At 34.9% G+C, this 118,417-nt stretch overlaps 8 protein-coding genes across 23 annotated transcripts in view; all 8 read right to left on the minus strand.

Moving 5' to 3' along the window:
• LOC117703743 (olfactory receptor 4C15-like) overlaps positions 1–10,538 on the minus strand; it is an 11,486-nt gene extending 948 nt beyond the window's left edge. The window contains exons 1-3 of one of the 6 annotated variants that reach the window (XR_013108686.1): positions 10,317–10,535; positions 5,990–6,097; positions 1–3,085 (exon numbers count right to left, since the gene is read on the minus strand). The exon at positions 1–3,085 is cut by the window's left edge and continues 948 nt beyond it. Coding sequence is in view for 4 of the 6 variants with exons in the window: in XM_076929076.1 (XP_076785191.1) it covers positions 3,904–4,839 (936 nt within the window). In the remaining 2 variants the exon portion in view is untranslated. Of the gene's footprint in view, positions 5,846–5,989; positions 6,098–7,863; positions 8,306–10,316 lie in introns of those variants that run through there. The other 5 variants (XM_076929076.1, XM_034495563.2, XM_076929078.1 and 2 more) reach the window with 5 other exon arrangements.
• A 5,688-nt stretch (positions 10,539–16,226) lies between these two features.
• LOC117703817 (olfactory receptor 4C15-like) lies at positions 16,227–22,733 on the minus strand. 2 transcript variants are annotated; one of them, XM_076929082.1, is made up of 3 exons: positions 22,591–22,733; positions 20,025–20,124; positions 16,227–19,713 (listed from the first exon to the last, which is right to left on the minus strand). In XM_076929082.1, exon 3 carries the CDS (start codon positions 19,659–19,661, stop codon positions 18,726–18,728), a length of 936 nt encoding a protein of 311 aa, XP_076785197.1. In that variant the 5' UTR covers positions 19,662–19,713; positions 20,025–20,124; positions 22,591–22,733; the 3' UTR covers positions 16,227–18,725. The 2 variants fall into 2 exon arrangements, with proteins under 2 accessions (XP_076785197.1, XP_076785198.1); XM_076929083.1 differs by lacking the exon at positions 20,025–20,124.
• Positions 22,734–27,599: 4,866 nt separating this feature from the next.
• LOC117703183 (olfactory receptor 4C15-like) lies at positions 27,600–35,101 on the minus strand. The gene is made up of 3 exons (XM_076929084.1): positions 34,933–35,101; positions 31,539–31,660; positions 27,600–30,228 (listed from the first exon to the last, which is right to left on the minus strand). Exon 3 carries the CDS (start codon positions 30,183–30,185, stop codon positions 29,241–29,243), a length of 945 nt encoding a protein of 314 aa, XP_076785199.1. The 5' UTR covers positions 30,186–30,228; positions 31,539–31,660; positions 34,933–35,101; the 3' UTR covers positions 27,600–29,240.
• Positions 35,102–39,298: 4,197 nt separating this feature from the next.
• On the minus strand, positions 39,299–45,977 carry LOC117704635 (olfactory receptor 4C15-like). Of its 8 annotated transcripts, XM_076929090.1 has the most exons (5): positions 45,771–45,977; positions 44,665–44,707; positions 42,650–42,675; positions 42,429–42,546; positions 39,299–42,043 (listed from the first exon to the last, which is right to left on the minus strand). In XM_076929090.1, exon 5 carries the CDS (start codon positions 41,614–41,616, stop codon positions 40,681–40,683), a length of 936 nt encoding a protein of 311 aa, XP_076785205.1. In that variant the 5' UTR covers positions 41,617–42,043; positions 42,429–42,546; positions 42,650–42,675; positions 44,665–44,707; positions 45,771–45,977; the 3' UTR covers positions 39,299–40,680. The 8 variants fall into 8 exon arrangements, with proteins under 8 accessions (XP_076785205.1, XP_076785204.1, XP_076785203.1 ...); XM_076929089.1 differs by having other exon boundaries at positions 39,299–42,546; XM_076929088.1 differs by lacking the exon at positions 42,429–42,546 and having other exon boundaries at positions 42,580–42,675.
• Positions 45,978–48,066: 2,089 nt separating this feature from the next.
• Positions 48,067–59,201, minus strand: LOC117704629 (olfactory receptor 4C15-like). Of its 2 annotated transcripts, XM_076929094.1 has the most exons (3): positions 59,011–59,201; positions 54,499–54,539; positions 48,067–51,330 (listed from the first exon to the last, which is right to left on the minus strand). In XM_076929094.1, exon 3 carries the CDS (start codon positions 50,249–50,251, stop codon positions 49,337–49,339), a length of 915 nt encoding a protein of 304 aa, XP_076785209.1. In that variant the 5' UTR covers positions 50,252–51,330; positions 54,499–54,539; positions 59,011–59,201; the 3' UTR covers positions 48,067–49,336. The 2 variants fall into 2 exon arrangements, with proteins under 2 accessions (XP_076785209.1, XP_076785208.1); XM_076929093.1 differs by lacking the exon at positions 54,499–54,539.
• Positions 59,202–78,622: 19,421 nt separating this feature from the next.
• On the minus strand, positions 78,623–88,677 carry LOC117704634 (olfactory receptor 4C15-like). Its single transcript, XM_076929095.1, has 3 exons — positions 88,473–88,677; positions 85,894–85,936; positions 78,623–83,525 (listed from the first exon to the last, which is right to left on the minus strand). Exon 3 carries the CDS (start codon positions 82,780–82,782, stop codon positions 81,847–81,849), a length of 936 nt encoding a protein of 311 aa, XP_076785210.1. The 5' UTR covers positions 82,783–83,525; positions 85,894–85,936; positions 88,473–88,677; the 3' UTR covers positions 78,623–81,846.
• A 3,021-nt stretch (positions 88,678–91,698) lies between these two features.
• Positions 91,699–102,102, minus strand: LOC117704631 (olfactory receptor 4C15-like). Its single transcript, XM_076929096.1, has 4 exons — positions 101,912–102,102; positions 97,482–97,600; positions 95,995–96,090; positions 91,699–93,873 (listed from the first exon to the last, which is right to left on the minus strand). Exon 4 carries the CDS (start codon positions 93,857–93,859, stop codon positions 92,924–92,926), a length of 936 nt encoding a protein of 311 aa, XP_076785211.1. The 5' UTR covers positions 93,860–93,873; positions 95,995–96,090; positions 97,482–97,600; positions 101,912–102,102; the 3' UTR covers positions 91,699–92,923.
• A 3,813-nt stretch (positions 102,103–105,915) lies between these two features.
• LOC117704627 (olfactory receptor 4C15-like) lies at positions 105,916–116,013 on the minus strand. Of its 2 annotated transcripts, none has more exons than XM_076929097.1 (2): positions 115,830–116,013; positions 105,916–109,242 (listed from the first exon to the last, which is right to left on the minus strand). In XM_076929097.1, exon 2 carries the CDS (start codon positions 109,195–109,197, stop codon positions 108,262–108,264), a length of 936 nt encoding a protein of 311 aa, XP_076785212.1. In that variant the 5' UTR covers positions 109,198–109,242; positions 115,830–116,013; the 3' UTR covers positions 105,916–108,261. The 2 variants fall into 2 exon arrangements, with proteins under 2 accessions (XP_076785212.1, XP_076785213.1); XM_076929098.1 differs by having other exon boundaries at positions 115,825–116,013.
• Positions 116,014–118,417: the final 2,404 nt, after the last annotated feature.

Raw genomic sequence — 118,417 nt, forward strand, 5'->3', positions numbered from 1 at the left:
CCTAAACAATGACAGTATAATACCAAAACCAGTTGATATGTCAGTGTAGATGGGGAAAATCTCTTAAGGCCACACCTCTAGATAAAGAGCGACAGACAAGCAGTGACTGCTGTGACAGTTAAACAGTATTCTCCAGGTATTGAACTAGCTGATTTGTTATCTAACCCCAAGGGGTCAACCTTAAACACACACACACACACACACACACACACACACACTCACAAACACACATCACTAATGGACTCTGCAGGTTTTATATATAATATATACACTGTGTGTTTAAAAACATCACAATTGCAAATTCCTTTCATAAATTTGAAAGGAAGTGGAGGAACATAGGAGAACTTGAAGAAGAGAGGAAAAAAATGAAATCAAAAGTAATCAGGGCTGTGAAACAGACAGATGGTAAGCAAGGAAATTATATAAGGGCTGTATCAAACTAGCATGTCTGAAATCTTTTGTTACATATCCAGTCTGATGTGATCTGTATACTCAGTTCAGATAAAGTTTTACTCCCATACTGTAATCTTTCTCAAACTTTCCAATTGAAGATATGTATATATCTTTTGGCTCTGGAATATGAAATAAAGAACTTTTAAACATGTAATTTTATTTATTATTATTAAATTACATACAGGTATAAAATGTTCATTTATCATATTCACCTCTAACTGGCCCTTTGAACTCTCTTATATCTTCCTCCAAACTTTATGCCTTCTTTTTATAGCAGTTTATTTGTTTTTCCAAATCATTGTAATTAGTGCTACCAATAAATGCATGACCATGTGGCCATCAACTGGGAATAGGAAAAAATATCAGTTACAACATTCTAAAGAAAAGAAACTCCATCCATGTGCCTACAAAGTTCATGAAGTCATGATTTTAAATAGCTGAGTAGTATTCCATTGTGTAAATGTACCACATTTTCTCTGTCTATTCTTCTGTTGAGGGGCATCTGGGTTATTACCAGCCTTTGGCTATTGTAAATAAGGCTGCTATGAACATAGTGGAGTATTTGTCCTTGTTATGTGTTGGAGCATCTTTTGGTATAGGAGTAGTATAACTCGGTGGAACCAGAAAATATGATCCTGAGTGAGGTAAACCAGACCTAAAAGGATATACATGGTATGTACTCACTGATAAGTGACTGTTAGCTCAAAAGCTCTGAATACTTAGGAGACAACTCAAAGACCATATGAAGATTAACAAGAAGGAAGGCCAAATTGTGGATGCCTCATACCTACTTAGAAGGGGGAGGAAAATAATCATGGGAGGCAGAAGAAAAGAGAGACCTGAGTGGGAGAGGAGAGGAGGAGGAAAAAAAAGAGGGCAGGACCAGGTATGGGAAGAGACAGGAGAGAAGTCCAGAGGGCCAGGAGAACAAATGAAAGTAAGTAGCAGTGTATGGAGGGGAACTTGGGGAACCACTAGAAAGTCTCAAACTCCAGGGATTCCAGGAATGTGAGAGGCTTCCAGGAGCCAATAGGGATGACACTAGCCAAAATGTCCAACAATAGGGCAATAGACCCTGAAGAGACCACCTCCAGTAGATAGTCATGGCCTCCAGTGGAGAGACACAGCCACCCACACATCCAAAAATTTTTAACCCAGAATTGTCCCTGTCCGAAGGAAATGCAGGGACAAAAATGGAGCAGACACTGAAGTAAAGGCCACCCAGAGACTGCGCCACCTGGGGATCAATTTTATCCACAGACACCAAACCCTGACACTTGCTGATGCCAGGCTGTGCTTGCAGAAAGGAGCCTGGTATAGCTGTCTCTGAGAGGTTTTACCAGCACCTGACTAAGACAGATGCAGATATTCACAGCTAACCATTGAATGGACTGAGCTCAGGAACCCTAATGGAAGGGCTAGGGGAAGGACTTAAGGAGCTGAAGGAGATTGGAACCCTATAGGATAACAACAGTATCAATTAACCAGATACCTCAGAGTTCTCAGGGACCAAACCAGTAACCAAAGAGTATACATAGGCAGGTCCACGGCTCCTGCAACATATGTAGCAAAGGACTGGCCCATGGCATCAATCAGAGAGGAAACCTTTGGTACTGTGGAGGGTTGATGCCCCAGAGAAAGGAGATGATAGAGAGGTGAGGTGGGAGTTGGTGGGTGGGTGAGGAAGTACCCTCTTAGAGGCAAAGTAGAGGGGTTGGGGTGGAGAGTTCATGGAAGGGAGACCAAGAAGGGAGATAACATTTGAAATATAAACAAATAAAATGATAAATAAATAAATAAATAAATAATAAGAAAAAAATGTATTTTCCTGCTTTAAGAAAAACACATCACAGATATTAAAATGTTGCAACTGGGAAAAAAGTAAAGAAAAGTAGCTCTCCTTGCCGGCATATTATCAAAAGCCATTAGCTCCTCAGATAAATATGAAGTTTCAGGAGCCTATCCTCCTAAAACCCTATAGAGTATCTCCTTGGTTTGATCTTGTGCAAGTCTTGTATAAATGACCACAGCTACCATGAATTCATATATGCAATAGGCATGTCATTCCCAGAAGATGCCATTTTACAGCATCTCTAGTTTCTGGTTTTATACTTTTCCTCTTCAATATTCTTTTATAATTATCTGGATATATTTTTCACTTAAACACAAAACTATGAAAATTAAAATTACCAAAAATATTAAAATGTTTTACTCTTTTGAAAAGTACTGTTAAGTATGGTTTCTCTGATTTCTATTTTCTGTGTAAGAGATGAGGAATATGTGCTCACTTTGTCATCATCTTAGGCACATTGCTTACAGAAAAGTAATATTCAATACTTTGCTTCAATAGTAGAAGGCATTAGGTATTTCTCTATGGAATAGGTTACAGAAGCCACTGGACTCAGATATTCACCATAATCATGATTGTCAAATCATATTTTATATGTCAAGAAATTGATAAAGTAACTCAAATTGCATATAAATGTTAATGGAAGAACTTAATTAGTAAATTCAAATGATACAGAACACCTAGATTCCAGAATCTTGTTTATTTCTCTTTGAACTTCTAGGTTCTGATGATCATAGCGACTTGTGGCCAGATATTTTCAGTATTTTCAGATTTTCTTCATTTCTATTTTTAAACACACATATTTTCAACAGATTATTTTGTTAAAACAGAAATTGAATGGCAAGCATACTCATAGCTAAATTTCTTTCTTTTTATTTGTTTGTTTTTAGATTTATGGATTATTACAGTTGATCCAGATTTATTTTTCATTGACAATACTGAGAAGTCAATTCATAATGAAAATATGATCAATCAACCCTCATCGTAAATACATTTTCTATCGAATTGTACTATCTCCTTCAAAAGAATGAATAGATTTTAAAGTACTTAGCATAGTAAATATTGAGTCCTTTTTTATATATATTAACTTACCCAAATGTAATTATGTAATTTCTCCTGTGTATGTTCATGTGTGTGTGCGTGTATGTGTGCATGTGTACCTGTGTGTTCATGTGTGTATGTGTGCGTGTGTGCCTGTTTCTGTGTGTGTGCATGTGTGTATATGTGTGTGTATGTGTGTGTGTATGTGTGCCTGTGTGTGTGCCTGTGTGTGTGTGTGCCTGTGTGTGTGTACAGTGGTAGATGAGATTGTTCATATCCCTGAGCATATGTGTAGATTCCAAAGGAGAGAAAGAAATATCTACAAATAATCTCTAATATATTATTTTCTTGAGATAAATTTCTATCTGAACTTTTAGATTTAAAAAAAAAAATAAAGTCCAGTGAGCCCCCTGGAAACTCACTGTTCATTTCACCAGTACTGGGTTTCACTTGTGATAACATGCCTGGCTTTTCATGATGCTAAGAATCTAAAATAAGTTTCTCTTGCTTAACAGGAAGTACCCTTACCCAGTGAAATATCTACCAAGTGTACTGATTTATTATTTTAAGATATAATCCAATATCAATCTCTTCCACATTTTCCTTATAGCATTCTTCATCTCCTTATTCCTAAAGGTGTAAATCATAGGATTTAGCAATGGTGTCAGGATGGTAGCAAATAAAAACATGTTTTTTTCAGAGAAGAAGGCAGATGTAGGTCGTGCATATATTATTATGCATGGCACAAAGAACAAAACTACAACAGTAATGTGGGACCCACATGTAGAGAGAGCTTTATGTCTCCCTTCAGAACTGTGGGTTCTCAGAGAGAACAAGATGACACCATAGGAAACAAGCAACAAGGAAAAAATGATGATGCAGAAAGACCCACTGTTAGCAAACACCAAAATGATAAAAATATGTGTGTCAGTGCAAGCAAGCTTCAGTAATGGGAACAAGTCACACAAGAAGTGATCAATGACATTGGGACCACAAAAGGGCAGACACAAAATGAAGATAATTTGTATGGTAGAATGCAAGAAGCCCCCTGTCCAGGCCATCCCCACCAGAATTCCACAGAGCCTCCTGTTCATGATGGAAGAATAGTACAAGGGCTTACAAATGGCCACATAGCGGTCATAGGCCATGGATATCAATACAATCACCTCTACCCCAGTAAAGAAGTGGACAGCAAAGACTTGTGCCATGCAACCTTCAAAAGAAATGGTCCTCCTCTTATAAAGCAAGTCCACAGTTATTTTTGGTGTGATAACAGAGGAAATGCATGCATCCAAAAAGGACAGGGATGCCAAGAAGAAATACATGGGCGAGTCTAGAAGTGAACGATTACATATTATGGTCACCACAATTATCATGTTGCCCCCAACTGTTGCAATGTAGACAAACAAAAATACAACAAATACTATTTTCTGAACCTTTGGATTCTGTGAAAGTCCCAGGAGTAAGAACTCAGTGACAAAGCTCTGGTTTTGCATGATTCTCAAAAATACAGTCAAAGGAAAATCTGTTCATCTATATCTGTAATTGTGAAAAATAATTATACTATAAACAAGATTATACTATTACCACTAACCAGCTTGTGATTCCTTATATAAAATTCTCTTCATTTATTTTTTTTACAATTAACACAGAATAGTAGAAATATTTTAAGGGTATTGTTGATTACATAAGATTGAGGTAGAAAAATTTTTTGTATACCTCAGAAAACCACATTTTTAATATTGGGGCAGTAATACACCAAATTGGATTATAGAATAAAAATAATTCATCATCAAATTGTCAAACTATAATGAATTCTTAAAATATTGAAAGACATTTTGGTCCATACACTAATTATAAACCAAACATCATAGTTTATTCTTCTTTCCCTCATTCTGTATGGAATGAGGATCAGATGCAAAGTTTAGAGTGACTGACTGATCATAGCACTGCCTTTTTACCAACAGAAGGAAAGATAAAATGTGTTTTAGGGCCTATTTGGAAATCCTGACTACATTGAAACTGTGTTTCAAAGTATGAAGTGGTTTAGAACTTCAGAAGAGTGAATCTATTCTTCATAAAATAGAAAAGACTGTAACACTCCACATGTCAGTTGAAGGAGTTGAAATTTCCCTTTTAGGACATCATTTTTAAATGTGACAAGAACTTCAGAAAAATTATGCTGTTGTTATGACAACTAATTGAAAGAACACATAAAAAGTCACTACTCAGAACTCAATCCCTTAGTGAATAGTAACAGAAGTTAATGTTGCTTTCTTATTGATACAAAAGTTAAACTACAGGTCATAGGTTTAAAGAAACAACTGAAGCATATGAGTAGGGGTAGCCTTGAAACAGGGTCCCTTTCTCTATTAAGGTACCACATTATATTACTTTGTCCATGTACAAATATCACATCTTCCTTAAAGCAACTGAGTAAATGATGGCAAATCAGAAGAGACTGAAGTCACCACCAACACACAATTGTAGAAAACCAAATAACTGAAGAAAAGAAATAATTCACTGATTATAATTTATAGCCTTGAGACTTATTTATTAGATATTTATATAATCCCACCTCATTTGAATACATATAAATTGATAAAATATATGGTTTGAAATTATACAAATCTACTAAAAACTTACCTGATAATATTTAATGATGACAAAGGTCAAATTTGAAAATGTCAAAAAGTTCCTCATGGTGGCATTTCATAACAATGGTAGATATAATTATGTCATTTGAAAGTCCAGCTGCATTAAAAACAGAAATTTTCATGAGTCATTTAGATAAATATTACAGTCTTGAATTGTCACAAGCATCTTCTGTATACTCAATCAAAATGTATCAGTAAAATATAATTTTGTATATGAATACATACATATATACATGTATAGGCATATAAGTGAATTTTTACATCTATTGTTAAAATCTGTGAGTAAAAGACTTAAGAATATGTACAAAGAACTAAGTACAGGGAAGGTTTATTGTTTTCAAAATAAAACAAACAGACAGAGTTCTACATATTAAATTTTATCACAAGAATGTGCACAAGTTTATTGTAAAACAGCATTATCTCCCCCCACGCCCACCCCACGATGAGCTGTTCTCCATGGGACCCAAAGCTGCTTGCTGTTCCTCTCACATGGCCCCTGACACATCAGAAACTCAGAAGTTCAGTGCGTTTTTGTTTTTTGGGTTTTTAATTTTTTTAAAACAGAATTTATCCTGATGCCACTTTTTTTACCAGCATGTGAACTCCTTAGAGATTCACAAATGAAAGCCATCTATAATGAATAGCATCCTAAACAAAGAGCAGTATAAAATAAACCACTAAACAATCATCACTTAGAATAACTAAGAAGATCAGTATATAAGTATATAGATCTATATAATATAATTCACCAGTTGTTATTCAAAGCTAAAGCAAGATACATCAAGAACGTCCATAAGTAAGTAGATAACATCATCCATGCGTAAACTGTCAAAATGAAACTAAGCATTTTTCACAATGACTTATAGTTGGATAGGATTTTATAAAATAGAGTCGTTGGTTGTAGGACTGAAAGGAGTGGAGAGAGGGGAAACTGTTATCAATATGTATTGTAAGAGAGAATAAATTTTTAAAAGATAAGGTGATTTCTATGTACAATAATTTTTAATATTTGTAATATATAAGAATAATAAATATCAAGTTTCCCATATTAAAATAATAATTAATAGTGTAGTATAAAGTCTCTCATATACATTCATAGGTACTTATAAATCAGATTTATAACAAAATTGTACAACAAAAACCAATCTGAACAGGATGTTCCAATGAAAACAGACCTTATCTTAATTTTAAAAAGTAAGTAACTCTTATCTTCATTGTCTTCTTCTTAGCATGGCCATTAATGCTAAACAAAATGTCAGTATTATTTTCCCAATAAAGCTATTTCCGAATTTGCAGTGAGACATCCATAGTGAAAAGGGTACAATGTAGTTACAGTTTATGATCTCATAGTTATGATTTTAGATTAGATGTTAATTGATATAATACAAACTGTAGTATAAACAGAATCACAATTGTGCAGCATGTGGATGAAATTTAAAAGGTCCACAACTAGTCACAATGCAAAAAAACAACTCACTGTCAAGTGCTCAACTCAGTCTGATAATATATACAACATATTAAGTTGCAATATGATAGAATATAACTCATAGACCCAAGACTCAGTGAGGACTGCAGACAGTAGGGCAGACAATGTGTAAGAGCCAGAGGTACAGGACATCTACTAGGAGGTATTATCTTCTGAACAGTTGAAAGCTCAGCTAAATTGAATAAAATTTGTTATGTAACTAAAATTCACATATATATAGTTAATTAATACTCCTTATTAATGCATGCATAGTAAAGCAGTAGGCAATATTAAGAAACTACATGTGTAAAACCATATAACGTCTACAATGTCTTAAGTGCATGAATTTAAAAGTAGATTGATAAGTTATGAAATAAAAATTTTAAAACATTACTCACTTTCTGCTTTTTAGTGAGTCTGGGTCTAGTGTGAGGGTTGAGAACAAGAGACAGATATATCCAGAATATATTGTATATATGCATGAAATTCTGAAAGAATAACTGATATATACTTAATAAAAGTTAGCAAAGTAGCTTTTTGTATAATAGACATAGGAGCAAAATGTCATACATGAAGCATGTTGGTTCATTTAAGACAAGATGTTCATTCACTATTTTGGTGAGGGATTGGCAATAGCTGATATAGCCCAAACTGGACTCAAACTCATCATGTAACCTAGAATGACTATGCACTCCCAATCCTCCTCTCTTCACCTCCAAGTGCTGGGATTCCAAACTTATGGTACCACAACCAGCCAAATGCATATTTTTGTAAACATATACAACTTCTAAATAAAAAGAACATAAGAATATTAATGTCAGTGTATTTTAAACATACAGTGCTTGCATACAGAAACTAAGATGAAAATTTGAATCATTAAAAAAATTTTCTTTTTAAATGAAAAATCTTAGTCATATATTAAAATATATCTTTAAAGGACATTTAAATAAACTTTATCAATTTAATAAAATAGTTGATTCAATACATTTAATACATGCATAAAAGTATTTTTCTTTAATTTTCAAATTCTTCAGTCAATATCTTAAAAATATTAAAAAATTATAGAAAAATAAACATGTAACTCCAGTCATAAATCTTGAATTAATTCAAATAAATTTTAGAATTTTAATTGTGAAATAAAATCATATTAAGAAAGTTTACCTTAGAATATGTCAAAAACATTGAAAACTAGCTTGAATATTTTTCTTAGGGGTTAAGAGCACTTTTTTTCTCTTATACACGTCTTGGGTTTGTCTCCTAGGATCTTTATAGTATCTCAGGATGATCTTTAACTCTAGTACCTGGAGTTCTCTCATGACCTCCTTGAGTACCAGACACACACCCTGTACCTACATGTTTCCTACTCACTCATACAAATAAAGTAAAAATAAACCCAAAATAAACCAAATAAGAAAATATATTTTTGTAACAAATATGTTGTAATTGAGGTCAAAATATTCAAAATTAGACATCAGATTAAAATTCATATCATATTTTCTTTCAAGTTCTTTAGAAGTTGGTGAACTTCCAGCAGTTATAGAGTTTTCAGATATTGTAGACTTAGTAACACAGCGTCTTACATCAACACTTAAGCTCTGACAATCTTTCTGTAAAAGTGTATACTATGGACCCTAACCAATTTTTTAACTCCGTGCAATCTTCAGCTTCAAATCTACATACTCCTCTAGTTATTATTCCATTCTCTTTGTATTTTTCCTAAAACAGTCCATGGCCTTTTCTCTACTAGTCATTCTATTGGATACTCTAAAGCTGTTTCGGTTCCTGCTCTTACTCTAGGGTCCCTCAAAGCAGGAACTGTCATCATTGAGCCACTCCCTGAGCCTTGGACATAAGCCATAGAGTTCTCTACAGGCCACTTTCAATTTTCCTCAACATTCTGAGGCAGAATCCTAATGCTTAGGTGAAATTAAATAGCCATGGATAAATCATATTTGACTCTGTGACTTGAGTCATGATTTTCTTTCTTCTCTTTCCAAGTAACATAGGTTACTCTGCATTTTTGAAAATAGAACACTTTATATTCTCTCTCAGTAACTCTGTAAGCACATCTGCACTTCATTTTATCATGTGCCTATATCAATGCTCTTCATACAAAAACGAGGGTTATCAACTTCCAGATCAAGCACCATAAAGGCATTCTGAAATAGATTGCACACATGTAGAAAACTGTTATTGGAGAAGAAGTACAAAAACAATCTCATGTTACATTTCTGAGTTACGTGGTTTCAACTTGATTAAACACTGAAAAGTATTAAATTTTATTAAGTTGAAGAAATATGATCAAAATGAATTAAGGGAAGGGACTGTCTTGGAAGGAAGAGAAGAAAAAGGGAAGGGAAGGGAAGGGAAGGGAAGGGAAGGGAAGGGAAGGGAAGGGAAGGGAAGGGAAGGGAAGGGATTTGTAATTTAAGAACTCCTGTTGAGCACTCTGGGCACTTGTACCATTATTATGTGTAAAGTGCTCATTCTAGGCTTCTCATGAATCATTTTATCTGTATTTGTTTCCATTGACTTTAATCATATAACTCTACTGAGGTAAGAAAGTCGAACAAAAGAATTTTCACAACTCTCTTGAGTTGGGAGTGGGTGGGTGGGTGGGTGGGTGGAGGAGTAACCTCATAGAGGCAAACAGGAGGAGAGATGGGATGGGGGGTTGTGGAAGGAAAACAGGGAAGGGGGACATCATTTGAAATGTAAATAAATAAGATAACCAATACAAAATTAAAAAAGAACACATTTATGAAGCAAAAGATTTAGTTTACTGATCACCACATCCAAATATTGTCACTTTATCACAATTTAAAATCATTTGTGAAAGTGAAAATTATACCTTATGTGCTTTTCCCTGGATCAGTTGTGTGAAAAATTTGATGAGATCCATCTTCTAATCTCTATTTCAGAATGCCTTTTCAGTTGTAACCAAACATACTCTGCTGGCAATCTACTTCTAAGAGAAAGGACAGGGCTAGCAATGAGAATGGGTAATATTATCTCTGCTTCACAAGAACTGTATTCATGATGATCTCCAAGTAATAGAAAAATGAATAAATCAAAGTTCCTCTTTCACTGCTACTGGAATTTAAAGATATTTCCCTGAGACATCATGAATCTATGTGATTGATTATGAATACCCCGAGGGTTTGGAAAGTTTCTGCCCCCATGAGATTACAAGATACAATTCTGTGCACCTTTTTACTTCCTCTACTGGTTAATAATATTTATAAGCATCTCTAAAGATAGGTTGTACTTTTAAATTTTTTTCTGTGAGTTCTATTTAATAATGTTCTCATCATGGTTCAGGAACAAACCCTGTTTAATAACTTGTGGAATATTGTATTTATGTGCTAATTTTAAGAAAATGTCACAAAGAATTTTTCAATAAAGCTACAAGTTAAACATGCATTATTTTGAGAAAACCTAGAAAGAACTCTACATTAAAAATCACTTTCTGTTTAAATATATACAGAGGTATATATTGATAGAAATATTATATATTTCCTATAAGAATGCTTTGTTTTTTATATACTTACCATAGAATTATTACACTACTGACCACTAATATCTCTCTCTTATACCCCTCCCATTAGTGCTGACCCTCTTTTTCAACTATAAAGAACCAGGCCTCTAAAAAAAAGACAATTTTTAATTAGAAATACTTGAATGAAGATGAATAGGGAGTTACTGAAGCAAGGGAAACTTACTAGTAAAAAATGACACCCTTTTACCAGCAACAACTGTCTATATCATCCCAGTGACAGGCAGGGCTTCACAAGTGCCTCCACTATCCAAGATGGAATTTTGAACGACCCAGACTTGTATAGGTATACAAAGATTATGTCTTCATTATGTCAATGGCTAACTCATATTCAGAAGAAAATACACCATAGCACTCCTGCCTACCCTTCAGGTTCTACAATTTTTTTTCCTGTCTAATATATTCATTGGTCTTGGAGGTGGTGATATAAAGCTCCACTTAAGACTAAACATCAAACAGTTTATCTTCTCAATCTTTTCAACAGTTTTATGCATTTGCAATAATACCCCCCTACTGCAGAAAGAAGCTTCTCTATTCATGATTGAGAGATGCAGTAGTTAATATGAATAAATAGAAATGTTCAGGTGGCAGTTTGATGTCTTGTCTATTTAGCAAAACAGTTGCAGCATATTCCTACCAAGGGCCTGAGACTTCACAAACCATAGGCTTTCAGCAGGTTTATATCACCAATATATAATCCCTCTTATGCAACATGCCTCAGTTCCAATCTAAAAGCAGATTGTTACCCCTTATTCAATCACCCATGCCATTAATACACCAGTGGGTAAATTGTATAATTTGTTTCAGTATTCTAGAATGCAAATCTGATATCTAACCAACAACGTTGAGGATATAAACACTAGTCTTCAGAGAAGAATTTTCTGAAGGAACTCATAATGAGCTCTCATAAAATAAAAAAAAAAAAAAGATGTTATATATTTTGCAAATACAAGGCACCAAATTACATTACCACTTCAAAATGGAGGAATGATGTGATAGGAATCACAGGAATAAGAAGAATGAAACAAGTCCCAAATTGAACAAGGCAAATAGTGATATTGTTTGCTTCTTTTAATATAATTGTAGCCATTTTGTACTAAGCCTCCATTGTGCTCATAAAGTGAAATGAAGTCCATCTACTTCCCGGAATTAACCATTGTAGATGTCACTAAAAACTTCTACTAGTAGGCCAAAATTCAAAGGTTGTATTACTCATGCTTTCAATCCTCTGGAAATTCACTGTCTACAATTCCATTTATCTTACTTAGGACCAATCAGCTTGAAAGTCAGCTGATAACACTTCGTATAGTTATCCAAAATGTAATATTGCTTCCATTCTTGCCTTTTCAATTTTGACTCTGGATTTTTCCATAAAAAAGCCTGCCCTAAGAACAGAGGAGGACTAGAGTTTGGCTCTAAAGTCTTCTCTGTGGTCATGATCAATCAGCCTGTATTAAGCTGATCAACTGATCAATAAACTTTCATCATATCTGAGATTGGTGGTCAGCGCGTGGCTATTCCTGAACCACAACAATAGCAAATCTTGCAGCTTCCTGTTTTCTGGCATGTGATGATTCATCAGAGATCTAAAACAGTAATAGTGTCCAGGACCATCCATCTCTGCTGCCAACAGAACAAGGAGACTCTTTTTCTCTTCACTGAGCTATACTCCTTGCCTGTTAGCTTCCTCAATGTGTGTATGATGTTGTCATTGTCAAGCACCCTGGGGTCTCCACTAAAACTTGGGCTTCACTTTCACAGATTCAAGCAAATGGCCCTACAGAATTCAGTGACTCTGGCATTTGTATATATTGTGTGGCCTCAGCTTCTCTTGAAAACTATGAAACAGAAGCTAGAGAAATGGCTCAGCTGATAAGAACACTGACTTCTCTTCCAGTGGTCTGGAGTTCACCTCCCAGCAACCACATGGTAGCTCACAACTCTCTGTAATGGGATCTGATGCCCTCTCTGGTGTGTCTGAAGAGAGTAACAGTGTACACATATACAGAAAAATAAATAAATAAACCTTAATAAAAAACATGAAACAACACTACACAACCCATGATGTCTTATAAATTTCATGCTTAGAAAACCATTATCGTTTACACATATGACCTAGGTTTCCTGAAGCTGGAGATGGGGCCTGTCATCCTAAGGACTACAACTATGTCAATTTCTGTGTGAGATCTTGCACTTGGGTCAGATATTATATTATTCCAGTTTAGACCTGGATATTTTTTTCTAACAGTTCAAGAGTCTTTTACTAACACACTACTTGATGCAAATTTTAAGTTTCCAGAGCTCTGTCCTCTAAAATCGTATTACCTTTTTATATCATTTTGGCCCAATTATCATTTTAATGTATACATAGATAAATTATATAAAACATAACCATTGTGCTGAAGAAATGGCTCAATGATGAACAGCATTCACTGTATTTGCAGAAGACAAGGGTCTTCTCAGCATCTAGTGTGTGGCTCATAAGTGTATTTATTATTCAGGGGACTCCAGACAAATTATATATATGGCTGAGAGTTTGTGCTCAAGCAAGTCCAACAATAGCTGTCAACTGAAAGTCCAAGAATCCAGTAGTTCATTCTTCAGTCCAAGAGTCTGAATGCCTCAGCTGGTCTTCAGTATAAGTTGGTGTCCCCTAAAAAAAGTAGATTCTAATGCCAATGAAGAAACTCACTTGTCAGAAGACCAAAGGTAAGCATGCAAAGAACAAGCATTTCCTTCTTTCATGTCTTTTATATAAGCTTCTACCAGAAAGTGTAGACTAAAGTCCGACCTTCCCACCTTAGAAGAACAGGATTAAGGTGGGCCTTCACATATAAAATGATTTAATTAAGGAAAAAGCATCCCTACAGGTGCACTCAGTTACTTGGGGTTTAGTTAACTCCATCCAGATGCAGTCAAGTTGACAACCAAGAATAACTGCCACATAACCATCTGGGACTCCAGTTTCAAAGTCCTTAATGGGACTGACCACAGTGTGCAGTAAACACATAGTATACATGCATACAAGCAGGAAAAACATTCATATACATAATATAACAAAATGCAATTTTTTTAATGCATCCATGTCACTGACTGATCTCCAATCCTGAAAGTTTCTCCATTCAGTGAATTATTCTACTATGTTTAAATACTAATTTATTATTGTCCTCAGAATGTAATTATGAAAGCTATTCTTAGTTGTCAACTTGACTATATCTGGAATTAAGTAAAGCTCAACAAGCTGGGTACACTTGTGAGTGATTTTCTTTAATTAAATCATTTGAGATGGAAAGACTCACCTCAACTCTGGATCACACCAAATGGCTAACGCAATGGTAAATATAAAACCCAATGCTGGAAAAATACAGCATTCAAATGATTCCTATTATATAGCTCTTGATAGAATCTTTCTAAACCTATGAAAGTTCATGATAACTGTAACATAATTAAAGAAATGCTTCATGTGGTTCATAGTTCAATGATAAAGTTCTTCATAGTTGGCAGTTAAGATAATAGGAGCTAGAGATAGCAGATAATATTGATTCCACAATCCAGAAGCAAATGACTAATATACATATTTATTTGATACTCAAGCTCAGTATTGCCCACTTTTCAAGTGATTCTTCCATGTCAAAAATTAAGATAAAACTGTAGGTGGTTTTTTTTTTTTTTTTTTTTTTTTTTGCTACTTGGTGGGCTGTACTTTTTTCCACTCCCAGTTTCACCCACAATCACTAGATAGGAGAAAAATAAGGATAGCAGAGAGAGAAAGAGGGGGGGAGGGGAGGGAGAGAGAGAAATTTGAATCTACTAATTTTAATCCTTTTTTTTTTTTTTTTTTTGACCAAGACTACTAACAAACTGCACACAACTCTTTTGAAAAGTCAATAACCACCAACACTAACTTTTGGGACCCTATCATTTATACACTATCTGCAAATTTTCCAGAATTTTAAGTGTTACATGATCACAGAACCATCTACAACTAATAAAACCACACCTCTGCTAGAGCACAAGGCAAATCATACTCAACTACTGAGGATAGTCTAGAAGCAAGCCCACATCCCCACATCTGTGTTTAAAACAAAAGCACATTCTTATAATGTGTGCGTGTGTTTTTTATTAACCATTTCATTCATTTACATTTCAAATGACATCCCCCTTCCCAGTTTCCCCTCCACAAACCCCTATCCCATTTACCCATTCCCCTTGCCTCTATGACAGTGCTCCTCTACCCACTCATCCACTCCAGCCTCACCACCATAGCATCCCACTCTCCTGGGGCATAAAGCCTCCACAGACCCAAGGACCTCCCCACCTATTGATGCCAAATGAGGCCATCCTCTGCTACATGTGCAGCTGGAGCCACAGATATTCTTTGGTTGGTGGTTTAGTCCTTGGGAGCTCTGGGTGGTCCAATTAGTTGATACAGTTTTTTCTATGATGTTCCTGTGTTCAGCTCCTTCAGTCTTTCCCCTAGCTCTTCCACTGGGATCCCTGGGCTCAGTCTAATGGTTGGTTGTATTTGCATCTGTATTAGTCAGGTGCTGGCAGAATCTCTCAGGGAACAGCTATACCAGTCTCCTGTCAGGAAGTCCTTTTTGGCATCAGACATAAATTCCCAAAACTTGTAACTACATAAATCTAATAGAGATAAATGCTCAAACATATGCTGAGAGGCTAGTCTAATAAAAATTTCCCTTATGTGTATATATGTATGTTTCTCAACTTGATGGTTCCATGTCCTGTCACTAAATATCCACACTAACCATTAAAGTATTTCCTTGAGTTACCTTACTATATTAAATAGGAGTAGATAGAATAGAAATACTTGTCTTATTCCTGAATTTAGTTGGAATACTGAGAACTTTTTCCCCTTTATAGATCTTATTCTCAAGAATACAGAGCTCTCTTGATTTTTGAGAAATTTCCCACTCTTTGAACCATGCCTGCCTGGTACTTGAATCAATTTCAACCATTTAACAGTCTAAGTACTGAAATAAAAGCACATGTCAGTGCACCAAGCTTGAGTCAAAATTTAAAATGAAAAATAAAGAATCTAAAGAGTGAAAGAAATTTTCTCTTTCCATGTACTGGGCAGATGATATTAAGGAATATTTAATCTGAGGGAACAGAACATTGAGTTGACAGCTTAAGGGAAATCTTGCACTTCCACAGCTTGGTACATTTATTAACACACGACACGAATCATTTAAATGATCTGTAAACACAACAACAGCAATATCAACAGAAAATCTCACGAATACTAGCTCTTTAGAATGAATGTGTTCAAGATACAGTGATTATTTTCTGTAAATCTAAATTTTATTCTTGTGTCCTAATACAACATAATCACATTACATGATTATATTTAGTATTATGTAATATTTACTAGGTCAGTAATCAGACACTAACATTTCTGTATCCATGACTGTCATTTTAAACAGTTTTGGCATTTTCATATCCTCCTTACTAAGTTATCTATTGTACGTTTCTAGTAGGAATAATTTTGAATAACAATTTTACAACAATGTTTGAAAATGCATTAGGAAAGAGTATAAGTTGTAGTTTTAAACAGTTTTAAAATTGATGAAGTGAATCTGGTTGGGTCTACATAGCCAGCCAGAGATATAGAGTGAGACCCTGTGTGAAAAAGTAATCCCATCTTCACATATTACATTAAAAAACTAATATAAAGCTTGTAATTACTTTTCCTTCTCTGAATTTCCACTGTACATAGTCTCAGGGTCACTAAGAAACCTATATTGCTGTGAAATATGGGAAATATTGGAAAATATGGTGACATATTTTCAGCATACTTTTTATCCCAATTTCAAGACACATTTATTTCATCAACTAATTTTAATAGAAATTCTAATAGCTAAATTTCTTTCAATATTTCCTTATATTTATGAGAGTATATAGTTCAGTTGACTTTACATTTTTATTTTCTTTAAAACCTTATTGTTTAAAAATATTTGTAAATAAATAAAAATATTCCACCCCCAAATTAATCAAACTCCTAAATCTATGCAACTTGTGATTTATAGAAAAACATATAATGCTGTACATTTTTACTCCTAATTTTGTTATGGAGTTTTTAATTTTATTGATGTATAAGTGCATAAAATGCATTTAATACTGAAACTATAAAATTTAATGTGATGCTTCGCAGCATCCTTTCCGAATGCCAATTTGAACTGTATATATGTTCATTGAAATGGACTTTAACTTTTATATCACAACCTGACTATTGAATTCATATTGTGAAAGTGTAATCTCACAGATAGATTTCTCACATACAGTGTTAATGCATTATCTACAGAATATGTTCATATACTTCTCTATCAGGAGTAATCATGGAGGCCTTTTACAAAGTAATTATGGTTTTACTTTGTTGTTAACATTAAGTTGTGTACATTAAGTATGCAATAGTATTATTTGATTTGTGTGTGTGTGTGTATGTGTGTGTATGTGTGTGTTAATGTATGTGAACATGAATTAAATGCTAGAACTCATGCACATGCCAACAGAGCATGAGGGAACATTGAATATCTTTGTCCATCCTTCTCTACCTTATTTTTTTTTGAGAGAAGTTCTGTGACTGACTTAGTCTTGAGTTATCTGTGTTATTCAGGGATTCGTTAGTTGTCCAATTCAAATCTTAGCCTGTCTGGTTCTGATTCACCCAGATCATTAAAAACTATCTGGACACACTTGTGGAATAGTCGCCTGATTATATCTGCCAAGACAAAGTAATCATCCCTTAATATTTCTGCATCACTAGGTCTGTCAGATGATCCTGGGCCTGAAGGCTGAAGATCGGATGCTCCAACATTTTGTAGTATAGGGACTGTCCAGGTGTTCAGCGGTCTCTGTAAATTGGCTAAGTTTTAGAAGCTATGCTTTGTGCTTCCCATAATTTCAGTTAACTCAGTCATTCTGGATTTCTGATGGGGTTGAAGACTTATAGTCTCATAGCTAATCCTGGCTATTTACTTTGAGAGAAAAGATTTGAGAGGATGGTTTTCAGCTGACATTCATTCTAAAGCCAAGAAAAAAGCCAGGTTCAGAACTAAGTCTTTTAATTAGGAGGGATAACAGATGTTCTGGTTAGTCAACAAAATGATGGACTTAGGTCTATCTTGTACATTACTGACACAAATTGGTATAGTTATGCTCTAATTGTATTTTAAGAGAAATGTTTTATTTTAACAGGAAGGGTGATACGTAGGAAAAGCTAAGGTGGGAGGAGTAAGGAGAGGAAGAGGAGGAATAAGGAGAGGAGTAGCAAGGTGACAAGATGGGGATGGGAACATGGAGGCAGATGTTCATGTGTCTCCGACAGTCAAAGATAGTTAATATATCTAGGTTGGGTATTGGGTTACACTTCTAATTGTATGGGCATCTTGTAATTGAGCATTACCAAACTTATAAAGCCTTTGATTAACATTAAAAAATATATAAAAGCAAAAAGAGAAGGAAAGATGGGATAGGGGTTTTCTAGGGAGGAGAAATGGGGAAAGGGGTTGGCATCTGAGATGTAAATAATATATTCAATAAAAAATGTACAAATTAAAAAAAAAAACCGATCTGCTATACTTGGCTTTGGACATGAATGGTCAGGATCCAGGTAGTCCTCATACTTAAACAACAAGTACTTGTGGCTACTAAGCCGTTTCAGTTTTGTAAGCATACAATGGTTTAATATTTATCAGGAACCATTATCAGTCTCTTCCACATTTTCCTGATAGCATTTATTATTTCCTTATTCCTGAATGTGTAAACTATAGGATTGAGCAGTGGTGTCATGACATCTGTAAACACAAAAACATTTTTCTCAAAAGAAAATGCAGAAGTAGGTCGTGCATATATTAATATACAAGGAACAAAGAAAAATACAACCACGGTAATATGGGATCCACATGTAGAAAGAGCCTTACGACGCCCTTCAGAGCTGTGGTTTCTCAGAGAGAACAATATAACACCATAGGAAATCAGCAAAAAGGAGAATATAATTATGCAGATAGACCCACTGTTGGCAAACACCAAAATGATAAAAATGTGTATGTCAGTGCAGGCAAGCTTCAGCAATGGAAACAAGTCACATATGAAATGATCGATGACATTGGGTCCACAAAAGGGCAATTGCAAAGTAAAGGCAATTTGTATGATAGAATGTAAGAAGCCTCCAGCCCAGGCTACCCCCACCAGAGTGCCACAGAGCCTCCGATTCATGATGAAAGAGTAGTGCAAGGGCTTGCAAATGGCCACATAGCGGTCATAGGCCATGGCTGCCAGAACAATGACCTCTACAGCAGTAAGAAAGTGCACAGCAAAGACCTGTGTCATACAACATTCAAAAGAGATGCTTTTCTTCTCATAAACCATATCCATGATCATCTTTGGTGTGACAACAGAGGAGACACAAGCATCCAGGAAGGACAGAAATGCCAAGAAGAAGTACATGGGGGAGCCCAGTAGTGCAGGACTGTAGACAATGGTCAGCACAATCATCATGTTGCCCACAAGAGTTGCAAGATAGATCAATAAAAATATAACAAATGATATTTTCTCAATTTGGGGGTTTTCTGAAAGCCCCAGGAGTATGAACTCATTGACAAAGCTCTGGTTATGCATGTTTCCTTCTCTATAGGACTTTGAAAGAAGTTCAAAGGGTATTTATAAAACTCTGCAATTATAAGAAAAACTTGTATCATACAAATCTATAATATTAGCATTAATGATATGGTGCATCTTTATGCAAAAATTACCATGATTGATTTTATTACATTTCAAAAAGGAGTATTCTTGGAAAATGTAATTAAATATCACAGAGTTGATGTAGAAATTATTAAATAATTTAAAATAGCCACGATTTTTAATATTTGGCATAAAACCATCTGTGTCAGGAAAATAATTACATTTGAAATTTCAGATTTCTTCATTTTCTTAATGTCTTCCATAGTAAATAAAATATTGAAATGCAGTTAGAAACCATACCTGAATAATAAGCCAAAGATTACACTTTATTAAACATGTCTACCATCTTCATGGAACTAGGCAGGACTGAATTGTCTAGAGTAATGGTCTGAAGTTTCATCTACCAAAATAAAAAAAGAGATAAAATAGACTTTGAAAGCCTTGACATTTAAAATTTTCTTTCAAAGAATGAAGTGCCCTAGAATTCAAATCAAGTAATTTGTTCTTCATAACATATAAAGTTTTTTTTACAATATCTATTATTAACATGATGTTAATGAAGAAAAATACTGAAAATTCACTTTAAGTCATCAATGTATAGTGTGATAAGAGTTCTATAAAATGATGCTGTTGTCAGGATAACTGAATGGAGTGGAAAAATGCAACTATATAGTATTCAGCTTCCTTGTCAACAATATATGACAAGGGGAAAACTGTTAATGAAAATTTTAAGTTCAAAGAAACAAGATGGTTAAACTTAGATGTCATGATCCTCTAGCTCCACCATCCATGACCTCTCCTCAGCATCAAAGACAGATTGACATTTTAAAAAATACCTGAGAATATCAGAGTAGAGATGGCCTTTCTGCAGGCTCTATCTTTCTATAAAAGAACTAGATCTTTTTCCATTGTTCATGTGTGAATCAGGTATTTTCATAAAAATAACAAGGTAAAGAAAGAATGAAAAATCAAGAGATGATGAACCAGTCACCCATATGAAAATTGATAAAATTTACATGGCTGAAGAAGGAAAACTAATCAATAAATACCGTTAAGAGTTCTGAAATTTAATTATTTGCCAGATATTTATACCATAAGATCTTGTTTATAAAAATACAATGTTACAAAACTATGGTTTTAAATATTTAATATAAAAGCAGGTTTTTAAACAGATTATTGGCTCATCTTTAACGACTCTGAGGAGGATTAAATTTAACAGTGTTAAAATACTACTTATGGTATTGCCCGTATACTCACTCGTAAACCCAGCAGCTTCATGATCACCTAGTCAAATATTACAACTCGTGAGTTAAATCATAGTTTAAAATGTATTTCTATATTCGGGGTATATCTGAAATGTTTTATTAAACATATTTTTGATGTGCATATCTGTATTAATGAATATATATGCATTTGTGTATATATATTTATATATGTTATTATATATCTGTGAGTAAAGGACTAATGTATTTATGCACAGAAGAAAAAAGTAAAGATTTTAATGACTCACTCTTACATAGAACATATACAATTCTAGTTGTTAAGGGCAGAGGGAGTGGAGAAAGAGAAAGAAGAGGAGGAAGAAGGAGGAGGAAGAGATGAATAATTTGAAACAACCACTTCTATGATGTTTCTAGGATAGTTTTTCAATAGTATCTATAATATAATCACTATTTCAAATGATATTCTACAGCAAAAAATAAACAAACAAACATATAAAACAATAACATCCTAGATGATGATCTAGGCCACTAGATCTGGCAGTAATCATTTAAGATAGATTAAGTGCTCAGCACATAATTTAAAAGTTGTCATTCTGTGCTAAGTCAGGATGGACAAAAAATTGCAATGAGTTAGGAGCTCATATGGCATGAAATATTTTAATGAAAATTAACATTTCTTACAATGACAAAATATGGAACAAAAGAGAAACTGCTTCAGAGTCTTGAAAAGTATTTCTCAGATCTAGACCTTTACCTTTTTTAATAGAATATGTGTGGAACAAGATGTTCTTAAAATTTAAAAAGCCAGGGGACATTCAAAGTTTGTTTCTTCAAATCTCATCAAAATAATAATGGAAGCAGAAATATTGGAGGAGATACTGAGTGTTAAGGAAAAGGGAATCTCAGACAATAATTCAAAGCAAAAAAGACTATTGTACATTAAATTCTTGCCTTTCTATAGTCAAAGCTGTGTTTTTCTATATATTTTTATATAGGTAAAATAATTTTTATGGGTTGTAGTGAAATGTGATAATTTCAGTGCATAGCATGCTCTAATGTTCTTAGTCAGTGGTGGAATGGTGAGCCTTTTGTTCTCACAGATATTCAGGTTTTAATTGCCATCTTCTACAACAAAACAAAACAAAAAACAAAGCAACCAAACTGAGTGGAAGATTCTAAGGGAAACAAAGACCAATGTTAAAACTTAACAAAATAAAACAAAATAAGATGAGAAAATTTTATGATAAAATACTATACTGGCTAAAGTATTGAAAAGTAAGAAATATGGAAAACTTTATATGAAAATGTGCCTCTAACAAATGGCATATGTGAAAATAAGAATCTAACAAATCACTACCTTATGCTAGTATAAATAAAACACTAAAATATGAAAGATGAAGCATTATAATTTGTTAAGTGATAAAATCAGAAGAAATTAAATGTCCATTCTTAATAGTTAAAATTATATAGTCCATAAAAAACAGTAAATATTATACACTTTATTGATAACAAATACCTTGTTATTATCAAATTACTTAAGCAACTAAAGCCCCCAAAAGTCATATTTTAATTTTAAATGGTAAATCAATACCACAATTTAGACTTATTTCTGAAAATATGAAGGTGTTCCCTAAGAGTCTCACCATATGTCAGTTCTATAAAGGCTATGAAGATATATGTGTCCTAGTCTTTATGATATAGTGACCATCAGTCGTGGCCAAGATTCTCCACTTGATTCCAGCACTTTCTTCCGCATCTAAGAGGCAGCAGGAGAGCAGCTCTGGCAGTGAGGATGAATGATGTAACCTCTGCTTTTTAAGTGCTGTATTTATGTGGTTATTATAGCAAATCATAAATGAAGAATCCAAAATTCCTCCTTCACTGTAACCAGACATCATGAATGTGAGAGTGACTCTCAAACCCCTTGGGTTTTTAACAAATGCTTGTCCTCATGAGAGTCTAAAATAAACTTTTCTGCATATTTATACATATAACAGTATTCATAATGCTTTTGGCAATCTAAATTTATGTTATGAGTTTAAAAAATTATATTGAGGTTATGTTTGCTAGTACTCTTGTGTTCTGTATCTTTCAGATAACAAACACAATTCTATGATGGACGGAGTTAAATATCTCTGTGCAGTATTTGATAAAAATTTCTTTCAGTGACAAGGAATTTTTAAAATCAATCTGTCAGGAACATATTCATCATTTTAGAAAATACTATCAAAGTTTTTTCTTAAGGAAAAATCATGTATATAAAATAATACTAATAAAAATATTTTTATTTCATGTAAGAATTTTTGCTTTTTTTTCAAACTTTGACTATTTCATATATGTACACAATTTATTGTGATCATATTGGCCACATAACTGTCTCTTCTTGTTATCCTGCAAATTTTTTTTCAAGTTCCTCTTCCTATATCTTTTTTATTGATCAATGAGTTTAATTATGTTTGCTCATATGAGAATGGCTAGAATGTTATGACTGAACCATTGAAAACCTTTCTGGTAGTTACACTCTTGTAGATATCTTTACGAACTTCCATTAAATTCATGATGGGTAGAAACTCAGAGTTCTGTACCTAATCATAACAGAATATTGAAGAATAAATCTTATGCCAGTGTTGTGTGGGTATCAATAACCTGAGGCTGCTTGTTCATGATTAAAACAGCCATATCACATCTAGTAGACACTGTATCGTAGCACACCTACCAAAACCCTAGGACTTATATTCTCTATTGTTCTCTATTTGAAGCTATTTCTCAGTTTATGAAAGACTGATATAGCTATCCCATTTAGGTATGAGCATTGAATATTTACTCATTCCCAGAACTTAATTTAAAAAATCTTTGCATTAACATCTAGACACTGGGAAAAAAAAACCTTATCTGCCAAATCCTGAAAAGAGTTGAGAAATATAAATATGGATATTTAAAAGGCAATATTCACTTAGAAGAATAGTAGTAGGTTTTTCATAAAGGCCTATGACCTCACAAGCTATAGGCATCTGACCAACTTTATATTACCAAGTACTTATTACCTCCTGTACATGATTCAAATACAATCTGGCCGTGAATGATTACCCTCCAAGAAGATTTGGCATTATTGAACTAATAGGTATAGCTTTCCTGAAATTTCACTTCATGCTCTAGAACACAAACTCCACAGCTAAGGATGACATTTGATGTCTCTTCTCTAAAAGCCTACATAGCACCTTCTGCCAGGATTTCTAGACAGCAGAAAGGACTTCTCTCAGGAGCTCTCAAATGTGAGTTACTATGAAATAAGATGGCACACATATTACATATGCAGAGTCAAAGGATAAAGAGTAAGTGAAAAATAATAATACCTTAAACAAATAGCCAGAAAGGAAGAAATACTCAGGAGATCTAAGAGAATAAAATGTAGACTCTAAGGATGAGTTAAGATCCCACCCATGGTAGAGATAAGAACTGGGAGATAGAAGAGTGTAAAGTAGAGACAAGAGTGGAGAGTTTTCATTATGTATGTGTGTGAAATTTTTGAAGAACAAATTCTGTGTATGAAAAAGAAAATGACAAAATGATTTTAAGCAAGTGAGTACTTTAATCTGATGTAGATGTACATTTTTTGAATCATTTCATTCCTTTTGTTGTTGTTTTGTTGAAGTATAAGCTTGATTTTATACTATTTAATAATTTTATACATGTATATTTGTTTGATAAAATCCGTCCCCTTAATTTATACTTTATCTCCCACCATCTGCATTTTCCTTCCACCTTCATGTGATCTTTTTTATCAACGCACTGAGTATATTTTGTGTTGTGGATGTGTAAGTGTGTACAACCATCTTCTGGAAGCATATGTAGCCTTTCAGAGGCCACATCCCTAAACAAAGACAACTCCCTCCCACACTATGCATTTATTGTCAGTAGTACCCAGTTAAAGATGGAAACTCATAATCATCTCTTTCAACATGCTGGGATAGCAACTGGCTTCATCTTGAGCTGATGTTATGCATGTAATCCTAGCATTGAGTTTATGTGTGTAACAGCTCTATTATGTCTTTTACATACTCTCACCACAAATATTCAGTATAGGGTAACTCCATTTAAATTCTTTTATATGTGTGTTTTAGGAATCTTCTACAGGGTTGGGTTTCTCTATTTTCTTAAAAAGTTTAAAATGTTAATTATCTCTTATAATATGCCTTCCTATTTTGCTTTATTTGATTTTACTTGTTTGTTTTTGATACTATGTATTTCTTGTAACATATTTAATATGGCTATCCTACTCTTCTTATTAAGGTATTTATTTCAAAATTCTGTACTTAGAGATCATAACTTTTTATCTATTTTACCATGAAAAGTCTTAATTTCTACTTCAATTTTAGTGGATAGTTTTTCTAAATAGGGTGCTCCAAATTGACAGCTGTGATCTTTTAGAACTTCAAATGAATCCTTCACATCCTGCTAATTTGTAGGTTTCTGTTGAATTGTCAAGTGTTATTCTGATAAGTCGGGGAGTTTGTTACCAATATGAATTTTATCTCTTACAACTTTTAATCCTCTTGTATAAGAGAGTGTCTTTAATTTTGTATATGGTGATTGCACCTGAGAGGGATCTCCAGGTAGGGCAGTCTCTGGATGGTTTCTCCTCCAGTTTCTCCTGTGAGTATTTGCTCCTGTGAGTATTTGCTCCTGTGAGTATTTTGTTACTCCTTCTAAGAAGGACTTAAGCACCCATACTTTGGTCTGTCTTTTTCTTGGGCTTCATGTGGTCTGTGAGTTATGTTTTGGGTATTGTGAAATTTTGGGCTAATATCCACTTATCAGTGAGTGCATACCATGTGTGTTCTTTTGTGATTGGGTTACCTCACTCAGAATGATATTTTCTTGTTCCAACCATTTGCCTAAGAATTTTATGAATTCCTTGTTGTTAATAGCTGAGTAATACTCCATTGTGTAAATGTACCACATTCTCTGTATCCATTCCTCCATTGAAGAACATCTGGGTTCTTTCCCACCTCTGGCTATTATAAATAAGGCTGCTATGAACATAGTGGAGCATGTGTCCTTGTTATGTGTTGGAGCATTTTTTGGGTATATGCCCGGGAGTAGTATTGCTGAATCCACAGTTAATACTATGTCCAATTTTTTGAGGAACCACAAGACTGATTTTCAGAGTGGTTGTACAAGCTTACAATCCCACCAACAATGGACAAATAAAAGTAGTCTTCTTTAAAAATTTCCTTCTGTCAGTGTGAACAGACACTATCTAAGAAAGAATATATGGCTTATAAAAATTCTGTGTTGCTGGTTTAGCTCCCCAAATCTGGTTTCTCTATCTTGAGTAAGCTGTATTTGATAGGTCATTGGGTTCCAGAGTTCTTGAGAAACAGTATAGGTTTAGGAATGCTTATGGATTCTGCAGTCAGGTTTCAATTCAGGGCAGTAGGAAGTGTGTTTCTAGAGAAGCAGGTGGCACATGCATTTAGAAAGAATACACAGTTAGTCTATGTGTTTTTTTTTATAGAGAAATTGAGTCCATTCATGTTGAGAGATATTAAGGAAAAGTTATTGTTACTTCCTGTTATTTTTTATTAGAGGTGGAATTATGTTTGTGTGGCTATCTTCTTTTGGGTTTATGGAGGGCAAGGAGTGGGGATTGGGTGGGTGGGGGCATACCTTCATAGAAGCACCAGGAGGGGGACAGGATAGGGAGTTTCTAGGGGAGGATGGTGATAACATCTGAAATGTAAATAAGTATAATATCCAATTTTTTAAAAAAGCAAGGATACACCTAGTTTGATGCCTAGAGAGAGGGAATTCTAGCAGTACTTGGATGTACCATAGCTGAAGAGGCCTATGAGTTATGTTGTTATGTTTACACAGATGATTAGAGAAGTGAAACTTCAAGGGAAATGTGTTACATATGGGAAAATAAGAACAGAGCCTATTGATATTCAGAAAATGTAGATCTTATAAAGCAGGGCCAATGGGATAAAATGAACATATTTAGCTTGTAGTACGTACAATGCAAGTCTTGAAAGAACATATATAGTGAGCCTTTTCATTCTTTAAATAGAAGTCAATATTGCCTCCTATAAGATACCTAGACACAGAGCAATTCCCATCTTTACATTTATGATGTTCCTTAAAGTTGATTTTTCAATTATTCTTTTAAGAATCTTATGCAGTGAGTTTTGCAAATATCTATCTTCATTTTCCCTACACTTCCCACTTCCAGGCTTCATTCCCTTCCCACCCAAATTCGTGTTTCACACCACTCCATCTGGAACAATTTATGCTGCACACATATTTTTGGATATGTGACTATCTACTAGAATATGGTCAGCTTATATTATGCTCAACTTTTAGATATAACCAACACTTTCTTTTCTAGCAGTTAAAGGTTGCTAATAGATCCTTGGATATGAACAGAACTCCATTTCAAACTTCTTTGTCCACAATGGTGTTTAGTCTGGCTTGCACAGGTCTTATACATATTGATATAGACATGCTCATTTAATAATACGGTTATCACACTATATCCAGCATCTCTGGTTTTTATAATCTTCCTGGTTCCCTCTTCCACAATGATTACTGAGCCTTTGGAGGGAGAGTTGTGGTACACATTTCTTTTAGAACTGATTATTTTTTCAGTTTTTTATTCTATATACTTTTCTAGTAGTGGATCTATATGTTGATCACCATCTACTGTGCATAAAAGCTACTCTGATTACAGTTGAGTGGTACCTTAGCCTATAGGGATAAAAGTAAGTCGTTGGAAGTCAGTTTCATATTGTGTCACTTTAACAGTATTTAGTATTAGGTTCTTTTGTAGGTCCTCTGACCTGTTTAACCATAGGCTCTTTACCTGATAAACTAAAAGGTGAATCATATTTTATCTATCAAAAATTTCAAAATGTGATGCAATTTGTACATTAAATAAATAGATCTCCTTTTAAGACAAAGACAAATGACACCAAAACAGCTACATTCCAGGTTGTATTTTTAACTCTCTTTGTATTTCTATGTTCTGAAACTTCTCAATAATACTTAGGAGCCCATTACTTGGTTTTGATTCAGTATCTTTTTTCCATGATTTTGAACATATAATTTTTCAACATTTTAATGAATAGTGTGAATAGAATACATTCTAACATCTTCTAATATTTCATTATAGTTATGAGTATAAAGTTTAAATGTTTTATTTTTCATATAGCAATAATGAACAGTCAATTCACAAGAAGTGTGAGCTCAAAGCAAAGTTTTTAATCCTAATATTAACTCAGTCTCTTAAAATAAAATAAACTCTTTATATATGAGTAAATTCTGAAGTGCATATCTAAGTAAATATTGTTTTTACTCATGTTTAAATTTTGTTTTGAAATTTTTTTCATATGGGTACTGCATTTATGTCATTTCTCTCAGTCAAATTCTCCCTCCTTCCTCTGCATCTCAAGTTCATTCTTCTTTTATTTCAATATATATATATATATATATATATATATATTATACACACATGCATATATATGTATGTATGTATGTATATAGGCACTTAATAAGTTCATTAAGTGTTATCCATAAATGCATGTATTAAAACTGAACACTTGGGTTTGGATAGCCTACAGGACAGTTTCGTCCTGGAAAAAAATGTTTTTGTACTCTCAGCAGACATTGATTGACTGTCTGACTGTCTCATTTTATCTAGAGGTGAAACCTTGTGAAGTTGCCCCTTCCACATTGATATAAATCAGCTGGTGTTATCATTATTTAAGGTCTTTTAGCCAACCCTATGGCTGATCTTACATGGTTGTACCTACCAGTCATATTTTAAAAGTCAAAAATATATTTTTGAATTGTTTCCTTATGTGCTTATGCATATATGTTCTCTGTCCCTCTCCTTCCTGTCTCTGTCAGTCTCTTTGTCTCATTTCTCTGTCTCTGTCTCTCTCTTTCTCTGTTTTTGTGTGTGCACATGCGTGCACACAATGAATGCACTACCAGTGTCCATTAATTTTCATGCAGACTAAAACGACGGAATTGAGAATCTTCATTTGTTTCACTTTGTCTTGTTTCTTAGAGACAAGGTCTGTGTATGGACCCGGAACTTGCTAGCTCTCTGATAGATTAACTTTCCAAAGTTCAGCTGCATCTCACCTGTCTCAGAAATACCAGCACTAGGTTAAAATCACACTGCCATACTTGACTATAGACATAGGCAAAGGGGATGCAGATAAAATTCTTATAGTTACACAGTACTGGCTTTGTTTCATCCACAGAACTATCTTCCTAGCCTAAGGCATTAATTATTTTGATATGTGTCAGGAACCACTAATAAAGTTCTCCACATTTTCTTAATGGCATTCTTCATTTCCTTGTTCCTGAAAGTGTAAACCATAGGATTGAGTAATGGTGTCAAGACATCCGCAAATATAAATACATTTTTCTCCAAAGAGAATGGAGATGTAGGTCGTGCATATATTAATATGCATGGTACAAAGAACAAAACTACGACAGTAATGTGGGACCCACAGGTAGAGAGAGCTTTACGTCTCCCTTCAGAACTATGGGTTCTCAGAGAGAACAATATTACACCATAGGAAACAAGCAAAAAGGAAAAGATAATGATGCAGATAGACCCACTGTTAGCAAACACCAAAATTACAAATATATGTGTGTCGATGCAAGCAAGCTTCAGCAATGGGAACAAGTCACATATAAAATGATCAATAAAATTAGGGCCACAGAAAGGCAAATGCAAAGTGAATATAATTTGTATGATTGAATGCAAAAATCCCCCTGCCCAGGCTACCCCCACCAGGATGCCACAGACCCTCCTATTCATAATGGAAGAGTAGTGCAATGGCTTACAAATGGCCACATAGCGGTCATAAGCCATAGCTGCCAAAATGATCACCTCCACAGCACTGAAGAAGTGGACAGAAAACACTTGTGTCATGCAACATTCAAAGGAGATGGTCTTCCTCTTATAGAATAAATCTATAATCATCTTGGGTGTGACAATAGAGGAGACACATGCATCCAGTAAGGACAAGAATGCCAGGAAGAAGTACATGGGAGAACCCAGCAATGCAGGGCTCCAAACAATGGTCACCACAATTGTCATGTTGCCCCCAATTGTTGCAAGATAGAGCAATAAAAATATAACAAATAAGATCTTCTCAACTTTTGGGTTTTGTGAAAGTCCCAGGAGTATGAATTCAGTGACAACGGTCTGGTTTTGCATGATTCATAAGAAAGGAGTAGAAGTAAAATGTGTTCATGTAAATCTGCAATGAAAAAACTGTGTTATTTCATATAATGTGTAATACCACATCAACAAAAAGGTCCTTCCTTTGGTAGAATTAGCTTCACAGACTTTTTATTACCACGGAAACAGAATTAATAATTCTTAGCTTCTTTTATGTCCTATTTAATATAATCACTAGTAACAAACAAAACAGTGCCATCATATTTCAAAAACATAAGTTTCTAAAATTAGTCTTAAAATGTCTATTACAGTATATACAGGGCCATATATTACTATCAAAGGGTTATAGGTTATTAATCATTTAGAAAATAATTTACCTATAACAAGCTTTATTCTGAATTGAATCCTTAACACTAAGAGAATATTGATTGGAAATTAGGCTACATTTAAACAAAACTTGTTATTTAGATTAGGCAAGTATATCTATGTTTTGTTCATAATTTTGAATATTGCACATAGTATAAAGCTCTGTAGTAGAATCTTGTGAATCCATGTGAGGGATATGATGAATTTTCTTGTTTGATCTTATTGTATTAATACAAATTTAGATAAAAGCCAGAACTGAGGATAAGTGAATAAGATCATTACTACACTGAGCAATTATATTTACCTTTACTGCAATGCCACTGCTCAGAGAACAATATGGAAGAGAATGAGGGAAATTTAATAGCTGAGAAATGGAAAGGAGTGCTCTAAAATACCCTCTGAACTTGATTTAGCTATTAACTTCAAGAACTCAAAGTAGCTGCAAATATCTGCAAAAGATCGAGGAAACCAAAAATCCTAGCATTGTTGGGGAAGATAATTTCTACCCCTTATAATTATGAGGAGGTATTCTCACTTAATATTTGCTAGGAACGGGTAACTATTCTTTACTGAGGATGTGGTCGGTGGTAGGTTCCCCATGTTCCAGTGTGTAAAACCGGGAATCTCACATCTAGGAAATACCAACTGGGTACAGTGAGTTACCAAAAAATAAGAGAATCATATAGTTATGAGAAGTGTGTTGCATTTGACTTAGGGGGATTCAAAGAGGGGAATGAGGGTAGATAGCATCATGCTTAATTGTAGACATGTGTCAACATTTTAAATATACAGAAAAACTGGAAGTATATTAAAACTAAGCCAAATATTATGGTAAGTAGAGAGAAAAATTTAATTATTCCATTTTCAAATAGGCAAAAAAAACAGTTTCAGTGTAATATGAACTAGTTATAGAAAAAAATGACAAACTGCAAGTTTTGGCTCAATGAAAGACAAATTGATAGTTCTTTACTTTGGTGGAAAATTGTGAAGGTCTAATGTAGACAAGGCTGGGCTCAAACTCACCATAAACTTAGGGCAATCTTAAATTTTTTATACTCTCTCCTCCATATTCAAATTCTAGAATTAAAACATTGTGTCATTACATGCAGACAAATCCATAATGTTGTATCCAGAGATCATGGAATCTGTAAATTACAAGAAACATGAGTATTGGTTTCAGCATTATTTTAAATATCAGCAATACATGGTCATATAAAAAATCCTCAGGTGTATTTTCAAAGTTTAGTCAAGTATAATAAAATTGGTTCATTTAAATAATGCCTTCAGAAAACATATCAGGAAATATCTCCAAACTACTATTTATATTCTTTGTGTCTGTAAACTCAGTCACAAATGAAGTGAAATGATGATACATCATCAGTTTGGAACACAGAAATTCATAAAACATTCATAACAGGTTGATTTGTAAATAATAAAATTACAAATCATCATTGCATCACACTATTAACAAAACACAAGTAACATGAAGACCACAACAGTGAAGAATTTCAGAGTAACTTATGGCGTGAATATGATGACCTCCCAGGAGAGGATTAACTACCATTTTGCCTAAAGAGGTGAATCAGCCCAGCATAGAAATGGAACAACCAAAACTCCCCTGCTGATCATAGTGAGTTAACTCGGAAATCCAAGGAAAATTACAAGGTTCTTAAGGGATATTGTTACTACATTTTGTAACCTAGATGTGAGTTATGAAATGTTATACACTTTGTAATATATCCTTTGTTACTAATATAAAGATGTTTAAAATTAATTATCAAAATTAAAACACACAAAATTAATTTCTTTGAAGTTCTGAAAAGGTTGTGAAGTTTGCTGGTCATTCACCATAGTACCTAGCTCATAGTCTGACAGAATAATATTGAACATTATTATTCTGATATTACCTTATATGTTAAATGTTACCTTAAATGGCCATGATGATGAGACAACCCTCCCCTACCTTCATATACTCTTGGATTTCACATCTAGTTTTTAGTTTTTTGTTTTTCAATTTTTATAGGTTATTTTATTTATTTGCATATTAAATGTTATCCCCCTTCCCGCGGTTTCTCCTCCACAAAATCCCTCTCCCACTCCCTCCCCCTGCTTCTATGAAGGTGCTCCCCTATCCTCTCACCCACTCCCAACTCACTGCCCTAGCATTCCCCCACACTAGTACATCAAGTCTTCAGAGGACCAAGGGCCTCCCCTAGCACTGATGCCAGATGAGGCTATCCTCTGCTACATATGCAGCTGGAGCCATGGTTCTCTCCATGTGTACTCCTTGGTTGGTGGTTTAGTACCTGGGAGCTCTGGGCAAGGGGGTTGGTTGGTTGATATTGCTGCTCTTCCTATGGGGTTTCAAACCCCTTCAGCTCCCTCAGTCCTTCCCCTAACTTCTCCATTGGGGTCTCTGTCTTCAATCAGATGGTTGGCTGCAAGCATCTGCATCTGTATCATTAAGGATCTGAAAGTACCTTTCAGATCTGAAGGTACCTTTTAGAAAGTAGCTATATCAGGCTCCTGTCAGCAAGCACTTCTTGGCATCAACAATAGTGACTGGGTTTGGTAGCTGCACATGGAATAAATTCCCAGCTGGGGCAGTCTCTGGAGGGTCTTTCCTTCAGTCTCTGCTCGCTCCACTCTTTGTCCTTGTATTCACATCTACTTTTTTAATGTAAGGACCAACTAACTCTGCCAACATTTCTCCTGAAACATCCTTAGCCCTTCTAACTCCTAAAAGTAATGTAGTTAAATATCCAAAGGCTGTTCCTCATTGTTCCCGTGACATTAGCAAAAGGAACAGTGGTCTCTGTGCCATCTCCATGAGGAGAAACACTGGGGAGTGTTCTTCCCTGTGTTCAGCCATGCACATTGTCCCACTCTTTCCTACTCATTTATGATAGCAACAAAACTAATTGTCATGCCAATCTGTGTATATAAGCACCATGTACTAAGTGATTGCACCACTGGATAACATCCAATTAATATATAAATAACAAGATTTCTTTGTTAATGTAAAATGTTAATAACATTCAAACCTATTTGAGGGATGGGCAGAAATTATACTCTAAGTAGTTGACTCAAATATATTTCAAAAAATATTTTTTATCAGCAATGATAATAAATTAATTTTATGATAAATTTCAAAGGCCAATCATATTTTTATTTTAGATGGTTAGGTACTAATGAAATATTGCTTGCTTTTATGTGTTCCTAGAGAAATTCCCTTCAGCTGTTCTCCAAGAATGATTTTTTTTTTTTTTAGGGAACTAATAGCTTTTCTTTTTTCTAGTTTGCTCTGTTGGTTTCTCTAAATGTCTCAACATTCTTTGTCTTGCTGTTTCTGAAATGTATGGGAAAGGATTTTTCCCTGCTTAACATCACTGTCTTCATAATAGATTACAAAGTTTCTCTTTTGATGTCTTGGTGATTTTGGACATGTTTAAGCACTGATGCCATGATAAGAAACACTAAAGGAGATCCTATCTTCATATAGGATTTTCCTGTGGCAGAAATGAAATTGTTAGAGGACATTAAGTGTACTTAATTCACAGCATTCAGTGGTGACCTTATTTTGATCATACTTTCCTTTTCTTAATTATGGGTTGCCATATAACAGTTTAAAATGAATATTTTATATTTGTTTGCAATATTGCATAGAGTTTTACAGCATGTCAATGTACCATTATCCTCTATAAATATCTTTTATACAGTCTCAGGAAATACCACATTTTTATCCAAACATAGGAAAGATGACTTTATTCACAATAGTTGAATATGTACTTAGAAAACAAGCAAAGTATTATTGCAAAGATAATATAAAGCTCAAATGCTGATGCTTTCTATGCTACTTGATTTCTGCATGAAGATGAAAGTGAAATATGTTTGATTACATAAAACATGAAGAAAATAACAGCAAAGAGAAGGAAGATGAAGAATTATTGAACAAGAAAGCAAGCAAGTAGCATTATTAGAAGAATGGAGGAAGAAAAGAGGAGGAATGAAAAAAGGAAGGAAGGGAGAGAAGGAAGAAAAGATGGAAGGAAGGAGGGAGGGAGGGAAGGACGGAGCAAAGAAAGGAGAGAAAGAAGGGAAATGAGAGATGGAGAGAAATAACAAAGGCCCTTACTTTTTAACTACTGCTTATTGGGCACTTAGGCAGTTACTTCTATTAAGTGCTATTTTCTGTTTTTCTGTATCATTTTAATAGCTTCTGAATGTCTTGATTTGGGTCATAAAATCTGAAATACACATAAGGTATATGTATAAAATGCCTCCAAGAACCCACTTATGAAATAAAAATCTTAATACTTTCATTAAATATAGGATGTCCTGGCCAAAAAATATTTAAAATATATTTGTATAATTTAAAACATCACTGAAAATGTAAATATAGGCTTATGAGTCTTACCATATAGTATTTTACTGAAATATCTAGAGATGGCCAGTTCTTATTCTCTGTGAAGAATAGTCTATTCAGTGGTGAGCAAAATGCAATTTTTGTACCAAATTATTCCTTCCAATCTAGCAGATACACCAGTGAAGGTAGAGAATGTTCCCAATGTTCCTCTCATACAGTCTTAATCACATTTTAAGAATAATACTAAAAAAAATAACGGGGCCAAAATCTCTCCTTAATTGCTAGTGGAATTTAATGTGGTTTTCCTGAGAGAGGATCTACCTCTGAGACTAATGCTAAACTCCCTCATGGTTTCAACAATTTCTTGCCCCTGAGTTGCTGAGATACAATATTTTTATACTTTTTCAATAGCTAGAGTGTTCACATGTGTATTACATTCAAAGTCTGCTTTAAAATGTACATTGGGGGGCTCTATTGATGATGATTTTATAAATCATGTCGGGAACTGACAGTTGCATGATGGATGGGATACTGTGTCACTATGCAGACTTAAGCAGGACTGCTGTACACTTTACCAATGTAACAGATGAGTTTTGTTATAAAGAGTCTACCAGTATATCTTTAAGAATAATAGGAAGTTTTCAGGGAAAACATTACCAGTGAAAGTATGCAGTAATAGAAGTGTCTTTATTTCCTCTAGAATGTTTGCCTTCATTTTCATATTTTGACAATTTCTCACATATGCATGCTGTATCATTATATCCTCCTTCTCACGCTGATGACTACGTATTTCCAAATAATCTTTCTATATTCTTGTCTTTTGTTTTGACCCAATGACTTTAGGATTGCTTGTAGAAACATGAGTAGAGGATTATCAAGGCATATGTACTTTCCATATGGCTAAATAATTGAAGAAAATGATCCTTCCTTTTTAGGAACCTTTGACCATCAGTAGCTTCTTAGTGAGGAGTGAGGAAGAGTACTCATGAGTTCATCCTCTATCAATGACATGTGGTTGAAAGGCAGAATCCTCTGTTAGTCTTCTGCAGGTATCCAAATGCACTATATGTTCACTAACACAGTGGCTATGTTTTGTCAGGAAGACAGAGTGGCACAAGACATATGATCCTATCCCAAAAGGGAGCACTGGGGGCATAGGGAAGAAAATCATAGAACAAAAGCAATAATAAAACTCAGTAGAAGTATTTATTAATCCTGCTGATCCATGTGTCTGTCATCTTGACTTGCACTGAAGAAGGATTGAGATCAGTAGGGATTCCATAGCTCAACTATTCCAAATCTACTGACCACCACAGAGGCATAGACCATTATGAACCCTCTCTACCACCAGCTTAGGAATTTGCTCTGCTGATGTCACATGACCAGAAATCTCTGCACTCTAGTATCTTCATTGCAATGAAGGCTTTACCATCACAGATTTTAGCAATGGCTTATCAGATGTTTCCTGAAAGGACTCCAAGTCTTCTCTCCTTTGCTAAGATTCATTTCCTGTCAGAAAATCAGGTGCAAGACTCCATAAATCTTAAATTTTTAAGCTAAATGAGCTTCTATGCTCATTTATTTATTTCGGAAGCAGTGAACTTTTCCAGTTATATTCTCACATGATACTTTCTTCTTTCAATTAAGTTCACATTTTCTTATTTTGGAGCCTTTGGTGGGTGGTGTCATGTTTTAGGCTTATTTACTTTATCACAGTTCAGAAAAGGATGTTACTCACTAGCAAATATAACCACTTTTAAAGGACACATCTTGCTATGTGATTTTACACAATGGAATACTACTCAGCTATTAAGAACAGTGACTTAATAAAATTCAAAGGCAAATGGATCTAGAAAATATCATCCTGAGTGAGATAACTTAATCACAAAAGAACACACACAGTATGTATTCACTGATAAGTGGATATTAGGCAAAAAGTGTGCAATACCCATGATACAACTCATGGACCACAGAAGCTCAAGAGGAAGGAAAACCAAAGAGTGGATACTTCAGTCTTACTTCGAAAGGAAAACAAAATAATTACAGGAAGTAGAAGGTAGGAGGGACTTTGGAGGAAGAGAAGAGGGGGAGGGGAGAAAGAGGGGGAAGAATCACGTATGGGAGGAGACAGAGGAGATGTACAGAGGGTCAGTAAATTGAACAGAGGTGTGTAGCAATGGGAGCTGGGGAGCTGGGGGTAGCAACCAGAAAGTCCCAGATGCCAGGAAATCAAGAGCTTCCCAGGACCCCACAGGGATGACATTAGCTGAAATACTCCACAAAGGGGAGGGAGAACATGCTGAGACCATATTCAGAGGTTAGGCATGGCCCCCCAGTTGAGGGATCAGCACATACCCATCTCTAAAATTGTAACCCAGAATTTCTCCTGTCTAAAGGAAACACAGGGACAAAGATTAGAGACTGAAGGAAAGGCCATCCAGTGATTGCCCCACTTGGGAATTCATCCCACATGCAGACACCAAACCCAGACACTATTGGAGATGCCAAGAAGTGATTGCTGACAGAAGCCTGATACAGCTGTCCCCTGAGAGGTTCTGCCAGAGCCTAACCAATATAGATGTAGATGCTCGCAGCCAACCATTGAACTGAGCACCGGGGACCCCAATGGAGGAGTTAGGGGAAGAACTGAAGGAGCTGAAGGGGCTTATCTGGCATCAATGGGAGAGGAGGCACTTGGTCCTGTGAAGGCTTGACACCTCAGTGTAGAGGAATGCTAGGACAGTGAGGTGGGAGTGTGTGGGTAGAACAGGAAGCACCCTCATAGAATCAGGGTAAGGGGGGATTTGATAGGGGTTTTTTAGAGGAGAAACCAGGAAAGGGCATAACATTTGAAATGTAAATAAATAAAATATCCCCCAAAAGAAAGAAAAAACAAACAAACAAAAATCCCTATTATCTTTCAACTCAACTTCACTCAAGAACATAGAACATGGGCAGGATAAAACAAGATTCTTGACAAATATGTTACACCAACAGTCAATTTTATGAGATTCTCTTTGTATTCTCCAGAGAACTCAGCAGCCCTCTACTGTCAGCATTTCTATCGGTAGCTGGTCTTCTAAGCTTCTAACACAGTGACTCAAAAGATCCTTACATTCAGAATGCTTTGCTAGTTCACTATATCTAACTCTTTACAACTGTAGTCATGTTTATCAAACAACAACTTCACCTTCACCACCAATTTACCATAGTGTTTACTTTTCTTCCTGAAATCAAAGTCATACCAATAGACACTTAAATTGTAATACTATATTGTGACTCACAATGGAGTGTCATAAGTACTATTGTACTTAGAAGTGAGTCTGGCAAGGATGGAACCAGTTACACAATTTAAGACTTCTGTAAAAATCAGTATGTGCTCTTAGATGCTGAGCTCTCTCCAGCCAAAAATTGTATACTTACAATAAGTGCTAAAAATTGTTAGAAACTTAAGATCAAACATATAATAAAAATGGCATATGGTATGACAAGCAGGTGTATATAGGCAATTGAGAGATGAAAACAACATTCATCTCTTGTAAAAAAGTATCCACTATTTTACAGCTTTCTGGTTATATAAATTTACTGCCATAATATGTTAAATTTGAAATTTTAATAATATCTTAGAGTATTTCTAAAATTTTCTTCTTAAATTGGTCAAAATAAACTTAGGAAAGTCATAGTTTATTTGGCTTCTACTTCTATGTCATTGTCTATCATTGAAGAAGGTTGAGGCAGGAATTCAAGCAGAAATTTGTAGTCAGAAAATGAAATAGGTACCATACAGGAACATTGTTTATAAACATGTCTACTTGGATTACTCAATTTGCTTTCTTATAAACCTCAAGACCACCTGCTCACAAATTGTATTAACTGGTGATGGATTCTTCTATACCCAATTATCAATCAAGAGGAAGTTACCACAGGCTTGCCTACTCCATTATGATGGAGACATTTTCTAAATTAATATTTCCTCTGAGCATAAGAGTCTCTTATCTCTTTCCAACACCATATTTTCTCTGCTTTTGAGTGTATACAGAACAATCCCCATTTTTTGTCTCAGGAACCAGACATGGATGAGACTGGCACAGATTTGGAACTGAAATATGCATAACACATCAGAAAGAACTAAGGACAGACAGGTCAGATACACACAACGGACAGAAGAAAGACCAGTTACCACAACCTACAGACAGGCAGAAAACCAGGGAGAGACATAAATAATTAAACTGTAGGCTCATTCTTTGTCAACCTCATGAAAGAAAGAGTTTATGTCTCTGTTCTTTATGTGACATCTACAGATTTTGGTATTTCCTCTGTGGTTTCTGTATTTTTCCCCCAATAGAAAGTCTCATGTGTCTTCTATAGCTCCATGTATAGTATCTCTGACAATTAATGTCAATAAAAACAAACACTATTAATATTCAGAAATTTTTTATCATAAAATTCAGTTGCTGGCTAGTGTAGTTGATTCTGAACAGAAGGTGTTTAACAGTAAGTTAATTTCCCATAATCTCCTCTTGATAATGAACATAAGCATAACCATGAAGTGACATAAATATTCTCCATTGATAAGTATAAAGATATAATTATTATTTGTGCATACAAGGTTAAGACTATTACAATCACATAATACATTGAAATTAACATTTTTGGAAACTAATTTTAAATCTGCTCATTCTGGCTTCTATTTGTTCCTGTAAAGAGCAGGTTACATGTGCTCAGTATGTCATTATTTTTTGCTCTATTATGACTAGAAAACTAATGTCTGCAAGCATTTCTTCTTGTGCTAAAAATAGGAGGATATTTTTGTATGTAATCAAGTTCCAGAGCTCACTGGAGTAGGATAGTCACATTGTCCAAGAGATAGTCCAGCTGGTCTCCTGTATTTTATCTGTAATAAAATTGAGGAAGCAACTCGTGTTTTCTAGCAGACATGAATGGGCTCACCTTAAAATGAAGCCAGATAACTCAGGAACACCAAAAACTAAGGTTCAGGGTTTCTCTCTGTGTGTATTTATAGGTTATAAGGTCTCAATGTGTCACTTAGAAACCTCTTTTCTCTAAAAATAACTTTAGTATTTTTTATACAATTACACACTTATTTTCTCAGCCAAATTTTAAACAAAGCATAAAGTTACTAGTAAGAATTCAAAGAATTAAAACATTTCAAATATGCAATAAAATAAAATAAGATACAATTTAACTGCCTTTAATTTTATATAATAATGATAAGTAGCCAAACCAGAGTGAAAATATGAACCCAGAAACGTAACCAACATCCCACTATTAAGTTGCTCTATATCAAATTATGTAATATTGTCATAAAATCATTGCTTTATTTTCCCAATGAAATACTAGGTTCTTTATTCTTTAGATTTAGAGGTATATTTTTCATGTTTAGATGTGTGTGTGTGTGTGTGTGTGTGTGTGTGTGTGTGTGTGTGTATGTGTGGATGCGTGCGCTTCTGTTTTACAGGTTAGTACACATGGTATTTGTTTCTCTGAAAATGCCTACAAAGCCAAAAGAAGGGACTGGTTATGAGCATTCGTAGCATTCTATCTTATTTTCTTAAGCAACACTTCTTTGAAATTTTAACTCACTGTTTTTCAAATATATCCATGATGAAGTGAAACACTGGAATCTGCAAATCTCTTATCCACTAATAGTACCAGAGCAATGTGAGCTTTCATGTTTATATTCTGACATGTTGTGAAAAATAAAACTCATATACACATTTTGACATAGCAACTATCTTTACCCATTGATTCATTTCCCAAACAGTATAAAAAGCAATACTAATATCTAACAAAAATCACTATTAGCCTCTTCCACATTTTTCTGATGGAATTTATCATTTCCTTATTCCTGAAAGTGTAAACCATAGGATTTAGCAGTGGTGTCAGGACATTGACAAATATAAGTGTGTCTTTCTCAAAGGAGAATGGAGATGTATCCCGGGCATATATTATTATGCATGGAACAAGGAACAAAACCACAACAGTAATGTGGGCTCCACAGGTGGAAAGAGCTTTTCTTCGACCTTCAGAACTGTGGGCTCTCAGAGAGAACAAAATGACACCATAGGAGACAAGCAACAGGGAGAAAATAATGATGCAGATAGCACCACTGTTTGCAAACACCAAAAGAACAAATATATGAATGTCAGTGCAGGCAAGTTTCAGCAATGGAAACAAGTCACACATATAATGATCAATGACATTGGGTCCACATAAGGGCAGCTGCAATGTGAATATAATTTGTATGATAGCATGCAAGAAGCCCCCTGCCCAGGATATTGCTACTAAAATGCTACAGAGCCTCCGGGTAAGGATGGAAGTGTAGTGCAAGGGCTTGCAAATAGCAACATAGCGGTCATAGGCCATGACTGCTAGGACAATCATTTCTGCTCCTGAGAAGAAATGGACTGAAAACAGTTGTGTCATGCAGCAGCCAAAGGAGATAGTCTTCTTCTCATGTAAGAAGTCTACAATCATCTTGGGTGTAACAGTAGAAGAGACACATGCATCCAGGAAGGACAGGAATGCCAAGAAGAAGTACATGGGGGAGCCCAGCAGTGCGGGGCTATACATGATGGTCACCACAATTATCATGTTGCCCCCTACAGTTGCCATATAGACCAATAAAAATACAACAAACAATATTTTTTCAACTTTTGGGTTCTGAGAAAGCCCCAAGATTATGAACTCAGTAACAGAACTCTGGTTTTGCATAATTCTCAAGAAGACAGTCAAAGTAAACTTTCCTTACATAAAACTTCAGTATAAAAATAGACTTCCTATATGTTTATAATATTTCCATCAAAAAGACATATACCCTTATACAAATAGATATATTTGCATTGAGGAGTCTATTGCAATTTAAAATAAAATATTAGAAAAAATGGAGAATATACTTGAGTAACAAGAATTGAGTAAATGTTAAATTACTGTATATTTCTAAGAAACCCTCTATTAAATTTTGATTATGAATACATCCATTTGTATGAGTGGAATACAATATTGTAACTTGTCATCATCAGCTCTTATATATCATTTTGGCCTTCTTAAAGTGAATATTAAAGACATTTTAAAACTATAACCTTGATGTTCATAAAAGGCCAGAATTGATTATCCTGTGTTGTCTTGCTGAAGCACTGCCCTAAATAGCAATAGAAGAAAAGATAAACTATATATTAGGAGCACATAAAAATCCCAGCTATATTTTAAATTTGTTTTAAAGTTAGAAACATATTGTAACCTCAAATAAATCGTTCTTAACAAAAGAATATTCTGTAGAAATTTTATAGTCTAACATTATACATGATACATATGTTGAAAAATTTAAAGTTTCACTTTTATTTCACTTTAAAATGTGACCATAACTTTATGAATTCATCCCGTAGACATCAAATCTAAGAGAAATATAAAAAATATCTCCTTTTGAATTTTCAAGCTCCTGATCAAAAGTATATGGCATTTTTACTATTTAATTTGTCTGATGTTCAAACCCAAGTATAAGACAAAAGAAAAAAGGAGTAATTAACCTTAGATTTTAAGAGATAGATGTTCCAAGAACCATGAGTCTTCCATGGAATCAACTGGATGAACAGTGAGATTGTTTATCTTGCTTATTGGAGCACTAGGAATAGTTCTTTCCAGTTCCTTTTATGAATTAAAACAAAAACATCTTCTTACTTTGATTCTATGTGAATGAGAGACCTCCACAAAGGAAGTGGTAAATAATGATGATGGACCAGAAACTCACATATGAAAATTGGTGATATCACATAACTGAAAAAGAGAAATTATTTATCAAATTAATTTTATAGACATGAGATGTAATTATGTTACTTACTCATGCTATGTTAATGAGTTAAGCAAATATTTAGTAAGACATATGGTTGGAATTTTTATTTTAAAAGTCTATGAGTAAAAATAATGCAGTTGTCTGAAAAAGAAAGTGGTGATCTTAATTACAATAATTCAACTAGAACACAGACTATTTTACTTCTAAAACCTATACAATTCATTTAAGATGGAGAAGTTGAGTCAGTGTTTACTTAAAGCTTTCACCCCTATGTTCCAGCATCTTTTGTAGAGTAACATACTTGCAAAATGTATAAAGAGCTACATGGTCATCAAGCCAGCCACACACCCTGTATCTACATTGGTGCACTGTTTTCACATCCCAGTGTTTGTTATAATTAAAATATCTGAAATGAGAGTACAGTGTAGTTGTAGTTTGTGATTATATTTTAGAGCAGTAGGAAGATATGCAAATTAAACACAAGATGCAGTTTTAGTCTAAATTGAATTATGCAATATAAAAGGGATAACACTGATGTTATTAACACTGATGTTATTAACACATGTAATGCTTTACATGACCTAAAAGCCTCCTCCCTGAGTATTAATTTTTATTACACCAGGAGTTGCTTGTCAACCTGCAAGGTGAGTGCCGAACAAATCATACTCCACTATGATGTTTATAAATCACAATAATCAATATGGCAAGATATATCTCAAGCAATAAGGAGGCACTCTTTTTTCAGCAGTAACCAGCAGCTTTAAAGTTGAACTAAAGAGCTAAATGCAACAGGAGGAAAACTATGCCCATTACTATCCAACTACTTAAGTTTAGTGTAGGCATGGGTCTTAGAGGAAAGTCTTTCACCACCTCTTTACTAGATCATCCCAACCCCTAACTGAATCCAAAATCTTATCCTTAAACCCATGGACAGGTTTAGATTTCATCCCTTGTCAAAGAAGTTATTCTTTGCAGCAAATGGAGACCATTTCAGAAAACTGAACAAAATACAGGGATAGACTAATTATGAGGAACCAAATCCCAACAGAAACAGGTAAGACACAGTTTCAGCAACTAAGTTACACCTATGTTATCTCAGAAATATGACTGCCTGAACAAGACCCAATTACTGAGAGGACAACAATGGACAGGCTAACGTGGGAATGGAATTCTCATGGGCCCCACCTCTAGACAAAGAACCAGAGACCAATAATGACTGTTGAGGGATGAGAATTACTCTTTCCTAGCAATGAGCTCCCAGTTAGGTGTCCAATAACAAGTGGTCAGGCCTTATATCATTTACATACATGCAACAACATACAGACTAAGCAGGTCATATTTTTAATTTTTTTATTTATATATTATGTCACAATAGTATTTTTAAAGGGCCAAAAATTTTAGAGGTTGTTATAGAGAAGATATGAAGAAGATGACAGCAGTTCATATAGGAGGAGTTAGAGAAAAGTAAGAAGTTATTTCACTATATTTCAGTTGAAAACTAAATTGAATTTAAAAGAGAAAATAGTCAGAAATTTATCTAATTATATGATTTTTATTTTTATGAGGTAAACATTCTTACATTTTTTATGTTATCTTGACAAATGAATGCACAGTAAAGTACTGTGGCAGACTCAAGTGAATCTATGTAAGAAACACATAGCCTCTATTAATATGGTATCTGTGTTCACCTAACATTAGACTAAATGAAATGATAAATGAAAATTAAAAAATCATTTACTTTCTTGAGGGAAGATCAGAGATATGGTCATGATACATTTTACACCCACTTGAAATTCTAAAACAAATAGGAAATACATTATAAATGTGCTTAACAAAACAGCTTGATGTATAATACCCACTTGCCATTTTATGACCTACCACAGGAGAAGGACTTTTTTACCCATAACAGTAAATAGTCTTTATCTAGTGGTAATAGAAGAATCATAGTTAGCCTAGGATAGATACAGACTCACCATGTCTTTGAATTTTTTGTCTTGTTGTCTCCACTTCCAAGTTCTGGAATTATAAGCATGTGTAATAACAAACAACATAATGCACATATTTTAGTAATATATTGTGCAAATTATATGTCAAGAAGAATGTAAATATTGATGTCAAGGTTTTTTAAAAAGTGTTCTATGCCAAAATTGAAATGAAATATTGAATGAGTTAAAAAATATCTTTTTAAAAATAACATTTTAAAATGAATCTCAATGACTTTAAAATTACTTTATTAATGCAGTAAATATAGAACACATATTAGATATTATTTCAGAACTTTAAGTAGGTATTAATTTTTTAAACTATCTTCAACCACACACTTTCATTGTAAATATTAAGTGAGTTGAGAAACTTTTACCATAAAATGTAATAGAGTATGTATCATATTGAAAATTGAGAAATATTTAAAACTATCTTAAGAGTTCTATAATTAAGACTATTAAAAATTACTATCACATGATATTACAAATAAAAACCTAAGTAAATGACATAAAAGAAGAGGCATTTAAAAACTTTGTTAAGTGAAAATGAGTGTATGAGATGAACATTAACAATTCATTCACTGATATTATAAATAAATTTTAACATTTATTTATTGAATAAATAAAATGCTATTTTCTAGAGAGAGCCTAATATTTGTGACAAATACACTGTTTTTATTATTAAAATACTAGAAATTAAACACTAAGATGATACAAAATTTAATTCCCTCTCAATTTGTGTAAATAATGTCAGATTCTAAAATCATTCAACTAATTACCAAGAATGAAAGTAATGAATGGAAGTAACAGGGCATGTTAATGTGGATTATTTATATTATAATATTTTCACTAACAACCATATATTGGACTTGACCCTTTCCCAACTCATTATTCTTTGTTCCATCCTTATTTAGGAAATACTCATTTCTTATATATAGTATATAACATCTATTGTATTATCCTAAAAATATTCCTTGGTCTTTTCCATAGTAGCTATGCATTTTGAAATAACTTTAAGGGTAAAATATTGTGCTGAGGGATACAAAGCAGAAACTAGGGTCCCTGGGTCATCTCCTAAGAATATGTAATATCCTTACCTCGCTTCATCAAGTGTCACTTCGTGAAAAATTCAAAGATTCTATTCTTTCCATTCAGTCCTAACCAAGATTCTCTGTTGTTTTCATCTCATCCTTATACATCTAAGAGGCAGCAGAAGAGGAGTTCTGGTGGAGAATGTCACCTCTGCTTCTTTAGTGTTTTGTTCATTGCAGTTGCTAAACATCACATAAATGGAGATGCCAAATGTTTCCTACCTCACTGCATCTGGTATTTAAAAAGGTTTCTCTGAGACATCATGAATCTGTGAGAATAATTCTTAGTTCCCCAAGGTTTGTAAATTTTCAGGTCCCAGGAGATTCCATGACATAATTTTGTATAACTTTCAACTTGTTTCAAAGGTTATAATATTTCCACATTCATCTAAAGTTATGGTGTGTGTTTTTACTAATCAGACCCCTCAGGCTCCTAGGGACTGAGACACCAACCAAAGAGGGCTGGTCCAAGGCCTTGCTTGCTACAGGTATAACAGGGGACTGCCTTATCTGGCCTCAGTAGGAGAGGATGCACATGGTCCTGTGGAAGCTTGATTCACAGAGAAGGGGGATGCTATAGAAGTGAGGTGGGAGTGAGTGAGTGGGGGCAAGTACCTTCTGAGAGGCAAAGGGGAGGTGAGAGTTGGTTGGGGTCTCATGGAGAAGGCAGTGGAAAGTTGGGACAACATTTGAAGTGTAAATAAACAAAGAACTTTAAATGTAACAAGCATTTGTCATAGAAAAGGCTAACAAACTGGTCAAGAGTATTTTATACCTTCTCCTCTATCAGCTTCAAGGTATCATGCTTTATATTTAAATTTTTTATCTATTTGGACTTGAGTTTTGCATAGAATCTAGTGCAGAGTTCTAGGTTAATTTTTCTACACATGGCTGCACTGTCTTCAAATATACCCCACTGATGTACATGTTTGTTTTTATATCAATGTCATAAAGTTTGTATTAGTATGTCTGTGTAGTACAATTTGAATTCTGTGATGGTGATAACAACGGTCATTATTTGCTATCAGAGTATCTGATGTTTCCATAAGAAATTTTAAGATTATTTTTGAAAAACTCTGAAGAATTGTGTAAATATTTTATGGCCATGACAGAGTCTGTAATGGATAGAGTGGTCAAAAACCATTTTCGAGCAAAGTAATCAAATTCAGAAGAGACAGGTATATGGCGTGCATTATCTTTTATGTGGATGTTAGCTTTAAAGCATTTAATAGGCATGTTGCAATCTTTATATAAATAGAACTTATATAAAGAGTTATTGAGTAAGGGACTGGACATGAGAAAAGGGTAAACTACAGAATATATAAAATGCATAGCTATGGAGATACAGGGGGGACAGGAATGGGGGGATTAGATGGACAGGGGAAGGAAAGAGGGGAGTGAGGAACAGATATTACTGGGGTTCATTGGGGGGGGTCATATAAACCCTACCACAAAATCTTCTTTAAGTATATGCATTTGGAAAAATATAAATGGAATCATCAAATAGTGGGGGAGACAAAAGTAAACCTCTCATAGTCAAGGAAGCATCTAGTGTCAGAAATGGGCTATAGCTAATGAAGTTGTTGAACAAAGGGGCCCAATGGAAACCCCTAAACAGGTTATTGCCAAGACTATTGCTTTCTTTATTAAAAAAAAAAACTAATGATAAAGTCCTGTTTCTAACATATCTCACTGAACATGGAGAAATTGAGCTGATGCCTACCAAGAGGCTTTGCTCCTCTGACTAGTGTGCATGATATTAGAATTTAGTCTGTACACTACCAGAGGAGAAAGTTAAGCACTAAACTAGCTACAGTCCTGTAATTGACAATTGTGACATGTCTGCAAGATTCACTAGTTCAATAGTAGCATAAAAGTTCTGGAAGTAACCAACTAGCACCTGCTTAGATTTAAGACACTCTCCATGAAATTTAATCCACACCTGACCATTTTTAGTTGGCCAAGACCCTGAGATAGGCTAGAAACTAGGAAAATGGAGTGTTATGTTTCTACTAGAGGAACTTAGGAATAAAATTCTGATATATAGATCATCATCTCAATTAGCTATCATCAAAAAAGCATCTCCTTCAGATAGCAACTAATGCAAAGACCCACAACCATGCAATATGTAGACAGTGGGAGACATTTGAACATTCAGTTCTAAATGAGATGTCTTCATTAAACTGTTCCCCTCAGACCTAAGGGTTCTATACAGAAGAGGCAGAATGATTGTAAGAAACAGTGGGGATGGAAGAACCAAGGAAACATGGCCTTGCAAGCACCACAGGACACAGACAGCAAGTAAATGAGATAGTGTTTTAATATATGTGGGGTCTGCACAGGTCTAAGACAGATGGGGTCTCAGTAATGAGGAGTAGAGTAGACATGAGTATCCATCCCTAATCAAGAAGAGGATCAAGTACAGACAAATAACAACTGTTTACAACCTAAAACTTAGTTTAGTCCAATGTACTCTCAAAGGATATACAAACCACACTTAAGAACAGGCCACATTCTCAGCTGTAATGGCCAAAACACAATGAAGTAAACGATAATTTTTTGAGATTTTTAGTGTTACAAAACTTTGTGTGAGCATTTTTTCTTAACTTATTGGTCATTTGCTTATATGTTATGATTTCTGGTTTTGTGTTTTAATTTGTGTGTGTGTGTGTGTGTGTGTGTGTGTGTGTGTGTGTGTGTGTGTGTGTGTTTGTGTGTGTGTTTCTACTATTCCTATTACTTAAATTGTGGGGACCTGAGACAGGATAATGGGATGGATGGAAAGAACTAGAATATATTTTATAAAAAATAAAACTGTTCAACAATAACAACAACAAGTCAGGTGATGCAGGACAACTAGAGATCACATTCTAGAGATTAGGTTCTGTTTTAATATCTCTCTGCATTTCTATGTTCTGGAGTCTCAGGATGTCACTTTATTTTTGTATGGAATGAATTCATTGTTTATCAGTTAAATTCACAAAGAAGTAAAATGTTCACATCCATAAATTCCCTGTGCACAAGTACTGGATTAAAAATGTACTTCTCTATTTTGTTATGACATTAAAAATTTCTGAAAAGTAAATCTCAAATTGTCATGCTGGCATAGCAACTGCTCTTCCCCACTGAAACGGACATTATAAAATTTATCAGAAACCACTATTAATCTCTTGTAAAAATAATTTTGGTATTTCCTTCTAGTCCCTTAGTCCATCAGTGATGACTCTAAAACTAGTTAGTTATTATTAAATGAGTAGTGCATAAGCTGTGGTTCATTACCAGACTAGTTCAAAATTATTTAACCCTTTAAAACTATTCTGTGTCTATCATATGTTTAGTTACTTCTTCCTCAGTCCTGGCCCACTTCTTTCATCTCCCAGCTTGTTTAATTTCTCTTCACGCTCTGTCTCCCAACTCTTCAATCTCAGCTCTCCTCAGGGCTCTTTTTTATATCTTACTACTTCCCAGAATCCTCTATCTTCCTGCCAGTGTCCCACCTTCTATTTCCTGCCTCAGTTCATTGGCCATAGGCTTTTTTTTTATTGACAGGTGATGTTTATAAGAGATTTTGTCTACAATCTTTTCCACATTTTTCTGATGGCATTCTTCATTTCTTTATTCCTGAAAGTGTAAACCATAGGATTTAACAATGGTGTCAGGACATTGACAAATATAAGCATGTTTTTCTCAAAGGAGAATGCAGATGTAGGTCTTGCATATATTAATAAGCATGGGACAAAAAACAAAAGCACAACAGTTATATGGGATCCACAGGTAGAGAGAGCTTTATGTCGACCTACAGAGCTGTGGGATCTCAGAGAGAACAAGATGACGCCATAGGAGACAAGCAATAAGGAGAAGATTATAATGCATATAGCCCCACTGTTGGCAAATATTAAAAGGACATAAATGTGTGTGTCAGTGCAGGCAAGCTTCAGTAATGGGAACAAATCACACATGTAATGATCAATGACATTGGGTCCACATAACGGCAGCTGCAAAGTGAAGATAATTTGTATGATAGAATGCAAGAAACCTCCTGCCCAGGATACCACAACTAAACTTCCACAGAGCCTCTGGGTCATGATGGAAGAGTAATGAAGGGGCTTGCAAATAGCTACATAGCGGTCATAGGCCATGGATGCCAAGACAATCACTTCTGCCCCAGTGAAGAAATGGACTGTAAACAGTTGTGTCATACAACATTCGAAAGAGATAGTCTTCCTTTCATAGAAGCAGTCTATAATTATCTTGGGTGTGACAGTTGAAGAAGTGCATGCATCCAGGAAGGACAGGAATATCAAGAAGAAGTACATGGGGGAGCCCAGCAGTGCAGGGCTGTAAATGATGGTCACCACAATTATGATGTTGCCCCCAATAGTTGCAATGTAGATAAACAAAAATAAAACAAACAGTGTTTTCTCCACATTCAGGTTTTGTGAAAGCCCCAGGAGTATGAACTCAGTAACAAAGCTTTGGTTTTGCATGATTCATAAGACAGTGGAAGTAAACTATCTTAACATAAAATTTTCAATGATGAGAAAAATGCTTCTTATAAGTTCATGATATCACCATCAACAAGATTGTACATACCTAAGGAAATTATTTTGATTGACTCTATTACAATTGAAAATAAAATGTGAAATTATTTTAAAGGCTATAGTGGTGTAAACTGAAGAATTGAAGTAAAGACAGATTATTAAATACATGAAAGTATTCACAATTCAAATATTGTATACAAAGATATTTAGTTGTATGAGTAGAAATATTACATCTTTGAATTATCAGCTTTAAAAAAGTCTGCTGAGTTTTCTTCAAGAGAAATATTAGAAAAATATTAAAATTATAACCTAGATAGGAATGTAAAACCAGAATTCATAAATTATTGCTATCAATTCATGGATGAGCCATGGATGAATAGCCTGCAGTATATTTTCAGAGCACTTCTTATATACCAATAGAAGAAGAAACACAAAATGTACTTTTGATTCCCACTAAAACCTGGGCTAGTCTTAAACTTTATTTTATACTAGGAAGCATATTATAACCTCAAATAAAATATCCTTCACTTCTACTTCATTTCCACTTGTGACTAGACAATATGAAATGTACGCTATTACCATCAAACAGACACACACTCAAAGTAAAATAAAATACCAAAAAAAAAAAAAAACCCTGCCAAAATATCCCATAAGCAAATAAACAAAGAAAATGTTGTAGCTTAGGTCTCAAGCTCTTGGTAAATACTATTTGACCAAAGATATTGTTACTATTTTATTTGTACAATGTTTTAATCTAAGATCAAATGAACAAGAAATTATTAACCAGTGGTTTTAAGAAATGAATGTTCCAAGATCCTTGATGTCTCCAAGGAATCTGTTTTGAACAGTGAATTTTGTAATTTATTGTTGTATGGGTGGATATTCTTTCTATTTTCCTTCTGAGTATTAACATGAAAGCATCTTCTTATGATCCTTCTGTGTCAGTAAAGCATCTTGAAAACAGCAACAGTAAATGATGAATGTTCAAGTGATGGACCAAAAATTCACATTGGTACAAAGCATATCTACAGAAGAGAGATCATTCATTGAATTTGAATTAGAGTCTTGACATTTAATTATTTGTTACATAATTATGTATTGTTTACTTGCTAAGCAAATATTATTTAATAATATGATAAAACATACTTGGGGATTTGTATGACATTACTATAAATCATGCTCATAAACAATTTATACATTCATCCTTAAGGATTATGAAGAAAAGTTAAATTGAAAAATATGAAATGTTATTAATAGTAACATGACTTCAACATTTTACATTTAATTCTTTCATTTGAAAATTTATCTGTCTCACAAATAGGAAGCTCTTTAATAGACACTAAAATTATATTCTATCTTATGAATTCATTTTCCTTCTTTTCCATGTCTTCAAAGAGGATTTGTTGCCCTTCCTGTCTACAGAACTGAAAGTTCATAATATGATTTTTATGTGTATATAATTCTTTGGACATATATGCATATATAAATATATATTGTTAGATACATATTTGTTATTTCAAATCTGTAACAAAAACCAATTTAATTGTATTATGAAGAAAAAATGTGACAGTTTTAATGACTATAATTTAAAATGAACAGAAACAATTTTACTTACTGAATGATCCATCAGGTACAACTGCTGTACTTAAATTAAACCAAAATACTATTTTATAATGTTCTTAGAGCAGTTACTCACTAGAATCTGAACCTATTTACAGGCTACTTCAAAGGAAACAGGAGTAAACTAACCCTACAAGATCACTGGGTCAGAAAAAATCATTTATGATAGACTGAGAAAACCACTTTACAATTTACTGGTACTCATTGACTTATAAGGCAGGATGGACAATAAACCAGTGTAACTAAGAAGACCACAAGCAGGGGGCCATGTGTCAAAATACCATATTAAAATCCATATGGCGGGGGCTTGGGGGAGTAGGTTGGGGCACACCCTTGTGGAGGCAGGAGGGGGGATGGGATAGGTCATTCCTGGGTGGTGGGGAGAATGGGGTGAGGGGATAAAATCTGAAATGTATTAAAAATATCTGTATCCCTTATAATGATAGAATTCTACACTAGAATCCTAGTCCCTGCTCCCAGCAGCCTAAACTCCTACCATTTTCTGGGGCATAGGTCAGGATATTTTATACACTGAATATTTTATAATCCTTGGGTTTCACTTGTGCAAATACGTTTGAAAGCACATGAAAATAATGATGGAATTAGAATGTGGGGAAAATGGTATGAAATGTTAAGGGCAAATTGCTTACAGACAGGCAGGTAGGTGACTTTCACTTTCCTTTCCTCTAAGTCTAATCCCTTAGCCACATCAGCAGTTCTGTAACAGACCACCTGCTGCTGCCTTAAATCCTTTCTGCCATCATCTGCAGAAGATCACAAAGTTCTTCTCCAATAGCCTCCCTCAGCACCCCATCACATTGATTTTGTCAACAGCTGCCACAGGCATTCCCTGGAAACCTGCTAGGTACACTGGAAAAGGAGACAGGTAAGCAACCTTCACAATATGTCTTCCTCCCATAGGCTCATCCCAAATTCTATTACACACCACCAGCATAGCCTTTCCCTCCCCATCACAGCATTTCTACTGGATACTGCAGAGCCAGGTGGTAAACGCAGAATTCTTACCTCCTGTGGAACCCCTCAGCTACCTCCTTCCATACAATTCCAACTCCTAAGTGACAGTGCCCAATACTTAAGTTCTACCTACAACATCAGTCCACACACTGGGCATGGTTTCTGAAGCATTATTACCAGGAAACACAGAGCCATTCTCCTCAGAACTAGAGAAGAAAATATATAATAATGAAAGGAATATCCACCACATAAAGACAAGAACAGATATTAGCACAAAGGATTACAATTATGCCAAACTTAAATGCCTAAACTCAAAAGTAAACACAAAATCAATGATTGTCAGGAGTCTATGTCTCCACTTGATCTCAGCAAACCTGTGACAATAATCCTTAAGAAATGCAATATAGCTGAACCACAAGATGAAGACATTTAAATTGCCTTGAGGAATACAATAGAGGTCCTTAAAGAGGAAATAAATTCATTGAAGAAATTTATGAAGACACAAATAAACAGCTAAAAATTAATAAGATAGAGCAGCACCTGAAAGTAGAAAGAAAACTCAAGACCTCCAAATCCAACAACACATCTAAAAGATCATCATCTACCATAATCAAGTAGTTTTTATTCCAGAGATTCAAGGGTTGTTCAACATATTTAAACTCTGTCAATGTAATCTATCATGTAAACAAGCTGAAAAACAACCCACATGATCATCTCAATAAATATTAGCAGCCTTTGACAAAATTCAAAACCCTTTCATTATAAATGTGTTTAAGAGATCAGGTATACAAGCAACAGACCCAAGCATAATAAAGTCAATTTACAGCAAGCTGATAGCCAACATCAATCTAAATGGAGAGAAACTCAAAGTAATTTCACTAGAATAAGAAATAAGATAACCTATCAATTCTCTCAATATATATTCAATATGATACTTAAAGTTCTAGCTAGAACAATAAGACAAAGATCAAGGGAATACAAATTGGAGTGAAAGAAGTCAAAGTATTACTACTTTCAAATTATATGATAGACTTGTGTGTTATAAACATCAAGTCTTTGAAGAAAAAGATTGAAGAAGATATCGGAAGACGGAAAGATCTCTCATGTTGATAAATCTTTAGGATAAATTTAGTAAAAATGGTCATCTTACTAAAAATAATCTACACATTCAATGAAATCCCTACCAAATTTCTAACACAATTCTTTACAGGACTTGAAAAAATAATACTCAACTTTATATAGAAAAACAAAAAAACCTAGGATAGCCCAAAACAATCCTATACCAAAACAAAACAAAACAAAACCTTTAAAATTCAGATATCACCATCTCTGATTTCAAGATGTATGACAAGGCTGTTGTAATAAAATCCACATAGCATTATCATAATAATAGACAGTTGATGAATGGAACCTAAGGGAAGACTCAGACTTAAATCCACACACCTATGGACACGTGATTTTTTTTAAATAAAGAAGCCAAATATATACAGAAGAGTAAGAGACAACTACTGCTCCCACTGTTAAAAATTCCATAAACATACAAAGCTCCTTAACTCTAACATATATGCAGAGGTTCTAACGCAGACCCCTACAGGTACCTTGATCTATGCCAGCCTCCTTGAGTCCCAGTCAGTTGGTTCTGTGAAAATGGAAATGGAAAAAGAAAGCATCTGAAACAAATGGTTCTGGTCTAACTTGATATTGCATGTGGAAAAACGCAAATATATTTTATCTATCACCATGAACACAACTCAAGTCCAAGTGGGTCCCATGAAGGCTGAATACCAAGTGTGGAGGAATTTGAGGGTGGGGAGGTGGAAGTGGGGACGTAGGTAGGGGCACATCCTCATAGGAGCATGAGGAGTGGGGATGGGATAGGAGGGTCTGGGGTGGTGGGAGAAATGGGATAACAGGATAAAATCTGAAATGTAAATATAATATCAAAAAAAGCTGGACACACTGAACCTGCTAGAAGAGAGTGGGAGTACCCTTGAATACATTGACACACAACACAACTTTCTAAGAACATCAATAGTGTGAGCACTAAGAAAAATGATTAGTAAATTGAACTTCATGAAAACTAAAAGATTCCATAAAGCAAAGGACACCATCCATAGGCTAAAATGGCAATCCACAGAATAGAAAGGATTTTTATCAAGTCTACATCTGATGGGTGGGTGATAATATCAAAATATAAAAGAACTCAAGAAAATGAACCATCAATAAACAAACAAAAAAACAATTATTAATGGTGTTCAAATGTAAAAACAGAATTCTTATTAGATGAATCTCAAATAGCCAAGAAACAGTTTTAAAAATATTCAACATCTTAGCTATCAGAGAAATGCAAATCAAAATGATTCTGGGATTCTGCCTATTGCCTATCAGAATAGCTAAGATGAAAAACAAAAGTGATAGCTCATGAAGGTAAAGATGCAGAACAAGGGGAACACTCCTTCCTTCCTTGCTGATGGGAATAAAAACTCCTAGAGCCACTTGGTAACCAATATGGGAGTTTCTCTGAAATCTGGCAATCAATCTGCCTCAGGACTCAGCTATACCACTCCTGTGCATTTACCCAAAAAACACTTCCATTTCACCACAAAGACATATGCTCAAACTATGTTTATAGCATCTTTATTCATAATAAGCAGAAACTGGAAACAATATAGATGTCTGAAAACCCAAAGTGGATGAATAAAATGTGGTACATTTACACAGTGGAGCATTACTCAACTGTTAAAAACAACGATGTTATGAAATTTGCAGACAAATTGATAGAACTACAAAAAGAAAATATCATAGTTACTATGTACTGTTTTATCCTAAAATACTGCATGAGCTTTTCCATAGCAGACATGCATTTGAAAATTTTACAGATCTAAATTACTTTGATCAGCAGGCTCAAAGCAGAAAAGAAGGTCATTGAGCTATCTCCTAAGCAGTGCCCTAGGGAAGTGTGCCTTCTCTGTCCACCGTCCACATTGTGTAGTGAAAGTTTTGTCTACACTGTTTTAAGTTCCCAGTGAGTCACAAGCCCACACCCACCCAGGAGCTATCTCTGTTCCACAAATAGAAACACACACACACACACACATACACACACACACATACACACACACAAACACACAGCAGTTATTCCTCAAATGCCTTTGCTAACTCAAGGACTGGGCACTGGGCACTTCTAATCCTTCCACTGTCACCCTAGGTCCAGTTGGGTAAGTGGCTAGTGGCCACTTACTTGAAAATTCACATTGCTGGATAGATTTTCTCCTGCAGCTACTGTGTTCTCTTCTCCCCCATACTCCCTATTCTCTCTCTGCATCCTACCTGTGCAACTCTCAGTGTGTTACCCTATGTTCAACCTCCTGGCACCTTTATTATTAGATCAAAATCAAGTTGAGGACAAGGATCTTCAGTGTCAGTAAATACAGATTCCAGATCAAAGCATCAGAATCACCCTTTATAGAATTGTCCAGTATTTCTTTCCCATTCATTTAAGCAGTTCAATTAATTGTAGTATCAATATAACCTCAGACAACAGAATGTGTTCATTAACTCTGAGGCACATGCAACATTCAAAATGGCCAGTGAGGTGAATATAGAATTACCATTATGAATAATTGTTTTTAAATATATTTAAAATAAATGTCTATTTGTTTATTCTTTTCTTATACATTACATCCTGACTATAGTTTCCCCTCTCTTCTCTTCTCCCAGTCTCCCAACCTCCTCTTTCCCCCAGATCCATTCCTCCTCCATTTTCCTTCAAAAAATACATCCCTCCCAGGGATGTATTACACATGACATAACAAGTTACAATAAGAATAGTGACAAGCCCTCGCATCTAAGATCCATGTTGTGGGACTGGGGTATCAACCCCACTAAAAAAACCTAAAATTTTTCCTACCTACAAAATGTGCTGGGGAGATTGTGCTACATAACTCCTGGAAGTGATCAACCATTGACTTGTCCAACTTGAGGCCCCAGAGATCTATGATAGAACAAAATACACAAGCACAACTAAAAGAAGGAAGAGTAAGGAGGGGAAGGAGGGAAGGAGGAGGAGGAAGAATGAAGAGGAGGAGGAAGAGGAGAAAAGGGTCTATTATTTTTACAGATGATGATATGTTATTAAAATTTTATATGAAATTATCCGATGTGTTTACTTTCATGAGTCAATCATTTTTAAATTGTTTTGTCTAATTATCAAATCATATTTATTACTTTTTAACACAGGGGTTATAAACACAAAAATGCAGGATGTGGGGAAGGGAATGACACAGGAGCATAGGTGTTCAGGGGGAGTACAGATATTTTTCAGAACAGGTATCAGCTGGGTGAAGGTTCAGGGGACAAGTCACTATGACTCTGCCTATGATTCACTTGTCCTTATCTAAGTTGGTACTATCCACCAAGGCTGCCTATTTACAAGGTCTATGACTACTCAGGCTGGTAAATTTCCATAGAAGCTGCCTGTTTACAATAGCTTATAGCCATATGTTTCAGTGTTTTTCCACAGAGACCCAAAACTTTGTGTTACCAGGCATGTATGTCACGCCTATTGCTGATTTTAAGCTTATGGCTGATTTTAGGCCTTCAGTGTATAAGCAGGGTTGCCCCTGACATCTCCTCCCTTCTCCAAGTATAGAACGCTCCTGGCAATTCTATTCTTGACAAGGCTGGGATAGAGGTCTGACCTCCAGTAATTAAAGGGGACCTTGTAATGGCTCCAGTCCTCCTGTCATTTTCCAATGAGGCATGAGGGCCATACCCATCCGGACGTCTTTTTCCTGGAGAGGGGATACTTTTGACATCAACCCCTATGCAGTCAGGCTTGTCCCTCAGAGAACCCAGAAACATATTTTTAACATTTATTTATATTCCCTTGCAGTGCTTAGCCTCGCAGCCGAAGCAAGAATTCAGCTCGCCAGTCAGAGGAGGTTCTGGGTGGCCCCTTTCTGCTTGGTCTAGGGGCAGAAGTCCCCTCTTTTAGGTTGGGTGGAGATGGGATTTGGGAAACTGAAATTATTATCTACCAGTAAACTTTATTTCCTGTAATTATAGCTAACAAGTTTCATTTACTTGACTTTCTGGAAACTATGTTTCCTTCAGATGGCTGATCTTTTCTCTGCCCACCTTGTTCTTGATTTTCTAAATGTCTCAACTTTAATTGCCCAACTATTTCTGGAGTATAAGTGAAAGTGATATTCTCATTTACTTTATGTCCTTCCTATTGCATTTCTTAAGACTTTTTGATGTCTTAGTGATTCTGATCATTTTAGGAAAGAGAACAAGCCAAAATCTTAGCACTAAAGAGTTTCACTTACTTAGTTTTCCTAATTGTTCAAATACTAATGATTTTAGATTCTAAGAAGATAAGATTAAATCAGAAGACTTCTCTATATGACTCGAGTTGAACTTTCTTAACCTGTATTTCTTCTATATAATCTGTAATTGTGTGTATTTGTGGAACTGGAATATTTTTATTTGATTTCTGTAGCTACTTAAGGTACAGAGATGCTGCTACTTATCATCTTACATTAACATTAATATAACTCCAAAACATTCTGCCTTTCAATTCAGCTTTATAATGGTTAATTACTAATTCATAACTAAGTATATATTTAGATAAAGTATTTTCAAACAGATAATAAAAATATATTTAAGCTGCATTTGTAAATAATTGACTTTAGTATGAAGTTGAAAATTAAAAATACCTTTATTATCACTAACCCTAGAAAAATGAATGCTTTAATTACAAGAACTTTCCTGGAGGGATAAATAGATGAAGAACTTTCTGATAATAACAAGAGTTATTCAATCCCTGTGGGATCTTGAATAATTATTTTTTATGAAGTACTATTCTCTGTTCTCCTCATATATAGTTTTATTAAATTGATAAAATACTAATTTTGTCATAAAATTTCTGCTATGATAAGTAATCTGCGCATCAGTGCAGACAGAAGTCTCTCAAGAATAAATAACTGGGATGAGAAAGAGGCATGATTTTCTTAATGCAGAAGGTTACTTCACTTTATCACAAGTTACTTCATGTTACTTCACTTTATCACAAGTTAAAAATCTTTCATAAAAGCATCTTGCTTTACCTCACTAAATGTCCCTTCTGTGAAAAATCTGAAGATTGCTGTCCTTTACATCCAGTGATGATCAAGATTCTCTGCTTGTTTCCAGCTCATACTTCCACCTCCAAGGAAAAGCCAGAGAGAAGCTCTGGCAGTAAGGATGGAGGATGTTACCTCTGCTTCCTCGTTGCTGTATTCACCATGGTTGCTGGAAACATAACAAAGGATCCAAAATTTTCTCCTCATTACATCTGGAATTTAAATAGGATTCTCTGAGACATCATGAATCTGTGAGACTAACTCTTAGCTCTCTCAGGACTTGAAAAATTTCTGGCCACATGAGATCCAGGAACCAATTTGTGTAATGTTTCATTTATTATACAATTTGCAGTGCTTTCATGGCCATCTTGGATTTGTTTTCAATTTAGAGGAGGTTTTATTTGATAATAAATTCATATACCATCATTTTCAGAAAGAGTGGACCATTTTATAGTTGGTGAAATACAGTGACTCTTTGCAGAACTTAGTTAAAATACTGTCTGCCAAAGTTAGCTTTCAATGAATATGTAAGGAATTATGCCAAAACTGTTCATTAATAAAAATATTTTATTTTAAATGTATGTGATATACACAATGAGAGGATCTTTTTCCAAGACTGAGGCAAAATGAAACTAGATTCTTAAAAACACAAAAACAAACAAACAAACAAAAACACCCTATAAATTTACAATAGTTCAGTTCCTAATATAGTCCTTCTCTCTCTGATGAATCTCAAAATCTCTCATCTCTCCCTGTTAGGTCTCATACTGCTGGAAGCTGTAAAGTAAGCTATCAGAGGATAAAGCTAAGTCTTATCCAACTGTGATCCCTGAAAATTTTGATAATTATTCATCTGAGCAAGTAATGTCCACTGGAGGAATTGGGCATAAAAGCTACTCAAGAAACCAATGACTATCTGATGGCATTTAAGATTTGCCTCACAAACTGAATTCATACCTTCCATTCATTTTTTAAAATTTTATTTAATATTTTATTTACATTTAAGATGCCATTCCCTTTCCCCATTTCCCCTCCCTAGAAAACCCCTGTCCCATGCCCCCCCTTTCCTTTTTGCTTTTATATAATTTTTTAAAATGTTAATCAAAGGATTTATAAGTTTGGTAATGCTCAATCAGAAGCATAACCCAATATCCAACCTAGATATAAAAACTATCTTTGACTGGTGGAGACCTATGAACATCTGCCTCCATGCCCCCTCTCTTTCTCTCTCTCATCACCTAGCTTCTCCTCTCCTTCATCTTCTCTCCTTACTCCATCTCTTCCTCTCAATACTCCTTCCCACTTAGCTCCTCCTACATATCACTCTTCCTGTTAAAGTAAAACTTTTCTCTCAAAATACAATTAGAGCATACTTATTCCTAATTAAGCCAGTGAGGTACAAGATAGTCCTAAAACCCAGTCTATCATTTTGTTGACTAACCAGAACCTCTGTCATCTCTTCTAACTAAAACACTTACTTTTGATCCTGGCCTTTTTTTTTTTTTTTTTTTTTTTTTTTTTTTTTTGTTTGTTTGTTTTTTTTTTGTTTTTTTTTTTTTGGTTTTTTTTTTGGTTTTTTATTTTTTTGGTTTTTTGTTTTTTGTTTTTTTTTTTTTTTCTTTAGAATGAATGTCAGCTGAAAACCATCTACTCATATCTTTTCTATCAAATTAAATAGCCAGGATTGGCTATGAGACTATAGGTCTTCAACCCCATCAGAAATCCAGAATGACTGAGTTAACTGAAGTTATGGGAAGCACCAAGCATAGCTTCTAAAACTTTATAGAGACTAAATAGCCAATTTATAGAGACCGCTGAACACCTGAAAAGTCCCTATACTACCGAACGTTGGAGCATCAAATCTTCAGCCTTCTGGCCCAGAGTCATCTGACAGACCTTAGTGATGCAGGATTATTAAGGGCTGATTACTCTGTCTAGGCAGATATAATCAGTCGACTATTCTGCATGTGTGTCCTTTTCTGGACAGTAATTTGTCTGTAGATGGAAAGAGGCAATTCTTACCTAGTGGTTGTCACCACACAACTGGCATAACTCCAAGGATGCTCAATTTCTTCTTAGAATCCATGACAGGAAGCTGTCAGGAGCAGACAGGTCTCTAATCAGAATGGACATTAATATATAAATATTTGTAGCGTCAATTCTATGGACTTCTGATGTTTTGAAAACCAACTATCCATGTAAGGTAACCTGGACTGTTGTCTGTTCACTCCTCTCAGCTATTTCTAAATAAAATATGGGAAACCTCCTAACAATAAACTCAAAGCCATGAATTTGCTATAGTCCCTTAACTCATAGGTTAACTATCCCAAATCAGTTTAAAAAGTTAAAGAACTGGATCTAGGCCTTGTATTCCTAAATGTGTTATACAGGCACAATGCCCATGAGAGTATCAATATTCATCTCACTTTTATATTAATAAGAAGCTCATACCAATGAAAACTTTAAATTTGAAATCGAAGTAAATTTTGTACCATTTAAGAAATTATAACTTCATCTTGATAATAATTATACAGATTTCTACCAATAGGTTATGGCTATGCAATAAGTCCTAGCTAATCGTCCCTGTTCCAACAAAACCACTACTTTTCCCTAGAAAGACAGACCATTATTAACCACATTAGTCCCCAAGCCCAGGGAATAGGGGCGCTGACTCTTCTTTAACTTCTTCAAGCTGATTACGGGCATTGAGATATTAGAAGAGGGGAGGAAGAGTAAGTTTATAAGCCTCTGACGCTGTGTCTTCACTGAATCCAAATGGAATTCCAGGACATCGGAAGTTTGGGCAGGTCTGCTCAGCAAGCTTGATGAGTAGATACACCAAGGCTGTGTATTCTTCTGCTCTGTGATCTGTGCCCTCCCTAGGGTGCCTCTGGACTCAGTTTCCAGAGGAGAGCAGATAGGCTGGGAGACTGCTCGAGCCACTGGTATCCTGGCCAGAGGTGGAAGGGGAGTCCATACCTTCCATTCTTAACAAGACCAAGAACTTGTGGTAATATAGGTCATAGGCCATATGGAGAAGGCTATTATTATTCTGTTAAGTGGACATAACCTTAAATGACTCAAGTAACTTCACTGTTATACCCAAGAGTACTGCATATTTCAACTGTCATTTTTCTAATCTTTCAATTTTCACAGATACTTGTTGTTAGTATATGAAAATTAACACATGCACCTACAAATGGTCATTTTGTACAGAATAAGAGAGTGGGAAGTGTGGACACTGTGCACCAATGGAATGTCTACATCACACACCTTCCCACAAGACTCAGGAGCTTTTGAGAAAAGGGTACTGAAAAATTGTAAAAACAAAAAGTGATGGATGAATACAAGAAAACTGTTTTCCAGATACCACAACACAGAAGTATGCATGAAATCGCATTAGTTGTAAAAGTCTGAAAAACATCAGAGGAATCCCCAGCATTAAGGCAGTGAGGGGTGGGGCAGCCTAGCTGAGGAAATACTGGTGTCTGACTGCAGATTGGAGGTATCAAGTCAGTTTTTGTTAATCTTCTGATTTGGGGCAGGTCAACAACTCTCAAGGATACAGCCTATACTTGGGCAACATGAAATGGACTTGAACTTGTTGGGTTTCACTTTAACGGAAAACAATGTTGGATGGGTAGGGAAATGGAGGTAGATATCAGAAGTGCTTATGTGGCTAACATAATTAAATGCATTACTTAAAATTCTCAAAAACTTAAAACATTATTTAATTTAAAAAATCATGATCTTGAGAATTCTTAAGAGTATGTTGTTTGCTTATTTGTTTTTGTTATTGTTTTTGTTGTTGTTGATGTTGGTGGTGATGGTACTGGTGTGTGAGTGTGTGTGTCTGTGTATGTCTGTGTTTGGGTGTAGTTTGCCTAAAACATACTCCCATCTCAGCCTCTTTTGTGAGGGGATTACAAGCATTATCTTTTATTCATACTTTCTAATTTTTTATTTTTCAAATATAAAGGTCTAAAATTCAAATTTTGTTTTTATAGCTTTCAGTCAGGTGGAGAAATTAGTTTCTAAGTTTTCATGGATGCCATTGAATGTGAATTGAGTCCCTAGTAGTTTCATGTTGACCATACTGCTCCATATTACAGTAGCTTTCTTCTAATTTTCATAATAAGACATGGTCTACTTGCTCTCATCACAGGTTTATTCACACCTCCCATTTTCATATTGTTTAATCCACCATTTCATTAAAGATTATGTGCTTTGATTTCCTTCATTATGTGCTCTAAAAATAAATAACTATTCATTTGTGTGTATGTGTACATATGTATGTATATGTATGTATATGTGGTGTATTTATGAATTTCTTTGCATATGAATATGGGTATACATGCGTAAGTAAGAGGACACTGATGAGGTCTCTTCTTTTATATTTTTTCACCATATTTTTGAAGTAAAGTATTGTCTTAAGCCTGAACCTCAACCCTTCAACTATGTTTACTCTACAAAGAGTTTTGTGGATACTGATGCCTCTTTCTCCAAAACAAAGTCATTACAGGCATGCCATACTATTCATGGCTTTTTAACATGGGAGCTAGGTATCTGAACTTAGAGTCTTAATCTTTTCAGGAAGCACTTTATCAAATTAACTATTGAAATTTTTATTTTATCTACTTACTAAAGTTATCCATGCTATCATCTTTCATAGTTTTTATGTTTGTTGATAGTAGACAAACAAGAAAATGATAAAATATTAGTATTTTAGACAAGAAACAGATATGCAAGAAGTTTTACAGGATAAGAGAAAATATAAGCCAGGCTGTGGTTTAAGACCCATAGTAATGGTAAAAAATATCCTAGAAGATAAATACCAAAGGTTTTGACTAAGAATTTTTTTATCTAATTTATATTCTAAGAAAGTATTATCTGAAACACTTAATTCTTTTCATTTGAAAGCATCTTTTTATGACCATCTTTTGAATATCCACACAGATTTTCATTTTCATATTTACACTCACAATTTACTTCCAAACATTTTGAAAATACATGGTGGCTCACACTTTTAATATCACCACCAAGGAGTCACAGGAAAAGTCCAGCTCTGTAAAGTCTAGACAATATGGACTATGCAGACAGCTAGTTCAGCCAGGGCTTTATAGTCATCTCCTGACTCAAAATCTTTAGCTAGTCACCAAACCTATAATAAGTAATTAAGTATTAGCAAAGTGTTACACAGTTAGACTATTAAAACTATTTTAATAATTTGACAATACCTAAACAAAATCAAATAGTAAACATAAAATTGAAAGCTAAAAAAAATAAAATCTTAACTACATTTTAATCTTTAAACTACTATAAACATAAATAAATGGCTTTCAGTAATTATTTTTCAGCTAAATATTTTGATTTATTTTTCTCTGATGTATTATTACCAAAGTTCATAAGTCATACTTGGAGTTAAGATACTAAATAGTGTTTAAATTCAATGTATGTTTGAACAAAGTGAATTTGGTTGGTTCATAAGTAGTACTCAAAATATTTTATTTCATAGTTTTACATTTCTAACATTGGAAGTACAACTTCATAAAGCAACTGAAGAACCACTATCAAGTCTTTGTTTCTTAAGTTAATTCTTAGTTTCTTAACAATAAGAAGATTTATGAACGAAGCAACAACTTGACTGTCTAAATATGAACTAAACAAGGGTGATACCAATGAACATGGCTTCATCCCTACACAAAAATTGTAGGCAACAGGGAAAATCTGGGAACTGGAAAAGTAGTCTTTCTCAGGGAAGAACATACTAACTGGTTGACTAGTGCCAAACAGTCAGCCTGGAAAACATGCATACAAGTAGGACTATAAACACTGAACATGTTTTATTTAGTAATACATTCATTTTTTAAAAGAGACCATAAATTAGTAGGAGAGGACAGAGGGGCTTATTAGAGGATTTGGAGTGAAGAAAAAAAATAAAAGGTTGTAATCAAATTATAAGTGCAAAATAAAATGGAAAAAGAAATTGTACCTGCTATGGGTCAGATGAGAGACAAAAAGACTAGCTGGACAAACCCTGGCATATTCAAAAGTGTGTTTTATCTCTGATCTCATGTGATTCACATATGGGGTTTTTTTGTTGTTTGTTTGTTTTTTCTGTTTTGTTTTGTTTTGGTTTGGTTTTTTTGATATGGTTTGAATCGGGAACAGAAGACATTGAATAAGATGATTCAGGGACACCTAGAGATGATTCTCTTTTTGCTATACTCTCTGCATTTTGAGATTCTGAAGTCACACAAAACCATTTTCTCATAGAACGATTTCTTTTTCTTCTCATTATTTCAAGTAGGCTTTTCTTTACCAGTCGATTTTTAAATGAAAACAGTGTGAATGTCAAGAACTCTAATAGTTCCAATAATAAGCAAGAGTCCCTTCTAATATCTCACTGGATTCAGGTGAGTATAAAGTTAAACTGACTTTAATTATCACATAATAATACTGTATTAGTCAGGGTTCTCTAGAGTTGCAGAACTTATGGAATTTCTCTCTGTATTGAGGGAATTTATTGTGATGACTTACGGTCTATAGTCCAATTAACCCAACAATGGTCAGCTGTGAATTGAAAGTCCAAGAATTTAGTAGTTGCTCCGTCCCATGAGACTAGTTGTTTCAGCTGGTCTTCTGTAGAGGATTCCAACAAATGTGCAACAAGTAAGTGTAAGCAGGCAGAGAAGTACGTGGGGGAACAACCCAGTAACGCAGGGCTGTAGATGATGGCTACAGCCCTCATCATGTTGCCTCCGTTCATTTATCTATCATACAAATGCCACTACTTATTGTGTCTGTTATCTTTATTGAATAAAGCAGTACATACATAGTGTTTGTAGAAACTTACGGGAGTAGAATCTTATCGACCAAGGGGGGGGGGGGGGGCACTTCAGGGTACTCATAAAAATTCAGACTACATTTTGAACTGTGTTTCAAACTATGAAGTTCTATGCAATAGAATGTCAAGTGAGCAATTCTAATCTTCATGAAAGAAGAAGTGGTGTTGGATAGTGTCTGCTATTACACATGATACAACTATTAACAAGTTAAAATTTACTTATATTTCATTAATTTAAAAAATTTTGTTGTGACACCTAAGTAAAACTAATGTAAAGACACTAGCTGCCCAGGACACAGTCCTAGTCAATAATATGTGGCATGGGTTTTTGTTACTATTTTTAATGAAAAAATTATAAATAAAATTAGAAAGTTTATGCAAGAAAAGATGCTTAACATGTTTTATGTTTTGTTTTCTACTGCTTTGTTTTGTTTTTTCTCAGTAAGAACTTCAGTTGGTCCTTTAGTAGTCTTGATCTTTCTAAAATCTAAAGAAACTTCTTCCTTTGTTCATGTGTGAAGCTATTCCACAAGACCTTTGTCACTTCCCAGAACACACATGTTGTTTTACATCTAAAGAGAACCATCAACCTTTTCTGAATTGGGTGTGCACCAAGCAGAGACCAGTACATATGCATGCATACAGACAAAATATTTAAAATTAATAAATCATTTTGAAATGCAAAACTATATTGTAAATAGCATTCTAAGAAAAAGAGCTAGAGATTTATATGAATTTACTATTTTAATGTTTATTACTGACTTAAATGTTTATACACAAGGTTTATAAGAATTCAAGTAGAATAGACAAAAGACTACATGAAATGCAAATTCACAGGACAGGATTAAGGTCAGTTCTAGGTTGAGGAACTAGCAATACAATAGATGAAAATAGTCAAGGAATAAGCAAGACAGACAGTCAAAGAACATGTAGGACAATAAACAGAGTCCCGAGATTACTCCTGTGATCACTATTTCTAAGGGCTTACCAGGATGATCAAAATATTAGAGTTTATTTCTCTGTCTTAGCCCAAAGTCATTTTCATGCCTGAAGCCTACTTCTTTGATCTAGCTTAAGACTGAGATTCCTGCCTGTAACTACTTCTTTGTTCTAGCCTAGGATTTAGTTTCTGTCTGAAGTTATTTCTTTGTTCTAGCCTAATATAAAATACCTACCTGCAGTTCATTTTCTTGTCCTTGTCCTATGTCAGATTCCTGCCAAGCAGCCCAAAAGCTCTCCACATCTTCCCCTTTTTTATTATATAAACCAGACTGAGCCTGTCTTAGGTTATTCTGACAAGAATGCCTTCCTTGACCATCTACTTGAAGTTCTTGTCATTTAGATCTTTCACTTGCTTGGTTAGAGTCACACCAAGATATTTTATATTATTTGTGACTATTGTTATTTGTTAGTGTCATTTCCCATGGCATCTGAAATGTAAATAAAATATCCAATAAAAATAATAATACAAAAATAAAATAATAATACAAAAAAGAGTGTAATTTCCCTAATTTCTTTCTCAGCTTGTTTATCCTTTAAGTAGAGGAAGGTTACTGATTTGTTTGAGTCAATTTTATAACCAGACATTTTGCTGAAGTTGGTTATCAGCTATAGGAGTTCTCTGGTGTAATTTTTGGGGTCTCTTAAGTATACTGTCATATCACCTGCAAATAGTGATATTTTGACTTTTTCCTTTCTAATTTGTATCACTTTGACCTCCTTTTGTTGTCTAATTCCTCTGGCTAGGACTTTGAATACTATATTGAATGGGTAGAGAGAGTTTGGTCTAGTCCCTGATTTTAGTGGGATTGCTTCAAGTTTCTCTCTATTTAGTTTGATGTTGGCTACTGGTTTGCTGTATATTGCTTTCACTATGTTTAGGTATGAGCTTTGAATTCCCTAGCCCTTCTAACCCCTAAAAGTCATGTAGTTAAATATCCAAAGTCTATTCCTCATTGTTTCCGCGATCTTCACAAAAAGAACTGTGCTCTCTGTGCATCTCTATGAAGAGTAAGTTTGGGGAGTGTTCCCCATTGTGTTCAGTGGGGCACATTGTCCCATTCTTCCCTACTCATCCTTGATAGCAACAAGACTAATTGTCATGCCAATCTGTGTATATAAGCATCATACACCAAGCAATTGCTACACTGCATAACATCCAATTAATATACAAATAACAAGATTTCCTTGTAAATGTAAAATGTTAATAACATTCAAATCTGTCTCTCAATGGGCAGAAATGATATTCTAATCTAAGTAGTTTACTTGTATATTTCAAACAAATAAAAATATTTTGATTACCAATGTTAATAAGTAAATTTTATGGGGAGCAGAGACCTAGGGCTGGACCAGATCCCTCACAGCACACTCTTCAGTTGTAGCTTGACCTCCCCAGGTATTCAGACACATCCAGCTTCACAGGTGAGAACTTAAACCCCACCCAGAGGCCATGCACACCACAGAAGCAGATTTCCTGCCCAGCTGGAAACCATGGAACCTTCAGGCTCTCACCTGTGCCTGCCAGGAGCAGAGACCTGATCCCATGCAGCACATATACCAGTGGCAGCTCCACCCTCCATCTCGACTCCCCTTGGTGTGACTCTAACCAAGCAAATGAAAGATCTGTATGACAAGAACTTCAAGTCTCTGAAGAAAAATTTGAAGAAGATCACAGAAGATGAAAATATCTCCCATGCTCACGGATTGGCAGGATTAATATAGTAAAAATGGCCATCTTGCCAAAAGCACTCTACAGATTCAATGCAATTCCCATCAAAATTCCAACTCAATTCTTCATAGAGCTAGAAAGGTCAATTCTTAAATTCATTTGGAATAACAACAAAAAAAATGGTTAGCAAAAAGTATTCTCAACACTAAAAATACTTCTGGGGGAATCACCATCTCTGACCTCAAGTTATACTATAGAGCAAGAGTGATTAAAAACTGCATGTTATTGGTACAAAAACAGACAAGTATATCAATAAAATAGAATTGAAGGCCCAGAAATGAACCCACACACCTATGGTCACTTGATCTATGACAAAATATCTAAGACCATCCAGTGGGGGGGGGGGGTCATTTTCAACAAATAGTGTTGGTTCAACTGGCAATCTGCATGAAGAAGAATGCAAATAGATCCATACCTATTTCCTTACACAAAGCTCAAGTCCAAGTGGATCAAGGACCTCCACATAAAACCAGATACACTGTATCTAATAGAAGAGAAAGTGGGGAAGAGCCTGGAAAACCTGGGCACAGGGAGGAACTTCCTAAACAGAACACCAGTGGCTTATGCCTGAAGAGCAGCAATTGACAAATGGGACCTCAAAAAATGTAAAGCTTCTGTAAAGCAAGGGTCACTATCAATAGGACAAAACAGCAACCCACAGATTGGGGAAATATATTTACCACCCCTATATCTGATAGAGGGCTAATATCCAAACTAAAGAAAGAACCCTATTAAAAAGTGGAGTATATAGTTAAATAGAGATTTCTCAACTGAGCAATCTCGAATGACTGAGAAACACTTAAAGAAATGTTTAACATCCTTAGTCATCAGGGAAATGCAAATCAAAATAACTCTGACATTCCACCTCACACCAGTTAGAATGGCTAAGATCAAAAATTCAGGTGACAGCCGGGCAGTGGTGGTGCAAGCCTTTAATCCCAGCACTTGGGAGGCAGAGGAAGGCAGATTTCTGAGTTTGAGGCCAGCCTGGTCTACAGAGTGAGTTCCAGGACAGCCTGGGCTACGGGGCTACACAGAGAAACTCTGTCTTGAAAAAGCAAAAAAAAAAAAAAAAAAAAAAAAAAAAAAATTCAGGTGACAGCAGATGTTGGCGAGTATAACGCGCGCCTCCCGTGTCGCCCCACGCCCGTTGACGAAAAACACGAGAGACAGTAATTCGGGTAGTTACTGCAAAACGAGGACTTTTTACTCTGTAAAACGCGGAAGGACGAGGGAAGAAGAGGAAGGGCTGAGATGCGGAAGGGGCCTAGCTTAAAATACAGCCTAGAGTGACGTATTCACTTCTGATTGGCTGTTTGCTCACCACCCAATATTATGCCTCGGGATTGGCAGTGACTTTGGTGGGCTCTCTGCTTTTGCATCTGCACAGTTAATTGTTTACTGCTGGGAAAACACAAGGCAAGCGCCATCTTGGAAATGCAAATGTATAACCACTGCTAACAGCGGCTTCCTACATCTCTCCCTGTTTGAATTATTAAAAAGAAACAGCCTTTCGCCTATTAAACACAGTACCAATTAAGATTCGAACTCAAACCCGATCAAGCAAATTCCATCTTGGGGGAATAAGCGATCAAGAGCTTATAGCCCGAAGATTTTCCCTTACCCTTCCAGGTGCGATGGAAACAAGTCCTCTGGGTGCAAGGGCTAAGGGGATGTAAAGAGGAATTGACACCCATCCCTGTGCAATGGAGTATAGCTCCCAGGAGTGCAAGGGCTGTCAACCTACTATTCAGGTACCACAGCTATTTAGGCAAGGGCTGGCTGGACTTAGACCTCTCACCGACCCAGTGCAATGGGCTGAACCCTTGGGGTGCATCGACTGAGGGTCTCAGTCATCGGCTACTTTCTCAGCCTAGATAGTCAAATTTCAGGGAGAGATGCTTGCTCCAAGGCTGCGAGTGCTTGGGCTTAAAGCGGCCTTGTCACGTTTTTGTTGGGCTCTGAGCTTACAGACCAACCATACATGAACACGAATCCACATCATAGGGCTGTATCAAAACAGGCCTACCTTCCCTTTTAGAAAGAAAGAAAGAAAAGGCAGAAGAAATTCAAGAAGTAAAATCTCCAGGGGTAACAGGTTCCACTCGTGTTCCAACAAGGCTCGAAATCCGGATCTGCAATTGGTGTTGTACCTGGTCCAACTTCCCATCCCACTTTCCTTTTAAATAAGCAGAAAGATCATGGCTTTAAATAAATGTATCATTCACAAATCTCAGAGGTGTAATACCTGGATGTGGGGTTGCTGACACTCAGCTTATTTGAACCACATCCGTGAGCTGCTCCACATGGGCTTGGAGCCAATCAACTCTCTGAATGACCAAAGTCTCTTTTAAGTCTCCATAATGATGTACTGGGATGGGCACAAAGGTAGGCACATGCACAACCAAGGCTAGGTCTAGTGATCCATTCTAGCCTTGTGCTAAAAAGCACGTAACATTCTTACAATCCAAGATATCAGAATTATTCTGAAAGTTGGATAACATAAAGAAAAATGGAGGGTCTACACACACCGATACCGGTTGTGCAGATGTATTCTTAAACACCTTATTAATTTTAATGTCATCCAAATGGCTAGAGATATTAAATCTTGTAGCTGAAACATACTGCACTTCATGAAATATATCATTCAATAAGACAAAGGCAGATACACCCTTTTTTAACATTTTAAATAGTGGCTACAACACATAATTTAATTGTGTTGAAGCAGGATAAACTCAAGAAAATATATATATGATTTAATTTAGGACTTACATCCCTTTGAAAACATTAAACAGAGGTTTAAATCCTCCTATGGTAAGCTTAAAATGAGGTTTTAGCCAAATAATATCTCTTAACAACTTTTAAAAATCACTAAGAGCAAATCAAGATTAAAAGTAAACTATTTTCCTTTGTAAGTACACTCACAAGCCAGAAGATGGCATTAGATCCCCACCACAAATGGTTGTGAGCTACCATGTGGTTGCTGGGAGTTCAGCCTTTATATTTTAAAAATCTAGCCTTTAACGGCTGAGCCCTTTTTCTAGCCCAATCTGTCTCAAATATTGAAAGACACTGTCTTTGAATCTTTTTTGAAGTAACAAGTACCCTAAAAAATTTTTAAAGCTCGTTATATTGAAGCAATAGCTTGCAGAAAAAATTTTCTTTAGAGAAATTTACTAATAAAGTATCACACAATGAATAATACACACCAAAAGATTTAACCTCTTACTATTTTGTATTAAAGCAACAACAATATTTGTATATATAAAATGTAAAACAATTAACTATTTTCTGAAGCAATTATTTCTAACAAATATCACTCTATGGGCTCTTAAAAATTATGAATAAATTTATTACCTGTATATCTTTCACCTTTACCAGAAATGTAAAGGGATAATATAAAAACATCTTTTATATAAGCATTTATTGAAATGGCAGCTGGAGAAGGCAAGTTAGGCTGTAAAAATCTTAAATTTGAACTTTATTTTGGATTAATTTAATAACCAATCTTTTTAGTCCAAAGAATATATCAGATAAAAGCCAATCTTATTCTCTAATAATTATTATGTATATTAGAGGAATCTAAAGCATCTCATCCTCAACAACTCCAAATATAGAGAAATTAAAATAACCTGAACCATACTCTATCAGCAGGCACAGCTATACTCATGGAGGGAAGCAGGCATAATTTTAATTCAAATGTAAATGCACTTAACCTCCCTCTGCCTGCTCTGAGGCTTGGCTACGACTAATTGTGTGGTTTTGGTTTTAGCTTGAAACCTTAAATTTAAACTGTAAACCTTAAAAGACACGTGTTGTATCTTTTCTCTATAAACATAGGCAAATAAAAATTTTCAAACTCTCGGCTGAGCTACCAACTGTAGCCAATGGAATATTGGCAGTTTAACTATGTTTTAAAGCCTCTAGAACAGTTCAAGATCTGACCATGGCCCACAGCGGTATACTTATCGCCAAATGGAACTTCAGTGTCAGGAGACTCAGAGCTGTAATCTTGCAACCTAGCTTCATTCTTTACAATCTGCACCAGCCGCGTGGGGACCCAAATTAAATTGTTTTCACCTGTGGAATAAGCACAAACAGCCTCCCTCCCTGGGCCGCAGCAAGCCCTTAGCCAATCCTGTAGCCTCCTGTTCTCACGAGGAACCATGGCTGCACGGCATTCAGCCGCGGCATCCTCAAAAATCATCCGTTCCATCACTGGCATTGCCTGCTCTAAGCTCGCAGGGCACTCCCCGTGTGCCCGCCGCGCTTTCCAGGGCAGACTATCTCTCTCCTCTGTCTGCCTTTTGCTCAAGGCAGAGGCAGACGCTTCCCCAAAGATTCTGTCATAAAGGAGGATCTTTTTTTCCTCTGACCTCCTTCCACCTGCCCATGGCGGTTTCTCAAGCTTAATGGACTCTGCAGCAGTCCTTGTTCCCTTTGAACACCCTATTCTATGACCAGGCCTTGCCTGTAGCTGGCTAACACACCTTGGTTCTGGTATGCCAGAGTGGCCCACCCTCTCACAACACACATAAGTTAAAAACGAATGCAATGTAAGCAAGAGGCTAGCTAGTGGAGCGGAAGCAGTGAATTTAAATCCGCTTGCCACAACCGCCACCCCAGGCATATCTTCCAAAGGTGTACCTTGAACACCTTCAGTCTTTTAACCCTCTTCGAGTCTCCGGGGCCTTCCGCCGTGCCTTGAAATTCCCGGGTTTCGGCACTAGATATAACGGGCGCCTCCCGTGTCGCCCCACGCCCATGGACGAAAAACACGAGAGACAGTAATTCGGGTAGTTACTGCAAAACGAGGACTTTTTACTCTGTAAAACGCGGAAGGACGAGGGAAGAAGCGGAAGGGCTGAGACGCGAAAGGGGCCTAGCTTAAAATACAGCCTAGAGTGACGTATTCACTTCTGATTGGCTGTTCGCTCACCACCCAATATTATGCCTCGGGATTGGCAGTGACTTTGGCGGGCTCTCTGCCTTTGCATCTGCGCATTTAATTGTTTACTGCTGGGAAAACACAAGGCAAGCGCCATCTTGGAAATGCAAATGTATAACCACTGCTAACAGCGGCTTCCTACAGGCGAGGATGTGGAGAATGAGGAACATTCCTCTATTGTTAGTGGCATTGCAAGCTAGTACAACCATTCTGAAAATCAGTTTGGCGGGTCCTCAGAAGATTGGACATACTATTACCTGTGGGTACATCTACACTACTTTTGGGCATATACCCAAAGGATACTCCAACATGTAACAAGGGCACATGCTCCACTATGTACATAGCTGCCTTATTTATAATACACAGAAGCTGGAAACAGGTATCTCTCAACAGAAGAATAGATACAGAAAATGTGGTACATATACACAATAGAGTATTATGGAGAGATTAAAAAGAATGAATTTATGAAATTCATAGGCAAATGGAAGTAGATGAAAGTAGAAAATATAATCCTGAGTGAGGTAACCCAGATGCCAAAGAACTCACATGGTACGTACTCACTAATAAGTAGATACTAAGCTAATAGCTCACAATGCATATAATACAACCTACAGATCATATGGAGTGTAGAAGAAAGGAAGATCAGTGGGTGGATGCTTCAGAACTGCAGTGAGGGGGGAACAGGACAATTATGGAAGATGGAAGGAGGGGGGTGACTAGGAAGGGAGGAAGGAGGAGGAAATAAGGGTTGCAGTATCAGAGTCCGGAGGAGACTTGAGAGAATGAGGGTCAGGAAATTGAATAAACATAGGTAGCAGGGAGGATGAGGACCTGGGGAAAGCCACTGGTGGGTCCAAGATGCTAAAGAAATATGAGGCTCTCAGGACCCAATTGGATTGACTTGAACTGTAATGTGCAAAGAAAAGGGAGATAGAACCTATGGAGACCACTTCCAGTAGATGGGCATGGCCTCTGGTAGAGGGATGGCACTACCCACCCATCTCAAAATTTTTTGAAATATTTCTGTCCAAAGAAAGAACAGAGACACAAAATGGAACAGAGACTGAAGGAAGGGGCAACTGGGGAACGAACAGCCCCACCTGAGGAACATCATGCTTGCAGACACCAAATCCAACACTGTTGCTGTGGTTAAGAGGTGCTTGAGGACAAGAACCAAGTGCGGCAGTTCTTGGGGAGGTCCAGCCAGCAACTGACCAATGCAGAGTGGAATGCTTGGAGGCAACCATCAGGCTGAACTCAGGGAACCTGGTGGGGGAGCTGCCAGAAGGACTGGAAGAGCACAGAGGGATTGTAATTTGATTGGAAGGACAACCTAGGCTTTCCTTGACCACCCAGTTCTCTCAGAGACTACTAGACTGCCAACCAAGGAATGTACCTAAAGGGATCTTTGGCTCCTGATATGTATGTAGCAGAGGATAGCCTTGCCTGACAGCAAGGAGAGGGGAGTCCCTTGGTCCCCAGGAGGTTTGATGCTCCAGAGTAGGGGGATGCAGGAAAGGTGGGGCAGGAAAGTGTGGGTGGGTGTGGGTGCCCTCTCCTACAGCAAAAGGGAGGGAAGAGGGCAGATGTGAGATGGGGAGGTGGTGGAGAGGTAACCGAGAACTAGGTTATCATGGGATGAGGAGGGTTGGTGTAGGGGGTAACTGGGAAGTGGGATATTATTTGAGATGTAAATGAATGAAATGATTACTAAATTTTTTTAAAAAAATAATTAAATTTTACTATAAATTTTAAAAGCCAATCATATTTTTATTTTATACTGTTAGGTACTAAAATATTGATTGCTTCTATATGTAGTCCAGCTGCACTCTGAGAACTACTTTCTTTTCAGGTAACTAATTCTTTCTCTCTCTCTCTCTCTCTCTCTCTCTCTCTCTCTCTCTCTCTCTCTCTCTCCCTCTCTCTTTCTCTCCCTCTTTCTTTCTCTTTCTTCTAGTTTGCCCTGCTTAGTTCCCTAAATGTCTCAACTTCCTGGTCTTGCTATTCCTGAAAGGTATGGGGAAGAACTTTTCCCTCCTTACCACCACCATCTTCATAATGAATTATGGAGCTTCTCTTTGGTTTCTTGGTGATTTAGATATGTTTAAACAATTATGCCATGACTATAAGTGCTAAAGCAGATGATATCTTCATATGGAATTTTCCTGAGGAAGAAACTTAATTGCTGGAGGAAATTAAATGTACTTAATTCATAGCATTCTATTTGTGACATTACTTTGATCATGTTCCCTTAGTTTTCTTAAATATGTGTTGTCATATAACACTGTAAAACAAACATTTTATATTTGTTTGCAATATTGCATAGAATTTATCAGCATGTCAATGTACTATGACTCTTTACCAATATTCTTTATACAGTCTCAAGAAACTCTATATTTATATCCAAACAGGAGATATGACTTTATTCACAAGATTTGAATATGTACTTAGAAAGGAAGCAAATTATTGCAGCAAAGATAATATAAAACTCAAATGTTGATGTATTCTACACTACTTGATTTCTACATGAAGATGAAAAGTTGAAACATGTTTGAATTACAGTAAACATGAATAAAAATTGAAAAAGGATTGAAAAAGAAATGATGTCCAAGAAAAAAAACAGGTAGTATTATTAGAAAACTGGAGGAAGATGAGAAAAAAAAGAATGAGGGAAGGAGAGAAGGAAGGAATTCATTAAGGAAGAAAGGTATAGAGGAATTGGGGAAAGAACAAATGAAGAGGATGGAAGGAAAGAAAGAAGAAAGCAAGGAAGAAAAGAGGAGGAGAGAAGGCAAAAAGGACTTGGCTCCAAAACAAATATTTTGGACACTTAGGTAGTTACTACCTTTAAGTGCTATTTTTTTGTGGTTTTCTACAATACTTTTAGTAGCTTCTGTGTGTCTTGATTTGGGTCATAAAACTGAATTTTATCAAATAAAGTATTAGTATGTGATGCCCTAACATGCCCAGTTATGCAGTAAAAACCTCAATGTTTTCATTAAACACAAAATGTCCTGATCACAAAAACAAATTTAAAGCACCTTTTCATACTTAAAAAAATTCTGAAAATGTAAAAATAAGTTCATCAGTTCTACCATGCAATGTTTTGGTAAAATATCTAGAGATGGCCAGTTCTTATTCTCTGTGAAGAAAAGTTCACTCAGTAGTGATCAAAAGGCAATATTTGTAGCCAATTATTCCTTCCATACTAAGAAATATACTAGTGAAGGTGGAGAATGCTGCCAGTGTTCCTCTCACATAGCATTAATTACACTTTAAGGATAAAGGAGAAATAATTGAGCCAAAACCCCTCCTTAATTGCACATGGAATTTAATGTGATTTTCCTGAGACATGATCTACCTCTGAGACTTGGCCTAAACTCCCCAAGGGTTAGAGCAATTTCTTGCCCTTGAGTTGCTGAGAAACAATACTGTATACGTTTTCCAGTATCTATAGTATTTACACTTCTATTACATCTAAAGTCAGCTTTAGAAAGTACTTGGAAAGTTTCTATTGATGATCCTTTTATACTATCATGTCAGGGAACTGACAATTGCATGTGTCTCTATGAAGAATTTAAGTGAAATTCCTGTACACTCACCCAATGTAACTAATGAGTTTTGTCGTAAGGAATCTATTAATTAATCTGTAAGAGTAATATAAATTATTCTTGGGAAACACTAGTAAGAATAGTATGCAATAATAGCAATGTCTTTATTTTCTCTAGGATGTTTTGCTTCATTTTTATTTTTTTGACAATTTTACACATATCTACATTATATGATAATATCCACAGAATATCATCTTTTATTTCCTTCCCATGCTTATGACTACCTTCTTCCAAAATAGTCTTTCTATATTCGTGTCTTTTGTTTTTGATTCAATATTTTTAGAATTGCTTGCAGAAACATAAGTAGAGGATTATCAAGGCCTGGGAAATTTCCTTATGGGTACAGAACTGAAGAAAATGTTATTTCTTTCTTAGCACCTTCGACTATCATTAGCTCCTCAGTGAGGAGTGAATACTTATGATTCCCTCCTCTATCCAGAATACAATGTTGAAAGGCAAATCCTCTGTCAGTCTTATGCAGGTATCCACAGGTGCCATGTGTTCACAGTGTTAGCAACTATGTTTTGTCCATGTGATGATTTGTATATGCTCAGCTGAGGGAGTAGCACTATTAGAGGGTGTAAGGATGTTGGAGTAGGTGTGGCCTTTTGGAGGCCTGCCATTGTGTTCTTTTGTTTATACAAAAGCAGATGATTCTTCCCTACGGTCTATGATATTCTTCTTAGGCTTAATAGGATTAAAATGCTAGTTATATATTCCTCTCCTGTGTATAGTACCTCAAATACTATCTGTATGTGTTTAACAACCTCCAAACTCTCAAGTCATCATGAGAAAAATAGTACACCAGTGGGTACTTTAATCTTGCCTGATAGGGCAGTATTTAATCATGCAGGGTCCACACACCATCTAAGTGATTTGACTGTTTTGTTTTCTGTTTTTTGTTTTGTTTGACTTGGTTTAGTTTTCTCAATAGAGGATGTTTAACACTTTCTGGGACTTAATACACTAGCCAGCAGAAGATAATATTTTGAGAAATTCTTAACTGTGAGCACCTATGAAATCAAATGAAGTTTTGTATTTTCCACTTTTAGTGGCACAAATTAAATGTTTTTTTTTTCCAAAAGGAAGAAGTGATGCCACCCCTAAAAAATTATAGAACAAAAGCAGTAACAAAATTCAGTTGAACAATTTACTAATCCTGCTGACCCATGTTCCTGTCATCTTGACTTGTATTGAAACCATTGAGAGCAATAAACATTCTGTAGTTCAAATAATCCAAATCTGCTAACCATCTTGAATCATCTCTATTCTAAGCAATTTTTTGCCTATGTAACATGGCCTGAAATCTCTGAACCCTAGTATTTCCATTGCCAATAAGGCTACACCTTTGATGATTTAAGGGGTGGCTTATCTGATGCATAGACTCCAAGTTTTCTGCCCATTGCTAAGATTCAGTCCCTATCAGAAAATTAGAAGCAAGACTCTGTAACGATTTCTGAAATTTTACATAATTAATGACTAAAAATTCAGTACCAGATGTACAAAACTGCTAGTATCAGGTAAAATTACCTGATACTTCAAGATGTGGCCAGAACCCTCTGGTTCACAGCTCTATGAGCTTCTATGTCCTCAAAAGGGGACTTTCCTGGGAATTCTTTGCAAGAGAAATGAATTTTTCCAGGTATATTCTCAGATGATACTTCCTTCTTTAAAATAAGTTCACTTTTTCTCATTTCAGAGCCATTTGTGGGTGGTGTCATGCCTTACACTTACTTACTTTATCACAGTTCAGAAAAGAATGTTTCTATTTAGCAAATTAACCGCTTTTTAAGGATGTATCTTGCTATGTAAATTCTTCTTACATGACAAAATATACATTTTTAAAAGAGAAAAGCTCTTTTTTTCTATGCATAATATTCTTGAACACTCCATGAAGTTTATCCCTGTGTTATTCAAATGCTGAATTCTCTGCCCTTACATTTTGTTCCAAATAGGACACTCCATTGTAATGCTTATGTCAAGAATCTCTTGTCTCAAATTTGTGTAACCAATGCTTACCATTTATTCTCTGCCTGGTCAATAAAAGCTGATTACCCAGTGGATGGGCAGAAGAGAGAATAGAATGGGACTTCCACCAGCAAGGAAGGGAGAGACAGAGGAGTAAGACAGATTGGGCAGCACAGAGGAAGAAAGGAGAAATCATGAGAGTTCAACTGGAACATACAAGGCTCCAAATGCAAGTATTATTGGGATTTTGATTGGAAGTGGCCAGATTAGTTTAGCAGATTAAAATATTGATCAGTGACTGCCCAGGATTATGATAAATCTTTAAATAAAATTTTAGTCTCCTTGTGTCATTATTAAGTAATTGGCTAAGATAAAAGAAAGTTACTGTGTTAATTTACTGCATATATTTATATTAAGATTTTCTGTTATGTTTTACTTACTTGATAAATACACATTCAAAACACTATTTTTGTCTAAATTTTCTGCTCTTTTTCATTGAAGACGACGATATGTACAATAATATATAGCAATGAAAGAGACTAAATGTTCACTTGTCCTGAAATTTCCTCTGGAAAATTAACTATTTAATTAACTTCACTCAAATACACAGAACATGGGTAGAGTGACACAAGATTCTTGACAAATATATCACACAAGATATAAATGCTCAGTTTTATGAGATAGTCTTTCTATCCCTTGGAGATATCAGCAGCCCTCTATTTTCTGTATTTCTGTGAGTAGCTGGTCTTATGATGTGTATTTCATGAAATTAGCCAAAAGATTGAAAACAGACAAATAAATTTTTCCATAAATGTTGAAAAATCATATTCATACAGGTTGATAATATATGCATGAGATTTTGAATACTCATCTGGAACACCTGAAGTCAGTAAACTTACTTTTCCCTTGTAAAACTCTGGTAACATTTGTTGTAAAGAATGTCTTATCCACTTCCCATACCACATTTTTCTGCTTTTTAGTGTACATAGAGCAATCCCCTTTCTTAGGCACATGGACCAGACACAAAGGAGACTGGCACAGACTTAGAACTGAAATATGCACAACATGCCAGACAGAAAGAAGGACAGACAGGTCAGACACACAGAGCAGACAGCAGACACACCATTTGCCACAAACTAGAGACAGGTAGAAAAACATGGAGAGCCAGAAATAAATTATGGGCTCACTCTTTGTCAAACTAATCTCAGAAAGATTTTTTTTTACCTTGTTCCTTAATGTGACATCTACACATTTTGATACCTCCTCTATGGTTCCTTTAGTCATTAACTGATACACCAAAACTGAGTTCTTTACATTTTTCCCAAATGTAAATCCTCATGTGTCTTCTGTAACTCCATGTGCATAATCTCTGGCAGTTAAAATCAATGAGAAACAAACACTATTCATATTCAGCAATATTTTTAGCATAAAATTCAGTTTCTGGCTAGTGTTGTTGATTCTAAACAGATGTTTAACAGTAAGTTAATTTCCCATAAATTCCTTTTGATAATGAACCAAAGTATAACCATGAAGTGACATAAATATTCTCCATTGATAAGTATAAAAATGTAATTATTATTTATACATACAAAGTTACAAATATTACAATCACATACTACCTTGAAATTAACTGACATTTTGGAAACCAATTTCATATGTGCTTATGTTGGCATCTATATAGTATGTCATTATCTTTGCCCTTCTGTTCCTATGAAATTAATGCCTGCAAGCTTTTTGTGTTGTACTGGAATTGGAGGTCTACATCAGTATTTCTCTATATTATCAATTCCCAGAGCTCATTAGAGTGGGATAGTCACATCATCCAAGAGAAATTCTAGCTGTTCTCATATATTTAATGTTTTGAATTTGAAGAATCAACTCATATTTTCTAGCAGATATGAACACACTACCTTATAATGACACCAGATGATGCAGGAAACCTGGAGGACAAATTCTGAGTTCTTTCTCTACATTTATAGGTTAAAAGGTCTCAATGTGGCATTTAGAAACCTGTTACCCTTAGAGTGACTTTTGTATTTTTCTTGTCCAAATACACATTTATTTTGTCAACCAAATTTTTAAGTGGAGCATAGTTAATTAAAAAAGTATTTAAATAGGTAAAACATTTATATATAATAAAGTAATGATAAGGTAAAATTAAACTGTATTTAGTTTTTATATAACAATGCTGAGTACCTAATCCAGAGTGAAACTATGAGCCCAGAAACATTCAACATCCTACTTTTGAGGTCCTCTGTATAAATTATGTTATTTCTTTATAAAAAAATCACTGTTTTGTTTGACCAATAAAATACAAAATTTTTCCTTATATTTAAAAGTCTATTTTTGTTTGCTTGTGTGTGTGTGTGTGTGTGTGTGTGTGTGTGTGTGTGTGTGTTATACATGTTAGTTTACATAGTGCTTTTGTCTGTGAAAATGCATGCAGACCTAACACAAAGGAATGATTATGAGAATTTTTTTATCATTCTACATTATTTTCTTGAGACAAGACTCCAATGAAACTTGCACTGTTTGTCAAATATATTTGTGTGAAGAAGCCCCTGGGATCTGCAAATCTTATATACATCAGTACTAGATAAATTGTGTTTTCATGCTTAAAGTCTGATATAAGTTGTGAAAAACAAAACTTATGTACTCATTTTGACATAGCTAGTATCCTTTCCCATTGGTTCATATCCCCAATAGTATAAAGGCAATATTAAAATCTAACAAAAATCACTTTTATTCTCTTCCACATTTTTCTGATGGCACTTATCATTTCCTTATTCCTGAAAGTGTAAACCATAGGATTTAGCAATGGTGTCAGGACATTGACAAATAAAAGTGTATATTTCTCAAAGGAGAATGCAGATGTATCCCGGGCATATATTAATATGCATGGGACAAGGAACAAAACCACAACAGTGATGTGGGCTCCACAAGTGGAAACAGCTTTTCTTCGCCCTTCAGAACTGTGGGCTCTCAGAGAGAACAAAATGACACCATAGGAGACAAGCAACAAGGAGAAGATAATGATGCAGATAGCACCACTGTTAGCAAACACCAAAAGAACAAATATTTGAGTGTCAGTGCAGGCAAGTTTCAGCAATGGAAACAAGTCACATGTGTAATGATCAATTACATTAGGTCCACATAAAGGTAGTTGCAATGTGAATATAATTTGTATGATAGAGTGTAAGAAACCCCCTGCCCAGGATATTGCTACTAAAATGCTACAGAGCCTCCGTGTAAGAATGGAAGAATAGTGCAAGGGTTTGCATATAGCCACATAACGGTCATAAGCCATGACTGCAAGGACAATCATTTCTGTCCCTGAGAAAAAATGGACTGAAAAGAGTTGTGTCATGCAGCAGCCAAAGGGAATGGTCTTCTTCTCATGTAAAAAGTCTATAATCATCTTGGGTGTGACAGTAGAAGAGACGCATACATCCAGGAAGGACAGGAATGCCAAGAAGAAGTACATGGGGGAACCCAGCAGAGCAGGACTGTACATGATGGTCACCACAATTATCATGTTGCCCCCTACAGTTGCAAGATATACCAATAAAAGTACAAAAAACAATATTTTTTCAACTTTTGGGTTCTGAGAAAGTCCCAAGATTATGAACTCAGTAACAAAACTCTGGTTTTGCATAATTCTCAGGAAGACAGTCAAAGTAAATTTTCTTCACATAAATTTCCATTTATGAAAAATATGCTTCATATATACACATACATATGTAGTATTTCCATCAACAAAGTAATATGTCCTATACAAATGGATGTATTTGCATTGATGAGTCTATTGTAATTTAAAATAAAATATTAGAAAATGGAGGGTATAGCAGTAACATAAATTGATTAAAAGATACAGTTTTGTATATTTTATAGAAGCTGTATATTAAATTTTAATTATGAACACATCCACTGTATGATTGAAGTAAAATAGTGTAACTTTCCAACATCAGCTTTTGTAAGTCACTTTGGTTTCCTTGAAGTGAGTATTAAAGGACATTTTAAAACTGTTACCTAGATGTGAATAACTCAAGGCCAGGATTTAGTATCTTGCAGTGACTTGTTGAAACACTGCCCTATACAGCAATAGAAGAAAAGGCAAGCTGTATGTTTGGGTGTACACAAAAATCCTGACTACATTTTAAATTTGTTTAAAAGTAGGAAATAAATTGTAACCTCAGATAAATTATTCTGCACACACAAAAAAAATCTGTAGAAAGTCTCTAGCACTATACATGATATTACCATACCTTTATGAAAAGAATCATGTTGTCATCAATTCTAAGAAAGAAATAGTTAAAAAAATAATAGGTCTTCTTCTGTCTTTTCACACTCCTGGTCAATAGGTCATTTCATGTTTCCCATTTTGTCTGATGTTCTAATCTTAGTATAAGAGAAATAAAACAAGGAATTATAAACCTGGGATTTTAAAAGACGTAAGTTCTAAGAACCATGAGGTCTACTGCAATCAACTTGATGAACAATGAGATTATTAATCTTACTTACAGTAGCACTAACAGTTGTTCTTTATAGTCTCCTTCTCTGAATTAACAAAAAATCATCTTACTTTGATCCTATGTAAATGAGAGATCTTGACAAAGGTAACAGTAAATGATGAAGGTTTAGAAGGCGATGGACCAAAAACTCACATATGAAAATCGGTAATATCAAATAACTGAAAAGGGGAAATTATTTATTGAATTAATTTTACAGATCTGAGACATGCTTGTGTTACTTATTTATGCCATGTTAAGTTGTTAACCAAGTATTTAAAGGGCTTATATTTGGAAATATGCATTTTAAAAATCTGTGAGTTAAAAATAATACAGTTAAATCAAAAAAGTCATGGAAATCTTAATGGCAATATTTCAACTAGAACACTGATGTTTTTACTTGCAAAACTCATTTGGGAGAAGTCAAGTTAGTGCCTATTTAGATTTTTCACTCCTATTTTCCAGCATGTTTCGTATATGTAAATATACATGCACCATGTATAAGGGAGAAACATATACATCAAGCCAGCCAGAAACCCTGTGTCTACAATGGTGTACTTCCCTAATATCCTAATGTTTGTTGTAATTAAAATTATCTGAAACGAGAGTACAGTATAGTTACAGTTTATGATTCTATTTTGGAATAGTCAGAATATATGCAAATTAAACACAATATGCAGTCTTTGTCAAAATTGATTCCTGTAACATAAAAATAATAATAGTAAGATATAAACTTTAGATGACCTAAAAATGATCTGATCATTAATTTTCATTATAACAAAACTTTCTTGTCAAGCTGCAAGGTGGAATGAGAATCAATAGTCATAATCTGCTGTGATGCTTATGTACCACAATGAGAAATATGGTAACATATTCCTAAAGAAATAAGGAGGCACTCCTATTTTAGCAGTAACCAGCAGCACTCAAATTGAACTTATGGACTAAATGCAACAACAACAAAAAACTATGTCCATTACTTGCCAACAACCCAAGGGTAGTATAGCCATAGATCTTAAAGGAAAATCTATTTCTAGATCAGCTCAATTCCTAATGAAATCTAAAAACATATCCTTAAATTCATAGATAAGTTTAGATCTGAGCCCTTGTAAAAGAAGTTCATCTTTGAAGCAAATGCAGATTATTGCAGAAAAATTAATCAAAATATATAGCTAGAGTAATCACAGGAAACCCAGTCCCAACGTATATAACTAACACAGAGTTTCAACAACAAAGTTTCAGGGAACATTTCTGGAAAAGTACATAAAAAATGTAAGAACTACAGTGCAAGATATGAGACTAGGTTTCCTAGAAATGACAGAGAATGTATACCTATGTTACCTCCTACATGTATGTGATTTTTGCCTGAACAAGACCTGAGTAATAACCTGAATATGGCCACCTTAACAAAGTCCAAATAATGAGTAGGACAGCATGGGACATTCTAATGTGGGGAGGGAACTCTCATGGGTTTCACTTCTAGACAAATTTATGACTGCTAAGGGACTGAGAATTACTTTCACAGAGATGAGCTCCCACGTAGGTATCCAATAACAAGTGGTCATCCCTTATATCATTTACATACATGTAATAATATATAGACTGAGCAGGTTGTAATTTTAATTTTTTATTTATATATTATGTAAAAATAATAATTTTTTAATGGCCAACAATTTGAGATGTTGTGAAAAAGAAGATAGGAAGAGGATAGAGTGAGTGTGCTTAGGAGGGGCTAGAGGGAGCAACGAAAAGGAGGAAGTTATTTTACTCTATCTCAGTTGGAAATTAAATACATATATAAATAGAAAATAGTCAAATATTTATCTAAATAATTTTTTTTGTTTAGATGAGGCAAATTTTCTTACTTTTTCTATACTATCTTGACAAATGAATACACACTAAAGTAGTATGGCAGACTCGAGTGAATCTATGTGAGCTACCATATGGAGCCTGTGTTTTATGTTATTTCTGTTCATCTAACATTAGGCTAAATAAAATGATAAATAGAAATTTAAAAATCAATTACTTTCTATTGGGCGAAGGTCTAGGATATGGTCATGATACATTTTACACACACTTGAAATTCTAAAACAAATAGGAAATACATTATAAATGTGCTTAACAAAACAGCTTGATATATAATACCCACTTTCCACATACTGACCTACCACAGGAGAAAGACTTTTCCCCATAACAATAAATAGTCTTTATCTAGTGGTAATGGAAAAATCATAGTTAGCCTAAGATGGATACAGACTCACCATGTCATTGAATTCTTGGTCTTCTTGACTTCACTTCCAACTTCTGGGATTATAAGCATGTATGATCACAAACAACAGAACACATATATTTTATTAATATATTCTGCAAACTATATGTTAAAATAACATGAATATTGATGTCAAGGTTCTTTAAAAAGCACTCTGTGCCAAAAATGAAATAATGAATCAGTCAAAAGATTTTTTAAATAACACTTTAAAATTAATCACAATGAATTTAGTAATATGATTATTAAAGCAATATAACATGTATTAGATATTATTACAGAAGTTTAAGCCTGTTTTAATTTTGAAACAGGACTTCATCCTATACTTTTATTCTAAATAGTAAGTAGGTTGAGAAACTTTTACCATAGAATGTGATATAGTGTGTAAAATATTGAAAAAATAAGAAAAATGGAAAACTATTATAAGAGCTATACAATTAAGACTATTATATACTACTATACATTATATGTTGTTATTATAATTAAAAAACTGAAAATTAGCCACCAAGATGAAACATATAAAATCTAATTGCCTCTCAATTTCTGAAAACAATGTTAAATTTTAAAACACTCATCTAATTACCAAAACTAGAAGCAATAAACTGATTTCACAGAACATCTTAATGTAGAATATTTTATTTATTATAATTTTTCATTGATGACCATATATTGGCCTCAACCTTCTTATAACTCATTGCTCCTTGGTTTCCAATTCACAATCTCATTTAGAAAAATCTCATTTTCTTTATATTATTATATATAAATACAGTAGATAATAGGTATTATATTGCCCTAAAATTTTCCAAGATCTTTTCCATACTGTCATAAATTTGAATATCCTACAGAGGTAAAGTGCTTTGCCCAGGGGTTACACAGCAGAAATTATGTTCACTGAGCTATCACCTAAGCAGTGACCTAGAGGTCCACCACCCACATTTTCCACTATGTCCTTCCCATTCATTTATGCAGCTAAACAAATTGTAATATTGATACACTCTCAGACAACACAATGTCTTCATTAACTGTGAGGCACATGTAACATTCATAATGGCCATAGTAGTGAATAGTGGGTTACAATTATGAATAGATATTTTTAAATATATTTAATATAAATGGCTAGTGTTTTTACAAATAGTGTTAGCTTATAAAAGTTTTTACATGAAGTTGTCCTATATGTTAAATTTTAGGTCTGTCTTGTCTTATTTTTAACTAAAGTTATAATCTATCAATACATGCTTTCTTTCCTGTGTTTGTAGCTAACCAGATTTATTTTCTCAACTTTTTGAAAAATGTGTTCACTTCAAACAATTAATCTTTTCTCTGCCCACCATGTTACTCTTGATTTCCCTAAATATCTCAACTTCACTTGCCCAACTAAGTTTGGAATGTAGAGGAAAAAGATTTTTCTTTTTCTTTTCACATTCTTCCTGATGGATTTCTGAAGCCTCTTTGGTGTGCTAGTGATTTTGCTCATTTTAAGACAGAGAACAAGCCAGAATCTTAACATCAATACAATCATAACATTACATACTTAGTTTCCCTAAGAGTTCAAAGGAAGAATGCTGATGCTTTGAAAAATCTAAGTAGACATAATTAAATCAGAAGACTTCATATGTCAGTTGAGTCAATCTTTCTTAATTTGTATTCCTTCTGTATAATATGTACTAGTGTGTATTTCTGAAACTAGAATATTTTATATTCGATTTCTATACATATAGAAAGTAAGATGATGCTTCTTTTTTTGTGTTCTTATGTTAGCATTCTTTTTTTGATGCAAAAAGCAAGATGAATTTTAATGATCCAATGCTTTGGGGTAGTCCTACACCAAAGGTGGTGTAGTGACCCCAGGCAGCCATTTGGTCTGTTTTTATAGTTTTTAGGACAGCAGCCATTAGGCACAATGTGATTGGCAGAACAGTGTAACTTTTTTTCTTGGATATTATATTTGTTTACATTTCAGATGTCATCCCCTTTCCCCATTTCCCCTCCCTAGAACCCCCATCCCATCCCCCTCCTACTTTTTGCTTTTATATAAAACCTCAAATCATTCTATTTTTCAATGCAAGCTTCAGAATTGTGAGTTGCATGAGTATGTGTTCAGATAATCAATCTATTGTCAGAGAGATACTAGAAATATAAGTTTGTGCTGGCTTTCTTAGTTTTTGGATTTTAATATGAAGATATAAATTTGATTATATATTTAATTTCATTAAAACTTAAAAAATGAAAGCTCAAAAACCCAATGGAATAGATGAATAGGTTGAAGAAGACTGCACTATTACAACAGTTATTTGAACACTGTCAACATTCAAACAATTGTTTATCATAAAATGCTAGTCTATCATCTCTTTATGCAATGCTTTATTCAATAAAATGCTGATTTATATCATAACATTTATACAAGGTAAGTAATCTGAGCATCAGGGTTTATGAATTTCTCACAAAATAGATGCTGGTAAAGTGAAAGGGCTATCATGTTGTTAAACACAGTAGACTGCTCACAATGCCCACATTCTAAATCACTTTGTTACAAAATTTAAAAGATTTATAAAAATACATAGGTAATGTCCTTACTTTGCTTCACCAAGTGTCACTTCTGTGAAAAATCTGATGACAAATATCCTTTCCGTTCAGTCATGACAAAGATTCTCTGTTGGTTGCAACTCTTCTACATCTGAAGGGCAGCAGGAGTGAAACTCTGGTATAGAATGCTACCACAGTCACTTTAGTGCTGTGTTCATCATGATAGTGAACAAAACATAAAAGAAGAATCCAAATGTTTTCTACAATACTGCATCAGGTATTTAAAAAGTTTCTCAGAGATATCATCAATCTGTAAGATTAATTTTTAGTTCCCAAAGGTTTATAAAGATTCTCCTGGTCCCAGAAGAATTCATGACATACTGTTGAGCAGTTTTCCACTTATTGAAAACTTATAATGTTTTCATGACCATCTAAAGTTGTGCTGTGTGTTTTTACAATTTGGAGAACATTTTATATGAAAATAAATCCATATACTTCATTTTCAGAAAGAGTAGATTGTTTTGTTCTTTAATGGATGTAATACAATGTCTTCATGCAGAACTCAAGGGAAAAGTCTTGTGTCAAAGGGAATCTATCAATGCATCTTTAAGGAAACTAATCATAGTATTGTTGAACGCTGTTAAAACTGTCTCAGTAAGGAAAATATGTATGTATGAATATACATGAGGTATATAATAATAGAAATATTTTCTCAAGAAAATATTTGTCCTTTACATTCACTTATTTTTCACAATTCCATATACTTGTACCATGTCTTTTTTATGTGTACCATGTGCCTCTTTTTATATTCATGTTTCTTTTACTGACCACTGATCTTAATTAGGGTGGCATGAGTGTATATGTATGGGCCTTATTTCTGGATCATGGCCCACTTACTTGTGATTGGATAGGTGAAAAAATACTATAAACTTTGCATATAACTTGAATTGTCAGTACATCTCAAGGAAGTGTAGGGCTTCATGAGACCATGTAAAATTGGTGATGGTATATTGCAAAGCCTAAACTTAAGCTTATCATGTGTTTTTGTCTACTGTTTTTTAATGGCTAAAAAGTCCATTCCATTTATTTCAGACAACATATTGTAGCATATTCTCCCATCCTCTAGGAATAAATAAATTACACAGTATAAAATACTTGCATGAAAATATTGCAAGTAAATGCCAGAGGTATTGAGGTACAGGCACATTGGTGGAGATGGTGGGAAAGAGTACATGAGGTGTTAGAAAAGGGAAAGTGAGGGGTAAAATTGGAATGATTATATTTTAACTAAATGTTTTAAATTCCACACCTACAACAAAGAAGAAGAGAAGGAGAAGAAAGATGAAGAGGAGGAGAAGAAGGTGGAGAAGAAGAAGGATGAGGAGGAACAGGAGGAAGAGGAGGAAAAAGAGAAGGAACAGGAGGAGGAGGAGGAGAAGGAGAAGAAAGAGAAGGAGGAGGAGGAGGAGAAACAAAAGAAGGAGGAGAAAGAAGGAGAAGGAGGAAGAGAAGGAGAAGGAGGATGGAGAGGAGAAAGAGGATGGAGAGGAAAAAGGAGAAGAGGAAGAAGAAGAAGAAGGAGGAGGAGAAGAAGAAGAAGAAGAAGAAGAAGAAGAAGAAGAAGAAGAAGAAGAAGAAGAAAACCACCACCAACAACAATGACAATAACAACAACAAAAATAAGAACAAAAGCAAGAAAAAGAACACAAATAAGAAAAAGAACAAGAAGTAAAAACAAGAGGAACCAACAAGAAGAAAAGGAATGAGAAGGAGAAGAAAAAGGAGGAGGAGAAAAAGGAGAAGGAGGAGGAGGAGGAAGAGGAGGAGAAGAAGAAGAATATCAAGAACAAGAAGAAGAACAATAAGAACAAGTACAAGAAGAAGAAGGAAGAAGGAGGAGGAAGAGGAGGAGGAGGAGGAAGATGAGGAGGGGAAGAGGAAGAAGAAGGAGAAGAAGAGCAAGAAGAAGAACAAGAAGAAACAAAGAACAACAACAATGACAATAACAACCAGAATAAGAACAAAAGCAAGAAGAACACAAACAAGAAAAAGAACAAGAAGGAAAAACAAGAGGAACCAACAAGAATAATTGGAAGGAAAAGGAGGAGGAGGAATAGGAGGAGGAGGAGGAGGAGGAGGAGGAGGAGGAGGAGGAGGAGGAGGAGGAGGAGGAGAAATACAATCAAGGTAGATATGAGTAATTACTTTTATTTTTACACTTTTCAGATCTGGACCCTCTCCTTTTACTGTGTCATAAATTAGGTCACATAATGTTTCTGAAAATGTATATGTCTCAGAATTTATATCTATCCAGGGTTCTAACAGGAAGGATTAACTTCATGGCTTAATGGGCTTTCAAAAGAGAAGGGATTGATCATGTTGGAAAGGACATTAACAGTTGAGGGTAGATAGGAAAATGTATAATTGTATACATGTGTGATTTTGTAATATGTTGAGAAACTAAACATACATTGAAAGTGATTTCTTTTTTTTTTTTGCTAGAATGAGATGTAGAGTTGTAAGCTAACTTTTTTTTTTACGTATGGTTGTTCTGTCTGGCCAGTTGTCATTAAGAAATGTTGTCATTTCTTAAATGTATATTATTGACTTTGGTAAAATTCAGTTTGCTTTAGTAGAGTACAAATATGTGTAGATATGAGACGGAAGCCATACCTGGCACTTCCTGCTTGGTTAAGATCCTGAAATTCTATATGTCAGGAACAAAGGGAAAACTGAATATTGCAAAAGAACTTAGAAATGAGCTTTTGATATATCCCTACATGTTTCACTTAGCTATTTTCGCTTAGCTATTATCAGAAAAGCATCACCTTCAGGTGATAGCAATTAATGCAGAGACCCACAACCAGGCAATATGCAGACTAGGAAAGACATTTGAACATTGAGTCCTAAATGGGATATCTTCATCAATCTCTTCCCCTCAGGGCTAAGTGGGTTGTGCAGATGAGGCAGAAGAACTGTAATAGCCAGTGGGAATTAGAGACAACAGGGAAGCATGGTCTTATAAGCACCACAGGACTGACATACCCACTGGGTAAAAACGAATCTGTTTCTGCATATATGGATTCTGCAGAGGTTCAAGAAAACTGAGTTCTCAGCACAGGGAAGTGGAATAGACATGAGCATCCATCCCTAATCAAGAAGCTACCTACAAATAACAACTCCTAACAAAGAAATATTTAGTTTATTCCAATGGAGTCTCAAGGAATATACAAATCACACTTAAGGACAGGCCACATACCCAGCTGTAATGGCCAAAACGAAAATGAACTGGGTGTTATTTTTGGAGACATTTTACTATTACAAAGTTTTGTTTTGTCATTTTTAACTTACTTGTCTTTTGCGTACATGTTATGATTTCTGATTTTGTGTTTTAATGTTTGAGTTTGTGTGTATGTGTGCACATACACTTCCAGAGATTTACTTTTTTGTTTTGTTTTAGTTTGCTTTATTGTATTTTTTATTTTCCTCTTTGGTTTCTCAGGAGAGAAAGAAGGGTGGAGAGAGAGCATAATTAGTGGGATCCTGGGAGAACATAAAGGAATGGAAACAAGCAAAATATGTTGTATGAAAAAAAGAAAAGAAAACTTTTCAACAACAACAAAACAAGTCAAATGATATAGGGATAACTACATGTCAGGCTCTGTTTTAACATCTTTATGCATTTCTAGGTTATGGAGTTTCAGGTTGTCACTGTTTTCTCTTGAAATGACTTCAATAATTTTCATCTCCCAATTTCAAGCACATATTTATTTTGCCAACCAGTGTCAATTAAACTTTGAAAATAAAAGTATTCCAACAGTTAAAACTTTTCAAATAATTAATTATTCAAATTAAAGAATAAAATTAAACTGCTTTTATTTGCAATATATCTACATTCAGTAGTCTTCTCAGAGTGAATGTGTGAACTCTGAAGCATAAATTCTCACGCCCATTATTGATGTCCTCTGTACTAAACTGTGTCATTACATTGTAAAGAGTTAAGGGCATATTTGTTCAATATATTATCGAATGTTTTTATTCTTTTCATTGAGTTGTACAGGTGTATTATTTGTTTGTTTGTTTCTTTGTTTGAGTAATTGATTGATTGGTTGACTGATTGATTGTGTTGATGTGGGAGGTAAGGTAGGGTGTATGTCTGTTGGCATGTGTGCCTGATACAGCACATGTGAGTATATGTGAAGGATAAATCATGTTTATGCCTTTTAATATTCATGCAGAGCCAATCAAAGTCACACTTTTATAACTATATATTATGTTCTACCTTATTTTCATAGAATAAATCTCCACTGAACCTTAAACTCACTGTTCTTCATTTGAATCCACAATGAAGTAAAACTCTCAAATTCAAAGATCCCCTGTGAGCCAGCATTGGATTAAGAATGTGCTTCTGTGCTTAGTTATGACATTAAAAGTAATGGAAACTAAATCTCAAACCATTTTGTTGGCATAAGAAGTATCCTTACCCACTGAAGTAGAATATTTTAAAATTTATCAGAAACCACTATTAATCTCTTCCACATTTTCTTGATAGCATTCTTCATTTCCTTATTTCTGAAAGTGTAAACCATAGGATTTAACAATGGAGTCAGGACATTGATAAATATAAGCATGTTTTTCTCAAAGGAGAATGCAGATGTAGGTCTTGCATATATTAATAGACATGGGACAAAACACAAAAGCACAACAATTATATGGGATCCACATGTCGAAAGAGCTTTACGTCGACCTTCAGAGCTGTGGGATCTCAGAGAGAACAAGATGACACCATAGGAGACAAGCAATAAGGAGAAGATTATAATGCATATAGCCCCACTGTTGGCAAATATCAAAAAGACATAAATATGTGTATCAGTGCAGGCAAGCTTCAGCAATGGGAACAAGTCACACATGTAATGATCAATGACATTGGGGCCACAGAAAGGCAACTGCAATGTGAAGATAATTTGTATGATAGAATGCAAGAAGCCTCCTACCCAGGATACCACTACTAAAATTCCACAGAGCCTTCGGGTCATGATGGAAGAGTAATGAAGGGGCTTGCAAATGGCTACATAGCGGTCATAGGCCATGGATGCCAAGACAATCACTTCTGCCCCAGTGAAAAAGTGGACTGTAAACAGTTGTATCATACAACATTCGAAAGAGATGGTCTTCCTTTCATAGAAGCAGTCTATAATTATCTTGGGTGTGACAGTAGAAGAAGTGAATGCATCCAATAAAGACAGGAATATCAAGAAAAAGTACATGGGAGAGCCCAGCAGTGCAGGGCTATAGATGATGGTCACCACAATTATGATGTTGCCGCCAATAGTTGCAAGGTAGATAAACAAAAATAAAACAAATAGTATTTTCTCCACATTCAGGTTCTGTGAAAGCCCCAGGAGTATGAACTCAGTGACAAAGCTCTGGTTTTGCATGATTCTTAAGAAGACTGTGAAAGTAAATTTTCTTAAGGTAAAATCTTCAAGTATGAGAGAATTGCTACTTATAAATTTATAATATCACCATCGATAAGTTATATATACCTATGAAAATTGCTTTGAATGAGTCTATTGCAATTGAAAATAGAATGTAATAGAATTTGTGAAGGTAACAGTTTTGCAACCTGAAGAACTGATGTAAACATGGATGACTAAGTACTTGAAAATGGCCAAATTCAAATACTTTACAAAGATATTTACTTGACTGAGTGGAAATAAATACTTTACCTTCAGCTTTTTAAAATCTTTTGTGTTTCTTCAAGAGAAATATGAAAACAATATTGAAACTATAACCTAGACAGGAAAAAAAGACCTGAATTTATAAAGGATTTCTGTCTCTTCATGGAATAAGCCATAGCTGAGTCTGCAGTGACTTGGCAGAGCACTCTTTATGCACCAATAGAAGCAAAATGTAGTTTTTTGGTGCACACAAAAGTCTTGGCTACTTTTACTATTTAATTTATACCAGGAAGCACACTTATAAATTATTCTTCCCTTCTACTTCATTTAAAAATTTGACTGGAACAATACAAGAAAGTCTGTTGCCATCACAAAATAAATAAATAAATAAATAAATAAATAAATAAATAAATACCCTAAAAAAGAGCCCCCTCCCTACCTCAAAAATTCAAAGTAATAAGAAAATAAAGAAAATTTTATACATCAGGTCTCAAGCTCTTGATAAACATTGTAAGACAGAGGTTATTGTTACTTTTTATTTGTACAATGTTTTAATCTAAGTTGCAAGACCAAATGAATAAGGAATTGAACCAGAGATTTTAAGAAACACATGTTCCAAGACTTTTGAGATCTCCAAAGAATCAATATCTGAACAGTGATTTTTTTCCTTATTTATAGTAGCATTGGTGGTTATTCTTTCTATTCTCCTCCTCATTAGCAACAAGAAAACATCTTGTTATGATCTTGCGGTGTCAATGTGGCATCTTGACAAAGATAACAGTAAGTGATAAAAGCTCAAGTGATGGAGAAAAAAATGCACATATGAAAATTGGTAACAACACATATCTGCAGAAGAGAAGTCATTTATTGAATTTGAATTAGACTCTTGAAAATTAATAATCTGCTACATAAAGTTTTATTTACTTGTTAGACAAATATTATTTAATAAGATGATGTGACACATAGTTAGAAATTTGTATGTTACTGTAAACCATGCTGATAAACAATTCATATGCTCATCTTTAAGGATTATGAAGAAGGTCAATTTGAAAATGCAAAAATGTTATTCATTGTCACATGACTGCAAAATTCTACATTTCATTAATTCACTCGAAATCCTATGTGCCTCTTTAACAGACACTAAAGTAATATTCCATCTTATGTGCTCATTTCCCCTCCCTGCCATGGCTACAAAGAATATCTGTTACCTTTCCTGTCTATACAACTGAAAGTTTATAATAAATATAATTTTTAAGTATAAAATTTTTTAAATACATACATATATATATAATATATATGTGGATAGATGCATATTTTTTATTTAGAATCTGAGATTAAAAATAATTCAATTATCTTATGAAAAAATATGTGACAATTTTAATGACAGTAATTTTAAAAGAACAGAACTATATTACTTACTAATGTGTCTATCATGAGGTACTTATATATTTAATTTAAAAATCCACATCCCTTATAATGATAGTATTTAAATAAAAAAGAAAACCTACTCTAGACTCCTGATCCCTGCCCCCAGAAGGCCTAAATGCTTACTGTTTTCTGAGGCACAGGTCATTATATTTTATACACCTAAAATTCTACAATCCTTGGGTTTCATTTGTGCAAATAAATTTCTTTGGAAGGAGTTTACAAAGTTCTTTGTGGAAAGCACATGAAAACAATGACAGAATTAGAATGTGGTATCAAAGGTATGAAATGTTAGGTATGAGTTGCTGGCACATAGGCAGGTAGGTGATCTTCACTTGCTTTTCCTCTAAGTCTAACCCCTTAGCCTCATCAGCTGTTCTGTAGCAGACCACTTGCTGCTGCCTCCAAATCCAGCTCAGCCACCTCCTTTTGCACAATTCCCATTCCTAAGTTTCAGCTTCCAATACCTAGAAAAGTTATATGGAGATCTTCAGTCCTCACTCACACTGGACATGGATTCTGAAGGATTCTTAGCAAGGAACACACAGGCACTCTCCTGAGAACTAGGTAAGGAAACAGTTATTAGTACCAAAAATTACAATGATGCCAATCTTAGATAACTATACTCCAATATAAAAACAAAATCAATGACTGCCAGGACAATGTGTCTCTCTTTGATCCCAACATAACAACTGTAATAGGTGGTAGAAAACGCAATATAGCTGAGGCATAAGATAAAAACCTTAAAATTGCCTTTATGAGCATAATAAAGGTCCTTAAAGAGGGGATTAATAAATCCCTTGAAAAAAATTTATAAAAACACAAACAGACACTTAAAGGAAATTAATGAGATAATGCAATGACTGAAAGTGTAAATTGAGCCAATAAAGAAAAATCAGGACCTTTAAACCTGGCATAACATCAAAAAGACCTACATGATCAAGTAAGTTTTATCCCAGAGATTCAGGGATGGTTCAACACACTAAAAACCTATCAATGTAATCCACCATGTAAACAAACTGAAAAAAAAAAAACCTCATTTGATTATTTTATTAAATGCTAATAGACTTTGACAAAATCTAACACTCTTTCATGATAAAAGTCTTGGACAGATATATCAGGATGCAAGGAATATACCTAAACTTAATAAAGGCAATTTACAGAAACCTGATAGCCAACATCAAATTAAATGGAGAAAAAAATCAAAGTAATTCCACTAAGATCAGGAACAAGATAAGGCTGTCAACTCTTGTAATATCTATTCAATATAATACTTAAAGTTAAAAATTAGAATGAAAGATGTCAAAGTATTATTTTCACATGATATAATAGACTTGTATGATGAAAACTTCAAGTCATGGAAGAAACTAAAGATGGTATCAGAAGATGGGAAGATCTTCTATGTTCATAAATATGTATGAGAAACTTAGTAAAAATGGCCATCTTACTAAAAGCAACCTACGAATTTGATAAAATTGCCACTAAAATTCCAACACACGCCGGGTGATGGTGGCGCACGCCTTTAATCCCAGCACTTGGGAGGCAAAGGCAGGAGGATTTCTGAGTTCAAGGCCAGCCTGGTCTACAGAGTGAGCTCCAGGACAGCCAGGGCTACACAAAGAAACCCTGTCTCAAAAAAACAAAAAAAAAATTCCAACACACTTCTTTACAGACTTCAAAAAACATTATTCAACTTCATATGGAAAAACAAATCTGGGATAGCTAAATCAAATCCTATACAGTAAAATAACTTCTGAAGGTATCACCATCTCTGATTTCAAACTATATTACAGAGTTGGAGTGATAAAATCCACATAATATTTGCATAGAAATAGGTTTATCAATGGATTCTAATGGAAGACCCAGACATAAATCCACACACCTATGAACACCTGATTTTTTTGTAAAGAAATTGAATATATGCAAAAGACTAAGAGACAACCCTTGTACTCACTGTTAGGAATTGCATAAGAACATCAAGCTATGCAGCAATAAAAAATATGCAGAGTTTCTAGGTCGGGCCTACAGGTTCTCTGATCTCCAACAGCCTTCCTGAGTCCCAGGCAGTTAATTCTGTGAGAATGGAAATGAACAAAAAAAAATCTGCAACAAATGTTTCTAGTCTAACTTGACATCAGCATGTAGGCAAATGCAAGTAGGTACATATTTATCACCCTGCACAAAACTCAATTTGAAGTGGATCAAAGACCTCAATATAAAGAAGATTCACTTAACCTGATATATAGAAAGTGTAAATACCCTTGAATGCATTAGCGCCAGACACAACTTTGTAAAATCATCAATATCACAGTCACCAAGATAAATAATTAATCTGAAATTTCCTGAAAATGAAAAGCATTATAAAACTCATTCTTACACATACTGAACAGTGTAGCTCTCATCAAGGATCATCCTTTGCATCAGAAGGATATGGTTACAGAAAAGCAAATCTGGTCAGATTATCCAGATCAACTGATCTTGTGGCCAACAGATCTGCCTAAAGCTCAAATCCAGCACCTAAGGCTCAGGGGGAATTCTGGTGAGGTACAGAAAATTTGTAATAGCCAGAGGACAAGGAACACTTCTGTGAGACTGTCTCCAAGAAATGACACAGACTTTAAACCTATGGTATCTCTCAGCAATATGGCTGTTAAACAAGAACAAGGGCAGCAATAGACATGCTAACGTGAAAGACAGAAATCCCAGGGGCCCATCTCTAGACAAAGAACTACAGGCAAATAATGACCCATTGAGGGAGAGAGAATTTGTCTTTCCCAGGAATGAGCTTCTAGTTAGGTATCCAACAACAACTGATCACCCCTTATATCATTTATACACATGCAACAATAAACAGATTCATTCAACCCCAGCTGTATTTTTTTGTATTATTTCATTTATCTATCATGTTACAATAGTAATAAAAAGAGTCTATCAATTTGATGTTAGTTAGGAAGAAGACACAGAAAGCCTGGAAAGAAGGGATTTGGGAGGGGTTGGAGGGAGAACAAGAAAGTGGGAATTATGTAATTATTTTTTATTTTGAAAATAAATAAAAAATAAATATGACAATGGAAAATTTACTCAAATATAAATAGAAATTATTTAGATGAGACAAGCATTTGTATTTTCCCTTCATTATCTTGACAAATAAATGGATAATAAAGTAGTGTGTTAGTATCAAAAAGAATCTATGTGAGATATGATCTGAGCTGTCTGTTCTGTGTTATTTATGTTACTCTAAAAATGTATTAATAAAGCATTACTTTGAATATGCTTACTTACTGCTGTTGGAGGAGTTATGATAGAATCAAAATACCTTGTACATATGTAAGAAATTCTTAAATGTATAAAAAGTTCTCTATAATATAGTCGATAAGCAAATGTGAACCGTGATCTCCATGTGTCACAAACCAAGTGACCACAGCTCAATATGAACAGACCTTACTCCAATGGTATGAGAAAAGCTCTGGATGATCACAGACTCACCATGTAGCCTAGGATGTCTATGAATTTACAATCTTCATACCTCTGCCTCATAGATCTGGGATTATAAATTTGTGTGACTGCATTCACACAAATGGGTAAATTTTATCAGTATAAGCAAAATTTATTTATTAAATATACATGTTAATATTCACAGCAGCATTTTCTAAACATACCTGCCTGCCAAAACTGTGAGAAAATATTGAATCAGTTAAGAGAAAAAATGTATTTTAATAAACATTTAAAAATGTACTTTAATGGCATTGACCCTTCTTTATTCATGCAATAATTATGGAATGCACATTAGATATAGTTACAGAACCTGAAAAACATTTTTATTTTTAAAAAAGGTCTCTACACCCAGATTTTTTTTCTAAAAATAAATGATAAGAGGAAATTTACAACGTAATATAATATAGTATCTAAAAACTGAATAATGAGAACAATGTAAAATATTCACCATAGCTGATGTTGTTGAATAAGACTTACAAATTAGAACCACATAATTTTATAAATAAAACTCTAATCATGTGATATAAAATGCTATGTTCTTTTAAAGTAAAGTTTTATAAACAAAATATGAGGAACATTAATTCATCATTCACAGGTATTATAAAATTAAACTATTTTATAGAAGGGAGCTTAAAATCATAAACTCCATCAGTAAGAAAGTTTTTCTTTTATTTTAATTAAGAAACTGGAAATTTAATACCAAGATTAAATGCACAAAATATAATATTCTCTCAGTTTCTGAAAACAATGTCATATTTCTGTCCATACTAATTACAAAAATTGGAAGTAACAATTTACCTTAATAGGGCATCTTATGTGGACTACTTCCTTATATTATAATCTTTCCATGTATTGGATGTGACCCTATCCCAATTCATTTCATTATGGTTTCCAATCCATCCATACTCTCATTTAGAAACAACTGTATTATTTTATATTCTTATCTATAAATATAGTAGATAATATCTACTATATTACACTGAAATATTCTGTAATCGTTTCTATAGCAACCATGCATTTGAAACTCTTACATGGGTAAACTGTTTCCCTAAGGAGCACAAAGTAGGAAGTGAGGTCACTGAACTAACTCCTAAGCAGTGACCTAAGAAAATCTACAATCCACATTGCCCAGTATTTTCCTAACATTCATATAAACAGCTCAAATAATTGTAGTGTCAATACACCCTCAGACGACAGGTCTTCATCAATTATGAGTCACATGAGAACTGCCATTATGAATAGTTGCTTTTAAATATATTTAAAAGAAATGTCTATTTTTAAAATTCTTTTCTTGTACATTATATTCTGATGGAAGTTTCCCCTACATTTCTCCTCCCAGGTCCCTAACCTCCTTTCTCCCCCAGATTCACTTCTCTATTTCCCTTAAAAAAACAAGAGGAGACCTCCCAAGGGTATCATCTAAACATGGCATAAAAATGTACAATAACACTAGGCACAAACCCTGACATCCAGGATCCCAGCAGTGGGACTGGGACATCAATCAAGCCACAAAAACCTAAACTCTCTCCTGCCTGCAAAATGTGCTGGGGATAAATTTGGCATAGAACTTTTAGAAGTGCCCAACCAATGACTTGTCCAAATTGAGATCCTAGAGACCAAGGATAGAACTAAACATGACTATAAGAAGAAAATTGAAGAAAGAAAACAAACAAACAAGACGGTCTATTGTTTTTATAAATAATAAATTATTAAAATTATACATGAAATTATTCCATATATTTAATTTCATAAGTCCATCCTATTTTTAAAAAGATTATTGTCTACCAGCAAAAGTTTCACTTCCTGTGATTACAGCTAACATGGTTTGTTTACTTGACTTCCTCAAAACTATGTTTCCTTCAGATTACTGATCTTTTCTCTGCCCACCATGTTATTCTTTTCCCCTAAATGTCTCAATTTTACTTGTCCAATTATTTCCTGAAATGACAAAGATTTTTTTTCTGTTTTTTTTTATGTTCTTCCTGATGGATTCCTTAAGCCTCTTTGATATCTTAGTGATTCTGCTCATTTTAAGAGAGAGAGCAAGCCAGAATCCTAGCACTAAAGAGCTTCACCCACTTAGTTTTTCTAAGAGTTCAAAGGAAGAATGCTAATGTTTTGAAAAATCTAAGTGGACAAGATTAAATCAGAAGGCTTCACTATATGATATGAGTTAATTTTTTTTAACCTGTATGTATTCCTTCTATGTCATCTATACTAGTATGTATTTGTGGAACTAGAACATCTTATATTTGATTTCAATAGCTACTTAAGGTACAGAGATGCTGCTACTTATCATCTTCTAATGTTAACATTATTTATATAACCTCAAAGCCTTCTGCCTTTCAATACAACTTTATAATGGTTAGTTACTACTTCATTAATGAGCGTATGTTTAAATAATGAAAGTATTGACAGACAGTTAATAGGAAAATACACTTGTGCTGAACTTATAAATTGTTTGATTTTAACATGAAGTAGAAAAATTGAAAATATGTTTAATTTAATTAACCCTGGAAAAATGAATGCTCTAGAAATTACTGGGAAGAACTCCCTAAGAGGGATAAATAGATGGAAGAACTTTCTGCTACAACAGTTATTTGAGCACCATGTGATCTTAAACAATTATTTTTATGAAGTACTATTCCCTTGTCTCCTAGTCACATAAGGTTTTATTAAATTGATAAAACACTATTTTTGTCATAAAATTTCTAGTACGAAAAGTAATCTGTGCATCAGGGTTGATAGAAGTCTTTCAAGAATAAATAATTGGGATGTGAAAGAAGCATGATTTTCTTAATGCAGTGGACTGCACACAATACCCACATGTTACTTCACTTTATTATAAGTTAAACATCCTTCAAAAAGGTGCATAGCAACTTGCTTTACCTCACTAAATGTCCCTTCTGTGAAAAATCTGAAGATTGCTGTCCTTTTCATCCAGTGATGATCAAGATTCTCTGCTTGTTTCCAGCTCATACTTCCACCTCCAAGGAAAAGCCAGAGAGAAGCTCTGGCAGTAAGGATAGAGGATGTTACCTCTGCTTCCTCATTGCTGTATTCACCATGGTTGCTGGAAACATAACAAAGGATCCAAAATTTTCTCCTCATTACATCTGGAATTTAAATAGGATTCTCTGAGACATCATGAATCTGTGAGACTAACTCTTAGCTCTCTCAGGACTTGAAAAATTTCTGGCCACATGAGATCCAGGAACCAATTTTGTGTAATGTTTCATTTATTATACAATTTGCAGTGCTTTCATTGCCATCTTGGATTTGTTTTCAATTTAGAGGAGGTTTTATTTGATAATAAATTCATATACCATCATTTTCAGAAAGAGTGGACTATTTTATAGTTGGTGAAATACAGTGACTCTTTGCAGAACTTAGTTAAAATACTGTCTGCCAAAGTTACCTTTCAATGAATATGTAAGGAATTATGCCAAAACTGTTCATTAATAAAAATATTTTATTTTAAATGTATGTGATATACACAATGAGAGGATCTTTTCCCAGGACAGAGGCAAAATGAAACCACATTCTCTTTTTAAAAACTTTTTATTGATTATTTTGTTTATTTATATTTCAAATGTTATCCTTCCTGGTTTCCTCTCTGAAAACTGCCACCCATACCATCCCTTCTGCCCTCTCCCTCCATGAGGGTGTTTCTCCACCCACCCACCCACTCCAGCCCTACTACCCTAGCATTCCCCAACACTGGGGCACCAAGCCTTTCATGAAGTTTGCAGGCAAATGGATGGAACTAGAAAATATAATCCTGAATAAGGTAACCCAGTCACAAAAGAACACACATGGTATGTACTCACTGATAAGTGAATATTAGGAAAAATGTTTGGAATACCCATGATACAACTTACAGACCATATGAAGGCCAAGAAGAAGGAAGACCAAAGTGTAGCTGCCTCAGTCCTACTTAGAATGGGGAACAAAATAATCATTCAAAATAGAGGGTAGGCTGGACTTAAGAGGAAGGGAGGAGTGGGAGAGAAAAAGCGGGGATAGGATCAGATGTGAGAGGAGACAGGGGGAGGGAAGATGTACAGAGGATCAGGAAATTGAACAGAGATGTGTAGCAATAGGGATGGGAATCTGGGGGTAGACAACAGAAAGTCCCAGATGCCAGGAAAGCAAGAGGCTGTTAGGACCAACAGGGATGACATTAGCTGAAATACCCAACAAAGAGGAGAGAGAGCACTTGTAGCAACCATAGCCAGAGGTTAGGCACTGCCCCTGGTTGAGGGATGGGGCCACCCACAATTCTCAAAAATTTAACCCAGAATTTCTCCTGTCTAAAGGAAATAAAGGGACAAAGAGTGGAGTAAAGATTGAAGAAAAGGCCATCCAGAGACTTCCCCACCTGGGGATCCATCCCATATGCAGCCACCAAACACAGACACTATTGCTGATGCCACAAAACCACATTCTTAAAAGAAATACCCTATAAAATTACCATAGTTCAGATGCGTATATAGTCCTCCTCTCTCTTATGAGTCTCAGAATTTCTCATATATACTAGCTACCTCTCATAGTGTTAGAAGCTTTGAGGTAAGCTATCAGAGGATGAAGCTAAACATCAGTCTCACCCAACTGATTCCATGAAAGATTTGATAATTATTGACCTGAACAAGTTATGTCCACTGGTATAATGGGACATAAAATTTATTCAAGTAGCCAATGACTATCCGGTTGCATTTATGACCTGCCCTACCAGATTGAACTCATGCCTTGCACTAACAATAACCAGTGGTTACATAGGTCATAGGTCCTATGGGAAAGTGTCTTATTATTCTGTTAAGTGGACATAGTATTAAATGACCCAAGATTAGGGCATCTTTCAACTCCCATTTTTCTCTTTTTCTCAATTTTCAGAAAAACTTGTTATTTGTGGATGACAATTAACACACGCACCAATAAATTTTCAATTTTTAGAGAATAAGAGAGTAGGGAATAGGAACATTGAGTCCCAATGGGATGTCTACATCATACTCCTTCCCACAAGGCTCAGGGACCATTGAGAAAGGTCTTCAAAAATATCACAAGAGCCAGAAGTGATGGATAACTATAAGAAAACTTTTTCTGAACACTACAGAAAAGCAGTATGCATGAATCACATCAGTTGTAAGAGTCTAAAAATGATCATACCAAATCCCAGCATAGAAGTAGTAAACTAATGATGGCACCCTAGCTGAGGAGATACTGGCATTTGAAGCTGACAGGAGACTGCAAGTCAGTTTTCTTTAAGGTTGCAATCCTGACAGATCAACAAATCTCAAGGACACAGCCTATACTTGTGCAACACAAAACATACTTCAAGCTGTTGGGTTTTATTTTAATGGAAATCAAAATCGGGTGTGTAAGTGTGTGTGATGGTTTGTATATGCTTAGGCCATCCAAGCAATATGGCAGTGACCATGAGGGAAGCTCACAGACCCCTTTTTAAAGCCTGTTAGGGGTTTTCTAGTTGTGTTTAGGTCACCTTCATTGTGATTGGTTGAGCTTATGGTACGGGATATTTGTACACTTCTAATTGGTTCACACCTCAAAGAAGAGAGGGTTACCATATAGAAACTTTTTCTTATTTGTTGTTAGCCCCTGAACAGATGTCAGGGCAGTTGCTGATTGGTTGTCTCTTTTCTGCAGCTTTTCTGAGAAGTCTGGGTTGTCATTCTGGGATATTGAATGTCTGATTATTTCAAAATGAAGTGAGTTAGATCCTCTCATTTCTCGCTCTGAGTTGTAACTGTATCAAGTCCTTGATTTGTCGGTTTTCTCAAGGTCTGAGTCATTGGCCACTCTGGGAGCATAAATTTGGTCCTAAGGACCATAAGTTATAAAGTTAAAATGCAGAGCTAGACAAACCAGGGAAGAGTGTTAATGAGTCCTGGCCCACAAAGTCAGGGCAAGGAGTAGAAAGAATAATGGTCTGGCCATTGCCCCTTTGCTGATACCAGAAGGAACTAATAAATGGGGAGTTAGAATTAGTGGGGCTAAGAAAGGGAGGGACCAATGGGGTTGAGTCTTTTCTCTAATGGTTTTGGGGGTTGTTGAAACCCTGATGTCTAGGTCATCTGATCTTCCATCAGGAACAGCTTTTGTATGAGATTGGTGAATTCATGTTTTAATCCTTTTCAGCATGGGCCTAGGGGGGCGGTTCTTTTTGCCTTAGCTTTTTAGCCTATTAGGTGGGACAATGGATGATGGTATATTCTCTTTTGTAACTGTTCTGGCTGACATTAGGACAGTTGTCATTGGGGCCCAATAAGACTGAAATGCTAATCAAAGGCTGGCCAATGTCTAAATTCCTCTTTTTTGTTGAACAGGAGGTACTATGGGTGACAGAGGACGTTGAATTAGATGATTCAAGAACACCTAGAGGTGAGGTCCTGTTTTTGCTTCTCTCTCTGCATTTTAAGGTTCTGAGGTCTCACACACCCATCTTTTCTTAGAAAGATTTCTCCTTTTCTTCTCATAATTTCAAATGTACTTTATTTTGTCAGTCAATTTTTAAAATGAAAATACTGAAATGTGAAGAACTCTACTAGTTCCAAAGGAAGAGTCAGAATTTCAACCATTTTACTACTTTTAAAAGCAAGATTCTCTTTGATTCAGGGAAGTTTAAAATTGAACTGGTTTTAATTATCACATAACAATATTGAGTAGCAAAGTCAGAGTAAAAACTTGAACAGAGAAAAAGAGTTTTCTCACCTCAAAATTATTGTACATCATAGAAACTGATGTATTATGTTCAGAATAAGTTAATAAATGCCACACCTACACAAATCAATATTGATGGGTTTTTTGATATTTTATTTACATTTCAGATGGCATCCCGTTTCCCCATTTCCCCTCCCTAGAAAACCCCTATCCCATACCCCCTTCTCCTTTTTTGCTTTCATACAAATTTTTTAAATGTTAATCAAAGGCTTTATAAGTTTTTAATGCTCAATCAAAAGTGTAACCCAATACCTAACCTGGATATATCAACTATCTTTGACTGGTGGAGACACATGAACATCTGCCTCCATACCCCACCCTCTCTTTCTCTCTTTCTCTCTCTCATCACCTAGCTTCTCCTCTCCTTTTCTTCTCCTCTCCTTACTCTTTCTCTTCTTCTCGGTACTCCTTCCCCCTTAGCTCCTCCTACATATCACCCTTCCTGTTAAAATAAAACTTTTCTCTCAAAATACAATTAGAGCATAATTATGCCTATTTGTACCAGTGAGGTACAAGATAGTCCTAATACCCAGTCCATCATTTTGTTGACTAACCAGAACCTCTGTCATCTCTCCTAACTAAAACACTTAGTTTTGAACCTGGCTTTTTTCTTGGCTTTAGAGTGAATGTCAGCTGAAAACCATCCACTCAGGTCTTTTCTCTTAAAGTTAATAGCCAGGATTGGATATGAGACTATAGGTTTTCAACCCTGTCAGAAATCCAGAATGACTGAGTTAACTGAAATTATAGGAAGCACTAAGCATAGCTTTTAAAACTTAGCCAATTTATAGAGACCGCTGAACACCTGGACAGTCCCTATACTACAGAATGTTAGAGCATCAAATCTTCAGCCTTCTGGCCAAGAATCATCTGACAGACCTTAGTGATGCAGAGTTATTAAAGGCTGATTACTCTGTCTAGGCAGATATAATCAGTCGACTATTCTGCAAGTGTGTCCTTTTCTGGACAGTAATTTGTCTGTAGATGGAAAGAGGCAATTCTTGCCTAGTGGCTGTCTCCCCACAACTGGAGTAACACCAAAGATGCTCAATTTCTTCTTAGAATCCACAAAAGGAAGCTGTAAGGAGCAGACAGGTCTCTAATCAAAATGAACATTAATATAGAAATGTTTGTAACGTCAATTCTATGGACTTCTGACGTTTTGAAAACCAACTATCCATGTAAGGCAATCTGGACTGTTGTCTGTTAATTCCTCTCAGATATTTCTAAATAAACTATAGAAAACACCCTAACAATAAACTCCAAACCATGAATTTGCTATAGTCCCCTAACTCACAGGCTAACCATCTCAAATCAGTTAAAAATGTTAAAGAAGGACTGGGTCTAAGCCTTGTATTCTTAAATGTGTTATACAGGCACAATGCCTATGAGAGTATCAATATTCATCTCACTTTTATATCAATAAGAAGCTTGTACCAATAAAAACCTTAAATTTGAAATCAAAGTAAATTTTGAACCATTTAAGAAATTATAACTTCATCAAAGAAAGAAAAAGAAAAGAATAAAAGGAGATTTATTAACACAAACGGAAGGATTTAGAAATTTAGGAGGCAGTTTATGTTGATCGAAACAGCATCATAGAAACAGGAAAATCACACCCTCATAGAAGCACAAGGAGAGGGGATGGGATAAGGGGTTCCTGGGTGGTAGGGGGAAAGGGATAAGGGGATAAAATTTGAAATGTAAATATTGTCAGCCCTCTAAAAAAATTATCTTGATACTAAAACTTGTTTTGAGAATTGTGTATTGCAGAATACACAGCCTTGGTATATCTACTCATCAAGCAAACTGAGCAGACCTGCCCAAACCTCTGATGTCCTGGAATTTCATCTGGATGCAGTGAAGACACAGCATCAGAGGCTTATCAATTTACTCTTCCCCCGACCCCTCTTTTAATATCTCAATGCCCGTAATCAGCTTGAAGAAGTCAATGAAGAGTCAGCACCCCTATTCCCTGGACTTGGGGACTAAAGTGGTTAATATTGGGCTGTCTTTCTAGGGAAAAGTAGTGGTTTTGTTGGAACAGGGAGGATTAGCTAGGATTTATTGCATAGCCATACCCTATTGGTAGAAATATTGATGTTTTTATTCTTTGCTTTTATTTTCTAAGTGTAAGGTTTTATATGTGTCCTTATGTTTGTGTATCTATTATGTGGTATGAAACATACATATCTGTATATATGAGAGTTGGACAGTATTTCTTCCTATACACATGAACTTAGAGCCAAAAGAGATCACTTATTATGGCTATTTATGACACCAAATCTCATTTCTTTATGCCTAAGTCTCCACTAATCTTTGACTATGAACTCACTGTTGTTGATTAGCAGTCTGGTGAACTCATTGATAAAAATATCATGAAAATTGAGTTAAACATGGAGTGATATGACTGGATTCTGACATGTGTTCTGAGAATCCCAGCTTATATCATAATTAGCAACTACTCTTACCCATCCCCTCAGCACTGTAAGTATAATATTTTAATAGTTATCAGAAACCACTTTAGATCTTCTGTACATTTTCCTGATGGAATTCTTGATTTCCTTATTCCTGAATGTGTAAACCATAGGATTGAGCAGTGGTGTCAAGACATTGACAAATATAACCACATATTTCTCATATGGGAATGGTGATGTAGTTCGTGCATATATTAATATGCATGGGACAAAGAACAAAACAACAACTGTAATATGGGATCCACAGGTAGAAAGAGCTTTAAGTCGTCCTTCAGAACTATGAGCTCTCAGAGAGAACAAGATGACACCATAGGAGACAAGCAGCAAGGAGAAGATAATGATGCAGATAGAGCCACTATTTGCAAAGACCAAAATGACAAAAATGTGTGTATCAGTGCAAGCAAGCTTGAGTAATGGGAATAAGTCACAAATATAATTATCAATAACATTGGGTCCACAAAATGGTAGCTGCAAAGTAAAGATAATTTGTGTAATAGCATGTAAGAATCCCCCTGCCCAAGCCACCCCCACCAAAATACCACAGAGTCTCCAGGTCATGATGGACGAGTAGTGAAGGGGTTTGCAAATGGCCACATAGCGGTCATAGGCCATAGCTGCTAGGACAATGACCTCCGCACCAGTAAAGAAGTGAAAAGCAAACAGTTGTGTCATGCAACCTTCAAAGGAGATGGTCTTCCTCTCATAGAAGAAATCTAAAATAAGCTTGGGTGTGACAACAGTAGAAGTGCAAGTATCCAGTAAGGACAGGAATATCAAGAAGAAATACATGGGAGAACCCAGCAATGCAGGGCTGTAGATAATGGTTGCTATAATCATCATGTTGCCTCCAACTGTTGCTAGGTACACCAACAGAAATACAACAAACAATATCTTCTCAATTTTGGGATTCTGAGAAAGCCCCAAGAGTATGAACTCACTGACAATGCTCTGGTTTTCCATGACTCTCAATAGAAAGATGGAAGCAAAATATATTCATGTAAAAATCTGTAATAATGATAAAAATGTCATATAAGTTTATTATGCATCAATCAACAATTATTGATTAATTTTATTATCATTTAAACAAAATATTAAAAACTAAAAGAGTATATATAGTTGTGTGATATATAGAATTGAGACATAAAATTATTGATTACTTAAAATTAATTACATTTGAAATTAAGGATAAAATATCTTAAAGTATCTCCTATTACTTGGGTTAGAGGATGGAAATAGTTTACCTTTGAAGTGCCCATTTTTATCACTTTATAATTGATCTGAAATATTAGAAAATAACTGAAATATTAGAAAATAACTTGAAACTACATTGTATGTGTGAATAAAATACTATAGCTTATTAATTGTATCAGATATTCAAATGAGATGATGCAGGATTGTGAAGTCTGCTGTGGCTGATTGAAGCATTGCCCAATTAGCCAATAGGAAATAAAAGAGAAACTGTGGTACAATGCTCCTAACATTATGTTCATATTTCAAAATTCTTTAAAAGTACAACATAGATTGGAACTTCAGATAAATTAATTTATGATTTGTAATAATAAAATAGCTGTGGTGTGGGTCAATATTACAAATCAAATGAATTTATGTTAAAAGTGGTGATATGTCCCTCTTAATTCATCATTTAAAAACATGATCAAAAGTATATGAAAATTATGCTGTTTTCATGGCATTAGGGTGAGGTTGCTAAAAAAGTAAATAACTGTTCCTCAAGATTCAACTTCACAATCAATGTAAGGGAAGGTTGATTGTTATTTATGCCTGTAAAAATTACAATAAAAGTACAGAATTATTTAAAGTACAGAAAAAAACTTATTAATTCTGGAATTTAAGAAACAGAAGCCTTCATGCTGACAGGTCTTCATAGATTCAGGAAATACGAAGGGATTTTTCTTAGTGACGATTTTATTTCACTGCTGTTCTTTATAGTCTCCTCTCTATAAACATTAAAGCATCTTTTTATGTTGTCTGTGTTATGAATGAAGTATATTCATAACATAAAAAGAGTAAATGCTTATTCAGAAGATGATAGATCAGTTACATATAGAAATTGTTGGCAACACATAGTGGAACAAACAACTTGTTGAATATAATTTAAAATCTTAAGACTCAATTAATTGGCATTTATCTATTTAAAGTTAACTTGTTTAAGAAAATATTCTATAAGGCATAATATAAGGCATGATATAATTTTATATTAAATTACCATAAAATACATTTATAAATAGCTTATATAGTCATCTCTAAGTTTAATGTGAAAGGGCAAATGGAAAATGTTAAAATATCATTCATGGTAACCTGTCCTTACCATAACAAGGGCAATTTATTAATTTGAAAACTTTGCTACCTTACTTACAGACAGCTGATCCATAAATGCTACAAAAGTAGTATAGCTCACTATCATCTGTAATCTGAGATTTGTACCCATCCACAAGCTCAAGCCAAGGAAAGAACAGTGTAAAAACTATTCTGTGAGTGATTATATCAGACAATGATCAAATATAATTGACAGATTAATTTACATATTATCATTCAGGAACAAAGCAAAAAAGGCAGAGACATGCAATGAATAAGAAAAAGACAGATGCTTGAAAATGTCGTACTGAAACATGGCATTTCTTATAGTGATGTCAGGCATAGGTGGGAGAGGAGGTCCTTGGTTCCATGAAGGCTGGATGCCCCAGTACAGGGGAATTTGAGGCCGGGAAGGTGGGAGTGGGTAGATGTGTAGGGGCAGAAGGAGGGGAGATGGGATAGGGTGTGTTTGGGGGTGGAAATGAGAAAAAGGGATAACATTTGAAATGTAAATAAATAAAATATCCAATTTAAAAAATAAAACAAAGAAAAAGACAGGGCATGCTACACATGCTTGAAAATGTCATAATAAAACATGACATTTCTTACAATGATGATACTTTGGAAATAAAAAGGGAAACTTCTCTAGATTCCTGAGATTTACATTCATATACTGTAGCACTGATCAGGTTATGTTATAACCCTAAAAATTTATAAGCCTTAGGCTTTAATTATAAAAGTTGGTTTTAGTAATAATGTTGGGCTTTGGTGTCTGCCATAGCGTGGATCCCTAGATGTGGCAGTCTCTGGATGGCCTTTACTTCAGTCTCTGCTTCATCCATGAAATGAAGACAGGAGTCTGGTATAGCTGTACCTTGAGAGGTTCTGCCAGCACCTGACCAGTGCAGATGCAGATACAGCCAACCATTGGACTTAGCCTGGGAACCCCAATGGAAAAGTTCGGGGATGGACTGAAGAAGCAGAAGGGGATTGCAACCCCTAGGAAGAATAATATCAACTAACCTTACCACCCAGAGCTCCCAGGGACTAACTCACTAACCAAAGAGTACACATGGAGAGACCCATAGCTCCAGATATATCTATATATCTATATATCTATCTACATAGATATAGATATCTATATATCTATACATCTATCTACATAGATATAGATATCTATATATCTATATATCTATATCTATCTATATAGATATAAATTATCTATATATCTATATATCTATATATCTATGTATCTATGTATCTATGTATCTATGTATCTATGTATCTATGTATCATCTATATATCTATATATCTATAGATATAGATATCTATATAGCTATATATTCATATCTAGCTATATAGATATAGATTATATCTATATATCTATATATCTATATATCTATATCTATATATATCTATATATATAGATATAGATATATAGATATATAGCTATATCTATATCTTTTTATATTATATAATATAATATATATTATATACATAATAATATATATTATATATAGATATATTTATCTATATCTATATCTATCTATCTCTATCTCTATCTCTATCTCTATCTCTATCTCTATCTATATCTCTCTCTATATATATCTGAGGATAGCCTTATCTGGCATCACTGGGAGGGGAGGGCCTTGGTCTTTGGAGGCTTATACCCCAACCTAAAGAGATGCTAGAGCAGTGAGGTGGGCATGGGTGGTTGGGAGAGCACCCAAATAGAGGCAAATGGGAGGGGGCATAAGATGGTAGAGTTTGTGGAGGGGAAATCAGGAAGGGGGACAACATTTAAAATAATTTAAAATATAAATAAATAAAATACCCAATAAAAAGTTGGTTTAATGGGGGGGGGGTCTTTTGTGAAAATTACATGAAAAATGATGATAGCTTCATGGGGATGGCACATGCCTTTAATCTCAGCATTTATGAAACATAGGCACATGTGAGTTTGAGACCAGCCTGGTCTACATAGCAAGTTCTAGAACAGCCAAGGATACACAGTGAAACCATGTCTCAATCCCCTCCCCACATATGATAAAATAATAAATAAAAGAAGAGAAATTATGTATTAAAAATAACACAGGGTTTATAAGGTAATTATAATTTCAAGTCTTATACTTGCATAGCAAAAGCTCATAAATGATTTTCTTTATTTTTATTCACAAAGTAAACTGTTTTATTTCATTGAGTGCAGTAGGATAGGATGGCTTTAATGCACAATAGATTGTATCATTCTTAATCTATAGTACAGTGTGTTTGCTCCCATACCCACCCACAGGCATTTCTGTTAAAGAGAGGTTTTTAAATACTTTTTAGTGGGTGTTTCTTATATATAAAGAGAAGTGAATATAATTACAATAAATTATGTATATGTATAAAATTAACTCTTATGTTCTATTGAAGATGCTCAGTAGTTCTTATCTAATGACACTATCATTTCTGCATTAAAGTGTTTCTAACATGTAAGTTACAGCGTCCAGAATAGAAGTATACTATAATCAGATTTATGAACATAAAGTTTATGATATTATCATTTAGAAGTTAACTGGCTTAAACATAAGGAGTAGTCTGAATTGAGTTATACAACTCATAAAAGGATAATAATTGAAATTAAGTCTAGACATAAATAAAATTTGCTGTGTAGTTGTGGCATTTGTGTACCTGTATACTTCATTGTATTGTCAAACACATACATGGCAAAACATTGTGACCATACTTAATGAATGGAGTGATAGCCTAGAACCTTCTATACATTTTTGTCTGTCCTATTCAAAATTAAACTACATAAAACTGTTAAAAGGAAGTTTGTAAATATCTACTTTCTCTATGGGTGCTTCTAACATAAGTAAATATGACTATAATAAATTGTGCACATGTGTGGAATTATCTAAAAATGAGCAAAATACATTTTAAAATTAGGTGAGCAAGAATTTGGCATGTAAAAGCCACGCAGAGTTGAATCAGCTACCACCTCAAAGATTTTGAGCAAAGAATGATACATGAGAGTTTTATATTTTAGATGAATTGACAAGGTCAGATGTAGCACAGCCTGAAAACTAATTCATCATGTAGCTTCTGTTGACATTGAACAACCATTCTTCACACTTCACTTCTAAGGACTGAGATTATAAGCCCCTTCTGCCTTATGCAGACCACTCAATACTATTTGTAATCAATTTTATCAAAAAGAACATGTGACTATAAATGTCAACATTATTTTAACCAGTGCCAGTATTTCCAAAGTAAGATGAAATATTAATCCATCAAAAAATGTCTTTTTATAATCACATTTTAAAATGTATTCAGTTACTGAGACACTACTTCTTTCATGTGGACATTTAGAATACATATTAAAATAATTGCAGACCACCAGACATGTCTTCATTTTTGAAATAGGACTGACTCCATACCCAAAATTGTATTCTAAAAATTAGGTGAGAAAATTTTACAGTAGACTAATGAATACTGAAATGCTGAAAAATAAAAAAGGCAAACATTCATAAGAGTTAAGATATGCAAATAAGACTATTACAAATTACTATCACATGACTGTATAAATAAAACTATAAGACAATAAAGAGGAAGTGTTTTAAAAATTTAAGAGAGAAAATAAAATGAAAATGAAATGTTCAATTATAGATATATTAAATATATTCTATAAAATATATTTAAGGTGACATAAAATGTTAAATTTTATTTGTAGTAAATATTTTAATCAACATACTTAAAATTAAACATTATGATTACACCCACAAAATTAAACTGCAATTCTTAGCTTGAAGATCATTCACAAGATTAACTAGAAGTGAACAAAATGAGCTAACATAACAGGCCATCTTATAATAATCATTTTAATCTACTGTCACCTTTCCATGAATGACCATACCGTGGATTCATATTTTAAGTGGGAGCACTTAAAATACTCTTTGATATCAAATGCATACTGTCATGTAGTGACCAATTCATTTTCTCCACAGTTCTGATATTCTGTGTGTCTTTCTGTCCCTTAAGAGTCATGGACTTCAGGATTCTGTATCTGTTTCTGATCTGGCTCAGGTGTCCTTCACAGCACAAACTGAGGCCATCAAGCCATTACCTGAGCAGTGACCAAAGGGAGTGTGTCTACCTGATTCTACCATCCATATTATGTAGTGTTTCCTTTCCATTCAAAGTTAAAGATCCAATATATCCACCTAGAGTAGAATGTGTTTGCTATGTAGTGTATTTATCATACAAAATCATCAGAGGGATGAGTAGAATGGTTATCATTATAAAATGTTGTTTGTAAAGTATATGCCAACAAAATACTGTTATTATGAATGAAGAAATCCTATTTTAAATTGTCTATCTTTACCTCTGTGTACACGTCTTAATTCTTATCTGAGAATGTCTTCTTTCAATAATTGACACAGTTCTTGCGTGTGTTTGTGGCTAAGCACATTCCTTTCTATGACTCTCTAGGAAGGTTGTTCTCTTCACGTTCCTAATCACTTCTGTTTCTTCTCAGTATTGCTCTTTAATTGCCCTAAATGTATAAACTTTACTTCTCTTACTAGTTCTGAAGTATAAAGGAAATAAATCTGCTGCTTCTTTTCAGATTTCCCTGAATGGATTTCTGAAGCTTCTTTTTGTTGGCTTGGTGATTAATTTCATTTTAAGAGGGAGACCAAGCCACAACTACCAGCACTGAAGCCGTTCAGAACTGTAACTGTTTAGATTTCCTGATCAGTTCTGAGATCAAACCTAATGCTTATGAGAAATTAAGTGGAAATGGTTAAACCAGAAGACTTTACTTTGTGACTTCCCAAAATTTCTATTAGTAACATTCTCTGTACCGTGTTAGGTGTATTTGTGGAAGTAGAACACTTTGAATTTACTATCAGCACATCGATAAGGCAGAGGGTGGGAGCATTTCAATTTATTATACCCTTGTGCCACACATTTATCACACAAGCTCAAAGCTTTCAATCCAACCATCAAAATGCAGTTATCTGAGCTCTGTGGTCACTTGAATGCTGTGAAGAATTCTTACAATTCCTCATGTATTATTTTATTAACTTATAACATCAGTCACAGGATCTTTATTAAGGAAAGGAATCTAAGTACTTGGGTTTATGCTGTTTTCTCAAAAACAAGTAGTTACGAAGCAAATAGACCCTGGTTGTATTAAGCATATCACACTGCCCACAACACCCAATTGTTACATCACTATATTACAAATTAAAAAATCATTTCTGAAAATTTATCATATGCCTGCTATACCTCACCAGGTGTCACTTCGGTGAAAAATCTGAGAATATCCATCCTTTCCGGTCAGTATTGACAAAGATCCTCTGCTTGTTTCCATTCATTCCTTCCACATCTGAGGGAAATAGTAGGGGTATTCTGACAGTGAGAGTAGAGAATTAACATCTCTGCTTCTCAAGTGCTCAGTTCATCATGGTTGTTGAATGAAACATAAATTCCTCCCTCACTGCATCTGATATTTGAAGAAGTTTCCCTGAGACATTCTGAACCTATGAGATGAATTTTTAGTCTCCAAGGATTTGTAACATCCCCCTCCCATATGAGATACCAAGATACAGTTCTATGCATTTTTTAAACTTTTTTTACATCCATGTCTGTAGAGAGTCCATCAAGCCCCGAGTTCGTGAAATCTTGAAAGAATGTGTATTTTTGATATAGGTACAATCATGCAGAGGATTCCAAGGCATACTATCTATGAAATGTTAACAAAGTGTTCTCACACAAGTTCAGAAAGGCAAAAAACATGCTCTTTCCAAGTACACGTGTTTATCAGTGTAGGAACTACAGCTTTATCCTCCCTGATTCTACAGCCTAAGACCACTCATCTATAGAGACCTCCTACAGAGATTGGCTAAGCCCTGTCCACTTTGCACTGTATATAATAAACGCTCTAAGGTTCAAAGTTGTGGTGGTGGTAGTAGGTTCAGCTTCATTAGAGTACACATCTCACCTGACCCTATATTTTCTGGATATATATATATATATATATATATATATATATATATATATATATGCATGTCTGTCTTTTCTTCATTCCTTTGCTGCTTTAGAGAGGATTCTAGGATTCAAGCCACATGCAATATGAACACCTAGAATTATGTTCTCATAAATTTTTATTTATTATTACATTCTCATATCATTAATTTGAAAAATAGTACACTATTTTATATTGCATGGAATACATTTTTTATGTGCACAATTGGGACAAACTACTTTTTTCTGAAATAATATACCAGTTATTCTATGAGGAAAATACATCATTTTAGGAAACACTATCAAAAGACTGTTAAAGAAGTATGTTATGTATAAATATATGTGGTATATATTAATAGAATTGTCAATTATTTCCTCTAAAAATATTTTTTATGTTTTACCTAGTTTTATAATTTTATATATTTATACAATATATTTTTTATTAATCATCCCATTTGTTTACATCTCAAATAATACCCCACTTCCTGGTTACTCCCTCCACTAGCATTCTATCCCACTTCTGCCCTCCCCCCTCCCCTTTACCTGGATGAGATTGCTCCCCCACCCACTCACAGTTTCCCATCCAACCACTCCAGCATCACCATACTCTGGGGCATCAAACCTCTCCAGGACCAAGGGCCTCTCCTGTTGCTGTCAGACAAGACCATCCTCTGTTACATACATGTACCTGAAGCCATGGATCTCTCCAGGTACACTCCTTTGCTGGTGTTTTGGATTTTGGGAGAACTGGGTAGTTAGATCAGCCTGTGTTGTTCTTCCAATGGAGTTGTAATTTGCCTACACTCCTCCAGTCCTCCTGGCAACTCCACCACCAGGTTCCCTGAGTTCAGTCTGATGGTTGGTTCCAAGCATCCATATTGCATTGGTCAGTTGCTTGCCAGACCTCTCAAGGAACCTCTAAATTAGGTTTCTGTCAGCAAGCGCCTTTTGACCACAGCAACAATGTTGGGTTTTGTATCTGCAGACATGATGTATCCCAAGGTGGGGCCGTCCCAGTTTGCCATTCCTTCAGTATCTGTTCTATTTTTTGTCCCTGTTTTTTTCTTTGGACAGGAAACCTGGGTTAAAAAGTTTTGAAATGGGTGGGTGTCCCCAATCCTCAACCAGGGGCAGTGCATATCTACTGGAGGTGGTCTCCACAGTCACCATCTCCCCCTAATCTGTGCAAGACAGTTAAAATCATTCCCATTGGGTCCTGGGAACCTCACGCTTCTCTGTTGTCTGGGACCCTCCAGTGGCTATCTCCAGTTCCTCATCTCCCCTGCTACCTATTTTCTGTTAGATTTCCTTGTCCTCTGTACCTCTTTCCCACCTCCTCTGGTTTCTGATACGGCCACCCTTATTTCCTTCCCCTCCTTTCTCCCTCCCTTGTTCCCCTCTCCTTCCATCTCCTACAATCTTCACGTCCTCCCTCAATGCAGAACTGAATCATTCATGCCCTGGTCTTCCTTACTTCTACACTCCATGTGGTTTATAGGTTGTATCATTGGCATTGTGACCTTTTGGACTAGTATCCCCTTATTATTGAGTATACACTATGTGTGTGGGTTTTGTGTGTGTGTGTGTGTGTGTGTGTGTGTGTGTGTGTGTGTGTGTGTCTGGGTTACCTCATTCAGGATGATATTTTCTAGTTCCATCAGTTTACCTAAGAATTTCATGAAGTCATTGTTTTTAATCACTGTGTAGTACTCCATTGTGTATATGTACCAAATTTTCTGTATCCATTCTTCTGTTGAGGGATATCTGGTAGTTTCTAGCTTCTGGCTATTATAAATAAGGCTGCTAAAAACATAGTAGAGCATGTGTCCTTGCTATATTTTGGAACATCTTTTGG

The sequence above is a fragment of the Arvicanthis niloticus genome, chromosome 2 (genome assembly GCF_011762505.2).
Source record: "Arvicanthis niloticus isolate mArvNil1 chromosome 2, mArvNil1.pat.X, whole genome shotgun sequence".
In the NCBI taxonomy this organism is placed as follows: Eukaryota; Metazoa; Chordata; class Mammalia; order Rodentia; family Muridae; genus Arvicanthis; species Arvicanthis niloticus.

Excerpts from the sequence above, each read along its gene's own strand:
- LOC117703817 (XM_076929083.1), bottom strand. The coding sequence starts at position 19,661 with ATGCATAACCAGAGCTTTGTCAATGAGTTCATACTCCTGGGGCTTTCA.
- LOC117703183 (XM_076929084.1), bottom strand. The coding sequence starts at position 30,185 with ATGCAAAACCAGACCGTTGTCACTGAATTCATACTCCTGGGACTTTCA.
- LOC117704635 (XM_076929092.1), bottom strand. The coding sequence starts at position 41,616 with ATGCAAAACCAGAGTTCTGTTACTGAGTTCATAATCTTGGGGCTTTCT.
- LOC117704629 (XM_076929093.1), bottom strand. The coding sequence starts at position 50,251 with ATGCAAAACCAAAGCTTTGTTACTGAGTTCATACTCCTGGGGCTTTCA.
- LOC117704634 (XM_076929095.1), bottom strand. The coding sequence starts at position 82,782 with ATGCAAAACCAGAGTTTTGTTACTGAGTTCATAATCTTGGGACTTTCT.
- LOC117704631 (XM_076929096.1), bottom strand. The coding sequence starts at position 93,859 with ATGCAAAACCAGAGCTTTGTCACTGAGTTCATACTCCTGGGGCTTTCA.
- LOC117704627 (XM_076929097.1), bottom strand. The coding sequence starts at position 109,197 with ATGGAAAACCAGAGCATTGTCAGTGAGTTCATACTCTTGGGGCTTTCT.